At 39.3% G+C, this 126,843-nt stretch overlaps 9 protein-coding genes and 1 long non-coding RNA gene across 16 annotated transcripts; 4 read left to right on the top strand and 6 right to left on the bottom strand.

The window, feature by feature from the left end:
* Positions 1–20,980: 20,980 nt before the first annotated feature.
* LOC143859980 (putative ADP,ATP carrier protein At5g56450) lies at positions 20,981–30,806 on the top strand. The gene is made up of 2 exons (XM_077370474.1): positions 20,981–21,446; positions 29,764–30,806. The coding sequence occupies exons 1-2, from the start codon at positions 21,123–21,125 to the stop codon at positions 30,394–30,396; spliced, it is 957 nt and encodes a 318-aa protein (XP_077226589.1). The 5' UTR covers positions 20,981–21,122; the 3' UTR covers positions 30,397–30,806.
* Positions 30,807–31,720: 914 nt separating this feature from the next.
* On the bottom strand, positions 31,721–38,422 carry LOC143847567 (nucleosome assembly protein 1;3-like). Its single transcript, XM_077356472.1, has 12 exons — positions 38,171–38,422; positions 38,014–38,057; positions 37,792–37,887; positions 34,225–34,317; positions 33,844–33,937; positions 33,569–33,630; positions 33,289–33,473; positions 33,022–33,199; positions 32,896–32,939; positions 32,382–32,592; positions 32,272–32,289; positions 31,721–32,133 (listed from the first exon to the last, which is right to left on the bottom strand). Exons 1-12 carry the CDS (start codon positions 38,238–38,240, stop codon positions 32,068–32,070), a joined length of 1,161 nt encoding a protein of 386 aa, XP_077212587.1. The 5' UTR covers positions 38,241–38,422; the 3' UTR covers positions 31,721–32,067.
* An 83-nt stretch (positions 38,423–38,505) lies between these two features.
* Positions 38,506–39,822, bottom strand: LOC143859975 (uncharacterized). Its single transcript, XR_013239532.1, has 3 exons — positions 39,642–39,822; positions 39,379–39,494; positions 38,506–38,549 (listed from the first exon to the last, which is right to left on the bottom strand). It is a non-coding gene; the product is annotated as an uncharacterized LOC143859975 (long non-coding RNA).
* A 3,346-nt stretch (positions 39,823–43,168) lies between these two features.
* LOC143859960 (uncharacterized) lies at positions 43,169–54,359 on the bottom strand. 3 transcript variants are annotated; one of them, XR_013239530.1, is made up of 8 exons: positions 53,537–54,359; positions 45,029–45,081; positions 44,826–44,913; positions 44,632–44,730; positions 44,417–44,538; positions 44,282–44,324; positions 44,113–44,195; positions 43,169–43,185 (listed from the first exon to the last, which is right to left on the bottom strand). XR_013239530.1 is itself a non-coding variant. In XM_077370450.1 (7 exons), the coding sequence occupies exons 1-6, from the start codon at positions 54,185–54,187 to the stop codon at positions 44,288–44,290; spliced, it is 1,050 nt and encodes a 349-aa protein (XP_077226565.1). In that variant the 5' UTR covers positions 54,188–54,359; the 3' UTR covers positions 43,967–44,195; positions 44,282–44,287. The 3 variants fall into 3 exon arrangements, 2 of the variants coding, with proteins under 2 accessions (XP_077226565.1, XP_077226559.1); XM_077370450.1 differs by lacking the exon at positions 43,169–43,185 and having other exon boundaries at positions 43,967–44,195; XM_077370444.1 differs by lacking the exon at positions 43,169–43,185 and having other exon boundaries at positions 43,967–44,324; positions 53,537–54,358.
* Positions 54,360–59,934: 5,575 nt separating this feature from the next.
* Positions 59,935–70,078, bottom strand: LOC143859948 (uncharacterized). Of its 2 annotated transcripts, XM_077370431.1 has the most exons (7): positions 69,850–70,078; positions 69,533–69,654; positions 68,354–68,443; positions 64,800–64,852; positions 62,967–63,069; positions 62,335–62,457; positions 59,935–60,393 (listed from the first exon to the last, which is right to left on the bottom strand). In XM_077370431.1, exons 1-6 carry the CDS (start codon positions 70,037–70,039, stop codon positions 62,341–62,343), a joined length of 675 nt encoding a protein of 224 aa, XP_077226546.1. In that variant the 5' UTR covers positions 70,040–70,078; the 3' UTR covers positions 59,935–60,393; positions 62,335–62,340. The 2 variants fall into 2 exon arrangements, with proteins under 2 accessions (XP_077226546.1, XP_077226537.1); XM_077370422.1 differs by lacking the exon at positions 59,935–60,393 and having other exon boundaries at positions 61,964–62,457; positions 69,850–70,077.
* Positions 70,079–72,655: 2,577 nt separating this feature from the next.
* LOC143847551 (uncharacterized) lies at positions 72,656–78,839 on the bottom strand. 4 transcript variants are annotated; one of them, XM_077356439.1, is made up of 12 exons: positions 78,700–78,839; positions 78,559–78,606; positions 78,396–78,447; positions 78,183–78,256; positions 77,553–77,683; positions 77,368–77,461; positions 77,142–77,252; positions 76,333–76,763; positions 75,100–76,224; positions 74,217–74,342; positions 73,309–73,376; positions 72,656–72,996 (listed from the first exon to the last, which is right to left on the bottom strand). In XM_077356439.1, exons 1-12 carry the CDS (start codon positions 78,722–78,724, stop codon positions 72,993–72,995), a joined length of 2,289 nt encoding a protein of 762 aa, XP_077212554.1. In that variant the 5' UTR covers positions 78,725–78,839; the 3' UTR covers positions 72,656–72,992. The 4 variants fall into 4 exon arrangements, with proteins under 4 accessions (XP_077212554.1, XP_077212560.1, XP_077212568.1 ...); XM_077356445.1 differs by having other exon boundaries at positions 77,371–77,461; XM_077356453.1 differs by lacking the exon at positions 74,217–74,342.
* A 2,001-nt stretch (positions 78,840–80,840) lies between these two features.
* Positions 80,841–93,426, top strand: LOC143847543 (DEAD-box ATP-dependent RNA helicase 20-like). Its single transcript, XM_077356425.1, has 10 exons — positions 80,841–81,112; positions 81,196–81,455; positions 88,794–88,973; positions 89,084–89,245; positions 89,351–89,505; positions 92,075–92,167; positions 92,259–92,344; positions 92,431–92,657; positions 92,742–92,975; positions 93,105–93,426. Exons 1-10 carry the CDS (start codon positions 81,057–81,059, stop codon positions 93,164–93,166), a joined length of 1,515 nt encoding a protein of 504 aa, XP_077212540.1. The 5' UTR covers positions 80,841–81,056; the 3' UTR covers positions 93,167–93,426.
* A 2,116-nt stretch (positions 93,427–95,542) lies between these two features.
* Positions 95,543–96,818, top strand: LOC143859941 (zinc finger protein ZAT2-like). Its single transcript, XM_077370412.1, has one exon. It carries the CDS (start codon positions 95,591–95,593, stop codon positions 96,545–96,547), a length of 957 nt encoding a protein of 318 aa, XP_077226527.1. The 5' UTR covers positions 95,543–95,590; the 3' UTR covers positions 96,548–96,818.
* A 1,108-nt stretch (positions 96,819–97,926) lies between these two features.
* On the bottom strand, positions 97,927–111,664 carry LOC143847537 (glycine dehydrogenase (decarboxylating), mitochondrial). Its single transcript, XM_077356414.1, has 16 exons — positions 110,910–111,664; positions 109,727–110,289; positions 109,340–109,585; positions 109,175–109,252; positions 106,247–106,347; positions 105,885–106,080; positions 105,665–105,790; positions 105,319–105,504; positions 104,595–104,708; positions 102,496–102,648; positions 99,900–100,088; positions 99,448–99,525; positions 99,232–99,357; positions 99,053–99,151; positions 98,698–98,815; positions 97,927–98,218 (listed from the first exon to the last, which is right to left on the bottom strand). The coding sequence occupies exons 1-16, from the start codon at positions 111,553–111,555 to the stop codon at positions 98,124–98,126; spliced, it is 3,114 nt and encodes a 1,037-aa protein (XP_077212529.1). The 5' UTR covers positions 111,556–111,664; the 3' UTR covers positions 97,927–98,123.
* Positions 111,665–115,141: 3,477 nt separating this feature from the next.
* LOC143847529 (enhanced ethylene response protein 5-like) lies at positions 115,142–124,681 on the top strand. The gene is made up of 13 exons (XM_077356402.1): positions 115,142–115,490; positions 115,607–115,743; positions 115,837–115,930; positions 116,028–116,117; positions 118,465–118,530; positions 118,686–118,775; positions 118,920–118,976; positions 119,710–119,771; positions 120,099–120,186; positions 123,758–123,834; positions 123,908–123,982; positions 124,072–124,177; positions 124,262–124,681. Exons 1-13 carry the CDS (start codon positions 115,323–115,325, stop codon positions 124,391–124,393), a joined length of 1,242 nt encoding a protein of 413 aa, XP_077212517.1. The 5' UTR covers positions 115,142–115,322; the 3' UTR covers positions 124,394–124,681.
* The last annotated feature ends 2,162 nt before the right edge of the window (positions 124,682–126,843 follow it).

The following is a 126,843-nucleotide window of genomic DNA, read 5'->3' as shown; positions in this document are numbered from 1 at the left end:
GAACTTCTCTCGGCTAACAGGTTTTGTCAACATATCAGCTGAATTTGCACTAGTGTGAATTCTCTCCAATAGAATCTCTCCATGCTCAACCACATCATGTACAAAGTGATACTGAACATCAATGTGCCTTGTCCGAGAGTGAAAAGCTGGATTTCTAGCCAAGTGCAAAGCACTCTGACTATCACAATACACCCTCAACACATTATGCTACACCTTGAGTTCTCCAAGTAGTCTATTCAACCAAATAGCTTCCTTGCAAGCATGCGTAGCTGCCATATACTCAGCCTCCATCGTAGATAATGCCACAACTGACTGCAACCTGGATACCCAACTAACTGCACCACCTGCCATGGAGAAAACATAGCCGTCCCTGTCACCAGCGAAACCAACATCTACAAAACCAACACAATCAAAATCCATGCCTCCATAACATAAGAAAACATCAGAAGCGCCCCTTAGATATCTAAGAATCCACTTCACAACAGTCCAATGATCACGACCAGGATTTGCCATGTACTTACTGACTACTCCCACTGCTTGTGCAATGTCCGGTCTAGTACACACCATGGCAAACATAAGACTCCCTACTGCGGATGAATATGGTACTAGAGACATGTCTGTCTTCTTTGCTTCAGTGCTGGGTGATTGTGCCGAAGACAACTTAGTATGGGTAGGAAACGGAGTACTCACTGGTTTAGCATTCTGCATATTGAAGCGCCGCAGAACCTTTTCCACATAACTCTTCTGAGTCAACCAGATCTTCATGTCCTTTCTTTCTCTATGTACCTTCATTCTAAGAATTTGATTTACAGCACCCAAATCCTTCATATCAAACTCCTCAGCCAAACGAGCTTTAAATGTGGAAATATGCTTCTTGCTATTACCTGCAACCATCATATCATCAACATATAATAACAAGATACAAAAACAATCATCACATAAATAAGCACAATGGTCAGCTTCACATCTGCGAAAACCCAAGCTCACAATGAAGAAATCAAACCGCTTATACCAACACCTTGGCGCCTGTTTCAAGCCGTAAAGCGATTTGTTCAGCCGACAAACCAAATTACTTTTGTTCTTCTCAACAAAGCCTTCAGGTTGTGTCATATAAATTTCTTCCTTGAGTTCACCATGCAAGAATGTTGTCTTCACATCCAACTGCTCCAACTCTAAGTCCAGAACAGCTGCCATAGCTAGAACAACTCTAACAATAGTTAGACGAACAACTGGAGAGAAAATTTCATCAAAATCAATACCTGCCTTCTGAGCATACCCTTTTACCACCAAGCGAGCTTTGTACCTTTCTACATTGCCCTCTAAGTCCTTCTTCAACTTTTAAACCCATCTGTAACCAATTTCCTTACGCCCCATTGGCAACTCTACGAGCTCCCAAGTTTCATTTTTATACAAAGACACCATCTCCTCCTCCATAGCACGTCTCCAATAACTAGCATTAGCAGAGTCACAAGCCTCTTGATAAGAATTAGGCTCATACTCTAATGCTAGGCATGCATAAGCACAAGCACTATTACCTTGAGACCTGTTAGGCACAACGTAGTCATTGAATCTATTTAGAGGCCTGATAGTCCTCTTAGGCCTACTTGAACTGGCTTGGGCTTCAAGAACTGGAATCTCATCTTGGTGCAAATCATGAATTTCTTCATCTACATGCTCACTGTCAGATTCTTGGTCTTGATCTATCTCTTGCTGATCTTCATGAATATCAGGTTGGCCCTGATCCCTGTCAACAACATGCTCAATCTCAACTGTCTTTGGCTCTAGCTCTTTTACGTCACCTTGCAAAGACTCTTCATTGAAAACAACATCTCGGCTAATAATAACATTTCGCGTAGTAGGATCCCACAATCTGTACCCCTTTGTTCCCGTTTCATAGCCAAGAAAAATGCACTTTTTGGAATTCATGTCTAACTTGGTGCGCTTCTCCTTGGGAGCCCAAACATAAGTGTCACAACCAAACACACGAAGAAAAGAGTAATCTGCGGGTTTGCCTGTCTAAACCTCTTCAGGAGTTCTCATGTCAAGAGAAATTGTGGGTGATCTAGTAACCAAATACATTGCAGTAGTCATAGCTTCAGCACAAAAATATTTCTCTAGTTTTGCAGTGCTCAACATACTACGGGCACGCTCCATAAGTGTACGGTTCATCCTCTTAGCAACACCATTTTGTTGAGGTGTACCAGGAACCGTCAAGTGGCTATTAATACCATGTTCACTGCCAAATTTATTGAGCTCATTTGAACAAAACTCTCCTCCATTATTAGTTCTCAGACACTTAATTTTCAAACCCTTTTGGTTCTCCACCAGTGCTTTAAAAGATTTAAAATTTTCAAAGGCATCTGATTTTTCTCTTAAGCATAAAAACCCACACTTTGCGAGAAAAATCATCAATGAAAGTGACAAAATATGAGCAACCTCCTATTGATTCTGTAGGTGCTTCCCATGTGTCAGCATGAATCAATTCAAGGAAATTCTTACTCCTACTGGTGGATAAAGAAAAAGACAATCTACGTTGTTTTCCATACAAGCAATCTTCACAAAAATTTAAAGAAGCAGACTTTAAACTGGAAAGGAGATTTCGCTCATAAAGTACCTGTTGTTTCCATACAAGCAATCTTCACAAAAATTTAAAGAAGCAGACTTTAAACCGGAAAGGAGATTTCGTTCATAAAGTACCTGAAGTCCACGCTCACTCATGTGACCCAAACGTTTGTGCCACAGCATAGTACACTCCGACTTGGCACTTGCAACAACTGCTTCTCCCACCAAAGTCTCTCCAATAAGTTTGTATAAGTTGCCAACTAACTCTCCCTTTGCCACCACCAATACGCCTTGGACTACCTTCAACTGATTATTCGCAATTGTGAATTTCATACCATGCTCATCAAACTTTCCCAATGATAGAAGACTTTTCCGAAGACCTGGAACATGCCTAACATTATTTATAGTCCGAATACATCCATCAAACATCTTAATTCTTACATCTCCAACTCCCACTACTTTGCACTAGTTGTTATCTCCCATGTAGACAACACCACCACTACAAGTATTATATGTGTGAAACCACTCCCTATGGGGTGTCATATGGGATGACGCACCATAATCAAGAATCCAATTATGTAACATATCCGTCCTCTCTAATGCAGACAAGGCATTTCCAATATCAAAAACATCAAAGTTACTACCCTCTACCAAATTTCCATGGGAATTATTAGAACCGGGTTTATAATCCTCACCATCGTTCTTCGATCTGCAATCTTTCTTCACATGGCCTGACTTACCACAGCCCCAACACTTCACCTTCTTTTTCCCCCCTTTGGACTTTGACCTGGACTTTCCTCTGTCACTTTGTTCCCTCTCAATAGATCTACCCCTTGCGAACATTGCATCACCGGAAGAACATTGACTGGATTTTCTCCTCATATCTTCAGTCAGAAGCGATGCCACAACCGGCTCCATCTCAAGAGACTTAGACTAACTCAAGTTCATGACCAAAGCGTCCCATGATTCCGGCATTGAACAAAGAAAAATGCTGGCCTTTTCTTCATCTTCGATTTTTAACGTCAAGTGCCATTAACTTACTGATAAGGGTGTTGAATTCATTAAGGTGTTCCTGCAAAGATGCACCATCTTTCATCCTCAAATTGTACAACTGTCGCTGCCAAAAGATTTTGTTCGCAGACGATTTACCCTCGTACATGTTTTTTAACTTGTCCCACAACCCCTTCGCGATTGTCTCAGTTTCAACATTGAACAAAACCTTGTCATCTAAAGCAAGAAGAAGATCCGCCATAGCCATCTTGTTTTTCTCCTGAAACTCTTCATCTTTCATCCCTGCTGGCTTTTTGTCTTTCCCCATGAGTGCAACTGCATAACCATCCTTCACCAACATTGCATTCATCTTTAATTTCCACAGTTGTGGTACCCTGATCCCGCGAGAGGGGCGTGGGGCGAGCCGCCGCGCTCTCTTCTCTTGGTCTTTCGTATCCACGCGATTGGCGTGTGCATTTTTATTATTGATTTGAATTAATCTTTCCTGTGAACTTGGGATCACTAAGGCAATCCGAATTCCACACGAAAGAGACTGACAGAGTCGCCACCTAGATGTGGGATCTAGGACCCGTAATTAACCAGAAATCTAGACTCGCTACCTGGTTACGAGAATGGAAGGTATGGGGAGTTATCCACCACATGCACCATTCTTGCCCGATAATCGGTCTTCGATTCCAAAAGCTAACTCTTTTAAATTTATTTTAAATGGCTCATTCAACTCTATGTTAATGTGCGAACTAAGTGACATGCATCCTATGATCTAATTTCAATGTGAATCCTAAATGTGTATCTTGATTTATTAATTTGTCTGGATTCAATCTAAGTGAAAGTTCTCCTAAAATTCTAATTTCATGGAAAGTCCTAAGTGATTTGATTAAGCATTTACAAGAAAATTAATATACAAAACACCACAATTTGTTTGTGGTGCCGACTCGCGGGTGGTATGCCATCAGACATCCAAGCTGCCTACGTACCCAAGCCTCACTGGGATCAGAGTCGACGTAGTTCGGTGCATTTAAGCTAAGCTACATATGCCTAACTCAACTAGGACACCGATCTAGACGGGATTGACTGTTTCAACAGTTTTAAGAGAAGTTATTTAATTCAAGTTGAGGATTTTATTATCTTAGGATTTCATCGAAGATGCTATATGATCCTATCTAAATGCAAGTTGTCCCTTAGACTAATGCAGGTTAGCCTACATCCTAGTTTACTAGGCTTGTCCTAGGGAAAAACTGGATGACTAGTGTAACTTGACCTATGGCACGGTTGCTATACATAGCAAGCGTCCGTGATGAGGCTGGACTCCTAACTCTAGGACTCCCTAAAACTTAGGACACAACACGACACGACACCATTGTTCCTAAATTGGGCTCTAAGGGTTCTTACGACGGAAACCATAATCCAATGGTTCCGAGAGACACGAGATGATGAATAGTGTGAGGGAATGGGAAAGATAGAGAAAGGTGCGACTGAACTTGGGAGTGCCAAATTGCCTACGTACCCCGTGATGGGGATCAAGCCACACGTAGTTCCGCTGGGGAGGTTACTTGGATTTTGGAAAACAGAATTGGTATTTGGATCAGGAATCGGGTTTGTATTTGAGCATTGGACTTGAGATTCAGAAACATTGATTTAGCAATGGGATTTTGGAATTGGGAATTTGCATCAAAGAATTGAGCATATAGGAATCATCAAGGGTTTGAATTTTGGGAATTCAAAATGGGCGGGCTTATGAGATTCGGCCAAATGGATTCAGACATGCGACTCAGATTGTGTTGGGATATGGCTTGGTTAGGCAAAAGGGAGGAAGTTCTATTAGGTGTAAACGGGCATTAGTAGAATAGGGGAATGACTCGGTTGTGACATGGAAGGCCGCCACTTGGTCGAATGCGACTCGGTTGCATTGGGATGGGTTGATTAAGGAATTGGATTGAGTCAACTAAGGGGAGAGTCCAATCGGTTAAAGAGGTTGAGCATACTCGACTAGAGAGTTGGGTCAACTCGACTAGGGAGGTTGGCTAGAGTTGACTCAGTTGAGCTGGGTTGGGATCCCACTTGGTTGGATTGTATTGGGGCGATTTGACTTAAGCTGCAGGTGGCCTGGCTGGGTTAGATTTAATGTAACCAGATTTATGGATAAATGGTGTGCCTCAGTGAGTGGACAAAGGTATGGCTTGGGTTGATGTGACTCGGTTATAGGGTTTAAGGCTTATGGGTATGGGGTTTAGTGAGTTGGGTCTAAGTTAGGAGCAAACCCGAGACTAGCCATGGTCTAACCAGGAGGAAGCAGGGTACAAACCAGGGTGCGGACCAGGGTGCACCAGGGTGCGAACCAGCAGGGAACCAGGGTGCGAACCAGCAGGGGAACCAGGGTGCAACCAGCAGGGAACCTGGGTGCAACCAGCAGCGAACCTGGGTGCGAACCAGCAGGGAACCAGGGTGCGAACCAGCAGGGGAACCAGGGTGCAACCAGGAGGGAACCTGGGTGCAACCAGCAGCGAACCTGGGTGCAACCAGGGTCTAACCAGAGTGCGAACCAGCAGGGAACCAGGGTGCGAACCAATATCGAACCAGGGTGCGAACCAGTAGGGAACCAGGGTGCAACCAGCAGGGAACCAGGGTGCAACCAGTAGGGAACCAGGGTGCAACCAGCAGGGGAACCAGGGTGCGAATCAGTAGGGAACCAGGGTGCAACCAGCATCGAACCTGGGTGCAACCAGCAGCGAACCTGGGTGCAACCAGGGTCTAACCAGAGGCTAACCAGGGGGAAAACGGACCCTACATGCTTCCTAACATGGTTTTTCTTTTAAAGTAAAAGATATGCATGAAAACAGACCCTACATAGAATTGAAATAAATGCCTACCTCTTTGGAAACCCACTTTGTGTTTGATTTTTCTTTGATGTTAATTCCTTGAAGATGATTCCTTGCTTGATAATGACTGCTTTTGATATATATCACCCAACGTATAAAATCACCCGATCCGGCAAGGATGGCCGAACCCTTGAAGAGATGAGGGAGAGGGATGAATTTTCTAAGAGAGGGGTTCTTTTTTCTTCTCCTCTTGGATGGTGGGATGAGAGGGTATTTATAGGAGAATGGGATAGGAGGTTAGGTGAGGTTAGGTGGTTTTGGATGGTTAGGATGAGAGGATGAGGTTAGGTAAGGTTAGGTGGGGTTAGGTAAGGTTAGGTGAGGTTAGGTGAGGTTAGGTGAGGTTTGGATGGTTAGGATGAGAGGAGAGGTTAGGTGAGGTTAGGTGAGGTTTGGATGGTTAGGATGAGAGGAGAGGTTAGGTGGTTTTGGATGGTTAGACCCAGGTCAAGATCTGCCATTGATCTAACGATTTACGGAAATCGGGTCTCGGAATGGAATCAGGGTCCGGGCTATGAAGTGACCCTAGCTTATTTTGTCCTGATTGATGATTCGTAAAGTCAGATCAAGATATTAATGACCTAAAACATATAAATCAATGATAGAGGGGGTTCTCACATGGATTTAACACACTAATTTCTTTGTTGATTAAAACAAAACAAAATGGGGTGTCTACAGATGCCCCTCTTTGGTAGAGATGACATAGTCATTGAATACCAAAGCAAAAAATGACAAAACCATTTTGCGTAGCTTTAATCGACAAAGAACTCTCTAGACACAATGTACCTTAACATAATGCAACCTTCACATAATGCAATACCCTAGATGAAATCCTGGAATTTGGAATGCAAAAAAAAAAAAATCCCGCTGCGGTGCCGCTCACAAACGGGCAACGAGAGAAGATGAGACCATTCACAAATGGATTCAGAAAATGAGATACCGTTCAGAAACGGGCTCAAAGAGGATAGGAGGCCATTCACAAATGGATTCGGACAATGAGGTATCGTTCACAAACGGTCTCAAGGAGGATAAGAGACCATTCACAAATGGACTCGAGAAATGAGGCACCGTTCACAAACGGGCTCAAGGAGGACATGAGACCATTCCCAAATGGACTCAGAAAACGAGACACCGTTCACAAACGGGTTCAAGGAGAAGACGAAACCATTCACAAATGAACTCGAGAAATGAGGCGCCGTTCACAAACGGGCTCAAGGAGAACACGAGACCATTCACAAATGAACTCGAGAAATGAGGCGCCGTTCACAAACGGGCTCAAGGAGAACACGAGACCATTCACAAATGAACTCGAGAAATGAGGCGCCGTTCACAAACGGGCTCAAGGAGAACACGAGACCATTCACAAATGGACTCAGAAAATGGGACACCGTTTACAAACGGGTTCAAGGAGAAGACGAGACCATTCACAAATGAACTCGAGAAATGAGGCGCCGTTCACAAACGGGCTCAAGGAGAACACGAGACCATTCACAAATGGACTCGAGAAATGAGGCACCGTTCACAAACGGGCTCAAGGAGAACACGAGACCATTCACAAATGGACTCAGAAAATGGGACACCGTTTACAAACGGGTTCAAGGAGAAGACGAGACCATTCACAAATGAACTCGAGAAATGAGGCGCCGTTCACAAACGGGCTCAAGGAGAACATGAGACCATTCACAAATGGACTCGGAAAAAGGAGACACCGTTCACAAACGGGTTCAAGGAGAAGACGAGACCATTTACAAATGGACTCGAGAAAAGAGGCACCGTTCACAAACGGGCTCAAAGAAACAAGAGAATTTTTATGAACTTGAATTTGTCGTAGGATTGGATTTTTTTGAATTAAGGATTTGGATTTGATAAATTTTTTATTTTTGGGAAATGAGGTACCGTCCGTAAACGGGCTCAAGGAGAAGACGAGACCATTCACAAATGGCCTCGAGAAAAGAGGCACCGTTCACAAACGGACTCAAAGAGGACATGAGATTTTTCGTAGGATTGGATTTTTTTTTTAGTTAAGGATTTGGATTTGATAAATTTTTTATTTTTGGGAGATGAGGTACCGTCCGCAAACGGGCTCACGGAGAAGACGAGACCATTCACAAATGGCCTCGAGAAAAGAGGCGTCGTTCACAAACGGGCTCAAAGAGGACATGAGATTTTTCGTAGGATTTGAATTTGACGTAAGATTGGATTTGTTTTTTTTTTTTTTGAATTGGGATTTGATTTGATGAATTTTTATTTATTTTTTTTGTATTTTTGGGAAATGTGGCACCGTCCGCAAACGGGCTCATGGAGAAGATGAGACCATTCACAAATGGCCTCGAGAAAAGAGGCACCGTTCACAAATGGGCTCGAAGAATTTAGAGGTTTTCATGAATTTGAATTTGACGTAGAATTGGATTTGATGAATTTTAGATTTTTTTTTTTGAACTCAATGAAATCGGGGACATTATAGATCGTGCCCAGTAAAGATATTGGAAACCAAGACTTTGACGAATGATGAGACGACCAACCTTATGAACGAAGAACCATTAGTAACAAGAATGGATTAGGAACACTTTTATGAAACTTCAACAAGATTTTTCTCAATGAGACTGTTGGTCTTGTCTTCTGGGGATTTTGATAACTGAAACCTTGAACAAGACAGTTGAGATTGGTAATTTAGAACAATGGCTCTCTTGGATATAATCATGGAAAAGTGGGATTTGCCTCTTGACAGGTGTTTAGATAAACATTTCTTGACCAGGATAGTATTTAACAACTGGAAGGAGATTCCGAATTTTAATGGTTCATCTTTCTGAGAAATTGGCTCAACCACCATTGCATCTGGGGCTCTTCCAAGCTTAAGGTGCCTTCCTGGGGTATGATCTTTTTACGAAAGTTGGGCTTTCTGATGTTTCTACTTCTGAACTCTTCTGAGTTGATCTTCTTTGAAATGTAGCTGTTTGACTAGATTCTCGAACTCCTTCATACGATCGCAGGGAGCTGACGAGGCTGGGCCTTCTTCACCGAGACAGTTGCATCATTTGGACACCAGGACGACGATTGACTCTTTCTAAAGAGAAAACTTAGATAAAATGCACTACTCAAAAGATTGAGCAGCTCTGAAGGAGTGAACATAGAATGACAAAGATTGACTGACTACACTGACAGACACAGTAATACTTCTGACTTAGTTAATATTTTATTTGGTAAGTCTATCCTTTCAAGGAATGTTTTTTTTCAATTGGTGCACATGGGACTTCTTCCTTGAAACAGTAATGCCTCAAGGATTTAATTACGCCCCTTAAGATTGCTTAGCTTCAATGCCCCCAGTTTTGAGGATATCACTTGAATTTGCTTGAATTTCAGTTGATCTTCAGTCTTGATACCGGCTGTAGCCTTCTTATACTGATTCTCTTACCGTGACCAAGTTACCTCTTCAGGGTTTTTAACTTGGCGGACCGCGCTAGCCTTAACTTTTGCCTGAACCACCTTTCTAGGTTTTCGATCCAGCAGGCTATCCCCTTAGCTTTTGCCTAAGCCGCCCTTTCGGGTTTTCAACTTAGCAGGGAAATGATCTTAAATTTTGCCTAGACCGCCCTTTCAGGTTTTCAGTCTAGCAGATCTTCAAACTCCGTTCTTTTTTTTCTTTTTGTGTTTCGGGACCTAGATCATTAAATCTGAACACCGGAGGGACTTTATAGGTAGGATAGGGCTTTACAAAGAATGGCTTAAGGCTCAACAAAGATTTCGACCAAACCTGTGAACAGGTTGCCTCCATATCCCCATGTAGGAATTAGGACGTGTGTAGTTCAGGGCAAATGCCCCTAGTTTGAAAATAAATTGTTTGAAGGTTAATTGATTTTTCTTTTTTCTTTTCTTTCTGGAATAATTGGTTTCTCTTCTTTTGGAACTTGTCCTTCTTTTTTTTTCTTTTTTTTTTTTGAATCGACCGAACTCGGTTTAACCGAGCTGCCTACGTACCCCAGTGTAGGGATCAGGTCTTGCGTAGTTCGGGGCGAATGCCCCGAGTTTGATGGGTTTTCAAGAAAATTTGATTTAGGCTCGAAGGGTTTGCAAATCGGTATTCTTTTGACATTGGGTTTTGATTTTGGGATTTAATCGGCCAAAGGAGGCCTTTCGATGTTCAGATTGGGAATCGATCTAGGTTACTAGAGTCTGTCTGGTACTGATTATTTATTTCTTTTTTTTCTCTTTTTTTTTTCACGGAGTTTGACGGCATTTCCAGGTAAGATAATGGATTTTCTTCTTTCAAGATTCTAATGCGTGCTTTCGGCTTTCATAGAGCGAAACTTGTTCTTCGACATCCTCCATCTATGGATTTGTAACTCTTGATATCTGATGATCACTTTTCAATGCTTGCTCTTGAACTTCTTATCTTGAATTTGTTGGCTTCATGTTATGAATTTGAGAACCAAGGTCATTGATTGGAAATATGAAAGTTATTTCCACTCTATGCCCCTTGCATAACATATGATATTCACTTCATTCTTTCTTGAACCTTCTATCTGGGTCTTTCTCTTGACATTAATGGTAACGCTTACGGGACCATCTTTTTATCCTCAAAACGGGTTTACCAATTCTTCACACTCTTCAGAGGGTAATGTATTTTCAATCGGCATTTATTGGATCAAGGTTTCAGTGCCAGTGTTTACCACTTCAATTTCATCTTTGAAAGGTTGGGATTGGCGCTCCTCCTCTCGTTCAAGTAATTGCTGTGACTCAAGTGGAGTTTCGTCAATTTTGTCCTCATTTGAAGAGGGAGTCTTATTTTAAGATCAGAAGCACACTTAAGAACAGACACAAGTGAACTTTTTGGAACTGACTGAAATTTTATTTAAAGAAAAGCTATTACATCAGACGACCTATCCTGAACATACTCAGGATTCACAACTCTAAATAAGAAAGGGAAACAGAAGATAACTTGCCTGGACTAGGCATTGACCTTTAACTGTAAGACCGGACTCAACAATTATACTGACCATGATGACTGACTCAACATAAAATAGTAAGTGACTAAAACTTTAACTGCTGCAACTGTTTGGCGTTGAAGGCTCGGCGAAGGCTGGTTCGTTCTGAACATCATCATGGCTGATACTTTCAATTTTGGACAATGATGACTGATTCGCATAGGGAAATGCCCCTAGCTCAAGGATTCTGAGAGTGAACTCTGAAGGACTTAGCAAAATAATCTTGAAAAAGGTAGCCCCTAGAGGAGGAACAGACCAGGGGTACAAGCAAGATTGGATTATCTGGACCAGGCATGATCAGATCATGAGAACGCATAATCGAAAGATTGTGAGATTCTGCATCTGCCAGTTAGGGGATGGCATGAAGATACGATCGAATCGTATGACAGAAGAACGAAAGACGCACGATCAAAAGATTAGATGAGATAGCATAAGATTGCTTTCAACGGATAGATCATGAATGACTAATCCTATGAGATCTTTGGAAATGATGGGATTTATATCCTAACTCAAAGGGAATTTTTTTTTTCACATTTTATCAGTGTTACCTGAAGGCATCAACCTTAATCCTAATCTATCGGAGTGGAGAGAGAATCTCGACTCATGACTTTGTTCGTGTATATAAGGACCGATCGTGACCATTGGAAGATGGACCACGGCCTAATCTAGACACCAATGGGTAGGATATCCTAAACTAGGCTCACACACGTGATGCACATGTGTTCGTATACTACATGCATGTGTAGGTTAATCTAGGGGTAAGGCCAAGAGTTCCCTTAGCGCGAATCCCTGCTCGATATACTGTACCAGTGTCCGGCGTATCAGTACGTGAACAAGAGATCCGTTTACGTACCATAAAGGTACCAGGCTAAGGGTGGAATGCTTCTCTAGCACAGAGGCACCAGGTGATGAAATCCCAGTCAACCATGCTAGATAACACTCCGGGTTCCTAAAATATGACGTGTGTGTACGTGAAATGCAAGGGTTTAGATGCAAGTGATGTAAGTGTGTGCAATAAGTTTGCGCAATCTATGATGCCTTCAGGTTTTGTTAGATTAAGTTCAAGTAAAATGTGATGAGAAAATAAAACAAGGCAAACTAATCTAACAAGTATAGAGTTTTTATGAGCCAGTTAAATTAAATTCAAATGAATTATCTTTTGAAATTTTAATGAAGTTAGGTGGTCCCCAGCAGAGTCGCCAGACTGTGGTACCCTGATCCCGCGAGAGGGGCGTGGGGCGAGCCGCCGCGCTCTCTTCTCTTGGTCTTTCGTATCCACGCGATTGGCGTGTGCATTTTTATTATTGATTTGAATTAATCTTTCCTGTGAACTTGGGATCACTAAGGCAATCCGAATTCCACACGAAAGAGACTGACAGAGTCGCCACCTAGATGTGGGATCTAGGACCCGTAATTAACCAGAAATCTAGACTCGCTACCTGGTTACGAGAATGGAAGGTATGGGGAGTTATCCACCACATGCACCATTCTTGCCCGATAATCGGTCTTCGATTCCAAAAGCTAACTCTTTTAAATTTATTTTAAATGGCTCATTCAACTCTATGTTAATGTGCGAACTAAGTGACATGCATCCTATGATCTAATTTCAATGTGAATCCTAAATGTGTATCTTGATTTATTAATTTGTCTGGATTCAATCTAAGTGAAAGTTCTCCTAAAATTCTAATTTCATGGAAAGTCCTAAGTGATTTGATTAAGCATTTACAAGAAAATTAATATACAAAACACCACAATTTGTTTGTGGTGCCGACTCGCGGGTGGTATGCCATCAGACATCCAAGCTGCCTACGTACCCAAGCCTCACTGGGATCAGAGTCGACGTAGTTCGGTGCATTTAAGCTAAGCTACATATGCCTAACTCAACTAGGACACCGATCTAGACGGGATTGACTGTTTCAACAGTTTTAAGAGAAGTTATTTAATTCAAGTTGAGGATTTTATTATCTTAGGATTTCATCGAAGATGCTATATGATCCTATCTAAATGCAAGTTGTCCCTTAGACTAATGCAGGTTAGCCTACATCCTAGTTTACTAGGCTTGTCCTAGGGAAAAACTGGATGACTAGTGTAACTTGACCTATGGCACGGTTGCTATACATAGCAAGCGTCCGTGATGAGGCTGGACTCCTAACTCTAGGACTCCCTAAAACTTAGGACACAACACGACACGACACCATTGTTCCTAAATTGGGCTCTAAGGGTTCTTACGACGGAAACCATAATCCAATGGTTCCGAGAGACACGAGATGAATCGAGATGATGAATAGTGTGAGGGAATGGGAAAGATAGAGAAAGGTGCGACTGAACTTGGGAGTGCCAAATTGCCTACGTACCCCGTGATGGGGATCAAGCCACACGTAGTTCCGCTGGGGAGGTTACTTGGATTTTGGAAAACAGAATTGGTATTTGGATCAGGAATCGGGTTTGTATTTGAGCATTGGACTTGAGATTCAGAAACATTGATTTAGCAATGGGATTTTGGAATTGGGAATTTGCATCAAAGAATTGAGCATATAGGAATCATCAAGGGTTTGAATTTTGGGAATTCAAAATGGGCGGGCTTATGAGATTCGGCCAAATGGATTCAGACATGCGACTCAGATTGTGTTGGGATATGGCTTGGTTAGGCAAAAGGGAGGAAGTTCTATTAGGTGTAAACGGGCATTAGTAGAATAGGGGAATGACTCGGTTGTGACATGGAAGGCCGCCACTTGGTCGAATGCGACTCGGTTGCATTGGGATGGGTTGATTAAGGAATTGGATTGAGTCAACTAAGGGGAGAGTCCAATCGGTTAAAGAGGTTGAGCATACTCGACTAGAGAGTTGGGTCAACTCGACTAGGGAGGTTGGCTAGAGTTGACTCAGTTGAGCTGGGTTGGGATCCCACTTGGTTGGATTGTATTGGGGCGATTTGACTTAAGCTGCAGGTGGCCTGGCTGGGTTAGATTTAATGTAACCAGATTTATGGATAAATGGTGTGCCTCAGTGAGTGGACAAAGGTATGGCTTGGGTTGATGTGACTCGGTTATAGGGTTTAAGGCTTATGGGTATGGGGTTTAGTGAGTTGGGTCTAAGTTAGGAGCAAACCCGAGACTAGCCATGGTCTAACCAGGAGGAAGCAGGGTACAAACCAGGGTGCGGACCAGGGTGCACCAGGGTGCGAACCAGCAGGGAACCAGGGTGCGAACCAGCAGGGGAACCAGGGTGCAACCAGCAGGGAACCTGGGTGCAACCAGCAGCGAACCTGGGTGCGAACCAGCAGGGAACCAGGGTGCGAACCAGCAGGGGAACCAGGGTGCAACCAGGAGGGAACCTGGGTGCAACCAGCAGCGAACCTGGGTGCAACCAGGGTCTAACCAGAGTGCGAACCAGCAGGGAACCAGGGTGCGAACCAATATCGAACCAGGGTGCGAACCAGTAGGGAACCAGGGTGCAACCAGCAGGGAACCAGGGTGCAACCAGTAGGGAACCAGGGTGCAACCAGCAGGGGAACCAGGGTGCGAATCAGTAGGGAACCAGGGTGCAACCAGCATCGAACCTGGGTGCAACCAGCAGCGAACCTGGGTGCAACCAGGGTCTAACCAGAGGCTAACCAGGGGGAAAACGGACCCTACATGCTTCCTAACATGGTTTTTCTTTTAAAGTAAAAGATATGCATGAAAACAGACCCTACATAGAATTGAAATAAATGCCTACCTCTTTGGAAACCCACTTTGTGTTTGATTTTTCTTTGATGTTAATTCCTTGAAGATGATTCCTTGCTTGATAATGACTGCTTTTGATATATATCACCCAACGTATAAAATCACCCGATCCGGCAAGGATGGCCGAACCCTTGAAGAGATGAGGGAGAGGGATGAATTTTCTAAGAGAGGGGTTCTTTTTTCTTCTCCTCTTGGATGGTGGGATGAGAGGGTATTTATAGGAGAATGGGATAGGAGGTTAGGTGAGGTTAGGTGGTTTTGGATGGTTAGGATGAGAGGATGAGGTTAGGTAAGGTTAGGTGGGGTTAGGTAAGGTTAGGTGAGGTTAGGTGAGGTTAGGTGAGGTTTGGATGGTTAGGATGAGAGGAGAGGTTAGGTGAGGTTAGGTGAGGTTTGGATGGTTAGGATGAGAGGAGAGGTTAGGTGGTTTTGGATGGTTAGACCCAGGTCAAGATCTGCCATTGATCTAACGATTTACGGAAATCGGGTCTCGGAATGGAATCAGGGTCCGGGCTATGAAGTGACCCTAGCTTATTTTGTCCTGATTGATGATTCGTAAAGTCAGATCAAGATATTAATGACCTAAAACATATAAATCAATGATAGAGGGGGTTCTCACATGGATTTAACACACTAATTTCTTTGTTGATTAAAACAAAACAAAATGAGGTGTCTACAACAGTGTAAAATTAGTCCCATCAAAACAAGGGATTTCAAATTTAGTTGTGCCTTTTCCAGCCATCACAGACAATTTTTACACCAAACACAACCTTCTCTACACAGATCTCTCAAAAAACCCTTAGCTCTTATACCAGTTGTTAAGAAAATAGCGGCGTAGAGAGACTAACCGTGTAAAAACCATAAAGCAAATTGGCAAGCAAGCAGAAAAATAGAGAAGAAAGGAAGTAGGGAGCAAAGAGAAACAAGAACAAACACACCGGATTTACGTGGTTCGGCAAAGCCTACGTCCACAGGCGACAATCTCTTCTTCTTTCTTTGTTCAATAATGGCAGCCAAGTACAAGACAATACAAACCCTCAAAATCTCCACAAAGTTGTTTTTCTTTGTTTTGGGGGTTTTACATAGAAGCAACAACCCACAATTGTCAAAAACCCAAAAAAGAATAGATATCAACATTTTGGAGGAGTTTTCAATATTTGGCAAAACAAACAAAGTAACTTTCTTTTCATTATTAGCTTGCTTGACCTACAAGCAACCTAATAAAAGAAGTTGCCATTATTTGGCATGGCTTCACCCTTTCAACAGGAATACAGACTTGAGGGGAGTATTTATTCCTCATTAGTAATAAATAAAGCCAACAAGACCCTAAGCAATTTCCTTCATATTGAGATGACCAGAGTACACTGTCTCCCTTTTGATTTCATCCTCCAAAACCTCTCCATTAACACTAACATGCCAAGGATTGTGCACAACCCTGAAAATTTTGGGGCTTCTGGTTCTGTATTCCAAATTACCAAACTACAAGAATGGACACCTGACCAGAATGCAACAGTCTAACTGCCTAATGCAAATGACAAAACTTATCTTTACCCATTTTGCAATTCTTTCGAATGGCACAGGAAGCCAAAATGCAGAGAAATTAATGTAGTAGCAGAAGCAATGAAAATGCAACAATGACCCGTACACACAACTACTATAGAATAAAAGTCACAAGTAGCGATGAAGAATAGATGGAGGAGCACAAGTGACCACAGTAATGCACATCAAAAATGAATGGCAGTTGGAATCATGGTTTTAAATTTCAGCCGAAATACCGAAATTTCAGATTTCGGTCGGGGCTGAAATTTAAAAATTTTGGCCGAAATTATAATATTTTCATGGAAATTTCCATCGAAATTTCGTTTTTGGCTGAGGCTGAAACCGAAATGTCAATCCTTGGTTGAAATGCAAGTGGGTTGTGAACCCAAACTGCCCAGAAACCAGATTTTAATATCTGATCCATAGTTTCAAAACTCTCCTTTGTCATCATGGAATTCCCCAAGTCGACTCCCTAAAAACCTTAGCCACGTTCTTATCCAAGTCTATGTTTTGCCCTACAAAGTCAATCAAAACTCCTTTGAGTTCATGAGCTATGACCGTGTCAACCGAGTACTCAGCTGCATAAACTGAGTACTTGACCACGTCGTGCAGAGTCGACTAGGATTTGCTTTCGCCACGTTTTGATTCGCATCTGCGTTCTGAAACACTGATGTCATCTCATTCAAGTATTTTTATTTATTTTTGGCTAATTAAGTTGAGGTTTGACAGGAGTGGCAGGAACCCAACAGTTACATTATCAGCATAAAAAGAAGAGCAATGGTAAATGCAAGGGAGCCCTTGCATAAAGAGCCAGAAAAGGGCCCTTGATTGGTTCCACGTCAATAAGTGTGACCGTTTCAAATCAATTGAAAAAGTAAATTCGGTTACACTTAATGATGTGGAACCAATCAAGGGCCCTTTTCCAGCTCTTTATGCAAGGGCTCCCTTGCATCTATCATTCCTCTAGAAAGAATTACGACTGCATATAATTTTTTTTCATGCTCATCTTATTGTAATATTTTGTAGGACAATAAAGGATGTGCTACTGTTTTAATGATTTTTTATAGTTTTATTGCAAAACTTGTTATTGATACCCACTTAATTTGTTGTTTTGAAATGGTTCTGTGTTTAATCATTTGATCATTCTAACTGTTTCGTGTGAACTTTTATGAGTTTGACTGTTACAGCCGTTTGGATACACGGATTTTAGAATCTTGGATTTCCTCATAATCCTAGATGGGAGACAAGAGAAGAAGGAGACCGTCCGTTTCGCTTCTCTTTAGAATCTTGGATTTTAAGTAAGAAATCTAGGCTTTTAGAAATCTCTCCCACATCCTGAGATTTCTAAAACCTGGAAACATGGGATGATGTCCTACTCTCTTGCTGACGGAAAGAAGGGCGAAAAATCAAAAAACGACGGCTGGCCTCCTTCTCTCTCCTCCCATCTACGATTTTGAGGAAATCCAAGATTCTAAAATCCACGTATCCAAACGGCCCCTTAAAGTCTGTATTATAGAGGTCTTTTGTCTCTTGTTTGACATGACAAAGGATGTTTGTTTCCTGCATTTTAGATATTTCTTATTTTTCCATGAGCTAGTTGAAATTCATGTTCACGGGGTCCTTAGACGGTGCGTGCACACTGCCGAACATTCAATCGAGCAGTGGGTTGTTGTTTCTTGGAGGCAAATCACTGGCAAACCCGATGGCATATAGGTGATCAATCCCAAGAGGGTGATATTTGTCTTAAAAAGACAGTGTGTTCGTAGTGTGCCTCAACATTCATCTGTATCATATTTCCCTTGTTTCAGTATTCATCTGTATATGAATTTTAGTGATTATGATTTTAAATTTTGTTTAGTATTTTTATTCATGGATTAGGATCAATTATACCCAATTTTCGCAAACAATCCTGAGATAAATACCTCATGTTTTGATCCTATGATTACAAGCATCTTGAGTGAGATTGAATGTTAGCTCTTTTTCCACATGAAGATGACCATCTCAAGAGTGATGATAAGAAAGTGATTAGTTTTGCTCCGAGCAAAGATGCTCCAATGTTTGTCATCAGCGCTGTTCAAGGACTGATTGTTGTAGTTCACTTCATCACTAGAAAACAGAAAGATATGGATGGAGCTTCTAGCAAAGATCGAAGAGGCGGAAGAGCTGCTCTGTTCAACATCATTCCTAGCAGCACTTGAGCTGCCAAGGTTGTTGGGAAAGTGCCTTGAGATGAGCTACTGTTGTGTTTGCCCGGACCTCTTGAAGATGAGCTACTATTGCTGTGCCTGTTTCATATAGCCTCTGTTTCTTTCGACGTAAATTGGGCGTAAAACAAATTCTACAGCCATTTTTAAGTGAAAAAAATGTGTGTAAGATTTGTTTTACACCCATTTTATGTTACAGACATGGAGCTATAGAGAAAATTCATATTCACGTCAGGTTCAGAAATGAAATTGGCTATAACATGTTCATGTAAATTAAGAACCTGAGTTGGATATCATGTATCTGTCAGTCTTATGGGCTTCAACATTTCCTTCTTCTCAAATATTGATGGGTAACCTGGGGTTAGGTGGACCCCTACCAGTATATTAAATAAAGAAAGATGATACAATACTAGGAACAAGACCACCGCCCAATCCTTGGAACAATGTCTAAGGAAAAGGGCCGAACCACTAGGGTCATGATACTCTTGAATACAAACCCAAAACAAACAAGAGAAAAGAACATACAAGAGCTGGATTTGTGCACTTGGCGGGGCTTGGGAGACACGTGAACAGGACCCCATACTTAGGAGAAGACATGTTTACTGATCCAGGGGGTCCATCATCTTCTGGCTATACTTGTTCTCTAGATTTTCCCCAGCTCCTGAACCTCTGGGGGTTTTGTTTTTTCTTTGATGGTGCTCTTCTCTCTCAGTATATTTCCGTACTGTAAGGGCACATAATGACATTTTCATAGCCATGGGAATCAGCCCTTTGGTGAACATGCATACAGAACAAATGTGCAGAGAGCACCCTCTTTTGGGCCAATTCTAAGTCATCTTTCGTACATAATCACTTAGATGAGGCTTTCTTTGAATTGCTTACTAATGAATACAGAACATGTTTTGGAATATTTTCTTCGTGATCTCATGCCACCCACATTTTAGATTATAATCTATCAAATTATTCCTTGTGCTGTTTGGTTTGGACTCCGCCACGGGACTAACTAGTCCCCATTAACCAGGATCAAGATGGCCCCACCACATGTTTTTACGATCGGGGCCGTTGCTTTTCTTAGGCACCACCACCGGCGGCCCTCATCTCATGGCTAATGGAAATTTGTTCACTCAATCATGTCTTCTAGAACATGTTAGGATCATCTGTTCATCGATTAGCTAGACTGGAGGTGGCCCACCAAACACGTGTCACATCTAAGGTCTTAAATTTCAGTTTCAGTCGCCACAGAAACAGACATGAAATCACTCGCATGTCTCATAATTAACATATAATTTATATAAATATTTATACATACATAATACATACACCATATTTCACATACAACTCGCACTAATATAATTATGTATGGGATTTGCTAGGCAATTTTGCAGAAATCGATTTAGTGGTTCAATTTTGCATGAGAGAACAGCCACCTCAGATGAATTAAATGAATAAGACAGAATCTGCCAAAAATTGAGCATATGTGGCCTCCAAAAGTGAGCCGCGAAATGGCTTTCAGCGAAACTGCCTAGCAAATCCCAATGTGCATATAGTATAACACTGATGGGCTTACGATTTTTGTTTCGGGACGTGTTTTTGGTTAGGTATTATTTCGTCTGTGATGGAAACAAAAAAGTTTCATTATTTCGTGTTGGTTTCGGTGGAAATTTAAAACCATTATATGTCTACATTGTGTCCATTTTTGTCTAACCTATTCAGTTCTTAAATTTTTTTTTTACTGTGGACTAAAACAACACCTCCAAAAGAGATCATACAAAATCATCCCAATTCCTCTCCTCTAAGCATAGCCAAAACATGAGACCACTAAAAAAACTGGTCAGATTTCGATTGGTCTTGTTTGGCTGCTTGGATTAGCCATTACGATCAAACCATCTTTCAAATGAGTTGTTAAAACAAACAAAAAAACAAAAAACTGCACCTTTCTTATCTAGATCCGATGGCCAGGATGGCATGATCGATACAAATTTCATTCTCTAGTCGGGCCCACTAGATTTAGTTTGCCCTGATCATCGAACCCACCAACCACGATATATAAATAAATGTTCCTTCGTCAACTAGTTGAAAAACCCAAATACATGCCTTCATTTCCAGGGATGGGATTTTGATTGATACACCCCCCATTTATTCACAGAAAGAGATTTTAGAATGACGAGTAATTAATTGAGAGAGAAAGGAAGAAAGTGAGAGAGAGAGAGAGCGAAAGAAGGAATGTGTGAAAATGGTAGCGAGGAAGAGAAGAAACTGAAGAACAAAACATGGTTATTGAATTTTTACAAGGATTTAATGGCGGGGGCTTTGATGGGTGGGGTCGTGCACACAATCGTGGCCCCAATAGAACGAGCAAAGCTTTTGTTACAGACCCAAGAGAGCAACGTTGCTATAATCTCTGGTGGGGGCCACAGAAGGTTCAAAGGGATGTTTGATTGCCTTTTTAGGACGGTTAAGGAAGAGGGTTTGTTGTCTCTTTGGAGGGGAAATGGAAGCAGTGTTCTTAGGTACTACCCCTCTGTTGCCCTCAATTTCTCCCTCAAGGTAACTATTTAACTCCTCACTTCTTCTTTTTTCTAATACATGAGTATATTTCTAAACCCATTTGCTTTTTCTTATGATTTCTTGTCTCTGATTTTCATTCTGTTGTTCTAGGGTATATTTCTTTTCCAATAACTGACTATATATGTATCGAAACCAATTGATTGTACACCCAAATTGCAATTTGGGCCTGTCTAGATTGCAGATTAGGAAGGCCAAATTGCACCCAAATTGCAAATAAACTACAGCTTTAGAAGGTTTAAATTGCAATTTGGGTGTGGATGATAGAAAAGTGGGGTTCAAGTATTATTAATATTTTTTGTTCTTTGTATGATATTTTTGAAGTTGAATTTTTCAAGAGATGAATGCATTTATTGTGTTGCATATCAAACACCAAAACTTCTCATCTGTTTGGCTTTCTCTTTTTTATTTTTTCATGGGAATAAGAATGTATTTATCTTTGGATTTCGGTTTTTATCAGAGGGGCACCATTGGTGGTGTAACTCAAAACTTAAGGGCTTCAATTAGTGACAAAGAAAGATGATGTAAGGTTTGCGAATTCTAGTAGGTATTGGGTTATTTTCTTAATCGAGTGTAAGATTATGAAATGTAAATGAGGCTAATTGACCTAAGAAGTGGCAAAACTATGGTACTGGGCAAATTCTAGGAATACTGGGTAAGATTTTGTTGTTCAAGATCTTACCCAGTAAGATTATGAAATGTAAATGATGCTATTATATTAGGGCTAGGAAGTGGCAAAACCATGGTACTAGGGTAGAGATTCAATGAATCCTTAACGTAGGTTCCTACAATGTTTCCTAAGAAACGTTAATTATCACATCATATGTGATCCTAAAATGTTCAAACCCATAAGAAAAACATGAGTGTAGTAAAACAAAAGAACCCTAATAGTCATATAATATGCGATACTAAAATGTTCATGCCCATGAGAAAAACATGATAGTGTAATAAAAAATAATAATCTTATACCAAATTATATATCATTCAAACATCACATGGTCTAGCTGTGCAGCATTATGCCATGTAGAACTTGTAGAATCACTGTAAAAGGGCTTCTTTAGCATCACACCCAAAGAAAGAAGAGAACCCGAATCTAATAATATATATATAGTAGTCCCATTACACTATAATCTAAACTTGGTCGTAGCTCTAGATCTTAACTTTTAAGAGAATCAAAACCCTACACAAATAGAAGTCTCTAAAGTCCACTATTTTACTGTTCATGGTATCTTAATCTCCATGAATGAAAGAGAAGAGAGAAGAGAGAAGGGATGGAGAAGAAAGAGATGAGAGAGTTGAATGTCTCTCCCTCTCAAAACATGTATTATATATGTATGCGACTAGGGTTCATGTACAATGACTAAAATACCCCAACCCGGGTATGTAATTACACCGCTACGTCTAAACATTTACAAACCTATGAAATTTACAAAGGAAAAAGACAAATTTTGTGTGGTTTTTCCATTCTCAGTTTTCACACCAGTATAACCCTCAAATTGGACCAAAACAATCCTGCTTTAGTGCCTCAAGTGTATACATATGTGGGGCCTATCTCAAAAAAAAATGTACGTGAGCTAACAAACCCCCAACCAACCCCACCCACCAACCCCACCCCCCGCCCCCTTATTCACCTCTTACTCTTCAAGGAAGAGGGGGGATCAAAGAACTCTAGGCCTTCTCTGGCCAATTTACAGTGGAGAACAAATGATCCAATTACTCACTACTTTCAACGCAGAAGGCATAATGATCCACAATCAACATGTGGCGGCTGCAAAGATGATTGAGTGGGAGGATCTTAATAAGACAAAACGGTCGTCCAAATGCGCATACTCTGGTGGAAGCTGGAATGTCCCATACTATGGATATAGGCGATGGCCCAGGGCTAAGAGCAAGCTGAGTATAGTAGGACTTAGACGTTGAAGACACCGGAATAGCACCAAGTCCAAACCCTCTTAACTCGTCCAACATTTTGATGAAGTACTTCTTTAACATTCCCAACGTATGTGCGTACTCTTCTCAGTCCCCTATCAAAGGAGTTTCTTCTGAAATTTAACTTCCAATATATCTTTCCCTCCACCTATTCAAAGCAGTCCATAACAAACACATCCTATCACACACCACTGAAAACAAGTCTGGAAACATATCCTTGAGTGCTTCGCCCCGGCACCACCTGTCATACCAAAATCGGATTCTATTGCCCGAACAGAATCTAAATCTTATTCCTTCATTAACCCTGAATGTCTGCTTCAAAATGTCCCTCCATACTGCGACTCCATTGTGTCTGAATCTGTCGTTAGATATCCAGTTCCCGATGTACTTCCGTAATTGCACTCGATGACCTTTGTCCAGATATGGCTCCGCTTTCCCAAACCTTCATAACAATTTGCCAAGTAGAGCATTATTACCCCCCTTTAGCCTCTTATTTCCCAAACCCCCAGCCTTAATTGGTTTGCATACCTCCTCCCATCTTACCAAGTGGAATTTCCGTTTTTTTTATGGTATGAAATTTCCGTTTGTTGTCTGCTCCACCCCACAAGAATCTCCTTTGAATTTGTTCTACTTTATTAATTACACTCATTGGACATTTAAACACCGAGAGCTGGTAAATTGTGATATTTACCGGTACTCTTTTGATGAGTGTAATTCTTCCCTACAAGGGCACCGAGTTCTGCTTACATGTATCTAACCTTTTATCCACCCTTTCCACTATCGGTTCCCACTCCCTCTTCCTCGGTCTCTCTGGCCCCAAAGGACGACCTAGATATTTTGAGGGAAACTTATCCATCATACATCCAAGAAGGCTCACTGAATCTTCGACCGTCTCATCAGATATGTCGATTCCCATTAGCTCGGATTTACGAAAGTTGGATCTCTGAATGGATTTCAAGTTGAGTATCCCTTCCATGTTAGGGCTATTAAATACCAAAGTATCATTTGTAAACTGCAAATGAGAAATTTCTAGCTGATTGTTTCCCACTTTGAACCTTTCAACCAATCTAAGACTTTTTCCTTTATCTAGACGTCTAGTAAGTGTCTATACTACCATTACAAATAGAAAGGGGGAGGGGATCGCCCTGCCTTAATCCTCTGGATGGCTTAAAGAAGCCTCTAGGAGAGCCATTAATCAAAATTGAGAACCAACCTGAGATGCTTCTTTTTATCCATCTGCAATGGCTTAAAGAAGCCTTTAGAAGATGCATTAATCAAAATTGAGAACCAACATGAGGAGATGCTTCTCATAATCCATCAAAACCATCTATTCCCAAATCCCATTCTCCTTAATAGGTATTCCAAGCAATCCCACTCTACGCCGTCGTACTCCTTTTCCATGTCCAGATTACAAAGAACACCCTTCCCTCCATTCTTGAGATAGTAATCCGTCACCTCATTCACTGTTAAGACGATGTCTCGGATTTGTCTCTCTTGCACAAAAGCAGACTGGTTCCCAGAGACAATCTTAAGAAGCAACTTCTTCAATCTTTCCGCTAAAACTTTTGCCACTTCAATCTTTCAACTGAAACTTATGCCAGAACTTTATAGACACGGCCTACCAAGCTTATAGGTCTAAACTCTTCAATCCTCACATCCCCTTTTACCTTAGGAATAAGCGCAATGAAAGTGGCTCCAGTTCCTTAATCTAGGTACAATCCATCATAAAACTCCTTGAAAAACTGGCAGCCTCCCTACAGCTTTGGAAGCAACCCATGCAAATATCATCTGGCCCAGGGGCCTAAACCATGCTTGAGGCAAAGAGACCTATCCTAGTCTCTTCTTCCTCTAACGATTTCTCTAGTGCATCCCTTTCTCTTTCCTCCACTGAACTAAAAGTCACATCCTCTGGCAAAGGATAGACCACCTCCTCAAATGAATAAAGCTTGTATAAAAGTTCACTATTTCTTCCACCATTACTTCATTTTCCTCCTTAAGGGCTCCTTCCACTTCCAATGAGGATATACAATTACATCTCCTCCTCACACTTGCTATTCCATGAAAGTAGGCAGTATTCTTATCCCCTTCTTTTGACCATTGCACTCTCAATCTCTGTCTCCAATAGATTTAGATTTCCTCCCGAAGAACCATTTTTTTTTAATTCTTCTCATAACTTCCCATCTCCCTCACTTCCTCCTCAGGAGGCAACGCTTTCCTCATTAGCTCTAGAAATTTCCTGGATATGGGAAAGTAATCTCTCATTCCCTTCAGCTTCTCTTGGTTCCACTCCTTTAACTAACTCTTAATGTAGCAAAGCTTCTGACCAACCTTCATGTCAACTGGGCCCGTTACATTTATTCCATTGCACCATTCACCCAGATTCTCTTCCATCTTAGGTACCTCATCCAAGGTAACTCAAAGAGGAAGGAAGAATGACCCCACGACTCGAGATGAGGGTCAAGAAGAATGGGGCAATGGTCTGATATTGTGTTTTGTAATGCTTTTTGGCACACTTTGGGGTGGGAAGAAAGCCACTGAGGGCACATAAGGAATCTGTCGATTCTACTTTAACTATGCTTCCTAGCCCATGTATATTTCACACCAATCAAAGGTAGATCAACAAGTTAATTCTGGCCAATAAAATACGTGAAAGCCCTCATACAACTGGTCACCCTAGTCTGTCCTCAACCATTATGGTCACATTGAAATCACCTCCCAAGCACCGTGGTTTTGACCAAGGAAGCAGGATTCTTCCCTGGGAGTGGGGAACCGCGATTTCCCAGTTCTCGAATTCGAAACAGGAATCTTCTCGAATCCCCAAAAACTAGAAATCCCAGTTCGGATTCGCCAGAAACCCGATTTCCACTTTTGGGAATCGCGGTTTATGATTCCCTGGAAACGCTATTCCCACTGGGAACCGCGGTTTAATGTTATGTGAAATGCGATTTTCCGGTTATTCCCCTGCTATTCCCCGGAGATTCCTTGGTGATTCCCAACTGCCTGGCGATTCCCAGTGACTCCCCTGCAACTCCCCGGTGAATCTCTGGTGACTTCACGATTCCCGCTTCCGACCATTCCGGGAGCCTTCGATTCCCGCATTCAATTCCTGCTTTGGCAGCCTTGGTTTTGACCACCTATTCCTAACCTCATGCAATTCCTCCCATGGATTGGACCGTACACTCCTGTAAAGGTCCACAACGAATTCTCCGAGACATTCTTCAGAACTACCGATGTTGAAAACCTTCCAATGAAGCTATCAACCATTTTCAATATAATTGCATCCCATGTCACCAAAACCCCGCCCGCGATTCCCACAACATTAATTGTCTCAAAGTCCCAACTTGCTTTTCCCCCCTAGTGCCTTTATCATGTTTCAGTTCATACTATCCATCTTAGTTTCCTGAATGCACAGAATGTCGAGTTTAGTTTTTACCATCAACTGGTTCATCTGGGCTTTTTTGCTAGAGTACCCGGCCCTCTAACATTCAAAATTAATATCTTCATGATGACGTGATCTGCCGGATTTGACCCCCCTGAGTAGGCACATGGTTCACTGTGGTCCATTATTTTCCCCCGAGTTGAGTCCCTTTTACCTTGTTTGCGTTCCGTGTTTTGCTGCCGTGTTCCGTGTATTGCCCTACGGAATCAATAAAAACTCCTTTGACTGACTCCCGAATTATGGCCGCGTCAACCGAGTACTCGACCGGATCAGGCAGTGTCGACTAGGATTTTCTTCTGCCACATCTACATTTTTAGACACCAGTTCTACCAATACCTAGGGAGGTGCTTTGGCCCATTGTAGGTGGAGAGGATCAGCTGACTGTTTTTTATCACCTCGCACCTTAAGGGGTCCTTGCATTTTTTTTCATTTCTTTTGATGGCGGCCTTCAACCATCTCGAATTTTCATGGTTCAAGAAAAATATATCGTAAAAATATTACAAGAAAAAATTAAGATAAATCTCATGTTTTATTGAAAATCTTGTGATGTTATTTTATTTTAACATCGCAGGATTTTCGAAACCTCGATGACATTGGTCACTGCAGTTAGATCTGCAATGTACTTGAAATTTGGCTTCCCTTCAGCTGCTTCCTGCTATCTTCTACTTCTCTCGCATCATGAGATGAAAAGTATTGCTAGTTTGTCAATTCAGATTCCTTTCATAGCTGATTGTTATTCGCTAACAGTTCTATCACCGTGACATTGATAAGAAATCTACTGGGAGGCTTCTTGTGAGTGTATCGCTATTTGTGGTGCTTCTCAAATCTTTTGGAAGAGCTGATGAAATTATTGTCTGCAGTTCTCAAGAACAACAAACTATTACTAACATGAGGCTCTATGAGCCATAAAATGTCCTACCAATTAATTGGTCAACTCCTATTTCAGTTACTTCAAATTGAAGCATCCAATTCTTCAAACATACCTTTTACATATCCAAGCCTCATCTTGCCTGCTACCAAACTCTTCATTTATTGAGGCCATAGCAAGAAATTGTTGCCGTTAGTTTTACCTCTCAATGATAGTATGAGTCTCTATGAATGCATCGCTTCAAATTTGAGAGTGCAATTATCTGATCTACATCTAGATCCTTGAAGCTTCAGAACTTCAAGACAAAGTTAAAGATTGGGAGAGGGTGACAGTAAACATAGTTTAGGTTTTTCTTACCAGAAAACCTATGAAGCACTGTACTTTGTAATTCTAGTCCAAAACATTTAAGAAGCACTGTTTAAAAAATCCCAGAGGCAATTATTTACTTGCCCGAGCTGAGCTGACTCGGATTTGGCCCTACCAATATGTGGGTCAATAAAAAAACATGTCACGTCAATCATTTGCTTGCTTCAGTCAATGCAGTTTTATACCTTGAGTGAGTTCTTGTCCAACCTTTTAAAAATTGAAATACTACTTCCCCTTCCCCCAAAACACTTCGATGGAGATCTCTTCACAGATTATCCTCTAGCTTACAAATCGAAAGACTGTATTTTGGTTTGAAAGGTTGCAGACAAAATATTTACTTCAAGAAGCCTTGAATTCTTGAAAAATTCTTGAATGATCTTGATTAATCTAGATCTTCGGATCACGTTGGCACTCTTGCACAACTCTATTGTTGACCCGTCCATACATCTGCTGCCTGCAGTCGTACCATCATACAGGCTTGAATCCCAGCTACAATGATTCTAGTCCACCCTAGGTCTACCAATTCAAACTTCTAGCAGTGAGGCTCGTTGATCTTCTATCAGGTGCTCTGGTACCCTGTAGGATGAGAAAAGAGATAGGAATTTTCAAAAGAGCAAAAAGCACCTATTGCATCATCTACTCTCATACTAAGTACCGTAATTTTTTTTGAGGAAACGGTAACAAATTTTATTGAAAATCCAACATTCAAGTACAATTAGATGTAGGCATGTGAGACAAGTTCTCGCCAACATCCCTCTACCCCATACAACGATTCCAATTTTGGACAAGCACCTTAAGTGACTCTGTTTATGATTACCTCCATACCAGATTTTTCAACTCCCTCTTTTGCCAAGGAGTCAGCCTCTCCATTAGCCGAGCGGGGCGAGTGAAAGTGAGAGGGAGAAATCCTCCGGCAACAGTCCCTGATTTCCAAAATGGTGCCTGCCACAGGCTACGGGCCGACCCATTTGCCCAAGCGATGACATTCGACTAATCACCCTCCACTATAAGAGGAAGAGATAGGTGATTAACCGCCCACTTGAGCCCCCATAGCAAGGCTTTAGCCTCCACGTCATTTGAATCTGAAATGCCGATTGGGCTGGAAAAAGACATCCATGTCGAACCTTGTACCGTATTGAACTACAGGCCCAAACCCATACGATGGATCTGTTAAGGATGAATCATAAATGACTAAAGTGCCTTTAGTGATCACTACAGCCTACTACAATATTATTGTCAAGAGTCCAAAATTTTGCTTAGGGGTGAGCAGCCTATTTCTCAGAAAATTTGCCATTATTACTTTAAAAAAGGAAGAAAAAGGAGTGTGCATGATATGTAGGTAGCTTAGTCTTGGTCTTTCTCTGTTTGGCCAACCTATACCTCTAGATTGCAAGCCACTTGTATGCCTATATTCGATGTTCAGGCTTCATGGAGCCCAGAATATCTCAAGTAATTCTTCACATTTGGCCCTGCTTTTCCATTCGTACTTTATGCCATGCTTTTTATTTCATTTCCATTATTTCGCTCATTGCATTCATTGATCAACCAGTAAGTATTATTCTGAAATGATTGTTATTAAGTAATCACTGAACATTTGAAAGTTGATGCAATAGTGAAATAGCTAGTGTTCCTACGCAAAATAACTCAGTAGTTTGTTGTCCTGATCATGTTTGCTTATCCAATCAACTGTAACACAGGATATTTACAGAACAATGCTACAGAATGGAACATCTCAAGATGGTCATTTCATGTACGGGGCTCCTGCAAATTTCGTGGCAGGAGCCGCAGCTGGGTGTACAACTCTTGTCATTGTCTACCCACTTGATATAGCTCACACACGCCTCGCAGCAGACATTGGCAAAACAGACGCCCGCCAATTCAGGGGCATCATCCACTTCCTCAACACCATCTACAAGAAAGACGGAATCACAGGCATCTATAAAGGCCTTCCTGCCTCTCTACATGGGATGATCGTCCATCGTGGCCTCTACTTTGGCGGCTTCGACACTGCAAAAGAAATTATGTCAGATGAGTCTAAACCCGAGCCACTATTGTGGAAGCGTTGGGTGGTAGCCCAAGCAGTTACCACCTCAGCAGGTCTGTTATCTTACCCATTGGATACTGTGCGGAGGCGAATGATGATGCAGTCTGGTTTGGAGCAGCCAATGTACAAGAGCACTCTGGACTGTTGGAGGAAGATTTATAAGCTGGAAGGGGTGGCTTCTTTCTATCGCGGGACAGTGTCCAATATGTTTAGGAGCACTGGTGCTGCTGCAATTCTAGTGTTATACGATGAGATTAGAAGGTTCGTGAATTGGGGTGGATTATGACAGAAAAATGATTTTTGTTGATTCATTTGCGAAATATGTAAGGGGTAGATGAGAGGTATAGAGGAGTCGAATTGGCATTTTAGAAAGGCTAGCCTGGGTTGGTAGCAGATTGGGTTTCGTTGTCGACTGTGGATGAGAAATCTGAGATTGGATTGCCATGATTTTCCAAGGCTCCAAGGCAATGACTGCATTCTTGCTCGTTTTGGACAATAAAGGCAGCCATTTTGTTCATTTTGTTTCAAGTGAAAGTGCTTTCCTTTCATCATTTCTCTTTTCTTTCTGTTTTTGCTGGACACCAAAGAGGGGTGTTGAAAGGAAGTAAGCAGGTTACAAAAGTAGGGAAATGATGTATTCCTGATTTACTCTTGTTCATCAATCGCTCCAAAATCAGGTTGCTTTTTCTTGGGCTAGATTTTATGGATGGGTGGGTGAAGTGATGCTTAATGTTCTTGTTATTTTTCTTATACTTTTGATGGGTAAGCAGGGGTTGAACTCACGAGCTTAAGGTTGGGTCAAAAAGCACCTTTTGACTGAGGTTGGGCTCAACCCCAAAACTACACATTGCCACCATTACCACCATGGATACTCTGAATATCCTTACTCCATTCTCAGTTCGGGTGAATTCCGGATCTGCAACCGAATTTCATTGGATGCAATTCGTTGTGAGGATTCAACGTATCAAACAGCCTCTAGTCAGTTTTGTTTTTGGTGCAGTCATTGCTACTTACCAAGGATTTTGGCAGGCATTTCTAACATAATTTTCTCCGTTTGAAAATAGAGGGGCTCTATATACAAGCGAGGGGGTAGATTTTGGTTTGTCGACTACTTTAGCACCAACTAATTCTAATTGTAAATTTGCACCGGGTAGCCCCCCGCCCCCCGGTTTTGATATTGGCACACTATTTAGACGTTATGGGTTGTCACAATTTTTTTATAATAGTTATTTAACAGTCCATCACTACAAGTGTCTAATAAAGCAAGTCACTAACAAGGGGCGTGCGGATATCATTTTCCACATAATTATCAGATTGCAAATTTTGAATTTAGCCAGCCACTGGTCCTTATTATTAACACCATTTGACTTCTTGTTATAGGGAAATGATATCCACACTCCCTCTTGATAATGACACTCTTTCGTATAAAAGCGGGATATTGAAGGCTTCTACAATTTCCAGGACACTATTAACAGACAATCAGAAAGTGGCGCCATTATCAGAGAAGGGAGTGCAAATATCCTTTCCCTGAATCTATTCTACTATTACAAAAAAGGTGTGACAACTGAAGATTAGAAATGCAAACACCCACGAAAGAACTACAACAAAGATGCAATATGCAAAATAATTTAATAGCAAACAAAGCATAGAAACTATAATATTTAAACTTTGAAGGATGCTCACTTCCTTCAAGACCAACAAATTATAACATTTTACTGCCTAACAATACCCTCCCCGCTAACCAAAACCAGAATGAAATGGTAATGTTGGTGATAATAATAATAATAATAATAAAGGAGAAAAGAAACACCAAAACTCTAGTCCCCCCTTTCCTTTCAATTACTACTACCCTTCTCTTCCAAATGGGTTTTGACACCAGGAAAAAAGAGAGACAACCCAACAAACCCTTCAGTAGTAACCCTCGGATACATCATATATTGTATTGAAATGAACACCATTACTGCTGCTTACACTCAGGCGGCCGTTCACCTTGACCTTCTCCGAGATGGGCTCCTCCACTCTTCTGCAGATTCAGACAAACAGACACTCATCATATACAGAGAACCAGTAACTCAAGCAATTTTTTAAAACACCAAACAAGCAATTTTTGACACAAGTACTAAGGAGAAATTAAGTTGTTCAAAAAAAAAAAAAATCGTACCTTTGGTCCAGCTGCTCCCTGTTGAAATAGTTGACACAAGTGAGACAAATGATCAGTATCTAGAAGTAAATAATAAACCTCACTGCAGCCCAAACTTAACCATGCATTACCTTCTTTCTGCTCTTGCCTGCATCTTCTTCCTCTTCATCATCGTCCTCTTCGTCCTCTTCCTCATCCTCCTCTTCATCATCTTCATCTTCCTCCCCATCTTCATCATCTTCATCATCCTCTCCATCAATGTCCTCATAATCCTCTCCCTGCACGGCCTCACCTGTAAACCATGAGACAGCATGGGGGATAATTTTGTCCCGAATAGTCGACCTGCAAAAGGCACCACAACTTGTCATCTTCCACTGTACAGTGTACAAGCAAGTTTGGTGACAGTTTTTTAAAAGGCTATAATGCGGATCAAATTTTTTCAAACCCATCAAGTTTAAAGAGTTCACAAACATCATGCGGGCTTTGGTTCTTCCAAAACAATTAAGTATTAACTCAACATTTGGAAATGTTAAAAAGGGCATTCTTTTATCCACTAAACAAAAATCAGGGGGATTCTGTGATTCTACTCCATTGAGAGGATTTCGTCCATAAAAAAATTGAGTGATGAACGGCAAAGAAACACACCCGATGTCATAATCTTGCTCCATTTCATTCTGAAGCTGTTCAGCCTGTCAAGAGAAATGACAAACAAAAATTCAGCTATTCAGAATTTCATACAGTTCATTGTCAGGGAGGGGGGGATAAACTTACAGTTTCTTCATCAATGTCATCTTCATCCTCGGGGACTTCAGGCGGACTAAAGAAATTAAAGAAACTGTCACAATTTTCAGTTTTAGTGATGGGCTTAGCATTCTTTGATCCCTTCTTAGGCTTCTTTTTCAGAATCTTCTGCGTCAAGCTCTTTCCTGGAAGCCATTCAATTTCCGTCCTACAAACACCCAACCAAATCCTGTGAGTCATGCAAAATAAGATTCGAACAGTTGAAATTTGCAAGTTTTGCGGAAGAAGTTAAGTTACCCTATTGCTTTCTCTAGAATAGGTTCGTCGTCGTCAATCATGTGATAGGTTTTTGTAAGAACAGAGTTCTTGAAGTAAGGATTAGGATCAAAGAAAAACTCAAGCTTGAAGCCCTTAGGATTATCAATCCTGCACCACTTGATATCCTTGAGATACTTGAGGGACCCTTCGTCACGCTCTTCAATCTGAACACCAGAAGAATTGAAATCATAATTCCAGCAATAAAGCAATGCAAAAACAAACATGACTTGGCAAATTGCATTGATAAACAGTCAGTCACCTCCTCAGCCAGGACTTCATTAGTTTTCATTGCAGTGAGCCAGAAATCTGGCACCCCTTTCTCTAAACATGTGAAAAAAATACACATGATAAGCATCTAAAACAAGGATTAGTTTTTGTGAGTAAACATGATAAGCATCTAAAACAATGGTTAGTTTTCATTGCAGTGAGCCAGAAATCTGGCATCCCGTTCTCTAAATATGTGTAAAAAAAATACAAATGACAAGCAACTAAAACAAGGGTATTTACATTTGAGTCACGAGGTTTTTAAAGTACCTTCTGTGACATTATCCTCTCCAGGAGTTTCTGTTGCCTCATCTTCGTTTGTAACCCCTTCAGCTTCAACGACACCATTCACAATTTCATATCTCTGTAAAGTTGGCGAGATGTTACTAAGTACGAACCATAGGAAAACAAAAATGATGCACAATATGCCCATATAAGGAGCAAATAAATGCAGTCTGTAACAAGAACATTGGCATGTCATATCATTAGCCCAACAACTCCAATTCGTACCACAGTGAATTTGCTAAACACAAATTATTTGGATCATTGTCTAAACAACATCATGATAAGCTATGAAACAGAATAAGTATAAAAAACTGCAGATATGGTAAAATATCAGGAAATAGATTGAAGAGACAAGAAAAGGAATACCTTTGTATATAGTGGGGCATACAGCTTCTGGTACTTAGCTTCAAGTGCTGCTCTTTCTTCAAAGAATTTTGCCTCCAACTCATCATGACCACTCTGCAAATTGGGAAAACATCATAAGGTTCAAAGTTCAAACTTGAGACTTCAACATAAAGTCAACAAAATCATTTTGTTCTCTTCCCTAATGTTCCTCTATCTCAAAACACGTGAGCTTGAAAAAAAAAAGGAAAGAAAAAAGAAGATAAGAAAAAGAAAAGTGTGTAACATGGGAACTCCGAGTATAAATGTAATCTTAACTATTCAGAAAGCAATAATAATAATAATAATAAGAGGAAAATGTTTCTGCGCTCCAGCGCAGGGAGTTCCCTGCGCTGTAGTGGTTTATAACGCCTCCCATTGGTCGCTTTTTCTGGGCCCGCAAAGGTGGACCCGCTAAATGAACCAATGGGAGGTGGTATAAACCACTTAAGCGCAGATAGCGTCCCTGCGCTGCAGCGCAGGAACACTTTTAACAATAATAATAATAATAATAATAGCAGATTATGAAAACACGCTAAAACAAAAGTGAAAAGAGACAATTGAACCAGAAGAATTGCTTGCTAAAAAAAATAACATAGAAATTATCCGTTCGTGTAATTTCATGAAAAAGAGCAAACGGATAATGTTGCTTTTGTTGTTAGATTAGATTAAACTAAAGCATGTCAATCATAACTCGTAACTATGCAGATTCATGTCAAAACATACGAGACGGTAATATGCTCCATGCAATCATTATGAAACTACAGTTCGAAACAGACGTATGAAAGGCGCCAAAGAAAGAACAATTAGCAGTGAGGATAAATATACCAGGTGAAAATTAAAATCAATCAGCATCAAAGATGAAAGAAAACAAACTAACTATTGAAATGAGTAACTGAATACAAATATAAACGGGCAAATGAAGCACATGTTTCTATGATATCCAGTTGCTTAAGAGAACAACAAAAGAACAGTAGGTTGCCACAGAGAACATTCATTTTTATCACTTAGGAAATGTTTTTCTATTCATTGGGAAAGATACTAGGTAGTCACCGAGAACATTCATTTTTATCACTTTACGGAAATAATCTATGACACCATGCCAATGGTCCAAAGTGGATCTCCTCGTAAGGAAAGCCTTACCAAAGCATGACACCAAGGAATGGTTATGCATGTGAGGGAATCCACTTTGCCAGAAGATCATGTCGTTCGGTGCACAACAAGTGTGCAGAGAAAAGAACGGTGTCAGAAGTGTCGGGCTGAATCAGATTTCAAAAAAAAAAAAAAAAAACAACTAAAATATCCCTATCTCAGGGATAAATTTCCAGACGACCGTTAGCTCCCCCCACCCCGGGCAATAGTGTCAGGTGAGAGTTTGATTGGCAAAAAGTGATCCACAAGAGGCCGAAAAACTAACCTAAAATATAATATGTTGGCTAGGCGGGTAGACTCAAGTCAGCATATGTCTCGTCTGGCCGTCAATCAGGGTGTTGTGAGAATGGTATTAGGTCGAAAATTTAACCCTTTAGAAAGGAATTTTTTTCATTTCAATCTTTCATTTTGATTGCCAAAGGAAACCTCATTTTTTTTTTTTTTTTTGAACTGGGGTTCCAAACAAAACCTCGTTTTGAAAGTATTTTCCTTATGCCTGCCAAAATGGTTCAAAGCTCAAGTGGCATGATGCATGGGGAGTATTATAGAGGTCCACACCCAACTTATTCATTGTGTAAAGCCGGTTTTAGAAGAACGAGGGAAAATTTTATGGATGATTGCTCCTTTTATGTCTTGTGGGAGCATTGGAATTAGAGAAATAGAATAACTTTTTAAGATAAAGGAAATTGGGGATCAAATGGATTTTTACCCATTGACGTAATGATCCTATTGTTTTTGCTAGCTTAGGGCCATCTCGGACCTAGTTGCTGTTTTACACTTTCACTTCTTTATTTAATGTTTTGATATTCTAAAAAAATTCCACTAAGCTGCAATACATGTCTTCAGATGTAATTAAGATGCATGTGGCAGAGATTAGATAGATCTAGATAAAGGATCGAAAAATAAAAGAATGAGCAACAAAAGGAGAAAGGATTGAACAAAAGCAGGCAATAAGAAGACAACTAACGAAAGTGGTGCTAACAACTCCCAACAGGGACACCCAAGTTTACTTTTGTTTGTCATGATAAATTCAAAAGTGGGCCAAGACGGCACCGAGTTGTGGCCTCAAGTCAAATACGAGTTGTCTTGGCTGAGTTTGGACTTTGGAGTTCTCCAGAATCACAACTTTCTTGACATTTAGTATGAATGAACATGTTTCCAAGTGTTCCCTAGAAACACTAGCACAGTTTGGAGAGAAAGGTAAGTATCAAATTTCCAGCAAGTACCAAACAATCACTTAATACAAACTGGACTGCATTGCCCAAGACAGAGCGTATCTGACTATCCATCAGGCAATACACAATTGTTTGTATCATCCAACTGAAAAACTCAGCAATTTACGAATCGTCCAATTTCCTAAATTACATGGTTTGAGGCCATTTTTTCAACTTCAAAACATGCAACGTGAGCAAAAAATCGAAGATCTCTACAACAAACCATTACCCGTAATATCACCATGTACCTACACATCAACGCAAACCCTGCAAGCAACCTATTGATCACAAGACTAACGCTACCACATCATGGGATGAATCAAGTTTCTCCGTGTCAAAAGGCATTAAACATACATTGATTAGCAACAAGTGAATAGTACAAACAACTATGGGTTTCAATGTAGCTGTCTCGCAACTGCTACACAATAGGTCTTGACCCTGCCTCTCATGCACATAGCCATGTATGCACTGATTGCTAAAGTCCAAACTTTTCACCCCACTAGGAAATTGGCCAGTGGCAATAGGAAAAGGATCGCAACAATCAGACAACCCTAAACCATCTGACCAATGGATTTTCATCTGATGACAATGGGCTACTTCCCAATTTTATATTTTCAATACATCTCAAGCCGCCACCCAAATGGTTAAGCTCCTCTAGTTGGAACAAATGTTGGCCAACATCGATGACTTTACAAATGAACGGTGGCATAGAATATATAATGACCATGCATCCATCCTAATCACCTCCCACAAGGATCATGAATAGAAAACAACCGAAGATATTGCACCATACTAAACTATCCAATTCAAAGTGCAATCCATATCACCAAATTAACTACCTTACGCCTAAACAAACAATTCTCTTTACATAGCAATCAGTTCACAATCTAATCAAAGACAACAAGATTTTCCATTTCACATCACACAACTGAAGAGATTCCTGCCACGACAAAAGACACTTAATGCTGCAACTGCAAAAGCAATAGAACAAACAGTACACCCATACTGAAAATGGGATTGAAACCTGCATAAATCGTGCAATATAATCTAAACAGTAGCATAAGAAACCATGAAACCCATCACTTAAAACCCAAAAAAAAAAAGAGAAATAACAACATAAAACCCCACAAAAATACCCTGAAAAGGAATGAGTAAGAAAAATCTGCAAAACCCATAAAGAACAGACCTGAATCTCTCGGAGAACATCGACGCGCTTCCGGACTTTGGGAGAAAGATTCTCCAGGACATCAGAGTGCTGTCCTGCCAGACTCTGAAGCTTATTCTGCAGACCCCCCAAAAAAAAAAAAAAAAAATCAGCCCTCAAAACCCTAGAAAAGTAAAACCTTGGAAATTATCAACAACAACAAAAGCAACGAGAATCTAGACAAGAGGGCCGAAAAAACCGCACCTTGAGCGCATTGACGAGACCAGCTCTATCCTCCGCACTAAGAGCTACAAAAAAATGAGTAAAACCAGGCAGTTTTAGGGTTTCTAAAAATCAAGAGAGAGAGAGAGAAGAGAAAAAATAGAGGAAAATGAGATGTGGGTTTTTGTTAGATGTGTACCAGCAGTGGCGGCCGGAAGAGCAGAGCCAAGATCGGCCATGTTGAAGTCGATTTGCTTGTTGTTGCTCATATCAGGGTTTGTCCTTCTTCTCTGTTTCTTTTCTTTTCTTCTTTGTTGACGTTCAAATAGAGCCAATAAGAGGAGAGAAGATAAGACTCCCAGACCCAGATACCAAAACCCTAACGCCAAGGAAGAGAAAAAGAGAGGTGTGAGAGAGAACAATATATATGCTTCTTCTCTATTTGTGATTGGTTACAGTTTTACTTACAAAACCCTAACATATGCAAATTACATTTTGATTAGTAATAATCATGAAAGGGAATTAATATTTGCACCTCGTTTTCGCAGTATTACCGTACCCCATTTACTTGTCTTTTCCTGAAAAAAACAAAAGGTCATGATAAGGAGGTGAAAAGGTTGGAGAGGGCCAAAAGAGAGGCGTGCGGAGGGGGGGGGCGTAAAAATATCATTTTCCATCAAGAATTGTGATTTAGCCAAAAAAAAAAAAAAAATTTGGGAAATGATATTCCCACCCGGGATTTGCTAGCGTCCATCACCGAAGACATTTCGTGGATGGTCTGTTTCATTTGACAGCAGCCACAGAGGCACACTTTTCAGCAGATTTTGTCTTCATTCACGAGGTGGCTGCTGTCAGATGCAACAGACCATCCTCGAAATGCCTTATGCGATGGACGCTAGCAAATCCCTTGCCACTAATTCTTTATTAATGGCATTCTACTTGTTATACTTTTTACATTGGTTATATTCTAATTCATATCATTTTGGAAAAAATTAAATCTTTAGAAGCTAAGTTGAGAAAGGAAATTGATATTGGCAATACCGTGTTTCCGTAATTGCACTAAATCATCTTCTTTTTTATTATTTAAACAATTGTCAAAAGTTAATACAATTGGGATTGAGCCTCTAGCTCATTGGTCAAGACTTTGATTTTCAGCCTAGAGGTTGGAGGTTCAATCCCAACTCACCTACGGGAAAAAACAAGTCATTACAATTTCCAAAAATATCTCAGGAGCCAATTAAAAAAGGAAAAGACAAGATGAGGTTGTGCAATTGTTAAAACATAGTGGTGCCAGCATCAGGAGCCTTAGAAAAAATGCAAAGAAATGGTGTTGTTTCATTATTGAACCAAGAGGGTGGGAATATCATTTTCCAAAGTTTTAACTTTTTAAAAATTATTTTTACTTACACTAACAAACATTAGATATTAAACTATGGAAAACACTTCTTTGCCCCTAAAATTTGGATCAGAACTCTCGAAGGACGAGCAACGCAGAGATGGCTCTTAGGGCGAAGATTTGCACCCTGCAAGTAAGGAAGACACATCAGGAAGCCCGCTGGAGTTTGGTCTTTGGGGAGGCTTTTCAATGCCAAAGTAAAAAAGGCAACAGAAATGAATTGACCTCTCTACGGGCTCAATGAAAGCAAGATAATGAAATTGAGAATCCATACCTTTGAGCCTTACTCCCTTAAGCCAATTAGGAGAAGTTTGCCTCTCTGAGATTGGACTCTCTACTTATTGGATGGCTTTTCTGAAATTTTGGTTTTTAAGATTATCTGTGGCGGTTGAGTTTTAAGGCTGTAATTTTAAGGTTTCTAGGGCTTCCACAAGAGCTGTTGGATCCGTGCATGCTACGTTTCCATCTCTTATTTGGATTTTACCCCCAACACTTCCAAAATGGGATTTCGTTTGGAAAATAAAGACAAAAGTGGAATTGGCCGGCGGTTTGGTCATTTCCAAAATGATTTTTGCATTTCGTGGGGATTCGAAATCCCATTTTGCTAGCAGCTCTCTTAAACTTTTTGACAAAAGTATCTATAGCTATTAAACACATTATAGATGTAAATTTATCTTTAGCTACTAAGGATCTTATAAATATAAATTCCTTTATAGCTGTTAAATACCTTATATTACAAACAACTACACAAAAGGAATATATATATTTTAATATATTATATTGGAATGTGGTTAGGGATTTGCTAGGCAATTTTTGCAGAAAGATTTCACGGCTGGCTTTTGCATGTGAGAACAACCACCTTGGATGAATTGAATGAATAAGACAAAATCTGCCAAAAAGTCAACCCATGTGTGGTTGTTCTCACATGCAAAAGTTGTTAGAGGTATTTAGGTCAAGCAAAGAGTGCTTGAAGCATTACACCTAAGGTATCTAGTTTGGAATACCAAGTTTGTTGCCTCCAGCTCCTACATATAGAGATACACGAGGGTTAATGACTGGTTAATGGACTCTAGCCCAAGTATGCTCACTACACCAGTCAATTATCTTATTGAGCTTATATTAGAACATACAAGGTTATATCATATACCCAACAAAAGCTGGCTGTGAAATGGCTTGCCGCAACATTGCCTAGAAAATCCCAAAAGAAAAAAAAAAAAAAAAAAAAAACGTAGAGCACATATTTAAGGTTTCTTATTCTCCAATCTTCAGTGGCAGTGTTGGGTTGCACAAACATTCCTTGTTTGATTGCCAATATTGTATTGAACTTCCAAGAGACCTCAACATGTTTCTGACATATATTATTTGTCAAGCCATGTGGCATTTATCTCTTCTCCTCCTCACTATCAAACCAAATTCTATGAGGAGAATTTTGGTTGAAAATCTTGGAAATGGTTCTTTTCTCTCTTTCTTTCTCTTCCCTCTCTCTCTTTAATCTCTATATTAGTAATGACACCCCTACTCTCTGAGCCTATGTCGTGCAATCAAACACTAATGTAATCTATTACACTATTCTCCGAGAGGTAACTCTAGACAAATCCAATGCCCATTTCCTCTCTTTTGACTTCTTATTCCGCTTCTCTCTGAGCCTATGCCCCACATCCAATTAAAGCCAAATATTGCTGGAGATTACAAAATCGGAGAAAAGAGTGGAATTGTGGAATATGTCAGTTTACCGGTCCCCACTACATTTTTCATCTTTACCCCAGTAGAAAGAGCTTTTGCCAAGGAGACTTTAGCCCTTAACTATCCCAATGTTTAAAGCCATGAATCTTTGAAACAAACAAAAGTGTCTTTAGGCCATGAAAGTCACATGTATACAATCAACTTGATTGAAATAGTGGTCTCATCATGATCGGACGATACTAGAGCCCTGACCAAATGATACTTCTTTATGTCTCCCAAAAAATTAAAAAACCTAAACCGTTGATTTTTGTAGGTGTTGATCATATACAAGGCCGAGTGTGCATGTGGTGTAGGACCGGGTTCATGTAGGTTACTTCACGAGGATCTACCAAATCAATGGTCTTGATACATCATTTGTGGCCCAAGATCATTCAGATTATATATTAATGATGATCATTTGGGTGGTGAACTCGTAATGTTAAGAACTTAATCTTAAAAGCACATATCTTTTGTGCTAAAGATGTTGGAGCATAATGAGGTGTGCTAAACTCAAGAGCGCCCTTACAAAAAAGGGCTGAAAGGGTGCTCCCATTGGCTGCAAGTCACCAAAGTGCATTTAATACTCTTTAAGTTGCAGCCAATCGCAGCGCCCATTCTGCCCATTTTTGCAAGGGCTCCCCTGAGTTTAGCATTCCTCAAACACAATACATGATATTTTCTTGTGTATATATAAAATGGGATTTGCCATGGACCATCACAAAAGGCATTTCGTGGGTTGGCTGTTGCATGAGAGAGCAGCCACATAGGGTGCCTTTTCAATAAATTTTGTCTTATTCATTTAATTCCTCTGTGTGGCTGCTCTCTACTAGCATCATCACGATTGATTTCAGAATACATTTCATTACAATGAATATTATTTATTCAAGACACTTAGCTTTTATCCCATATTTTCAACCTTTACACATGCCAGATAACTAGTATATTTTTCGCCAAAACCACATTAGGATATCACACCGATAATTTAACAAATTTACAAGCTGAATGCTAGCATCACTCTCAAATTTGTGATGCGCGGTGCGAGCAATGGGATTTTCCCATTAATGGGTTATTAGACCCAATGCAGTATGGCTCACATAGTCCCATCACATGCACCAATCATAAGAAACCAACTGATGCTTTTTCATGCATGCAACTGATGGTAACAACACTCCATCTTGTAATAAGAACTTAAAAATTATAAGTTTAAAAACTTAGAAAACACATCCTTTATGAGATCTTAGGCTGTTCTCTTGCTTCAATGGATGGCAACACCTTCTCTTTCCTCTTCTCAATGCTCAAGTACATAAAGCTTCTCAACTGTTTTTGTTATCTCAGCAGAAAACCATTCTCTGCTTTCAAATTCAAACCCTTGAAAGGAGCAAGATTTATTGAACATGAACTTCACCACTTTTGATAATCCGCCCTACTTTACAGCTAATCAAAGCATCATCTTTTCCATTTTTCGAATATTAAATGACTCAAAAGGCTTAATCCCTCATAGAGATGAACAAAACACACATCAGCTTCCATATTGGCTCACATTTTAATTATTGTTTTAGTAGAAAAAAAGTATTTTAATATAATAATTAAAAGAAAATGTGGTTAGATAGCTTTGTGGGCTGCCAAATAATTGGATCAAACTCTGGCCCATCTCAGGCCCAACGGGCCTTCATATAAGGTGAGTAATATACAATTTCAACTGAGGGAATTGAATCAGTGATATATTAGCCCCCTTTTCTTACCTGGGCCAGCCCTCTCTACTGTATTTATCACTACCCCTTTACACTACAAGCAGGTGGCCCGGGTAAGATAAAAGGGCGAATAACATATCATTTCCCTTCGACTGGGCAAAATATACTTTAAGAAAAGTTTAATTGAATGATTATTATTTATAGATAGCTTAAAGAAGAGAGATTAACATCCTATCTTAACATTGTCATTGATCTCTTTTTATCGAATAATTTATATCAGAGTTCTCCCTTGATAAAAGAAAGGAACTGATACTCGCACTGCCATGTTTTGATGATGGCACTACTCACTTTGTTTTACACTTTTTCTGATTTGATATTGATAGCACCTTGAGTATTGAAACAACCCTGCAAAGCCCATTTAAAAAGTGCAAAAACAGAATTAGTGCCATTATCAAAACATGGCAGTGCGAGTATCAGTCCGCAAGAAAGAAAGGCATAAATTAATGTGATTTGCTAGTGTCCATCACGTAGCGTCCATCGCAGATGGTCTGTTGCATGTCAGACCAGCCACACAGGCTCACTTTACAGCAGCTTCCGTCTTCATTCATGAGCACAGGCTCACTTTACAGCAGCTTCCGTCTTCATTCATGAGGTGGCTCATCTGACATTAAACAGATCATCTGTGATAGACGCTAGCAAATCCCTAAATTAATATAGGGATGCATGCATGACCATTATTATTATGGTGGGACCCAACTTTGGTTGAACTGGAAGGCCCATCTGACAGCAGGCCTTATGTTGGATCCAAGTATTGAAACACATTGCAGTGAAAACTGAACTCATATCCTAATCAAACAAGGGAATTGCTAGGGTAAATCGCAAAAGGCATTTCTCGGCTGGTCTGTCGCATGTCAGACCAGCCACCTCATGAATGGAGACAAAAGCTGTTGTCTCCATTCACGAGGTGGCTGGTCTGGAATGCAACAGACCAGCCGTGAAATTCCTTTTGCAATGGACCTTAGCAAATCCCCATCAAACAAATATAAGCACTTAACCATCCTTGCATGCATTTCGTTATATCTTATTTGAAGAAAAAAGACCATATTTTTATTGATAAAAACATCCCTGAATAAATAGAAACACATGCATTTTCTCCAAATTTTCTCCAAACTCAACCAATCATTCATTGCCAAATATGAACTGTGTAATTATTATGCATGGTATACATGAAAATATTCACGCTGAGATGAGAAAGTAAAATTTATATATGTATACATAGCTTGGCGATGCCATCCTACGATCAATCTACAACATGAAAATAATGATGATTACCTATGGATTAGCTTCCAGACGAAAGAGAGAGAGAAAAAGTAAGCCAAAGGAGCAAACGCAACCACCTCCCCGAAAAAAAACTCCTGCCCACATGCAGAAAACCTCAGGCTGAAGCATGTACAATCTGCATTGAGGGAAAATTGCAGGATAAGTCAGCAGAGTGACATACTGTCCCTTAGGTCGTGCACGATCGCAGCTTGCCATTCCTATGCCTACATAGAGATACACAAAACATGTCACTTTACTTTGATGCATAGGAAAAAATAAAAAACTACAACCCAGTATTTAAGATTAGCCACCCTACCAAAATGAATCTTTTTTTTCTTGTGCTAGTAACTCCTCAAATGAGATGTCAGAAAATTCGGCATCTGGGTCTTCTACCAACTGGCCAGAATTGGCTTCCAATTCCATGCTGATTTCAAGCATCTTAGATAGGAAGTGGGAGAATGAGTCAGAATTCAGTAGAATACTAATTAAGATATTTCATTGTCGGAAATACCAAGTCAAAGAATATCTTACCTTATTAAAAGCCGGTGAGAGTTTTAGCTGCTCTTGCAGTCGATTGTAAACGAGTGCATCCTCTTCTAATCTTTTCTGTTCTACCTCTAGCTTGTGTATCTGCACATATTAATACGCCAAACCAATCTTTAAGAGGTGCTCAAGAAAGGTATAAAAGAAACCCCATTAGCTTCCCCATGCTAATTATCACGAACCTGTTGACAAAGGCGGTCAAATGATGACCGGTCTGCCTTGACTAGTAGCGCCTTTGTTATCGTAAACTTACGCTGGATGATCTCAGATCTGTAGGGAATTGGAAAGCACGATGAGGTCTATTACATTGGAACTTGTAGAAAAATTAGTATGGAAGAAGACCAAATGAGAGGAGGGGAGCTTTTGGAAAAGGCAGAGGACATACTTGTGTTGTAATTCATGTTTTGCCTCAATAAGGCAATTTGCAAATTGACCAACCTGCACCAAAGACAATTTCGGCCTTTTTATGTCGAAAAAATATAAAACGGATAAATGGCTAAAAGACAGGTCTGCAATCATGGAGGACCTCAAAGATGGCACGATTGAGCAACCAAATTTTAGAACTATAAAAGCTTGAGCAGCAGCAAAATCAAATAATAAATCTGACGACACCTAAAAACAAACTCAGATGGGAAAATAAACCACTGGAAAACTGCGTAGATAAGAGAAACATGGCCCTCAATCATGTGACAAAAACTACTTAAGGTCACAAGCCCTTGTGGGACTGGTCAGTAGCACATGATAGATATAATTCGATCAAATTAACTTAAATCAATGAAGTTGTGATCACTACAAACATAAAAACTGGATCCTTTGTTAGCAAGGATAGGAACTCCTAAACCGTTATTTCGGGTACTTCTTTGGGTTAACCATTCCCGCATCAGGTATGCTTGTAACATATCTCCCAGACTTAGTAAGGACTAAGGACTAATAAACAATCATTTCCATCATCTCATGTGAGCAACAGCAGCTAATTTTTTTTTTTTCTACAAAATAGAAATCTCAAAAGCCACTGGATTTATTGCATTCACTCTTTAACTAAATACTAAGCCATCTCATTCCAAAGATCAGTAATGCATTTAATGCAAAGCCTTCAGTCCAATCTGTGAGGCAGGATTTATTGCATTCACCCTTTAACTAAATACTAAGCCATCTCATTCCAAAGATCAGTAATGCATTTAATGCCTGGATTTATTGCATTCACCCTTTAACTAAATACTAAGCCATCCCATTCCAAAGATCAGTAATGCATTTAATGCAAGGCCTTCAGTCCTTATAGTTCTACTGAAATCTTTGCCAATAAAACAAGGGTGGGGATGCACTACCTAGCCCATCTCATTTTGTTATTCCAAAGAGGATTCATTTGGAGAAGATAAATTCAAGCTGGAGTGTAGCTGCTAATGGTGCTATTGCTCATTCATAGAAAAGAAGTTTAAAAGAAATCTTTTTTGAGGTAGGCTAGGAGAAGAGCATGGTCATTTAACATAAGGGTGATAAAAATAATGGAATTTAATAATGGAATTTGGTTTATCACTGATCCTTTATCCCGATCAATAGTGCTAAGGCTTTTCAGAGAATCAAGGGGGGCATTCAACAAGATAGTTTTCTTTCATCCTTTTTCCCCTATTCTGATCTAAAGGCCAAACCTATTACATAATTTCTAAAATGGTGTTCAATCTAGGACTATAACTGAGTCAGGCAATACACCCCTCCATCTCCCATTTCCAATCCATGGACGATGCAAACTTTTGTCTAGGTTCATTCCCCAAGCCGGAATCTCTTAATTCCCTATTCTAATTGAGCAAAAACAAAAAAAAAACAGCCAGAAAATCAACCATTTGCAGAGCACAGTATGAGAAGCTAAGAGATATATGATAGAGACTAAATATAGGCTTGATCAGCTTTGCAATATAGGTTTTTCATTTTACAATATCTAGGACAACCAGGGCACATAAATTTTTCACAATTGGTATCTGGTCATCAAAAGAATTGATGATGCACCATACTCTTTGGAAAGCTGTTCCCAAATTGGGTTACACTAATGAAGGGAACTGTGGAAAATTAATAAATGTAGTTGATGTTACCCCATAACACTTTGATCAATGAAGGGATGGATGAATGCCAGGCTCTTCTTTGTGGTATTCTATCTTTTGGAGCAGACTTGGGTAGATAATCTTATTATTGAGTGTGATTCTCTCAATATGGTCAGATGGGTGAGACACGATGATTGCTACCCTTGGAGGTTCATGGATGTTATTGAAGAGATTCTCGATGTGATTGAGGGACATGAAACAGAGATTCAACATTCAACATGTTTGGCGTTCGTCCAATATTGATGCAGATCGGCTTACTTCCTTAAGGGTCTTTATATAGATGAACTTATGACTTTCAATTACCTTCCCCCTTGAGGATTGTAGTATTTTTGTTTTTGGCTTTTATTCATTAAAATGTGTTTTGTGATTTTTTTTCGCTTTGTTGGGGGATGAGACCTTCTTGGTCTTGTAATTCCCTTCACCCTTTTAATATGATTTTATTACCATTCAAAAAGAAAAGATACAAAGAAAATTCTAATTGAATGGTTGAGAAAAAAATAAGGGAAGGGGTAACATTCCTAGCTGAAAAGAGATCTCTGACCCATTGTTACATGAAGCTCAGGACAAGGTTCGGAAGCTCGCTTCTATGGAATTGGCAAGGGTTGAAAACAGGAAACATTTTCTAATATTAGAAGTTTCACAGAGCCAATTCAAATTGTTGATACAGCGTTTTCTAATATTTTATATTTTATATTTTAATTTTAAAAAAAAACCCCACTAATCATAGTGCCCATTCCGAAACAGAATACCAACATGAACAAGACACTAGTATATTCCTTTCAAGTGAGCAAAATGAAGGCCCACAGAAACAGTTATCATAACTGAACAAAAACTTACTTATCCCAGCTCTGAACAGTAATTTTGGAACAAAGTTTAACATTGACTAAAAGGTCAACCATGATCTTTAACTTACTTTTAACCTAACCTACATTTACCCTCCAATCATAACTATTGTAATCCTATTTCTTCCTACACATATCTTGTGCACTTCCAATGAATGCTTCCAACACGCCTCATGTTCATTTGCCATGGCGATTTCCACTCGCTTTCCTCAATAGAATGTCTGCATCTGGCAGAAAATCGATTTTGCCATTACAATGTCGAGGCCATAGTTGCAGAAGTGGTTCTGCATCTTGAGAGAGAGAAAGAGGTGGGTTTGGTGGTACTTCATACGTGAATCAAAGAGGAGCGATCCTAGATGTTAAGATTTTCTGCCTAAATCCTCTCGATTTAAGGCGGAAAATTCAAGCCTGAGTTTTGGATGCCAGATAAGCTGACAAGAGGCCGACAAGGGCAGGCATTCTCTGTGTGGGTGCAGCCGGAGATCGCCTCAGCTGACCCAGTAATATGTGGTTTCATGTCTCCTCAGCTGAATCAAAAACATTGACGGCAATGAAATGGATTTCTTCGATTGGGGTTGCAAACCCAGTAACATGGGTTTTCATTCGAGATTTCTTCGCTCATTCCGTCGAAATCCCAAAATCCCATCCCAGAATCGTAGTTTAAAACAACCCCTTGAATAGATTTCATTGTAGAAGATTTCGAGATTTCTTTCCGATTTTGTCTCAACCCCGTATATAGATTGCTTTCTAATTTCATCTCACCCACTTTCCATGTCTTCCAAAAAGCTGCTGGAATAAAAAATGTTTCCGATTCCCAATATTTCCAATCTATGCCTTCCCCTGTCGGCCACGTAAAACTTTCCGATTCCCATTTGTCTCACGGCTTCCAAACGAACCCTTAGTGCTTCCAACTTCCCACGTTTTCTCTTTTTTTGAGCCCTTCTCCCTCCACTTCCTGCATTACTTCTTGTAATAGCGTCCGAGTCTAGAAAGTATGGTCTGCCCATCAAAATGACTGGCAAGGGTCGGGCTAGAAGTTCTCCTAGTAGATGGATTCTAAGTTCGGATGACAATGGGTGTTGAGCTTTCAAAAAATGGACTAATGATAGAATGATGCAAGTAAGATTTGTCATGGATGGAGTAGAGATGACGGATAAGAAATGAAATGTGATGCAAACAGCAGGAACCAAAATGTGTAAATAGGATACCATTCAGCAATTAAAGGCTTGTAACAAATAAGCATTGTACATCAACAAGGGGGGTAGGTAGAGCAGTGATGCCCACAGTGATGACAGTCTCGTTTCAGTAATTCTGCCAGACAGAGTCTGGACTTGACAGATGTAAACTACCAATTGAAACAAGTATATCTTACTTGAAAATATATAACATTACAACAACGTTTAGTTATTTTGTATGTGACGTGACAAATAGTTCCCTTTATGAATTCCCTCATCAATCCAAGCATATCTTCTACTGTTCTACATGTGATGCCCAAGCAAAAACAGTTCTTTTTTATGCGTGCAGTTGTAGTTAGAAGACGTAATTATAAATCAATGGTATTCAACATAAAGGCTGAACATGAATAAAGTAGTACCTCAACATGAAGGTTGGTTTGGGAAAGCCTCACAAAGCAAACTGGCTATCAGTTGGACTGGTTTAGAGGTGTCATGTGGCGCAATTACAAGTTGTTGGACCCATATATTTATAGAATTATATATCAAGCACCTATATCCAACATCATCCTTTTTTGAAATAGACAATGTTGGATTCATTTCATAGAAGAGTGGAAAAGTTTACGGCCGGCTGCCAACCTGACTCTAACCCTCCTCCTTTATCCTGGCTGGGGATAAAGATGTATAAAAGATGCTTTCTATGTATCTCGATTAATTTATAACTCTACGTCAGACATTATGATGCATATAAAACCTAAATTTTATGAGTTATGTGGATGTAAAATTTCCGAAGATGTGAGTACATGAACTTTATGTCATGTGGAAACTAGGCTATGTAAACTATGTCAAATCTGCGATCACTTGCATGTTCCACAATGTCTATGATCTATAGTAGTTGCTGAAGTCTCAGAAGTCAGAATTCACTTTATTGACTTTTTTGGTGCATATTAATGGCAAGGTATGAGGAATTGAGAAACATTGTTTGGAGCCAATGGCCCCACAACAGCTCAATGATAATGCGAGAAGAGAGATTTGGAACAGCGTGGACTGGGAAGTAGAAGTTTGGTGAGTGGGATCGCATGAATATTAATGAAATATTTATCCAATATAGGAAGTTCCAAACAAAGGAAAGCCCATTATAATGTACTCACAAGATTCAAGTGAAAATACAATTAAATGGAAGAAGAAAATCCAAGTCAATTTTCAAAAAAAAAGAAGGAAAATCCACATTCTATTAGTAAGAACAAATTAAGTTAAACCATTTCAAAAAAAAGAAAGAACAAATTAAGTTAAAAGGACAAAACTAAATAAAGTGAAATAGAAGTGAAAGAAATAAAGGAAAGAGCCCTTTTCAATCCCATATAATCCGCCCATTGTATCTTGATCTATTGTTCTTATGCTTCTTTCCAATCCAAATATTGATTTTTCCCTTCCATAATTATCAGAATCCGAGGCGTTGGAGCTCTGATATTACACCTAATTTACAGAGAGAATTGCACTAGATCTCCATTTGACTAATGCCAAAAATTCCATCTGCAGTCTCCACATGTATGCCCTAGACCAGCATGACCCACATTAGAACATGTGAATCACGATCATCAGAACATCACTCATTCTCCCAGTGTGCACTTACTGCCTATTAAGCAAACTAGTTTCTCTCACAACAGGATGATGGGTGTTTGAGTGCACAGGAGCTTTCTATAGGACTAGCCACTTCACTGTACACGAACAACAACCTAGAAATGGTTGTAGGTAACAGTCTCTAGAAAATGTGGTATGAGATATGTGATTATTGTCAGATAACCCACACCACATTGAAAGGTAATCTACAACAAACAAGCAATTGTAGCGGAATCAGCCTGGTATCACATGCAGACAACGGGAAAATTCTTAGCCATTCATTCTGTATGAAAAACACAAATACATTATGACAAGAAAAATAAATAAATATAACTAGCTTATAAATCCTAATATATGCCACGATCATATCAAGGTATAAATGGAAACATCAATGCCTGAAATACCACACCATACTCTAACCAGTCTTATAGAATCCTCTATAAACTAAGGAAGGAAAACTCTATTACTTACAACAATAGAGTCCATAGTTGGTGAAATGATTGTCCTTAAAATCACCTACTAAGACTCATTAAAGGCATTCAAAATTTAAATATCATAAATGTCCCACAGAAGGATTTAAATACTAGATATGCCCAAAGGTACATAAAAAAGAACCAAGATGCCAATGCAATTCCTTTCAGCCCACAAAAGAAGTCACTCCTCATGCTTAGGATAAAAAGTCCCTACCATGCATAAGTGATGGGCAACATGGCCCATGAGTCGAGTAATCACCTCCGAGCCTCAAAGCATCAAGACCTATCTCTCGCCCCTACACTCATTGCGCCATAATTGGAGTGAAGGAGCAATGCTTCTAAACTCTTTCGCCTTAAGGAAAGCCTTCTAATTGCTTTTCCGTATATATGATACTCACAGGTGAGGAAATCTGTCTCATTGATATGTCCTGGAAGTGTTCCATGGGTAGATTAACCCTAATCTTTGATTATATGATTTAAATCACCCTTGATTGGAGAAATTAAAGAAGAGAAAAAAGAAATCCCAAGAAACCCTAGGGCAACCCCCATGAAATGTGATTATTCAAAAAAAAAAAAAAAAACACATGAAATGTTTGAGGAAGGAGTTCAAATCCTAAAAACAGTTTACAAAGTCTTTAATAGGTCACAAAACAAAACAGATTACAGTCACATAAGGCAATCTTCCATCACATGAACCACTCTCGAAATCTTCTCTCATCAATATCCAAGAATATGAACCATAATCAGAAATTCAGATCAAAAGAAAACCAGACCAGCTCCACAAATTGATGCAAACAGAAATCAGCAAGTTGCCTGCAACTCTGCATTGTATTCCAATCCCACAAATTGACTGGGAAACAAATTAGGGTTTCTAATAAGTCACATGAATAGGTGCAAACATCATTTGATCAATTGCATGTACTCTAATCCAATCCAAGAATTAAGTGGAGAATAACTTAGGGTTTGCTCAACCAAACTCGTGCGGAGATGAAGGAACTACCCTATGAATCTACGCATTGGATGCTGTTGGTGATGCCTTGTTTTCTTTTATCATTTTTGTCCATAGAAATATAACTTTGGTACTCATATCCGCGTTCAATGCATAGCAGACATTTCAGGTTTGGACATCTAAACAGACAGGGTGTTGGTTGGAGTGGCCGGGATCAGAGACTCTTTGCCAACAGAGGTAAGTTTCCCTTGCCATGTTCAAACTTCAAACTGCTACACATTCTCCAAAAATGAATCCAAATGACTAGATGTCCCTATCCATGCACTACTCACTACATTTGTTCTACAATGTGGCCGCACATCCATCTAAGCATTCGCATCTCCGCTACACTCATCTTATGCACATGCTGTTTCTTGGTGGCCCAGCATTCTGAGCCGTACAGCATGGCTGGCCTCACAGCTGTCTTATAAAATTTTCCCTTCAACTTGGTAGGTATTTTACGGTCGCACCGAACTCCTGAAGCATGCTTCCACTTCAACCAACCTGATCTTATTCTGTGGTTAAGATCCTCTTCAATCTCTCCTTCCTTATGTAGGATTGAACCAAGATAGCAAAAGATATCCCTCTTAGGTACCTCCTGTCTAGTCATATTTACTACATCCTCGCCCCGCCTCCTTACATTACTAAAGTTGCACTCCATATACTCTGTCTTAGTCCTACTCAGTTTAAAACCTTTTGATTCCAAAGTAGTTCTCCATAACTCCTACTCAATTTAAAACCTTTCGATTAGTTCTCCATAACTCTAACTTAGCATTAACTCCTGCTTTGGTATCGTTAATTAATACTATGTCATGTGCGAATAACATACACCACGGCACCTCATCCTAGATACCCTCCGTAAGTTCATCCATAACTAGCTTAAAAGATAAGGGCTTCGAGCTGATCCTTGGTACAATCCTAATGTAATTGGAAACTAGCTAGAAATGTGACAAGAGTTCTATGAAATGTGACAAGAGTTCTCAAAAAAAGCCAAGTTATTTCATGGGCTGTCACCTTCGAGGAGTTTAAAGGAATCAGAGAAGACCCTCACTAGTATCGGAAGGTAGTTGTTGTTAGCATAGTGAAACAAGAAAAGTTAATTCTGAGGTAGAGCAGACAACTCGAACTAAACTTTGATGGGTGTCTGAAGCAATCCAGGTCCTACAAGCTTTAGGTGGGATCATTAGAGATCACACAGTACAAGCTAGTTCGTTGTAGGTGACGCCATGTGGGATTAAGTGTTCTAATGAAACAGAGGTGTTTGCTCTTCTTCAAAATGTCAATGTATTTTAGTCTTTTTTTCCCTCACAACTTGAGATTAAAAAACTCCCTTAATATTTTTTTTTTTGTTGAATTACTTTATCAAGGCAAAGAAGGGACGAACCCCCAACCGAGGTGGTCAGAACAAAGAAACATAAAGCACAATAATAGGAAAAAAGTATAGTAATACAAAGAAAAGCCCCTCAAAGGGGAAGGAAGACAAATATCGCCAAGCTCTCCCACTCTAGCAAGTCTATCCGCTTCACTATTTGCTGATCTTAGAACATGACAAAAGAAGACGTTTTAAATTTTTAATCCCACTCCCTGAAAGTTATTAAATGGGTTCTTCAAAGCAGTAAAGAATGCAGAATATCTCAATATCAAGTATAGAAAGAAGAAGAAGAGAGAGATAGGAAAGAAAACTTGTTGGTAAAGAAAAGAATACCTGAGCCACTGTCAAGGCCTTGGCATCATTAGACTTAATGATCTGATCATAATGCTGCTTGATCTTCCTCTGTGTTGCGCTAGACGAAGATGTAAAAGGATACAAGCAATCAAAACCCTGTTTCGCAGCCAATGCCGCCATTTCCGCCTGATTATCCCCACACCCTTCATCATCCCTCCCACCCAAATTCTGCCTCTTCTTCTTCCCCCTCTTTTTCTTCTTCTTCCCCCTCGAGTCCGCGCTCCTCTCGCAATCCTCTCCGGCTGCATCTCCGGCATCTGTATCCAATTCCGACCCATCTGGACGAGAACTATTATCTTTCTCCCCAACATCACTTATCAATGGCAAAGAAACATTGAAATTAGGGCTGATAGAATCCCATTTGGGAGAATGATTTGAGGTGAGAATCTCAACAAATAGAGGATGATTTTGTTGGGTTTTGTTTATTGAACAATTGAAGAGAGAAAGAGAGTTCTGGGTCGATTTATCTTGCTCTCTTTTCCTCTTCTTGTAAAGGGAGATGAAGAAGAAAGTGAAAAATGAGAGAGAACAAACAAAGAAGAACACAACTAAGATGGGTTTTTCCATTTCAGAGGAGACCCAAAAACAAGAGAAAAGATTGGTCGAAGAAGGTAAAGTATAAATGGCCATGAAAACGCGTTATTATAAGGGAAAGAACAAAATAGTATAGTTGAGAGAGGGTTTTGCTTTTTAGGGTTCAAATCAAAAGTTAGAGATAGACAAGTCTTCTCTTCCTGACTTTGTCACACTGGTATATTGCTTTTCCTACTCTTGGAATACGTGTGATGGAGGAGACAAAAAGAAAAAAAAACATTAGCTCTATCCTTTTTTTTATTCTTTTTAATTGGTTCATCTTAGATTTTTTCTTCCTTATCTTCTCTTTTGTTGTTTTATGACAAAGTTTGGTGTTGGTCTTTTCATGGATACGAGGAATAATATACTGATCCTATGATCATCTGCATGATGTCATGATCTGGACCCTTCATTTAGTGGGCTTTGTTATGAAAATTACACTTAAAATTAAGCATCGTAATTGTCCTTTTGTCGGCTTGCAAATGAATGGTTAAGAAAAGATAAGAGGATTTTTTTTTTTTTTTTTTTTTGGTGAGGTAGGGTGTCCCCACCCCCCTTTGGAAGTAGGACTATTCCCTACGGATGCACGCAATAGCCCATAAACCACGCGCATCGGCTAAGCCCAGGTGGGATTCGATCACACGTCTCCAGGGAGTATAAGCAGTGATTTTCATGTCGTTCTCTAATCTAATGGTTAGAAATGTTCGAATAGAGTAAATTTTAGGCCATTCTATGATCAAATCAATGGTTAGAAATGTTGGAATTGAGTGATTTTCATGTCATGTAATGGAGAAGATAGGTGAGTCTAGGTTAGTTAGGTTGGTCGTGGTCCCTTTTCTTTTCCCTTTTCGATTTAGAAAAATCTCTTTTTGTCATTCACAAAGAAAGTCAAGTATTTGAATCATTTAATATAAAGCATGCTTTGGTCAATTGAAATGACAAAATAATGCGGTAGATTAAACAACTTTTTTCTATGTTGAAATCTTTAAAAATCAATAACTTCTAGCTTATAGATTTTGATGGGAAATAAACACAAAGTCTTGGATATCCTCTCTCATTCACTAACTTAACATAATTTCTAAAACTTCAAATAATTTATTTTTCAGAAGGAAAGCAGAAGAGGGTGTTTTTTCAATAATGATACAGCTTGAAAGCTTCTGTCTTCAGATCTTTTCTATTAAATAAATAAACTGGTCAAACTTTGACATGCCTTGTTCTTTGATCAATTGCCTAACAAAAAATTGTCAACTGAAGTGAATTGCATGCATTGGATCATCTATTAAAATTTTCTATTCATGCATATAGTCACGCTAACGAATTACATATGGAACCCTACCCTAATTTGTTGTAGATTGAACCTAATAGAATATTAGGCTATGAGCGTGTTCGGCAAGGCTTCTAATTCTCGCCCAATTAAACGGGTGGAAATGGATTGATGAGAAACTTCAGAAGCGACTCTGACTCGCTCCAAAGAATCTCAATTTTTAGTCGGAAAAGGTGAAAATTGCAAATCGGACTTAGCAGGTCGAATAACCAAACGAGATTTTTTAAATCTCTTTGCTTTCCTCATTCTCCACAACTAAAAAGGGGGAAGAATCCTGTAAATTAATGGTTGTAGAGCACACCCTATGCTACCGAATATTGGATTCTTCACTATTGTCACTTTTTTTTTTGGTGGGCAAGTTGGGATTGAACCTGCGACCCCAACATTGAGAAAGGTTGAGAAACAAAGCCTCAATCATCGAGCTACATGGCCCATGAATTCTCTAAGCCAGGTAGAGTCAGTCCAAGCAGGCAATAGAGAATGCAGGCTTATTGTGTCTGTGGCATTCTGGGTCAAAATGATTTTGCCTAATTTTTACATAAAATCAAGGAGGAATAAACAAAATGAAGTAATACTTTGATACTTTTCTCAAAGAAAAGTATGTGTGTATAATAAAGTAGAGGCGAAGAATACTTGTTCAATGATCCACACCATTTACCCACTGTCGCACGATAGGTAGGAATGTCCCCCAAAATGAAAAATCTCCCCTTCCAAGACAATTCTAACCATCCCGGCCGATAAGTTGATGGTTAGGATGATCCAACCAAAAGGGGAGAAGTTAGAGACATGGCTCATTCAAAATGGAGACAAAGCCAAACAAATGAAGTGTTCCTTTTGACTGCCTTTAATTAACAACGTATGACTCATAATGGATGACTAAGTTCATTGCAGCATCCTGGAAGGGAGCATTTGGACCACTAAATTTGTCCTCATGTTATTTTACTTAGGTAATGTTTTGCAACCTTGAAATATATTTCATGGAATATTTGTGGGGCCATTTATGAGAGAGATGTTGGGCGAAGAGGGAGAATTTTAAGAGGGTGAGAATGAGGGGAGCATGAAAAACTCCTAAAAATCAGGAAAACAAAAAACCAATAATTTTTCACTATTTTTTAAGAATTTGTGTTGTTCTCTTCACCGCCCTTCTCGCACAATTGAGCTCATGAATATTCCATTGCAAGGTAAAAAGAAAACTTTCTCTTTGTTGTTAACACCACAATTTTTTTCCCTTTTTTTTATTAAACAAGGAATTTATCTAGGAAAGGGGGGCGGCACTTCAATTTTTATTGATAAAAATACAAGAAGCATAAGAGGACATACTCCCTTGCCTCTAAAACCCAACCAAAATACTAAAGAAATCCACAATAACCTCTTTCTTGTTAACCTCAATCACATCTCTTCCTTTTCAATCACATCCATTCTTTTATTATTACTTCTTGCAAAACCAAATTCAACTACTATGTAGGGATTTTGTTACGGTTTTGTAAATGTGAACCACTTTTTAGATATTGTTAGGATTTTGCAAAACCAATTTCAACCACTATTTAGGGTTCTGTTAGGGTTTTTCTGTGTTTGAGAACCCTAGTGGTTTAGAGTGTTCAAATAGAGATTGAAAGTTCCTAAATAGTGGTTCAATTTATAAAATAGTGGTAGGACAAGTGATCCTACTCGGTCGAGCAGATAAGCTTATCTACTTGGTAGGATTAAAAACAGTGCAGGCCCACATTGTTTGGGTGATCCAAACCATTCATTTGAAAGGCCCTTACCTAGATACGGTGTCTACAAAAAATCAGATCCATAGGATCATCTTAACCCATTCAAAATAGAGGGAAAATGAAAAAAATGGACAGACATTGTTTGTCACAAATCTGAGCATTGTTTCCCTCCACTTTTGGATGGGTTAGGATGATCCCATGGGGCTGATTTTTTGTTGACACCCTATCTACTTGGTAGGATTAAAAACAGTGCAGGCCCACATTGTTTGGGTGATCCAAACCATTCATTTGAAAGGCCCTTACCTAGATACGGTGTCTACAAAAAATCAGATCCATAGGATCATCTTAACCGATTCAAAATAGAGGGGAAATGAAAAAAATGGACAGACATTGTTTGTCACAAATCTGAGCATTGTTTCCCTCCACTTTTGGATGGGTTAGGATGATCCTATGGGGCTGATTTTTTGTTGACACCCTATCTACTTGGTAGGATTAAAAACAGTGCAGGCCCACATTGTTTGGGTGATCCAAACCATTCATTTGAAAGGCCCTTACCTAGATACGGTGTCTACAAAAAATCAGATCCATAGGATCATCTTAACCCATCCAAAATAGAGGGGAAATGAAAAAAATGGACAGACATTGTTTGTCACAAATCTGAGCATTGTTTCCCTCCACTTTTGGATGGGTTAGGATGATCCTATGGGGCTGATTTTTTGTTGACACCCTATCTAGGTAAGGACCTTTCAAATGAATGGTTTGGATCACCCAAAAAATGTGGGCCCCAACTGTTTTTAGCCAACCGAGTAGATAAGCTTATCTACTCGACCGAATATGCTCACTTTTCCCAATAGTGGTTTATAGTGATGAAATAGTAGTTTCCAGGGAGGAGTTAGTGGTTGAAAAAGGTATGAGGTAAAAGGTTGAACATGAAAGCTGAAAAAGGAAAGGGAAATTCTAATTATAGAATTCAACCACATTCCAAACAATAATTACAGAGTTCATGACCTATTTCGACCACTATAGACACACACTTTGAACCAATTTCAACCAATAATTCAAAATTTCAACCACTAACTCCTCAGTGGAAACCACTATTTCAACACTATAGACCACTATTGGGAAAAGTGAGCGTCCTCGGTCGAGTAGATAAGCTTATCTACTCGATCGGCTAAAAACAGTGGGGGCCCACATTTTTTGGGTGATCCAAACCATTCATTTGAAATGTCCTTACCTAGATAAGGTGTCCACAAAAAATCAGCCTCATAGGATCATCCTAACCCATCCAAAAGTGTCTGTCCATTTTTTTCATTTTTTTCCTCCATTTTTGGATGAGTTAAGATGATCATATGGATCTGATTTTTTGTGGACTTGGTTTGGATCACCCAAACAATGTGGGCCCACACTGTTTTTAACCCGACCAAGTAGATAAGCTTATCTACTCGACCGAGTAGGATCACTTTCACGACCACTATTTTATAAATTGAACCACTATTTAGGAAGTTTCAACCTCTATTTGAACACTCTAAACCACTAGGGTTCTCAAACACAGAAAAATCCTAACAGAACCCTAAATAGTAGTTGAAATTGGTTTTGCAAAACCATAATAAGATCCTAAAAAGTGGTTCACATTTGCAAAACCGTAACAAAATCCCTACATAGTAGTTAAAATTGGTTTTGCAAAACCCAAAAAAAAACACCCCTTAATAGCTATTGAAATTTGTTTTGCAAAAAGTAATAATAAAATAATGGATGTGATTGAGAAGGAAGAGAGAGGTAAGTTCAAAAAGTAATAATAAAATAATAGATGTGATTGAAAAAAAGTGAAAAGCATTTTTGTCCTCCAAAATCTATGAACAGTGAAAAGTACTTCATTTTGGTCATTTTCAACTTCCCACTGCCTTTTCAATAATAGTCCAAAAATGGCTTTTTTTTTTGTCATTTCTCATATAATATAGTATAATTATCTAACTCGAAGATTAGAAATACAAACTAAACACATCTAACAGTACCTCTAGTCTCTTGGGAGATCCTACCAATTTAAAAAAGTAGCACCTCTAGTGTCTTTTGGGAGATCCAACTGTTCTAAAAGTCTACTAGAACAAGCATGATTGAACAACACTCTCTAACCTTTTTTTTTTCCAGAAGTGGTGACACCACTCTCTAAATATGGAAACTTTCTACCTCTATCTAAACGACCATACGCATCTGTTCAAGATCTAGACAGTTCATTAAGATGAATCCCACTACAAATTGTAATGATTAACGGCCATCAATTGAATGATCAGATTATCTAATTGGCACATCCATAGCAGGACCCACCAAATGAATGGCTCATATCTAAACAGCCATAACTCAACAGCCCACCAAAAAAAGGAGTATTGAATCAATGACCTCAGTGGTCATCACCATCACGGGAAAAACTCAAATTCAACACCAAAAAGACTTTCCCATCATATTAGGGAGATGATATCAGCACTCCCTTGTATGATAATGATAATCTTTAACACTTCTCTGGGTAGATGTCTGGAAATAGGAACACCCTCTAACAGTAAAGAGTAACAGCCAAATTCAGAAGAGTAAAATAAATGACTGACACTACTAAAAGTAACGGAGTGTCAATATCATACCCAGACTATAATAGTATGGGGGCCAATTAACAGACGGATACAGATAGGACCAACCCAAACAATCAATAGTGGTCCCACATGGGGACTTGTGTAAAGGGAATTATATGTGGCAGACCGTGAAATCACAAGGGCAGAGAGAGAAAACCTGTCACCTTGATTTTAGATCCAAAGAAAAGTAAAAAAGATCGAAGGAGGGGGTGTTTTCTCTCTCCGACCTCCTTTACAAGTAAAGGTCGGCCACCATATAAAATCTCCTTGTGTATATAACCATGACAATTGATCTGGTGGATTACAAAAAAAAAAACAGTTTAGCTTTTTGTGGCATTAACCATAAAACAGACATAATAGATAAAGGGTTAGGATCGTCAGATCAAAGTGAGGTAAAAGCAATGGACCAGATTTGGTTTTGGCGATCGGATCAATGGACCCGGAAAGTCTGTTGGGGAAAAGCCTACCAGCCATCTTCTTCATTGCATTTTTCCATATAACATGATCAATGCTGACAAACAGCTTTTGGGTCTCACCCAGTGATGTGTAAGCGCAATCGAGATCAACACCGTTGATCTCACAGAACATCCAAGATGAGTAAGATTCCTGGACAACAACAATCGACAGTTTAGCTTTTCTGATGAAACCCAAGATGAGGCTTGATGAATCAAGGGCCTAGAAACAACCAAACAAGGTGATCTCAACGACATTTGGCTGGACATGTGGCCTCAAATCGAAACAACGGATCTGATCACAGACATGTGGCAGAAGAGGGGCTAAATAAGTGCCTTTTAGCATTTTCCTAATTATATACCATTGCTACTAGTAATGGTAAGGTGCTTTCTTTTTCTTCACTAATGAAAAAAACAACTAGTCTGTATTCTAAGTAAACTAGTTCCATGATGATAGACTTGTTAGTGTGTGAAGATGTCATGCATCCCCTTATTTGATCATAATCTTGTGTCTTTTGCACTTGTAAGCATTGTCAAATCCCATTGAATTTGCAATCCTCTTCACCTCTATAGATCTCAAGTTTTGATAGTCAAAGATCACAAGGATTCTTTTAAAATATGAACTTGACTTAGGATGACTAAAAAGACACCTAATCACAGATGAACAGACACCCACCACGGACTAATTAAGATGCAAAATGTTTTAATAAGAAATCAAAGAGTTGACCTATCGTGCTCGTTGCTACGTCGCACTCGTTTTGAACCATATATATTCAGCAAGATATTGATCGTTTTTAATTAGAAAGAGACGAGTATTAGGTAGGCTGTTAGGGATGCAACTCGATCAACTTCTGAGAATTCCGGTTGATTTTTTCCAAAATCAGATCTGTTTTAGGTTGAACTCAAATCATTTTTAGCCAACTCTCTCTGTTACATGACTACAGGGGTATGAGTGTCGGAATCAGATATGAGTGCGAGTGTGAAGTTCAGGTGAACTCAAAATAACAAAAGGATTCCTAGATTCGGCAATATACTTTAATCAATTCTAAAATGTAATACTTTTATCCAATAATATGATTATAACAGGTAATATATTGGGAGTTGTAATTACATAAATATAATGTGAGGAACGATAGATGCAAGGGCCCTTTTTATGCAACGGCTCTGCGGCCCTTGAATAGATCCACATCATTTTTAAAATCGGTTGAGAAACTGAATTTAGTTGCACTTAATGACATGGATCTATTCAAGGGCCCTTCTTTAGCACTTGCTAAAGACGGCCCTTGCATCTATCATTCCTCATATAATGTCTTATTTTCATAGAGAAAACTTACTATTAGGATAGATAAAACTAAAAGCATGCCGTAAATGTATATTTCTGCTAGTATTAGTAAGAAAAATAAATAAATAAATAAAAGATATCTAGAAGTGTTTTATTTCCAAAGAGAACTTAAAAACATGCGGTAACTGTATATTTGCCGTAACTGGGGGCTTTTATATAAATTTTATGAACTGTTTCGTTTAGAAAATTATGGGCCACGTCCTGTGAGTAATGATATTTGATCGAAACTGCAATTATGAGTGGAATTAACTTATTTTTAGATATGGGCTTTAACACTTATATGTGTGATTTCAAATGCTTTTAATCATCTCTCGTTTCAGGAAATATTTGGCAAAGTAAACCCTTTTTACACACAAATGAGAACATACATCTATGCATCTAATTATGAGAAACAGTTATAATCTTAGATATTCAGTACTTCCATTTTAGAAATCTCCTTCAATACTCACATCTGTTGCTTGCTTCCATTCAAGCTCAACTTCTCCTCAACGGGGGAGAGACAAATTTAATGGATGTTACAGTGTTTTGGGGATGAATCGATCAGTGGGTTTGTTGGCATTTGACAGATACAAAGAAGTTTAACTCAGTTATTTTACAAGAGATGGATAGATGCAAAAATGAGAATGAGTAAGGGTGCAGGTAGTTCTTAGCCATTGGGATTGAAATATTGCTGTGGCATTTACAATAAGATTGATAGAAAAGGGCATGCCAATATGGCTAGCTAGGAAGTTACAGCAAAGTTATATTAGATACCTCTTATCACGACTTATTGTGAGTCTCCTCCAAGATCCTTTCAGTGGAAGCACCCGTCGAGAATCCTAACTTAAGCATGAGCTCCTCCAAGCGTTTCATATCAGTCAGGTAAAGATATCCAACCTATAAAAAGAAAGATAATTAGATAACTCTACCAAGCACAGCAATAATTATTATATTGATCTGCTAACTTTCAACTGTAATTGAATGTGAAATTCCGGAGAACACAATTTTATGTTGAGGAACAGAGTTTTTCAAGTCCAGCAATGGGATGAGGCAAGAGATGTTTATGTAACTCCTTGAAATGAGATGTCAGATTTTGAAAACTTATAATTAAAGAATGGAATGGTGAAAGCTTATAAGTAACAAATCAGGTTGTGAAAAGGGAACTTGGTGGAACAGCAGGCTACCACAAAGAAAAGAGCAATAGCATTCTTCATTTATCTGTGAAAAGTTTAAGAAATATAAAAAACATTTGCCGCCCTTGTATCATCAATCCTATTAAGTATGAATTGATGAACACATCAAATTAGGTGGAGCCCCTTGGAAGAGAAAAACAAAATGCATGGTCATGAAAGCTCTTAAGCGATTTATTTCTTAAGGTTTCCAAAGGCTTGGATTAAGAAACATACTAGCGTTTCAAGTGATGATGCTCTATTGTAGACTGCTACACCAGCACGCTTTGTAGTGCGTGTTTTGTTCGATCCAATATTTTTTCCCCACCGAAGAATCTCCCTGCACCAAATATTGGAGGAAGTCGTGATTAAGTCATGAAATATATGCTAATAGAGCAAAAGGAAGCTGATATCTACGAGCACATTATGACCTTTAGCTTTTAAGGCAATATTCAGCAACTGAGCAAGTTTAACTCAAGACAGTGAGCCCATCTACGACTACATGCACGAGCCCCAACATGCACCAAGGAACAGAGCATTTCCAAACAAGCAAGAGTGCCCATCTAAATAAAAATGACAGATTTGGAACCCGAAATAATGCATACTAATAATGTGTTTCATTGTTATTAACGTTACTCTGCCTTTCAAATTCTCAAACAAAGCAAAAAAAGAGCATTGATTTCGCACCATAGAAGAATGAGAGGAGGCTTTTAACTAAAATAAAAGAAAAATGCCATTAGCAATGCGCTTAAACTCTAGCGAAAAGAGGCCATAAAGAAGTAAATTGCCAATATTACACGGTCACTTTTGACATAAGATGGTGGTTGTCGGGCATTGGCATTCATGAACTTAGAAGACTATCTACAAAAATAAATGAGAAAGATGGTTGTATACTTGTGGGGAGAAAGAAAAGGATGGGATGGGAATAAGAAAGTGTCAAAGAGAGACAAAGCCATGGAGAGTAAAATCCACTTTCCCTTCACATACTCAGCGGTGACTAAACCCTTGAAATACTACCTCAAGGATCTTTTGATCGTTGCAGCAGTAGAGTAGGTAACCTAACCTACTCAAAATAAGCCTATTTTCCTCTCACTCCTCTTCAGGCATCTGAAGAACTCTGGCATTAACTTGCCCAGCGTTGTCATCTTCTTCCCTCTTCCTCCACAACTCTCATTTCTCCCCTTCCTCTCATTCTTGAGAAAAGAGGCTAAGATACGCCTGAAAAGTCACCAAATGAGAAGTCGCATGTCCATCAAAACAGAGGGCATGAATACCAGCTCCCTCCTAATCAAAATAAAGCGAAATAAAATTTTAGCAATCAATTCTTGAAATCATGAGGATGTTAACCACACAATAAGAGCAGGTTGGTTGAAGTGGAAGCATGCTTTAGGAGTTTTGTACAACCATAAAAGACCTACCAAAGTTGAAGGGAAAGTTTTATAAGACAGCTGTGAGGCTAGCCATGCTGTACGGCTCAGAATGTTGGGCCACCAAGAAGCAACATGCTCATAAGATGAGTATAGCGGAGATGCGAATGCTTAGATGGATGTGCGGACACACAAGCTTAGATCGAATTAAAAATGAACACATCCGTAAAAAGGTGGGAGTGGCACCAATTGAGGAGAAGATGAGAGGGCACCGCTTAAGATGGTTTGGGCATATCCAATGTAGGCCTGTGAATGCTACAGTGAGAAAATAGGAAAGGTTGGGCTCTGTAAGCAAGACCAACATTGAACGAAATTCAAAAAACATGACTTGAAAATCATAATCCTAATAAAATCAGAGTTCCTTGTGATCGTTAGATGAAGCAGCATTTATGCATGTATTACTACCCTATAGAATATTACAATCATCATTTATGCATGTAAGATGCCAGAGTTACCATATGAATATTACAATCACTTGAAAGTTCTAAAATCAGAGTTCCTTGTGGTCATTAGATGAAGCATCATTTATGCATGTATTACAGCCTTGTAGAACTTTCACAAAGATCTCAAAGAGAACTTTTAAAATGCTTGAGGGACACTGGTAGAAAGATAATACATGGACGAGCCAAAATCTTGAACTAACCTTTCTTCCTTTGACAAGTAGTCTTCATCAAGAAGTTTCCTGAGCAATGCATCCTAAAACACAAAACACACGAGATAAGCTTTAAGAATCCTATGCATTTTTTACTATTTATGCAACTCTTTAACAAGTACTAGATACTTCAAATAAGACTAGACTCTTATCCAAACTTTTAAAACTGAAACCAAAAAATATCCATAGGAATTTTCTCAAGCAAGACAACAATGGGACGAGAAAAGATGAAATTAGATAGCCCGAAGTGACTATATATGTTGATTTATTCCATCAAAATGATATTATATGTATGTACGTATGTATGCTGCATGTATATATGTATATATATCCATGCGTGTAATGATAAATGTGTCCCCTATTTAACCATGAGCCAACCCCTTGTAGAGGTTTCATAACTGCTGAACCTTTTTGTCTTTAGTCATAAAACCACTCAAAGGGGATGTTACCATCTACATGCGCGCGAGCGCGTGGTGGTCATGGTCGTGGGTGGGTGGGGGTGCTAGTATTTCCACCCTTAAAATTAGGACTGCCACACATGACAAGAGAAGCTCACATGGGAGGAATTATCTAAGTTTCATGGGTGGAAAAACAGACATTTGCACACACATGCACGGCACATAACTCTATAATGATGCAAAAAAATGGAAGAGGAACGAGGACATGGCAAGACCCTGAATTTGGTTAGGTGACTCAGGCGCAACATTCAATCTTCCCTGAAAGATGTCAAGAACTGGCAATTCAGCAACAGAACTTACTCATCACCTCCACATTCCTAGACAAGTGATAGAATGGAATTAGTTGACTGTAAATGGCAGAGGGGAGTCGCCACCCAAGTTTCTCAACTCAACTAAGCATTTGTCCCAAACTAGTTGGGGTCGGCTTCGCCACCCAAGTTTCTATGGACATAAAATCCAAGAAAAGCACAAACAATTAGTTGATTTTAAATGATAGAGGGGGAGTCACCACCCTAGTTTTTACACACCAAAAGTCCAAGAAAAATAGAAACCTAACAACAAAAATATCTTTGGATCAAACCAAAGTCCAGGTAAGATCCTGGACACAGGGTTTTTCTTTTCATAAACGAACAAGAGGAAAGGCTTTCCCAATATAGAGTACAGATCCAATACCACGTATGCAAGAGTGTCGGCTACCACATTAGTAGCATAAAATAAGGCTAAAGGAAACCACCAGTCCAGTGAACAAATCTCAAATCTCATCGATGATGTATGTACAATGATCTGACCAAATAAAGATTAACAGAGTACCTTTGACCTTTCAAAGAGCGCTCAAACCTCAAGTTCACTTAAGTAGTGGACTCCAATGGGCCCAAAAGAAGCTCAATTGACTTCCAATTTAAAATCTTTAAATACCCATCCAACACTAGCCAACCGCATGTTCCCACTTGAAATCTCATCAAAGTCATGGGTATGCTTCCCATGACATGAGTTCAAATCCCCCCGGGCTTACCCTCCGCCCATGGTTTAAGGGTGATTGCGCGCATCCATAGGGAATAGTCCCGCCCTAAAAATTGGGGTGGGGATACCCTATGTCATCAAAGAAAAAAAATCGAAGTCAAGTTTGAGCAAACCAAGTTGGGTTCCTTTTCTTTCTGCAACTACTATTTTTGCTATCCCTCCTTTGGCTGCCAATTTCCAATAGTAACAAATCTTGAAAATTTAAGCCCCGATACCCCTTACTAATAAAATCCTAATGAATAAAAAAGATCCTGATTTTCTCTAATGACTTCAACATGGATGTAACTTCATCTCCAAAAATTCTTCCATTCCTCTCTCATCTAAATAACCCACATGACAGTGTACGAAAATTACTGAATAGACCACCCGACCAAACCAACAGATTAAGTACAATATCTAGGAAACAATAGCATACTAAAAGGATTTAGGGTGAAACTCCGCATTGTCTATCCATCGAATATTGAAATGAAAGGAGATCAAGCTCTCTTATGCCTCTCGGCTCTTCATGTGCATGCTTGCGAATCGGATCTCGCTCTTCATGTGCATGCTTGCGAATCGGATCTTCCCATTTTTTAGATGATCATGATTGTGAGTCATATCCACAAAAGCTATCCAAAAAAAGGTCTCCAACCTTGGAGATAAGGGAGCCCCACACGGCCACACCTTGGCACAAGCTAGCTTACCCTAAACCAAAGAAAGATCAAGGACTTTAAAGAGACTGTACCTTGAGATTCCCACAACCAAACCCTTCTATCTATACAACCTACCTATGGATATACGCCTCTACCAACTTACCACGTAGGTTTGATAGACAATTTACCTTCCCATACTAAGTTTCTTCCAAAAACTAGTTTCCAAAGTCCAACTACTTTTTTTTTCTGATAGGTAAGCTGGGATCGAACCTACGACTTCAAGGTTGAGAACCAAAGCCTCAACCATTGAGCTACAAGCTCAACCCTCTTCCAGAAACAAAGCCCAACTACTTTACTCCTCTCTCACTTATAACACCACCACCCCCCACCCCCAAGAAAAAAAAAAAAACTTACTACTAAACATCTAGGGCTTGGATGCCTACTGCCTTTCTCCATCTTTCCGTCCTTAATAATTAATACTCATGCCCTATAGGGATAATCGTATCAATAGAAGTAAGCATTGTCAGAGAGAAATTGACTTAGGCATCTTAACAACAATTGCGATGACTAGAGGTATACAAATCCTCCTTGGCTTGACAAGTGAGTAATGTTTACATAGTTACAACTTAAAAATCCTGAAGCTAAAGAGGAAGAAAAGCAAGGTGGCAAGATCATTTTTCAATTAACACCTACTGCCAAAGGTATAACTTTTCATATTCCAAGATGTGGAGATGAATATTATAGGCAGAAGACAGAGACAATATCATGATGACCACGAACAAGAAAATATGGCAAAAAGATATATATCTATATACTATATAGGAGAAGAGAAAAGAAGAGAATTTTTTGAATTTTTGGAAAATTCTATGAGAATTACAAATCACTTTTTTTGACTTTTTTTAACAAATGCACCCATTCAACTCACATATTTTCAATCCTACCCCCTCCTTTATGCTTTTTAACAAATGCACCCATTAAAGCCACATAATTTCAATCTTACCCCCTCCTTTATGGTTTTTTAATAAAAAATCTATAGAGGTGATCTTAACCGTCCGATTTAAGAGGAATTATGGAAACCTCTATAGATTGGATGGCTAGGATCAGCCTATGGAAATGATTTTTGGGGCACAACCTATTTATGTTGTGTTCCATCACATGGACGGTTTGGATCAACCTATGACGTGGTCCGTACAGTTCTTTGTCGGCCCGTGCATCGCACGGGGTTTTTTACTAGTGTGTATATATATATAAGGCAAGGGCCATAATTTAGGTGCATTGACAATGTATAATAAGTTTTTTGCAAGACTGCAACCAATTCAATAATAAGTTGAAATAATGCAATCATAATCAGCAAAAACCAGTGCAGAAAACCAAAAAGATTGTTTCTGTCACATTGATAACTCAAACATCATTTAGCATAAGGAAGTGTACATGCCTGTGCTTCGCAACGTACTATTGCCATTACACGGGCATTGTATTCATCAATACTTTGCGTAGGAAACAGAAAGTGCCTACGAGCATATAACTGCATATTTTGACAAGGCATGGAAGTTAAAATCAAGCTAAAGAAACTAATTGTTCAATTCAGCATCGTGAAAAGAATAATATAAAAATAAATGTATCATCCATGAAAGAGATGCTTGTTAAAATATTTCGGGGCCGTTTGGATACACGGATTTTAGAATCCTGGATTTCCTCAAAATTGTAGTTGGGAGACAAGAGAAGAAAGAGAGTAGCCGTTGTTTTCTGATTTCCAGCCCTTCTTTCAGACAGCAAGAGAGCTGGCGATCGTCCCATGTTTCCAGGTTTTAGAAATCGCAGGATGCAGGAGAGATTTTTAAAACCTGTTTTTCTTACTTAAAATCCAAGAAACGCTGCAAGGACAGCATACCAGCAGCTTGGTCAAGACCCTCTTTTACACTATTTTCAAACTAAAACCTGCATTCTAAAATCCGCGTATCCAGACGGCCCCTAGTATTACTGCACAGTATAAACAGGGGGGCAGATATCCGCATGATCATGCTTTGATAATGGGGTGAATATCCTTGTTGTACACTTCTCTAGCTGGCTTCTGCGAGCTTCGCCCCATTATCAAAACATGGCCGTGTAGATATCAGTTCCCTGTAAATATCATCAGCTATTCAGCTGTACAAGGTAGTCTTTTGTTTTTCCGTATCAGGTAGTTACCGCCTCTTTAATCCTGTAATTGAATTACAAGTATATATTTTTCTTTGGTAGTTGGTGAGAATCACATTTCTCATCATTCAACAACTTCACAATTATCCACCTCACAGGATTAAAAGAGCATTAAAAATCCTCAACTTAAACATGGTTCTGAATCAAATTAAAATTACTCAAATTGGCAAAAGCAATTTACAATGCAATTGCCTTATATATTCCATTGTGCTCCAATCCTCAAGAACGAGTTCCAGAAAAGAGTTAGTATACATTCTAAGCACCAGTTCAAGCACAAAAATAATGACCATCAAACAACATGCAATGTTGCCATCGATATAAAATATTTAGCCTAGCTAAAAGTACCTTGCATATAAATAATTTTATTGAAAAATAAAATGAGAAATACATTATGAATAATGCAATACACATGTTTTACCTCATAAATGCAATCTCCCATATAAGCTAAGGATGCTGCGTTGTATACCGATCGTGGGTTTTTCACTTTGGGAGCAACAGGCACCCATGTCTCATAACCCAGATATAGTTCCTCCATTTTTCCTATTTATAAGGAATATAAGATTATATAAGATTATAGAGACATTGAAGTACGAAAATCAGTAAAATGGCCAAAGAAAGAAAGGAAATACCAAGCTCAGGTGTTACTAAGAATGTAAAATTACCAAAAATAAAACGCAACCCAGTTGCAGAAAAGAAAATGGACAGAAGAATAAGAAGAAGAGAGGGATTGATTGCCTTGTTTAAGGGTTCTGTTCATGTTGAAGAGCTCTGAAACATCCAAATCCTTCTTGAGGGATTTGGTGGTGGAGGGACTAACTGATTTGGGGATCTTCTTAGGGGGGTTCGGATTGACAATGGGAATTGGATTGGGGTCGATGTTCCATGAAGCTCTCAACCTCATGGAAGCAAACGCGGCAACAGCCATTTTGGCTTAGAAAGATGACTCAGGATTAGATTCTCTGTTTATAAAGGACCCACGATAAATAAATAGGATATATCTATGTGATGATTTGGGCCGTTGATCCGGTGGGCCACACATCCACGAGAATGCATTGCTTGTGGGTCCCACCCACACTAAATAGACTATCCCAACCCCTGTCAATATGTTGCATTTTACGGGAGATTTTATTTTTATATGGTGCCCGGCCGTATATTTAATTCAACAGTAGACCACTTTTTAAGGTTCTGCTGTTGGATCAAATATCAAGGGTGGTACTTTTATCGTACCATCTACGCTTGACTTCATGGTTAGGCACCGTATGATTTTGATCTAGTGGTGGCCCACCATAAACAGATCTTCGGGTGCAGCACATTTTGGCATAAGTTGCAGAACTAGTTATTTTAGATCTTTGTCATCGAGGGAGGAGATTGAGGTTTTTAGGACCTAAGTGGGGTCCTGCCTGTGTTTGTGACTAGGTGGGAGCCAACCTAGTATGGGACAATTTTAAATGGCCTAGCCTAACAAGTTTCATCAGCTTTGGAGCTTCAGAATAGGTTAGTTACCTAACAGTTGGTATCACAGTGAAAGCCACCACAGAGTAAGCCAAGGACGCGGAGGCGCGGTAGAATGTTAGGATTCTAAATGGGGGCCTTCCTGGGTATGGGACCCAGCCTCATAGCAAACATGTCTAAAGGGCCTAGCCTAACGAGTTTCATAAGCTCTGGAACTTTTGGCGTATCAGTTAGGTACCTAGGAGACATCCCTCTATCGTAGATCCAAACCATTTATCTGGCCATGCTCGAAAGTTGCACTCATGGAATGAACCTAATCTTCCTATTGTTGGAGAGCAAAACGATGGCGTATGCAACAGTGTATGGTTATTAAATGAAAATCTTAAAAACAACAAGAAAGTGACATTTCTCTCCTGAAAAAAGAGGGAGTTCAAAATGGGTTTTGCAAAATCAGCTAGATACTCTGATAGACAAAATATATAAATAAAGGAATATTGAGGCAATTTCGCAAAAAGCCGCTCACTTTTTCAGGGTAGAACAGCCACCTCAGATGAATTAAATGAATAAGACAAATTCTGCTTCGAGGTGATTGTTCTCTCCTGAAAAACTAAGCCGCTAAATGGCTTTTTGGGTAATTGCCTAGACATTTCCATAAATAATTAATTCAGTTATGGAGGATGAGGTCCTCTGCTGGCGAGGGAGCTTGGCATTGGTATAAAAAATGAATTAATATTTTTTTCTGAATGGTAAAAATATTTGAATTATTATACACAAGAAATCTCTGTTTGAACAATTGGGTGATTGGAGGAAATGTCCCAAATTTCCATTAGACTTGAAAAAAGCCCAAACAGTGGTTGAAAGCTGATAAAAACTGATGAATAGTCCCACTTTAACCAAGGAGTTTTTCAGTTTCTCAATTTTAGTGGAAAATTTTGAAAGGCCACCAAACTAGTTTCCATCAATTATCATTCCTTAATCTACTACAAATAGATATCATTTGCTTAAGTAATCATTAAACTCTGTCTTCGCAAGCGTATGAAGAGGTCAGAATGAAAACTTACACTTAAAGAGCAATAGTCAAGATGACCAATAATATTAACTATATCAGCTTAAGGATTTAACATATTTAACAAGTAGTAAGCTTTCCTTTTGTGTTTCCCATTCCAATCATCAGATAGAATGTGTGTTCCCCATCATTGCAAAAAAAAAAACTATCCTTTATTGTTTACTGAAAATCAACAATACTGGCAGCATCTTAACTAGAAAGATGACCAGATGACTCTTGTAATGAAAGTCAGCTCAAGTCATCCAAACGCGTCTCGATTCAAATTTGTTACGAAGTCATATATTTTTCAATTTTGCAATCAATATTTTCTGCCAGTAGATCTTAACAAGCATATGGAAGGAAATGCCCAATAATATTGTAATTTTCTTTTTTTCGAAATGACTAGTGTTGTAATTTGCATCGAGTAGAGAATCACCCTCGATCCAAATCTTAGAAATCTATGTAGCAGTTACAAGTTGAACTGACATTATCACTCTAATGATTTAAATCTGGATTTTGCAGTCACAGATATTTAGTGTATATTCATTTTTAATGAACAGAAGAAAGAAAAGCTTAACTGAAGAAGTAAGCAAATTGTCAAACATTTGGGAAAGGAGGGGTAAGTTACTTGATCAAATTAAAATGAGAGAATTGAGTTCGATCTCTAAATCAATTTATGACTCTAGTTAGGGAAGAGAACATTGGATATTCTCAATTTGAATTAAAATGGAATTTCAATTAGGATCTTCTATGCAGCTATTCCGACACTATAATTAGTATTCCATATTAGTGAAACTACAAGAAGGCAAAGATATTGAACAGATACTTGGCAATAGGCAGAGGTAAGAATAAGGATCCTTTCAGATATTCTACAAAAATATCAGCGAATTTTAAACATTTTATTTCCTGATTAAACAATCTACCCCTTGACAAAGATCTATTATAATTGAAGACCAGCTGCACCGTGAAGTCCTCAAATGATTTCTAATTGTAAGCATGCACTTATAAGAGAATTAAATAATTATATTTATTTCGGTGCCATCATTTCATCTCAAACTTGGTATTTATTTACTTGTCAAAAGAATATTTACAGTTAAAAGTTCTTGAAACTCAGGATGGCATTTACAACAGTAGCCAGAGTAATCCAATCCTGCAAGGGTAGTTCACTTGCACGTTTTGGGCTAAGAAAATTTAGTTAATTCAGAAAAATAATATACAATGAAGGAAAAATCATTAACTTCTTTCTTCAGTGGGAAAGTGGTAAACTAACCCACAACCTTACATACGACATTTAGATCAATGATCACTAATGGCAGGAGGGTCAACCAGTATGGTTCGTGCTTCTGCCAATTATAGTTTCAACCTCCATCTCTCACATGCTTTACCTGCCAAATGAGGAAACATAAAAATGTAAAAAACATCAATATCTGTATCACAACTAAGGCACCATTCCTCTCGCCAAACAAATGAAAAATGGCCCTTCACGACAATGTCTTGAGGTCAAGTCTCTTAACTAACAATGGTGTACATGAGTTCTACGCCCCTATATGTACCTTGCCAATTGAAAGAGAGGTTTGCCATTTCACATTGTAATGGAGCATGTGGTTCTTGGATAAAGTAACCTCTGATGGAGCCGAGATTACTACCAAAAAATTAAATTATGAAATAAACAAGTCGTGAAGGAGCTATATAAGGACCTGTTATTTCGTGGTCTGTTGCTGAGAAATAGAGTTCCACATGCCACTATGACCACGACACGTATAACCTGTAACAAAAATTATTATAGACAAATTTGGCATTTTGTCCCTCAGTGACAAAAAAATTAAATAATACAAGTCTACCCTGTATGCATTTCACAATTGTACCTTATACACGTCATTACCAAAGAAGAGTAAAAACTAAACAGAAACCAGAAATACCATTGCTCATAAAAAAGAAAAAAGAGAGTGGACAAGAAGTGAAGCACGAGAAACAGATAGTAATATAATACCATCACAAATAACACAGGCTCGAGGATCTTAACAGCTAAAAGAACTACCTACTGAAATCAAGTAACTACTAATAAGTTATTTGATAATCAAGCAAAAGAAGAGTCTGGCATTATGACCTATACTCCAAGATAGTTGATGTGGTTCCAAGTACGTACTGAAGGGTATTGGTTTTCCAAACAATTGGCATTTAGTTTTCTGGCATTCTATGTTTCACTAGAAACAAGACATATTTAAGTGGATTGTCATTTGTGAGAGAAAAAGACTGAATAAAGTGTCATTTGTAAAATTCACTAAAGGGGAAGATCAATTGGCAAACAATCTTATCAATGTTTCTTAGGAAAGACAATTGGAACATTTCAAAAGCAACCCAGGAATAAAGGCTGTATTCTCCAACTTAATATATACGTTTGTATGTTTCAAATAGCCATTTCTTTCTAGCTAGGATTTATTTCATCATCCTTGTAGTGTCAAGTAATTATTTATCCAATTTTCATATTCCCTTCTAAAACCAATGCAGCATATCCTATTCAATCATCCAGTGAAGTTTCTATAGTGCTCTACCACGCCCAAAAAATGAAAAAACCAAAATGCAATAATACAGTAAGAGAAGCAACCTGTTCAATCAATCCTCCCGCCTTTCCAGGAACACCAATCGAACTTTCAACCTTCGAATTTCTCAAATTATAGGAAGATTCATCATCTTTATACACATCATCATGAATGTCATCACACATCTTACTCTGCATTTGTTTAGAATTACATAATCAAAGTTACAAATGCATGTACATTGTAAAGTAGACAATATAAGCATTCATACAAGCACGAATGGTGAAGGAATTTCAATCTCACAGACAATTTTGCTACTCAAAGAAAAAATATTAGATGATAATTAAAATTATATGAATTTTTGTACAGGGCATAAGCTCTGTGCATGATGAAGTCAATTATCGCTTAAATAAAACAAGAAACTCCTTTCCATGCACAAGGGAGAATCTAGAGAAAACCAATCATGCAAAGTAAATAATGAAATAATTAAGGGAAGGAAAAAATTGATAGATCATTTAGTAGATAATGTGAACACTCAAACACAATCTCCAACATTTGTCACAAGTAGAGAATGAGTTTCAAGTAAAAGATATAAATCATATGGATAGCAATTCAAGCAAATAAAGGGTAACTTTTTTTTCTTCTACAAATTATATGTGAAGACTGAAGAAAATAAAGAAACATAAGATACCACGAGAAACATACATCCCAATAGGTAAAAAATGGTATAGTCCACTAGGTACCTAAAAATAAAACTTCAACTAAAAACAATGAGTGTTCATGGTGATTCTCCAAATTGAATAACTAAATAATAAAGGCTATCAGCTCCAGAATGAAGCTGGGAAAATGATCTCAACTCTTCCAGGCATTCACGGAATGCTATATAACTCTACAAAGTTAATATAAATGCAATACAGTGCAGTGTGAAATTGGGCAAATAGAGCTACAAACCTCTTCTCCATGGGACAAGGCTCTCTCGCTTAGATGTGTGTCTGTAAAGATATTGCAGCCTTCTACAAGATTCCTCACTTGTTTGCTACTAGTTGTAATACACAAATGCCTTGCATCATCTTGGAATATCCATCTACCCAAGCGCTCAAAGGAACAGCGATCTACTTTACAATATTTCAGTGGTTCCAGTTTTTTGTTTGAAGATGCATGGATATTTAGCCTTTCCAAATCTTCTCTACAAGTTCTAAATTCTCTTCCATCTAAAACTTCATTAACAGAAGACTTACATTTGGTATCTACACTTTTATGGACTTCATTTTCTTGATCTTTACTTTTTTCAGTTGAGTTGCTTTCATCATCAGGGTAGTGCATTGGACCCACCTCTTCCAACTGCTCACTTTCCTGAGATGATAGTGCTCCTTCTGAAGTTCCATATGCAGTTTGTGAATCCAAACCAACTGGGCCAAATGTCAAACTAAAGGGCACATAGACACATTTGTGGATTTCATGGTCTTGATCTGTCCTGTTTTTGGTTGAGCTGCTTTCATCAACTGGGTTGTCTATTGCACCCAATCCCTCCAATTCTAATTGCTCGCTTTCCTGAGATGGCGGTTCCCCTTCTGAAGTTTGATACGCAGATTGTACATCCAAACCAACTGGGTCAATTGTCCCATACTCTTTCTTTTCATTGAATTTTCCTATTGATCCCTCAATTGGCTCTAGATCGTTATTTCTCTCTGGTAATTGCGACTCTGCGGCATCTAAAGACTCCGTTTTGATAGGCTTATGGTTTCCCAGATTCAACTTTTTTAAATTCTGGTTGTTCTCAAATCCTAATAGCTGTTTGTCCTTTCCCATAGATTTCCAACTGGTGTCTAAAGAAGAATGCTGCGTTTCTTGTGTTCTCTTAACGTAAAGCAATTGGAAATTTTCCAAGTTTCCTTGTGAGTTTTCCCTTGCGGGACTCCCAACAGAAAAAGAATTATCTCCGGTTCGTCCAGCCTGTTGTGTCGCTTTAGTTTTTTCTGTTTCATCTTGTTCTACATATTGCCCCTTCAAATAACCTTCCATGTCAATCTTGCCCAACTGGGACTTTGTTATTGGGATGATATGAGGTATCTTTCCCTGCTCGCATTCAAGTTTTGTGGATCTCAATCAAGAAAAACAAAGCATCTAAAGCATTCATTATAAACCAACAGAAAATGTATCACATGAAAACTGAGACAGCATTACCTGAGTTATACCACTTTCAAATGCACTTATCATTTTCCTAACATTGGTAGGACTTGTCCCTGGGAAAATCTTTGTTTCAGAACTACAAGCTCTATCTTGTCCTAATCTGCCATAAAAAGAATTTCTATTTTCAATATCTTCTCCCAATGTGGCAGAAAATGGATTGCTATTTTCAGTGTTTTCTACCAATGTAGCAGAAAAGGAAATGTTATTTTCATTAACAACTTCAGTGAGAATGGATTCCGAGCATCCTATCTGATGATCTAAAGCTTCCTGGGGAACGTCAGTAGGTGGTAATTGGGTCTTTAATTTTTCTTCAGAGCTGATGTAATTTTCTTCAGTCAGATGGACTTCATATTCAGATGATTGTTCAGGGTGTTCTTGAAGTTCTAGTGACAATGGAGCCATCGACAAGTTTCCACTTCCATCTGCAGTATTCAAAATCGATTCGAGGCCCATTAGTGATACAAAAATCATCCTCTTCAACCAAACCCAAATTTAATTTTATGCAGTTGAAGAAAAACAATTGGTGAAAAATTAGTTGAGCTTTATGCAGTTAAACGAGATACATTGGTAACCAAAATTAATTGATTTCCACCCAAGGAAACAAAGAACATTGATTCCTTCTACTATGAAGAGAAAAGACAAGTTCTATAAGCAGAAGACGTTAGCATAATTATTTGATAAAAGGCAATGTATTTATAGCAAAAAATCCAAGCATCCACAATCACATAGACCTTCACTCTAGTAAAATGACTTTCAAGTGAAACATTGAAAATTGAAGTACAAGGAAAATAAATCCTTAACTGGGGTTACTTGCTCTGATTGATCATGCATGGTTCCTTCTCTTTGAATAGGACTGGATGACAATTCCTTCCCTTGATGAACAGGAATTGAAATTGAACCTTCACTGCATTCTTCTGCGAAATTTAAAACTTTTATTAGGACAACTCTTTGCTACTAAGGATGCGAAATGCTGAAAATCAAAAGAAGCTCAAAGTCCAACAGCAAATCACAAGCACAACTCGACACTACCACCAGCGGCAGCATCTTTGGCATTTTCCAAACTTGTATGACTATGAGTCCTCTTGATCAATTCCCCTTGTTTCTTCTTTACCACAGAGTCTCTCTGCCAACAAAACCCAAACACCAGACAAAATTAAATAGAAGCCATCTATTTGCAGATATTTCACAATCAGACACTGTGAAAATAAGCATACCACTTCCATAATCCGCTTGCGTTCTTCTTCATTAAGGATGAACTGCAGTTTCATGCGAACTTGCACACCACCTTCTAGGGGAAACGAATCGTCCCAAGAGCCCTTCTCAACCACAGACATGGTCTGAACATCTGACAAGCAGGATCAACTCTAATTATCATCCACCCATCCATATAAAAATCCAAAAAGGACTAAAACCAACAATCAATTCAAAGTTTCTGTAACGCCCTGAACAACTGTGTAGATATTGTCCGGTTCTAGGCGGCAGCCCTCCCCGGTTTTAAAACGCATCTACACAGGGAATGGGGGTCTACAACATATAACCCAGGAACTTTCTCTCTCCGCTTCCGATGTGGGACTATTACAATCCACCCCCCTTAAAGGGCCCAACGTCCTCGTTGGCACATCGTACTAGAGGAGGTACGGCTCTGATACCATATTTGTAACGCCCCGACCAACCGTGTAGATATTGTCCGGTTCTAGGCCGCAGCCTTCCCCGGTTTTAAAACGCGTCTACACAGGGAATGGGGGTCTACAACATATAACCAGGAACTTTCTCTCTCCGCTTCCGATGCGGGACTATTACAGTTTCAAACCCAAAAAGAAAAGCACTCTCAATCGAAACTGTACCTGTTCGGGATATCTCATTCCCCTCAGCATCACAGAGCGTCACAATCAGATTATCGCGGAGAGTCGTTAATGGGCTGAAGCACACATATAAAAGATTCAAAAAAATCACTACCCAGAACCAGGAGGAAACTGAAAAAATGCCTCTTATTGAATATAAGCAGAATATTGAGAAGAAAAAGAAGACAACAGAAGTGTAAGGAATTTTCTGCTCACAATAAGAATTCACCCTGGTCCCAAGTTTGATATTCCCTCTTCCCCATTGCAACTGCCAAGAATCAGTACGACAATCAGAGTATTCCGAAGAGGAGGGAAAAAAAATGATAAAAAAAATGATAAAAAATATAATCAACACTAACGAAAGGGTAATATTACTTACCCTTCACAGAAACAAGAGAGGATGATGGAGATGGCATCAAGTCCAAAACTGGAATGAATTTAGTCACCACGATTAAGTAAAGATAGCAGAATTCTTCATTTTTAGTTGAAGTTGAATTAGGAAAATAAGAACGTTAAGTACCTGAAACTTGTATGGCACCTGGCATTGGGTTCAGTGATTATGTAAGCCACACTTCTTTGGGGAGAGAGAGAGAGAGAGGGAGGGAGGGAGAGAAGACGAGTGACGATTGGGCCGATTGGCTGTCATTCGTTGCTGTCATGTGTACAATTTAATCCAACTATATTGGATATGTGGACGTTAAATTGAGTGGCCATGAAGATTGTGATGGGACCCAAAAAAAATGACTTGCCTACCAAGGAAATGGTACCTTTGTCTCTTCCAAGTGGTAGCATATTTCACACAGATCAAAATGAAAATTTTATCTCTTTTGCTCCCCTAGAGGTGCAGCTCGGGCCTGGTCGGGTCGGGTCGGGTCGAGGTCAACACTAACCCAGCCCGAGGTAGCATTACCTCAACCCTAATCGGACCCAACTCGAAAGAGTGTCAACTAGACCTCGCAAACAGGTGGGTTGGGTTGGGTTACCCATGGGTTATGCATGTGCGGATCAAATGGGTTGTGTAAAAAATGCCCCCCCTACAGGTCAGCACTTAGGTGACCCACACCCACTGCACGTGGGTTGGGTCATCAACTCGCAGGAAACCTGCAATTTTTTTACAAAGAGTAAGGTTTTTTTTTTTTGGGAAATGATTTCAGCACACCTATATTTTGATTAGACCTGGCAACGGGCGGGCCGGGCCGGGTTTGACCCGGCCTGTACTAGTCCGGATCAAATGGGCCGGGTCAACCCGCAGGTCACCCGGATTTTTGACATAATTTTTTAAGATTTTTTTTAAAATTTATATAGGGATTTGCTAGCCACCTTCTCCAAAGCTACCTTCTCCAATTGCATGATCATTGCGCTCTTAGCCCATTAATGTTGACTTTTTTAGAGTTGCTTATGTGCAAAAAGCAGGAAGTACTATTTGTGCAAAGGTGGCTAGCAATAAATAAAAATTATGCGGTACTAAATTTTATAGAAAAATTACGGCAAAATGGCACCAAAGTAGAAAAAATACGAAAACTATAGCAAAATATGACAATTACGGAAATAACTACTAAGAAAATGAAAGAAATATGACAATTACCGGAAAAGGGTAAATAAAACTTTTTTCCACTTCTCCACGGGCACCCGCGGGTCTTTAAATACTAAAAGACAAGATACATGAGTGCATGTTATCAAAACATGTTTGTGCTTAAATCATTCCTTCCCCCTTTTTCTTTTTTTGTGAATAAGGAAATTATAGCAGCAAAACCCAAGAAGAGACTTAGAAAAAATGCTCGGAATACCCCCCATTGCAAACGAACCCTTGTCCCTCTTATACTAAGTTGCATTTCCTCTTAATTTAGACCGGTCCGTTTATCTTTTTCTTTGATCTCAAGCTTCATATGGATTGCTTCTCAATGAAGTAACACAAAAATGCCCTAGTACCCTCCAAAAGAGATAAATCTCATCTTTTATTTGAAAGCGGTCCTTTATTGCGAGTTAAGAAATGCAGCCAATATCTACTCAAACCAAAAAAAAGAAAGAAAAAAAAAAAGAAAAAACGAAATGCGGGTATCTGCGGATTCACCTAACCCAACCCATGTTTTGGCAGGTTGGGTGACCCGCGTGTCAATTTTGACGGGTCACTCAAATACCAACCCATACCCGCATATTTGCGGGTCACTCAAATCCCAACCCACCCGCATATTTGCAGGTGGGTTGAGTCGACCGCGGGCACATGTCGATTTTGCCAGATCTAGTGTCAACATAACCCAACCCCCCCTTCAATTCTCTCAATCCTAACTCAACCCATCTAACATCTGGTCAAATCCGTGCATCAATGAAATCATGATAAGATTAGGGTGACAATGTTGGGTCGGGTTGCCTGGCCGCAACCCTAACCCAACCTATAGTTAAATAGGTCGTGCTTAAAAAATCATTTTCATCTCGGATGATCCTAGCCCTCCAATCTACAGAGGAACTTATTATGAAAACCACTATAGGTAGGATGGTTGGGATCATCCAATGTAAATGATTTTTGATACACACCTATTTACGTGGTGGCCCATCAAATGGGCGGTTTGGATCATCCTATGATGTAAGCCGTACTATTGCGGGGCTTACACCCCATCGAGAATGCATTTCATATAGCTGAATTAAGTGCTAGGGAGAGGCGAGAGAGTACATTTCATTTTTCATTTCCTTAGTTGTGTAAAGAGAAATCGCAAAAGAACAGAGAGCCCTCTTTCTTCTCCCGGCGAGAAAGAGATCCTATGAGCTGCTCTTCCTTCTTCTCTCCCCCTTTTCTCTATCTTCTCTACTCCCTTCCACATCTCTAATCATCTCTCTCTCTCTCTCTCTCTCTCTGAGCAGAACAGAGGAAAACACGAAGATATGAGCAGGCACGACAGCAGGTCTGGCGACCCCGGTTCGTACCGGGACAGGAAAAGGTAATTTCTACCCATTTCAGAAAAACCCATGTCCTTGTTCGTTCTAATTTCTCACCCTTGTTATTTTTTTCTTCATTTTTCAGTGATGGAGGGTTTGGTGGAGGTGCGAGCTACAGAAAAGAAGGGAGCCGGAAGGAAGACTCGGAGGGCTTTGGAAGCTCTCTTCCGAAGCAGGATTTTGATGGGTTGACTCCATTTGAGAAGAATTTCTATGTGGAGTCATCTGCAGTGGCATCAATGACCGAGGACGAAGTCGAGGCGTATCGTCTCCGGCGTGAGATCACCGTCGAGGGCCGCGACGTCCCCAAACCCGTCACTGATTTCCAAGTTGTTGGGTTCCCAGGTAATTCAATTCACCTGCCAAAGAAAACCCATTATTATTTTTTTTAATTCCTTTTAGTTGACTATGTGATTGTAATTTTTTCTGAATAAAAGGGAATTTTTCATTCAGTTGGGAGAGCTCATTGTTTAAATAGATATGAGGAGACCCATTAATTTTTTTGTTCATTTTTTGTCAATTTTGAGGTTTGGGAGGCTAGTTTATGTCATTTTTTTTTTAATAAAAGGGAATTTTTCGCTCAGTTGGGAGAGCTCATTAAATGATACTTGGTGCAAGTCTGAAGCCATAGTTCAAATAGATGAAGAAAGTTGGGACAGTTGTGTGACCGGTTGTGGCCTGTTATATGCCTATTAAAAAATTAGAACCACTGGATTTTGTTGGTGTGGTCTGTGAGTGGAGTTGGAGTTCACTACTAACTATGCCTGCTTTAGTGCTAATGGTTTAGGCTCATTGCACAACAAGATGCATTCCATTCAGAGTGTGATATTGCTTATGTTTTGAGGTATAACCATATAACATGGGGGTAAGACCTTAGTTACATGAAGCAGGAATGGAGGACCTAGCGGGAAAGCTGTGTTTCTCAAAAATCATAGGGAGAAGGAACCCCTAGATGCATATGCATTGTTTGTATTAAAGATTTTTTTTTTATATATATTCGGTATGATATGTTAACTAACTTTTATAGAGATTGTTATTGAAACATAGAATATTTTGATTTAAGACATGAAAATATCTACAAATAGAATGACATTGATTGAGTTAGAGGTGGTCGTGATGGGGCCTGAGGCAGTCTTGATGGAACCAAAGAGAAGCCTCTGGCCTTACTGAAGAAGAGAGGAGATTCTGAAGAGGGAGCGAGATTCTTGCTACCAATAGTAGAACTTGAAATCATATTTTTGTATACCTGGATGTTACAAAAGGTGAAAAGGCATATGGATGGATGAGGGGATGAGGGCTACCTGTAGGTTAGAATGGACGGTCCAGTTCTTTGAACCGTGGGCCAATATGTTTCAGAATATGGTACCATTTGGTTTTGTTTAAATTTAATCTCAAATTGTTCAAGCATTGTATGATTCACTATGCCTAGTTGTACCTTTTGGTTTTATTTAAATTTAATCTCAAATTGTTCAAGCATTGTATGATTCACTATGCCTAGTTGTTGGAAGATTGTCCCCCCCCCATGCCCCCGCCCCCGCCCCCGGGAGTGCTGAAACATCACTGAAAAAAGAAAGGAAAAGGAGAGGCCCTACGATCAAGCAAGTGAAGGGATACATCGAGAAGAAAAAAAACAAAGATACACCCGCTCCTCATGGAGGAAGATGATCAAACAACTCTAATATGCCTCTAGCAACACCACAACGCATAAGAGCATCAATCTCTCTATTTGCGGAATGCAAGATATGCTAGAGCGCAGTCACATGTCACCATGCCCCTCCGTTGTGTCCAAAACATCCTCAATAAAATCCACAAACCTCCAAGGATGACTCCTACCGAGCTAAACCTTACAAATAACATTGAGGGTTCGTTCAGTTGCACCTCGGATTTGGAAACGGAAAGGAAAAGAGGTGTGTTTTCCGTGGAAATGACACAAAACGGTCGTTTTGTTGCTGGGATACGGAAGGCGCGCGGAAAGCTCAACAATGACGTGCAATCCGTCGAATCCCAGGTGTCACCCCCTTTCCGTGACCCAAAATCCGTCTAAAACGGTCGGATTTGAAGAATTTTCCACGATAACGAGAGTCTCAGAAAACAAACCCCGACTTAAAAAACAACTGAAGCGGTTCGTCTTCTCCGTTGCCGAGGGTGCGTATTCTCCATCCTTTTGAAAAGCAAGAAGAGAACCGTCTTCTCCATCCTCTTCAAAAGCAAGAAGAGGATTCGCCTTCTCCACTCCTTGCAAAACCAAGAAGAAGGTATTCCTTGTCCCTTGCTCTTCTTTCCCTCTTTTTTTTTTTTTTTTTCCAGATTTGTTCTTGTACGTTTTTAGGTTTGATTTTTTTCCAGTTTTGGGCTTGGATATCTATATTTTAGGGTTTGATCTCATTGTTTTGGGCTTCGATCTTAGAATTTTAGGGGTTTGATCTCTCTATTTTAGGGTCTGATCTCTGTTCGAGGCTTGGATGTATGTATATTTGGGGTTCAATCTCTCTATTTTGAGGGTTTTTTTCTTCTTCTTCTCTAGATTCCAGTTTTTTATTTCTTTTTATTACAGAAATGATGCCTAGATTTAAGGTTTCTTCTTATATTTTTTTGATTCTTGGGTTTTTTTCTTCTTCTTCTTCATAACCGAGGGTTAAGGTTCTTGATTTTGGCATTTTTATCTGTTTTGCTTGTGGGTTTGAATCAGGAGTCTATTTGGCTTATGGGTTGTGTGTTTTTTTTTTTTTTTTTTTTGGTCATTTTTGTATGGGATTTGATTGGGGTGGGCTCTGTTTGGATTGGGGAAATGAATGAAATGGGTTGGAGTTTGTTTGTGTTGGGTAAAAGATGAAATGGATGGTTGGGTGTTCGGTTCAAGTGGTGGGTGAGGGGGGAGAGAAATGGTGTGGTGGGTTTGGTGGAAGATGATGAAAGATTGTGTTGGGGTGTTTCAATTGGGTTATGTTTGATTTTTTGTGAGTTATTTGTCGTCATGTATCTTCCATTCATTTCTTTCTCATAAGTTACAAGGGCTTCTTTCTCATGTCCATTGGTTTTCTTTTCCTTTTCCTGGCAACTGAATGCATATTCCTGCTGTTTCTTTTTCGTTTCCTGGCAACTGAATGCGCACTCCTACTTCTTTCTTAACAATTTCTTTTCCTTTCCATTTCTTTCTGCCACGTCATTTCCTTTTCTTTTTCATTTCCTTCGCGCAACTGAACAGACCCTGAGAGAATTGATATCCACTAAAAGAAAGTCCAGATGGGAGGGGTCGATGAATCAGATACTATGCAAAAGGGCATTGACTTTCACCTCGTTAGAATCCGCCTCATCAATAGGACCCAAGAATACCCATCGAACAACGCTATGAAGGCCCCCAATGCTTGAAAGACTAGGGCTCCCAAAGCTCGAACCGTCGAAGTTAAGCTTTAAGAGAAGCACCTTTGAATTTCGGAAGCACTGCCGCCCAACAAACCACTGAAGAGAAAATATGCTGTTGAATGATGCACACGCCTCTATTGGACCCTTCAAATATCATGCGGTTCTTCTCCTTCCAGATTAACCGCAAAACAACCAAAGCAATCCCCCCTTCCATGCCAGAGAGCAAAGGCCCAGTCATCAACCAGATTCACTACGGGCCTGTTTGGTTTGTAAGAAAGGTCTTTCCACCCTGGAAAGGTATTCTAAGGAAAACCTTTTATTTTCCTTTCCTTTCCAAGAAAGTCCGTTGTCGTTTGGTACAACAAAGTACAAACATGGAAGAGAAAGCCTTTTTCTAGAAAGATATTCCTCTCGTTTGGATGCATGCTGTTGGAAATGAAATAAGAGCAAATAAGAACATAATTTCCTCGGTTATCATTTGCCAAAGTCTCAGCTTCAGGTATAGCCACTCGTGTTGCCGTTCGAGAGATGTTCCATTGTTTTCCCCAGCCACCCGGATAGCTTCCAAAGTTGCCTCATCCTTTGAGGCTTGCTGGACACTTCTTGCAGAAGGGCCATCACCAAGTCTAACAGCCAGGTCCCATATCCCAAGCTCTCCTATTGCCAACCTGATCACCATCATGATCTATTCTAGGTATTCTACCATCATTTTAAACACCATCCGGAGCCCTTCTAGAGCTTACATGGCCATTTATTGAAGCTCCGTATCCATAAGAATCCCATACTTCAGAAACATCTGACCTCCAAGGCGGATCTCTTCCCCTCCTGAAACAATGCCCTCAGGCGAGAGCTACCGTTCTGCAACTGGAATCCTCCCATCACTACCTCTGCCCAACTTGGAGCTAGAGTAGTCGGGGAGACCATTATACTTTCTCAAATGCCTACCTGAGGATTCTTAAAAAATTTATGGAGAAAGAAGGGATTCCGTAGCACAAAAGCAAGGGAAGAGAAGACTAAAGATGTGCATTGTCAATTATATCCCTTTGGTACAATTCTCATGTTTTTTTTTTTTTTTTGAACGGTGGCAGATATCATTAAAAAGAGGGCGATTGAGTAAGTACACCCCAAGGAAAAACATTAGAGACCAAAAATACAAGGCACAAGAAGAAAAAATTACACCCCACTTATGGAGGAAGGAAATCAAAGAGCTCTAGACTCTGTTTGTCCACTCCCTGCCTAGCTAATCTATCTGCAGTCACATTTGCCGATCTTCTTACATGCATGAATGGTAAGGAAACACCATTCAGCCTAGCACATATCTCATAAATTTTTTTAGCAAATCTCCTAGGGGGGACAGAAGAGCCTCTAAGCCATCTAATGCCATTGAGAGAGTCTCCCTCTATTATTACTTTATCCACAAGGTCCCTATGAAGATGAATAATCCCCTGGCGAGCAGCTCTAACTTCCGCTTCGCTGCATCTGTTACCCCAATAGATCCAGAAAAGGCCCAAATGACTTCGCCCCTGTAATCCCTTAGAACACCACCTATACCTGCTGGCCCTGGATTTATGATACTAGACCCATCAAAATTGAGCTTCAGCAAGCCTTGAGATGGGACCTGCCACTGTTGAACAATAGAGGGTCTATTCTCTGTACTGAAACAAATCTCCTTGCATCTTTAATGAAGAGAAAGTGCGACGATTTAGAGACTCCCTCAAAAACTCTATCTTTCATTTTATTCCATAGAACCCACATTGTAGCTAGAAGAAATAAAGACCAAAGAACTTTCCCTCTTTTCTTCCATGGGACCATTGACCAATTTTCGAAAAACCCTTGAATAGAGGATGGGAATACCCATGAGATACCAAATCTGGACAGGATGCCACTCCACACCTCTCTACCCTCACTGCAATGCATAAAAATATGATCCACGGATTCCCCAACCGCTATGTATAGTGCACAATGGTTAACTATCAACATCGTGCGACGTCTAAGAAAGTCCACCGTCTGGATCCGGTTTCGCATAGCACAAACGCTGAAAGTACAATTCTCATGTTTTGTCATCTATAGCCCCATCTAGAATTTGCTCCACTTTATAAACCTACTTACAAGTTACAACTAACAACAATCTTGTCAATTGCTTTATCTATAATCTACATTTTTTTTACGAAGATGACATATTTTATTAATGAAAAAGATTGCATATGCACATCCACAATCAAAAGCTGCACAACATACAACAGAGTTACCTATCAACTAAGTGTTCGCACTCCTTGAGATGTGCAAAAAAGCAATCTCCCTACCCTGACCCTCTCGTGAATATCATCAATATATCTTGCGAGACACCACGTTCCTATTATGTCCTCATTCACCCAGGATGCGACATTTGAAGAATTTTCCTCGAACTCCATTCTTCCATTCATATGGCTAGTAAAAATGTTGATTGGTAGCTCTGCATAGCCCTGTAGCCCTGATCTCTTCCTCAGACGAATCCGTATGACTAATTGGCCATGTGAAGGAATAAAGGATCCGGACTTTGCTATCATGAAAAACTTCACCAGTGCCAGATGATCTGGGGTTTCAAACCATCACGATTGTCTTCCAATTCTTAAGAATTTGATCAAGAGGACTCATAGTTATACACGTTTGGAAAATGCCAAAGATGCTGTCACTGGTGGTAATGTCGAGTTGTACCTGTGATTTCCTTTTGGACTTCAAGCTTCTTTTTATTTTTAGCATTGCTCAGGATTAGTAGTGTTAAAGTATAAAAGAATAAATAACGCCTTCTCCATCAGCTTAAGCGTTTGGAGTTACTGGTTGTTTCTCATGGTATCAGAGCCAAAGGTCCTGAGTTCAAACCTCCTTGATAGCAAAAATCCACATGCAATGGCCAAACCCAAAAGACGGGTCACATGTGCCACGTGCAGACCAACCCAAAGAAAGAGGGGCCACACATGAGGGGGAGAGTTAGTGTAAAAGAATAAATAACGCCTTCTCCAATAGCTTAAGCTTTTGGAGTTATTGGCTGTTTAACAAGTAGCAAAGATTTGTCTGAATAAAGTTTTAAATTTCTCAGAAGAATACATCGAAAGTTCAATTTCCAATCCTGTTCATCAAGGGAAGGAATTGCCATCTAGGCCTGTAACTAGAGAAGGAACCATATATGATCAATCAGAGCAAGTAACCCCAGTTAAGGATACCTCGAAAGTTCATTTCTCAGAAGTTTAACAAGTAGCAAATATTTGTCTAAATAAAGTTTTAAAGTTCTCAAAAGAATACATCGAAAGTTCAATTTCCAATCCTGTCCATCGAGGGAAGGAATTGCCATCTAGTCCTGTGACTAGAGAAGGAACCATATATGATCAATCAGAGCAAGTAACCCCAGTTAAGGATTTATTTTCCTTGCCACTTCAATTTTCAGTGTTTCACTTGAAAGTCATCTTACTAGAGTGCAGGGCTATGTGATTGTGGATGCTTGGATATTTGTTATAAATACATTACCTTTTATCAAATAATTATGCTAAAGTTTTCTGTTTATAGAACTTGTCTTTCCTCCTCAAAGTAGAAGGAATCAGTGTTTATCCATTTAACATCTATCGTGCACATATTTCGGGAATGCAACACTTGAGCTGTTCTGTTGGCAAAATTTTCAGAATCTTGTGCGCAATTAAAGGTGTGAGACCCTCTGATTAATAATAATAAGGGGTCATTTGGATACACTGATTTTAGAATCCAGGTTTTAGTTTGAAAACATTGTAAAGAGGGTTCATGATCAAGCTGTTGTATGCTGCCCTGCCCTGTAAAAAATTCAGGTTTAAAAATTCTCTCCCCAATCGTGAGATTTCTAAAACCTGGAAACATGGGACGATTTCCTGCTCTCTTGCTGTAGGAAAGAAGGGCGAGAAATCAGAAAACGACGGCCGGTCTCTTTCTTCTCTCGTCTCCCATCTACAATGTTGAGGAAATCCTAGATTCTAAAATCCGCGTATCCAAACGGCCCCTAAATGTTCATAAAAAAGCAAAGTAGGACTTGTGGGAATTTAGGCTATAAAAAGAAAAGACAACTAGCTTTGGATTTTCACGACATTAAAATAAAAATAAGCAAGAAATATTTTCTCAAAATCTTGGAAAATGAATAATTTCCTGGTAAAAAAAATTAAATTTAACCTTTTCTTTTTAAATTGCTTGTTTGAAAATAAAAAAGAAAGATGATTTAATTTGTCTTAAAAAAATGAGGCGTACTTCTGTAATGCGGTCTTTTCCTTTGAACTTTTTTACTTTCTTGGAAGAGTGATGTTTTTACATTTTTCTTGACAACAGATTATGTCATGCAAGAAGTTCTGAGAGCTGGTTTTGTTGAACCTACTCCTATCCAAGCTCAAGGCTGGCCAATGGCTTTAAAGGGTCGCGATCTCATTGGCATTGCAGAAACAGGATCGGGAAAGACACTTGCCTATTTATTGCCTGCCATTGTCCATGTCAACGCTCAGCCATTTTTAGGTGCAAATGTTGATTCTTTTACATCCCTGAATGCAATTGTTGAATAATCTATGTTTTTTACATCAGTTGGGTGGACTTTATGTTGTGTTTAACTTTGACCTATGTTTCAGCTCCTGGTGATGGCCCGATCGTTTTAGTTTTAGCTCCGACTCGTGAACTTGCTGTTCAGATACAACAAGAAACCACTAAATTTGGGGCATCATCAAAGCTAAAGAATACATGTGTATATGGTGGAGTTCCAAAGGGACCACAAGTTCGTGATCTCCAAAAAGGTAGATGGTGCTAAAGTGAAAAATAATTATATTGTTATAGAACATATTCAAGAATTGAATGACTTGGGATGGAAAATGCTTTATGTTTCATGCTGTCTGAATCAGGCGTTGAAATTGTTATTGCTACACCTGGACGGCTGATTGATATGTTAGAATCACATCATACAAACTTGCGGAGAGTAACATACCTAGTTTTGGATGAGGCAGACAGAATGCTAGACATGGGTTTTGAACCTCAAATTCGGAAAATTATTTCTCAGGTACTTTTTATGGTATTATTTCTCAGATACTCATATGGTTCTTTTTCCTTTATCCATGCAAAATATCATTTTGGTTTTACTCGGGTCTTTTTTGGAATTTTAGGGTGCATTTTAGGAAAAAAACACTGTACGGTGCTCTCTTTGTTGGATGTTTTGTTTATTTTCTTTGTTGCAGTTATAAGATATCCCTACTGTCATGTCAATTAGAATTTTCAAATGGGATTATACAGCTTTACCAGTTCACTTTATCTGGTTTCATGTAAACTTGAGAAAATTTTGGTTGCATAGTCTAAGACTCTGAGTCAGATAACAAGAATCTTCAGAAGATTAAAAATGCATGACTGCTTGGACTTGGAAAGTGTTTCTTCTGTTGTACAGAGCCTTAAAACCAGCTTCAAATACCCCCATCTCAGGATGAAAACATAATTAATTTAGAATCTGTATTGTATTTCCTGAAATGATACGGTTAGAATTTCTACTTAGAGGGTCAATTTTGTTTCTGTTTTCTTTTAATGATAAATAAAAGGTGGCTACAAACGCTCATAGACCGAGCTGGTGACAAGCGAAAATGCAAGAAAAAACAACACAGGCAAACTATGGCTTTGACAGAATTGGGAAGTAAATGGGGGAGATAAGGGCAGGTCCAGAGACTCCTCCTTAGCTAAGTAATATGCTTCCTCGTTGGTGGACCAACGGGAATGCTGAAAAGAAATTCTGTGCCCCTCCAACTGGTCCATGATCTCATTGAATTAGTCTGCAAATTGCTAAGGAAAGCGTTTGTTGACCTGAATCTACTTGGCAACTTTTTTGGAATCACCCTCTACAGTGGAGAGCTCCTAATGATTCGAGTCCCAAAAATTGATACCCCACTTAAGCGCCAAAACCTCTGCCTCATTAGAATCTTTAGAACCAATATTGAACCATAGAGTTCCTACAGAAAAAAATGGTACGAAATTATATCCCCTCCCTAAGTGTACAGGAATTCCGCACGCTCACATCTCTATTCACTACAACCCTGGAGAGGCGAGGATGTAGCACCTTGTGAGGCTGGTCGTTACACCAATGGTCATGCCATAATCCGATCCTGTCTCTCACTCTGACCCTGAATGCCTTTTCTAAAGACATCCTCTGCATGGAAAAATCTCTCCAAACTCTGAACCGGGAGAGCCTAAATATGCCACCCGCCAACCACCCTCCAGTCCTTGCTGCACTTCCTATTGACAATGTTGACAACAAAACTTGTGTTTTCTTAACTTGTACAACTATTGTAAATTAAACCTACCTTTATCATGCTCAAGCATGATTGGTGTAAAAATTTAATATTTATTAGAGAGCAATCTTAAGCATGGTTGGTTTGAAAATTTAGTATTTATTTGGAAACAATGCCATGTGTTAACTAACCAACTTCTCCAAAAGCTTAAGCTGTTAGAGAAAGGCATTATTTATCTTTTATACTCTAACACTCCCCCGCACGTGTGGCCCACTTGGCAAACATGTGGTCCCACGTTTGGATGACCATCGCATGTGGATTTTTTTGCTATCCGGGAGGTTTGAACTTGAGACCTTTGGCTCTGATACCGTGTTAACTAACCAACTTCTCCAAAAGCTTAAGCTGTTAGAGAAAGGCGTTATTTATCTTTTATACTCTAACACCATGAACTGTTCCTTTCCTGATGTGTTGAATTCTATATGATCACCAAATTTCTATTTATAGTATTCATGATATTGAAGCCATCTTAACCTTATTGCGTTGCAGACGACCCATAGAAAGTTTGAGTTCTCCATTTCTTTAAGTTGGAGTATTCATGGAGATGTATGGTTGTGGGGTTGATGCCGGACCTAGATATGAGTTCTTAGACTCTTAGGCAAATTTTCATTTCAGTCATCTAATATTTGTTTATTAAAGGATAGGAATATTTTGGAGGGGGATGGTATAGGGTATAGAGATCCTTAAAGTTAGGCAAGACACATGTGCCAGTCTGTTGTATAAATATAATAAGGGAAATGATATCAGCACAACCATGTTACCATGTTTTAATAGTTGCACTGTCCAGGTTGTCTTTTCTTTTCTAATAAGCTTGTGAGAGCTTTTTGGGAACTGTAATGACCTTTTGACAGCTCTTGAAATACTAAAAGACCAGATGCTTTAGTGGAAATATCAAAACTGGGTAGTGCTGATATCATTTATTTCATCTCTTAATTCTCTGGAATCGTCGTAGCAGCTTTCTTTCGCTTCTAAAATTTATTTCTTCTCTTCTTGCAAAATATTTATTGCTTACATTGTGTTAAGTTATTTTTTTGCCCATATGCTGAATGTGTATTGAAAACTAGATTTCGTTGATCCAATTGTGCATTTTGTGCAATGTTTACCCAAAGTCAGGGAAGTAAAACCAGAATGAATGGAGGCTGGCTTGCATCTCGATATAAAACTGAACATGCTAACTTAATCTGTTTATAAGAGTAGCATCAAGTTTGCAAACACTGGCCACAAATTTTTGTATATACAGCCAGATCATATACACCCAGATTGTTCTTAAAAGCTTGTTCTTACAAGCTATCTTTTTTGTAGATTCGCCCAGATCGTCAAACTCTATATTGGAGCGCAACTTGGCCCAAGGAGGTTGAACAACTTGCAAGGCAATTCCTCTACAACCCATACAAGGTAAAGGATGATCAACCTTCAAATTTCATCAATTCCAACCATGATTCAGTCTATAGCACAATTGACGGGATCATCCCCTGACTCGGCACAGGTGGTTATCGGTTCCATAGATTTGAAAGCTAATCATGCAATTCGGCAGCATGTAGAGATTGTTTCAGAGAATCAGAAATATAACAAGTAAGAGTTCATATCCTTTAGCCATAGCCATTATCTTTGCCGGGCAATTAATAGATGCAAAAGCCTACTGACTATATCAATGTCAGATTGGTAAAGCTTCTTGAGGATATCATGGACGGGAGCCGGATTTTGATCTTCATGGACACCAAGAAAGGATGTGACCAAATCACAAGGCAGTTGCGAATGGATGGCTGGCCCGCCCTCTCAATCCATGGAGATAAAAGTCAAGCAGAAAGAGATTGGGTCCTCTCAGAATTCAAAGCTGGCAAAAGTCCAATAATGACGGCTACCGATGTCGCCGCTCGTGGTTTGGGTATGCATATGAACAAATCTGTCTTTTTATAGCCATTCTCACGCGAGTGAACATTTCCTCATTCATTTAATTTGATGTTGGCAGACGTGAAGGATGTGATGTATGTCATCAACTATGATTTTCCTGGATCGTTAGAGGATTATGTCCACCGTATAGGTCGAACGGGTCGTGCTGGGGCGAAGGGAACAGCATATACTTTCTTTACGGCCGCAAATGCTAGATTTGCGAAGGAGCTTATTGGAATCCTCGAGGAAGCTGGGCAGACTGTGAGTTCTCAACTGGCTGCAATGGGGCGTGGTGCTCCTCCAGTCCCATCGGGTTAGTCCTCTGATCTGCCTCTTTTGAAATCAGTTTAAGTATCATTTGTAAGTTTTGATTTCAGTTTATGTATTAGTATCATTTGTAATGAGCGGAATTTTGTTTTCGTGCACTGTTTGTTTTGATCAGGTCATGGTGGTTTCCGTGATCGTGGAAGGGGCTTAGGCGGCGGGCGTCCATGGAGCAAATAGATAGAATGAGGGGAGGGGTAAAAATCTCCATTAACAAAAGGAGCTCATCACTGCAATCAAAGGGGCATGTAATTTTCACTTTTATGCATTTTTGGTCAGTGACTTTGATATCTTGGGAAAACTTGTTTGGCAAGAGGGTTATGTATTTCGTTGGTTGCATTGGAGGCTGTAGAATGGTATATGCACTTTGTAAGATAGACGAGGTCCACCTCACCTCTTACAGTTTCAATGAAGAGAGGGAACTGACCTCATTTTTTCAATCCCGTCAGCATATGAGTGAATTGAACTGAGTATCACTGAGTCCTTGTGAGCACCCAAAAATTGTTTTCTACCATTGATTGTGTACGAAGAGTTGAGGAGATCGTGTTCGGTGGTAGAACAAACTTCCTCTTCATCCTAGTAAGAAATATCAATATCATGCAGGCCCTGCTGCCAATAATAATTTCTCCAATAATTTATTCTTTTTTTGATCTGTTCTTGATTTTTTTGCCTTTGCTACTGTCCTAAGTCAGGACAGCCTAGGTATGAGACTAGGTTGACCCAGTCTAGTATCCGGCAGGTTTAAATGGCCTAGCCTAATGCGTACCATCATGTTTGGGGCTTTTAGTGTATTGGTTAGACGCTAGCATTTGGTATCAGAGTAGTTACCAAGTCATGCGTTCGAGTCACGAAAGAGGCGACGGCCGACCTGTGAAAAGGGGGACCTGCGGCTGTGAAAAGGGCTACCTAAAAAGTAAAAGGCGCCACAGCTATTTTAAAACTAAACTTCAATGTATCTAGTATGGGAAAACCATGTCCTGCTGACATTGGAGGACTATTGCGAGATGAGGAAGGGAGAGTAATATGGGCATTTAGGGGTCCGATTGGGCTGGCAGACACTATTGAAGCAGGAGGTGCGTGTCATTCTTGAAGGACTTAAAAGCTTCAGGGTGTGGATTTGAATAAGCTAGTGATGAAGGGAGATTCTCTTAACGTCGTCAGATGGTTAAGTGGTGCACATAATCCCCCTTGAGATTTGCAGCTCTATTTGATGAAATCCAAGATAGATTGGGGTCGGCATCGGTGGCTTTCACCCATGTCAGACGATCAGCAAATGGGGAGGCTGACAAATTGGCGAGAGAGGGAGCATATTGAGAGGGTTTAGAATTATTTGATTTTCTTCCTCCTTAGTTGTATTGATCTGACAATTCAGATCTTCAGAAAGATTCTCATTGTATCCTTGAGTTCTTCTCCATCTTTCCTCTTTTAATGAAATCTTTTTACCATTAAAAAAAGGCGCTACAGAGTGGGCCGCAAGGACAGCGGATGTGGAAGCGTGATCGAATGTTACAGTCCGGAGTGGGGTCTACCTGCGTATGGGACTACATGAGACCAATCCTAGTATGAGACAATGTTTAAAGGGCCCAGCCTAACACATTCCTTCAACTCTTTGGCTTTTAGCCTATTGGTTAAGGTACCTAACAATGTTTTAGGAAGATTTGGTTTTGTTGCTTTTGATTTATTTCTTCATTTTTTGTTTCTTTAAAAGCAATTAGTTCTCTCCTCCATCAAATCTCATTAGGGTCTCTCTGTTTCCATGACATACATATTCTATGTTAGGGAAAAAAACCTGAATGATTTGAATAAAGGAGTTGTGGGTGACATCTAGTTCTACATCAGAAGCATTTCTGCAACTCCAGGATTTTGGAGCTCCCCAATTTACCATAGGAAAAATTGCCAATGGGGGACACCAAAATACAAGAATTGTGAACGGGGGACACACTTTTGAAAAATTGTTAGAGAGGGACGAAATGGGGTTATCAAGTCTCTAAAATGGGATTATCAACCCTCTAAATGGGGTTATCAAACTCTCAAAAGGGGGTTATCAACCCCCTTTAACAATTTTTCAAAATTGTGTCCCCTGTTCACAATTCTTGTATTTTGGTGTCCCCCATTGGCAATTTTTCCTTTCCCATGTACTTTACAATCCAATGGTTGTGATCATCCATGTCGTGGGCCCCAGCGAGGCAGCAACCCTGAAGCATGGTATAGCAGCACGTTGATTTGACAAACATCTTAATAAGTTTCAGCCGTTGGATATGATCCATCCATTGTACTATTGTAGGTCTCACCACAATGAACGTTTTTTGGTAGCCATTTTTAGGGATATGATATATTTCCTCCCTTTTCTTCCCTGGTACAGCCCCTAGTAGGGTAAAAGATTAGTCATAAATACACCAGAGTGGGGCTGTTCCAGGGAAGAAAAGGCATCAAATATGTCATTTCCGTTTTTCTTATTGCATTTTATCTTGTGGCGCCATTCATAACTGAAAATAACCGTATGAATTCAAAACCACCCACGAGAAGAAAATAACCGCCCAAACTACATGGTGGAAACGAGTCTTCACATTGTTAAGCTCTCTAAACTCATCCTGATCCGTACACATGAACACCCCAAATTCCCCAAGTTCTTCATCTAGGCCGCAAAGCTTTGAAAGCCTCATAATCGCCGGAGATAACACCGGTGACCGGATTGATGGCCGGAGAAAGAGGCGGTCAAAGCTCGGCCGACATGGTGATCCCGGCCCAAGTGATTCCGCTGGTTGGAAGCCGAGAAGTTCCAAGAAACCCAATGCCGCCTTGACGGGTGCGAAGATCACACGCCCGTGTAGCGAATGTGGGAAAAGATTTTGGTCTTTGAAGGCTTTGTTTGGACATATGAGGTGTCACCCGGAACGCCAATGGCGTGGGATTAACCCCCCACCTAATTTCCGCCGGCCGGTCTCGGTTGAGAATCAGCCCCCTTCTCCGATTCCCAAATTAACTGATGAGGATCACGAGGCTGCAACATGTCTTGTAATGCTCGCGAATGGGGTCACGACAAGCGATATGTCGCGTTTTTGGGTGGATAGATGCTTGCCGGAATCCGGCGACTCTTTTTGGGAGCCGTCGGAGACAGCCGATGCTGCCGATGTGGGCCGATTAGAGACTTTGAATTGTCGGTTCGAGTGTTCGAGTTGTAAGAGGGTGTTTGGGTCCCACCAGGCACTAGGAGGGCACAGGGCTAGTCATAAGAATGTCAAGGGTTGTTACGCCATTGCGAGGAAAGAAGGAGAAGATGAAGATGGTGGTGGTGAAAGAGGGGAAGGGAAGGTTAAGGTGAGTGAAGAGAACATGGTGATGGGTTTGGAGCACAAATGTAGCATTTGTTTGAGGGTTTTCTCTAGTGGTCAAGCCCTTGGTGGGCACAAGAGGTTTCATTGGGAGAAAGGAGATGAATATGGGCTGAGTTGTTCTTCCACAACAAAGGGTTGTGGTTTGGACTTGAACTTGCCTGCCCCAGTAGAGAATGAAGAGTCTTCTTCTTCTGACCTTGTTTTGGATCTAAGGTTAGGGATTTGAGGGCTCTTGAACTTCTTCTAGCTTGAATTTTCATGGTTTTCATTTTGCTTCTCTCTATGGAGGATGTATGGGTATTTGGGTCTGCTTATGACATTGCTTTAGCTTTGATTCTAACTGTCTCTATGATATATTGATTTGGCCAAGATGGTTTTCCTACACTGTGTCCACAAATGGTAGACAAAAAATCATAGGTCTTTGTAATTTGAAAAAGGGAATTGAAGTGGGTTGTGACTTGCGACTATACTTTCTTCATAATTGATAAATAATTGGATTACTTGACAGTAGTGAACCTCTTGCCTTTTCTTTTATTTTCTTTATGGTAAGATTATTTCACCACATGCCTCTTCTTTTATTTTCTTTGGCGTTTAAGATTATTGTTAAGTTCTTCCTGTAGAATTATGCCTTTGTTGGATTTATTGTTCAGTTTGAAGATATGTGAGCAGATTTTGCTTGCCTGCAAGATTGCGTAGAATTGTAGCAGACACTAGTGTAAACTTATTTGCTTTCTTTTGGGGAATAATGCAACAAGATGCACCAAAGTGGGATATTCTAATTGGGCCCACCACCATGACATTTTTTTTTGTGGGTTCTAGTCGTCTTGTTCAATCAGTGGCTGGCAAATTCTCAGAATGTACTCCAGCTGTGCGGTTAGGATTGTCCTCTTGAGTGCGATTTCTACTCTATGACATCTCCATGATGGGGCCACTGAATGAATGGTCTGTATCATGTTTGAAGTCAAGGGGTGGGCCTCTTGCATGGTCCATTCGTCAATCTAGAGCTCAATAATTGCTTAGAAACTAATATTAATAGAACATGAAAGGAGAAAGGAGAAATATGGGCACCAACCGTGCCCTAAATCCCCTCATATATCCGTCAAAGCAGCATCGAAACCCATTCTCTTTGTATTTACCTCAATCATATTTAAGAGGGGGAGATGATGATAAATTTGCACCCCCTGTAGGATGAGTGGCACCCTTGTATAGTGATTTGACGTCAAAAAGCATAAAAAAGCTTCAGACTTTTAACGCTTTTTGACGTCAATTCACACAAGGGTGTGAATCATCCCACAGGGGGTGCGAATTTATCATAACCCCTGTTACATGGCAAGCATAAATGTATTTTCCCTCATAAGTACATTAGCAGGCTAAAGTACAAGGGGAGCCCACCCACTGAATGATCAAAGCATATTCATCTAAGGCCCATCTATGGATGATCTCTGTCCAGATCATCAATTTGATTCCAGTTTCATCAGAACATTTTGATGACAGACATTGGTCCAAATTGTCCGAATCTTTTTCTAGTTTTTCTTTAATTTTTTCTGATTTATGGTGAACAAATGCTTGGCTGGGATATGAAGTTGTAAGTAGTAAATCACCAGCTACAAACAAATAGATACTTTGGATACAATATCCTGTGAAGAAACTACAATGGAGAGATGGGGTATTTTGATTTAAGTACAGCATCAACTTTAAATATATAAATAAGATGGGTGAGTATGTCCCCAGAAGCTTATATACAGTTCAGAGAGAAGAGAAGGTTTAGAACCTCTTAAGATGCAGCAGCAAAGCTAACAAAATTAGGCAGTAGCTGCAGCTTGTTCTTCAGCCATCTGTGATACTGAGAGAAGGGTGCATATGAGGTTGCGATCGCCATAAACATTGTCGACACGCCCTGTTTAACAAACCCATTACTTAGCATCCATCATAGAGTCATAATCTATAGATATTCTGCTATAATGGGAATGACAGTGGGAGTCGGCCACGCCAAATTTCAATGGGTTTGGCCTTAACAGCATTTAAAATGGTAGGCGAAAACAAGGACAAGATAAAACTGACTCAACTTGTGAGTCAATGATTGAAGTGGTCAAATTTTCACTAACTTGGGCAAGTTGGGAGTTTGTGATTGACTTGGCAGGGTAATTCGAACTCAGACAAGAACTTGACTAAGGAAAAATTGAGCTTGGGAAATCGATGATTGACTTGTGAAGTTTCTAAAAGTGGTCCTCATATCAAACGACTGTTTGATTTAAAAGATATTCTCATATTGTCTCCTACATCTTTCTGTATGGTTATTCTCAATCAATAAAGTCACCTTTTATTCAAAAAGATTTTCTCATATGGAAGGAATAATGATGAGAAGATAAGCTATACCTGTTGTGGGCCAGAACTTGGATGCTCGGAGCCAAGAAGCAGGGAAGGCGGCATATTCCCTTGAGTATGGTTTTGTCCATGCATCCGCCATGAGCAGTGATGGTGGATGAGGAGCCCCCTGCACACATGACTCTTGTCAGTCACCCTTTTCTGGAAATTCATAATACGCAGACCCAAAACTAAACTCTGACGAAAAGATTGGATGTTTTGAACAATGAAAATTTTAAATTTTAAAATTATTAAAATGAGGATTAGTTAGTAAAAGGATCTAGGAGGAAAAAAAAGTAGACGAACTCCATATGCAAATTACATCAGATTATGACATTTGAGATAAAAAATAAGTGCCCATAAGCACCTTAAGGACATTGTTGTTAGCATCAGCTTTCCCACTTTCAATCTGAGCAATTTCTTCTCTAATTGATATAAGAGCATCACAAAACCTGTCTAATTCTGCCTGCATTGGAAATCAGAGATCCGTAAACTGACAAAAAATGTGAAACATGGAAAGAGCAGTCATTTATTTCAAGAGAGCACCTTGCTTTCACTTTCAGTGGGCTCAATCATAAGTGTGCCCGGAACTGGCCATGACATAGTTGGTCCATGAAATCCATAATCCATGAGACGTTTAGCAACATCTTCCGGCTCTATACCAGCAGTGGTCTGCAACAACAATGAAGTTTTAATTAGCAGAAGGGATACAAAAAATTACAAAAAGGAAAGAATACTGAACAATGATTAGCTTTCAAACACCTTAAAGCCTCTTAAGTCAACTATGAATTCGTGGGCAACCGTGCCATTAACACCACGGAAAAGTATGGGAAAATGTTTCTGCAAGAACCAAAAAAAAAATTACAGGAAAAAATTGTAACAGATATTTAAGGCTTAACATTCACCACTAGTAAAAAAATGTAGCACTATCCTTAAAAAGAGTTGCCAAACCAGGGTTGTGCCTGTGGTTTAACCAGAGAAAAGCATGTCTTCTGGCCCACTTTTGAAAGGTGGGTTGTTTTCTTTAGTGTGGTAAAACAACCAGAATGCCCCTGTTTCCAGAAACTAGTATATGGGTGTTTGGCACTAGTGGGTTTTGGAAGAAAGGAATTTAAACTGCATTTTAAAATCCTAGAACTTCATCCCCCAGGTTCACAAACCCCACAAGGATCAAATATTCAAATGAACAGGAGAACTATGGAAGATTCATGAACCTCCAAACGCTTTGCCATGTAGTTCGCGTTCAATATAGCAATCTTTGAAGCATCGGTGAGTCCTTTGGACCCCATCATGGCTATGTACGTGTATGAAATGGGCAAAATTAGTGCTGAGCCCCACGGTGCAGCAGAAATGGTCCCAAGCGGCTGGGATTTCTCAGGAGGTGGTATCCCACCAGTGGCCACCTAAAAATTAAAAAAAAAAAAAGAAAAGAAAAGAAAAAGATAGCAGTTAGATCCCAGAAGCTGCAAAAGCTGAAAATATGGATCCAAAGATCAACTACCACTGCCACTGAAGTCATAGTAACACATAAAACAAGTTAAGCATAGTTTATAGAAGTTTGGCATGTGTTCAATGCAACAAATTTGGCCGGGGTGGCCAAAATCCATCACCACTCATCCATATAAAAGACTAACTAAAAATCCGTCTATCAACCATCCAAATACATCTAAAATGTGAGGAATATAATAGTCTTCCAATTATGATTTATTTTCCATGTTTTAGTTTAAGGGATTTTACTTTCCATAGAATTTTATTTCAGTTGCCTATAAATAGACATCTTGTATTAGGGATTTTAACTTTTGATGATTATTGAATTGAATTGAAATTTCTCCCCTCTACAGATTTCTTCTTCTCATCTCTTCCCCGGTTCTTCTCTTGTTCTACTCATCATCTATGAAGAACCATAAAGAAACGAACCTCTCCTGACAAGTAATGTGGCAGGGAATATAGCAACATACTCCTCTTGGACTGACATGAGAGCTACAGAAAGTAGCAATCCATGACCATCCTCTAAAAGATCAACACCCGTTGGTATCTCATCATGCTCAATGGAATCATCAATAAAATCATCTGCTAGGGGCGTATCGGGCTCAATGCTGTCCACCAGTGTGCTAAAATCCTCTGTCAGAATATCCACGGGAGAGTCAACACTGCCACGATGCTCCTCTGTGTCAACACAAAGCTCGACAATCTGCTCAATCGGCACAAAGTTAGGGCAATCAATATTTCTCCCCTCTACAGATTTCTTCTTCTCATCTCTTACCTGTTCTTCTCATCTTCCCCTATTCTCCTTATATTCTTCTCTACTTCTTCTCTTATTCTTTTACTTCTCTTCTAATTCTTCTCTTTCTCCTATTTCTCTGTCCGGGTCCTACATCACTTTTCTTCAAAAAAAAAAAAAAACTATAGTTGCACGATGTGTATGCATTGGATGAATGAATTAAGCGACTCATCCGGTCAATTTGAGATTTTTATCTTCCTCTAATCTCAACTGCGGAATTTCCATGCACATTTGATATGACAATGGAACACTTTTTTTTTTTGATAAGGAAGACAATGGAACACTATGCTTACTTTCAATCTTCACCAAGAAAATATGTTGGACAGTGATAGCTACAATTTCATGTTGAAAAGTGTGAATATTACAAAAGAAGAAAAGGTATGGTCAGCAGAACAAATGACGAGTTACCTATGAGAACAACTCACAACTAAGGTGATCACTTATGAATTGTGACGGATCTGAACCAAAAAATGGGATCCCATTTTTAAGAAAACATTGGAATTCATCACTTGTTTTTTCAGAGGGTTGCCAAAATGAAAATCATTTGACTCCTATGATTTAGCCGACACTTTGAATTTATCGCTAACACACGTGTCCTGCCGTGTCCGACACGACATGCATGTCCAGTCTTTGGACACTTTTAAATATATTACTAAGAGTATTAGAGTTAATGTGGACGTGTGGACACATATTTGTGTAATAATCAATAATTTCGTGTATGTACGTGTCACCATTTCAAGATTTTTAGATGTTGCCATGTGAGACAATTCATATTCGTGTTGAAACTGAACACATGTATCCATATCGACAAATTATGATTATATATACTTTCTATTTTAGCCATGTCCCCGTTTCTAAATTATGGGGGTTTGCCGTGCCCGACACTCCGTGTCCGTGTCCACAAATCATAGTTTGACTCCCTTATGAAGAATGAACCTTAAGGAGGATCACTGAGGTAGCCAAGCAGGCATCCTAATTAGCTCTAGAGGAATTCAGCTAAAATTGGTAAAGAAGGCTTCCAGCTTAAATGAATCAGTGCACCATTTTTACTCATGTCCTTCAAAATGGAAACACATGACCGGACAACTGGAATACAGAATCATGTTCTTGACAGCAAACATTTCTACCAAGGCCTCTTCAATGAAAACTTAAAACTATACTACCACCGTGCGGAAACAAGCTTCTTCAAAGTTCCCCGCCTCCATAAACTTGGTACCCAACTATCATTTGAGAGATCGAGCATGACAATAAAATTTCCTTTAATGTGTTGCTCTCTGAAAAAGGTGTGCGCTGTAAGCCATTCGTTGTATACAGTTTCTATCCATTTATTAACTTAAATCTGCTACCAGGATAAAAAATGCAACCATAATTTTTTTGTCTGGGGAATTTGACAAATACGAAAGAGTCTCAATGAACATTTTCTCATGCCTATCAGCCTCCTTCACGCACATACAGTACTACACGTAGATGGAAATATTATAATATTCATGTTTTAGTGAACTGGATGTTGTTTTAACAGAATATCTTACCACAGGATGTGATGGCAGAAATGGTGCCAAGTGTTTTTTCACACCAATGGGCCCCATGCCAGGACCACCTCCTCCATGAGGTATACAAAATGTTTTGTGGAGATTAAGATGGCAAACATCTGCCCCAATCCAACCTGGGCTTGTTAGACCCACCTGCACACCAAGAGAAAGGTTCGCATCAATATAAGAAGTACACATGCAAAAGAACTATTGGGAGAAAAAAGAAGGCAAGTCCTATGAATCAGCTAATTTTCCATTAAAAAATTGCATACTTCATACTGACCACCAGACCCTTACAAGTAACAAGTATAAAAGACTCACATTAACCAAGTAACAAGTATAAAAGACTCACATTAACTAAGTAGTTTTCACTTTAAGCAAGTCTTGGTGTTACACCCGGAGGATGCAACCTCAACAACAGAATGAAGGTGACCAAGATTATTTAGATTAATGAGCATCATGCATGGGAAGATAGAAACACAAGCATAAATATAGAGGTTCACAATGGAAATAATATGAAGGCTCAACAGTAAGAGATGTTATATGGTGTAAGTAAGGGTGTCAATTTTGGCTCGGGCTCGGAAGCTCGCTCGAGCTCGGCTCGAAAAAAGCTCGGCTCGAATCCTTAACGAGCCGAGCCGAGCCGGCTCGTTAAGCTTAACGAGCCGAGCCCGAGTTAGGCTAGGCTCGGCTCGGCTCGGCTCGTTAAGGCTCGTCATGTAAACATTATCTTCAAAAACGTACTGACGGTGCGTATGTCATGTCAACATCGTATATATCAAACGGTTGAGAAAAATCCGAAATTAATTTTTTCCCGTAATTGTCATAACTTCGAACTTTTTTTGGTATTTTTTTCTTAATTGTCATAACTTATCACCTTTTCTTGGTAATTTCTCATTTCAAACTTTATAAATTCGCTATTTTACTTTTTTGTTTGTAATCATTACGTTTTTTTTTTTCATTTGCTTTTGCTACGGACCTTTGCGCTGTTTGTAATCATTACTTTTTTTTTTCATTTGCTTTTGCTACCGACCTTTGCGACATGGGCGAAACTTTATAACCAAGCTCGATAAAGCTCGCGAGCCTGGCCGAGCCTGACCGAGCCGAGCCGAGCCTTTAAGCTTAACGAGCCGAGCCGAGCCTGGCCAAGCTCGGCTCGGCTCGGCTCGTTTACACCCCTAGGTGTAAGCCAGTAGAATCAAGTATTTATCAAAAAGTACTGTACGGCCCACACCACAGGATGATCCAAAAAGTCCATTTGATGGGCCACAATGTAAATAGGTTGTGCCCCAAAAAATCATTTCCATAGAATGATCCTAGCCCCTCGATCTATAGAGGTTTCCATAATATGCAGTTCCTTTATAGATTGGAGGGCTAGGATCCTCCTATGGAAATGATTTTTGGGCACAACTTATTTACGTTGTGGCCCATCAAATGGACAGTTTGGATCACCCTATGGTGTGGGCCGTACAATACTTTTTGCATAATAATGGACTATACAGACTTCCACGATATAAAAACTCCAAAAGTAAACTACCAAGAAGTACACAATGTGTCCTGCCAGCTAGATCTAAAAGCAAACTGGCCAGTGTTAAAAGCAAACTACAAGTGTGGCCCCAATATGATCTAGCATCAAGAAGAAGAAAGAACCCCACCCACATTGTCGGGCTACATAACACCATACTGACAACTGACCATAAAAGAGAGGATGAAGAAAACCATAAAAGAGAAGTGCACCCTAATCTGTAATCATGAACGGCAGACTAATATTATCATAGGATTGACAATTGCTGATGCAGGCACAGCCCAAAAGTAAGAACCATATCTTCCAAGGGTGAAAATAGGTTAAAAGAAAAAAAGACATATTTCCTAGGAATGATGTTCGCATGTAGCGCTTACCGTTTTCTTGTGTGTTTGTGTATGAGAGAGATGTGATACTCAAAACAAAGAAAATGGAGAATTTCATCCTGTTCGATTCAAGCTTGTGAATCTTTTTCCTAAGCTTCAGCAGTTAAAAGTAAATAATTCATATGTAACAACATGATGATGTGACTACAGTATGAAACAAACTATATAGGAACACAGATGAAGAAACAAACCTGTGCATTCATGTTAGCACCATCCATGTAAACTTGCCCGCCATTGTCATGAATTATCTTGCATATCTCATCAATGCCCTCTTCATAGACCCCATGAGTTGAAGGATATGTTACCTAAAAAATTTAGTACAGAATTTAGAAGAAATTTTTAGCGCACGTTTATTACATTCTAAGCAGATCCATTTAAACTTAACATGCATCTTAGGCATTCATTATTGTCCATGGCTCCATGCTACATTACTAAGATGATGTTATATAGATATGGGTGTCGGATGCCCAGTACTACTGATATATGGTTTGCAAGAAATTCATTGGTTATAGCACCGGTATTCACACTGGGCAAAAACTTACATAAAATTCAGTGACCTGTTTTTTTTTTTTTTTGAATGGTGAAATTCAGTGAACTGTTGTAAGATATAAAGGTCTGAAAATGAAATTGGGAGGGATGTGTATATCTCCAGCCATAGAAAATATAAACACATGGCAATCCCTTGAAATGTCGTGCATGAGCTCCATGAAGTGCTCGCGTCCATTAGAGGAAGGTTGATCCAACTGGACTACCAACTCATACAACATAGCATCCATCGGTGCAAAGCATAGATTGATATGAGCAAAATGGTTTTGATGGGAAAAAAGGAAGGGATTAACAACCTCAAAGAAGGGATTAACAATCCCAAATTAAGTGTAAAACACGCTACTAAATTCATAAATGCAGGATTCATACCATCAGAGCAGATAGATTGTCCTTATTAGCTTCAGCAGCTTTCCGTAACTCTTCAACGTTAATGTTTCCTTTTGCATCAGTTCCAACAGCGACAATTTTCATTCCACACATAGCCGCACTAGCAGGGTTGGTCCCATGTGCTGAGACAGGTATAATGCAGACATTCCGATGACTGTCTCCTCTGGCCTACAGTTTTTTAGCAAAACCAGACAATAAATTTCATGAGGTTTTGATTCTGTGCAACTCCATGACTCCTTTTGCCAAGACAACTTCATTAATGAAAATTTGCTACCATTCAAAAAACAAAAAAAAACAATTTGCTGGCCTGCAAGTTTGGATTACCTACCAAATGGTATGCTCGAATGACCATCAGTCCAGCGTACTCGCCAGCAGCACCAGCATTTGGTTGCAATGAGAAAGAGTCAAAACCAGTGATGGTACACAGGAGATCACCCAAATCATTGAACATTTCCTTTTAAAAACATCCAAAACCAATACTGTCAAGACCAGTCCCATTCGTGAACAAGAAAAACCATGAGAAGTCCCACAAAGAATACTGAAGCTACCTGATAACCCATGGCTTGTTCAGTGGGGGCAAATGGGTGCATGTCCGCAAAGTTAGGCCAAGTCACAGGCATCATCTCCGCCGTCGCATTTAATTTCATTGTGCAAGAACCTAAAGGAATCATGCTGTGGCATAAGGAGAGATCTTTTGCTTGTAACCTATGAATGTATCTAAGTAGCTCATGCTCGGTGTGGTACCTGAAGAAGGAAGCAGCTTACTGTTAGAACTTGCAAAATGCAACTGCCACAGTAGCAAGGTTGCTGAAAGGACATAACTCAACTCAACTCAACTAAGCCTTTGTCCCAAACTAGTTGGGGTCGGCTAATGAATCCTTTAGAAACTTTTCATGAAGAAAGGACATACGTATTAAAAATCGGATGAGTCAAATAGGGGCTCTCTCTTACGAGCCCACCCGGGATCGTGGACTGAACCTCGGGTGCAAGGGATGCAGCAGTGAAAGGCACCTGAGAATCATAATCAGATCATATAACTGACATAAACTGTAGACGAAGTAACTGCATGAGATTGACACCATAAATAACATTTCATCCGGTACAATACCTGCCACATGGCGCTTAAGCGCACCAACAGTTTCCTCATATATATATATATATATATATATATATATATGAGAATAGAGTTCCTAAGGTGTCACCTCATATAGCTTATATGAGGTGGCGCTCACAAAACATAAAGGGCCCACATTTTTGGGGCGATCCAAACCACTCATTTGAAAGGCCCTTAGATGGATATGGTGCCTACAAAAAATCAGGTCCATAGGATCATCCTAACCCTTCCATTTATGGAGGTTAAAAATGGGCAGATTTATGGACGTTTATACCCATCCATTTCAACCTCCACAAATGGAAGGGTTAGGATGATCCTATGAAGTTGATTTTTTGGGCACACCCTATCTATGTGAGGGCCTATCAAATGAATGCTTTGGATCAACCAAACAAAGTGGGCCCCTTATGTTTTTAAGCGCCACCTCATATAAGCTATATGAGGTGACACCTTAGGAACTCTATTCTCATATATATATATATATATATATATATGAGGAAACTGTGGGTGCGCTTAAGCGCCCAATCACATGGGGGCCCACTTTGTTAGGATGATCCAAAGCATTCATTTGAAAGGCCTTATCATAGATAGGGTGTGTACCAAAAATCAGCTCCATAGGATCATCCTAACCCCTCCATTTGTGGAGGACAAAATGGACAGACAGTGTTTGTCCACAAATCTGCCCATTTTTGTCCTCCACAAATGGAGGGGTTAGGATGATCCTATGGAGCTGATTTTTGATACACACCCTATCTATGATAAGGCCTTACAAATGAATGGTTTGGATCACCACAGAAAATGTGGGACCCATGTGATTGGGGAGCTTAAGCGCACCATAAGTTTAGTGAGCTTAAGCGCACCATTTTTTTGGTGCGCTTAAGTTGTTATAACGCCTCCCATTGGTGCGCTTAAGCGAGACCCAAACATTTAAACGAATAGGAGGCATTATAACAACTTAAGCGCACCAAAAAAAGGGTGAGCTTAAGCGCACCAACAGTTTTCTCATATATATATATATATATATATATATATATATATATATATATATGAGGAAAATATATATATGAGGAAAATATATATATACATATATATATACATGGTTTTAAATTTCAACCGAAATCCGACCGACACCGAAACTACACAAAACTGAAATGGTCATTTATTTCGGCCGAAATTTCGGTTTTTCAGAAATTTGAGTCATTTGACACAAAAAATCTGTTTTTTTTAATATTAATTTAATATTTCACCAAAATTTCGACCGAAATTTAATAATGAATAAAATATTGTTTTTTTTTTTGTACCAGATTTCGACTGAACTTTCGAAATTTCAAGGTCCGAAACCGGTACCGAAACCGAAATTTTAAACCTTGTATATATATATAATGGTTTTTTGGGGGATATCTGATAGGAAATAACATATGTCAAACTATGTTTGTTAATCATACAATATCATCAAGTCAAAAAATATATTCTATATCAACTAATAAGTACACATATGAGACAAGTCGAATGGGACTTCTCCGATATATGGTTCTAAATTCCATAGAAGCTGACACAAAACGGCCAAAATGTTACTGTTTTCATCCTCATTGAAACACATAACGAAATCAAAACCCATACCAAAACTGAAACCGTAAGTGTATATATTATATTAGTTCGGTCGAAGCTTGGAAACATCTCGCTTATGGCTAGAAATTTTAGAGTAAATCCTATAAAATGATGAAAATGTATGGAAATATATGCAAATGATGAAAATTTAAGATGAAATATCAGGAACTAGTTGAAAATTAAAAATAGAAAAAATAATTATTTTCTTACATTAAAAATATTTAAAAATCATAAAAAATAGAATAGACAAGATAATTATATAAAAACACAATTCATACTTTTGTAGTATCATACACTATATTTTGTAATATTATAACTATTTTTATTTTTCCATTTCAATAAAAATAACTATTTTTTTATTAAAAAATAAAATATATTAAAACTTTCGAAACGCTAACAAGCTAAAAGCATGTGCAAATTTAGTCATGCCAAAATTCACGTTATTTTTTCTCTCACTATTTTTACTTTTTGATATAGATATTTAATAAATTATTTAATGTAGATATATTAACCAAATTGTGTCACATAAATATATTTATTAGTTTATATGAATTGCACATGAAAGGTGGTGTGTATTATACTGTTATGTTTAAATGTTTATATGAATTACATGAGAAATGTGGTATGTGTTGAATTATCACACGTGCGCAACAGGCCAACAGCGCATGCGTTTGTCATTAGAAGTTTGATGCTGTCAAACCATTATGGGTAATTTTCTTGCTTATGTTATAGTTTTTTAACATGTGTATTTGTGCTTATTCTTGTATGTCCCAAAGTTTCACCTTAAGGCCCTGTTTGTTTTGGACTTTGCCAGCCGATTGTGAGTACAAACTGATTATTGGGCTCAAATTTACATTTAATTTTGAGTCAAATAATCAGTTTTCTACACAATTAGTTCTCCTAATCCAAAACAAACAGGGACTAAATATACATCTACCAATTAACTTACGTTTAATTTTGAGTCAAGGTTTTGCTTTCTGAATTAATATACAATAATTTCTCGTAGTCAAATTTACGTTTAATTTTGAGTTGGTGTCTTGCTTTCTCGATTAGACATATGACAAGAGATATCAAGTATTCTTGGATATAGATAGTATATCAATAGAAGGAGATACTCACAGGTTTACCACAAGCAAATACTTTGAAAAGCTTGTCCACATCCTCTAAAGTTGTTGTCTCATCAAAGGACACCGTTACCTGAAAGTCTACCAAACCTGCATCAGAGCTCATAATTCTACCTCAAATACCATATACCAATTAACATAGCTGATTTGAATTACTTACAGTGTTTGAATCTACAATCCGCAGATTGATCTCACTTTTATAAGCAGCATCAGCGATTACTTTAGAATCAGCACACTTGACCTTCACTGTATCAAAGAATGGAAGCCCTTGGACAGTAACTGTTCCAAGTTTCTTCAGCCCATACGCGAAAGTTCCAGCGAGACCATGAACACGCTCGCCAATAGTTTTGAGGCCTCCAGGACCATGATAGACTGCATACATTGCAGCCATGTTTGCAAGCAACGCCTACAGAAAAAACTACTTCAAATTAAAATTCAAAAAACACCCATCTTTTTTCTTGCATATACTGATAAAAATTCGACTAAAATTAAAACACCCATCTTTTTTCTTCCATATACCGATAAAAATTTGACTAAAATTCAAAACCTGAGCAGTGCAGATGTTGCTGGTGGCTTTATCCCTCCTGATGTGCTGCTCTCTAGTCTGCATTGCCATCCGAAGTGCCGGTTTCCCCGATGAATCAACACTAACGCCTATAATTCTCCCCGGCATCATCCTCTTATACTCCTGCGACGTAGCCAAGAATGCCGCGTGAGGACCACCATATCCCATTGGAACACCAAACCTCTGCGCTGATCCAACCACAATATCCACCCCAAATTCACCAGGCGGCTTCAGCATCGTCAGAGCGAGAAGATCTGTTGCCATCACAACCTTCACCCCTTTCGCGTGAGCATTCTTTGTGAACTCCCCGTAATCCAAAACCTCCCCCTCGGTACCAGGATACTGTACTAGAACACCGCAAACATCATTAGAACTGTAATCAAAATCCTTCAAATCAGAAACAACCACCTTTAGATCAAATCCATCCGCTCTCGTCTTGCAGACATCGATCGTCTGAGGATGGCAGTTACTTGCAATCAAGAACGTCTTTTTCTTGCTCTTCTGTATGTTGTTGCACATGGACATGGCCTCCGCAGCAGAAGTACCTGACAAATTTAGGATTTTCACTAATTTAGGATGATATCAATCAAACCCTAACTAGTGCTTATAGAGAGCACTTCAAATCAAGGATTTAAATGTCGGTTTCAGCCACCACCGAAACCTAAATATTTTGGTTTAAGTGGAAATTTCAGCAGAAATCACCTAAAATCCTGATAAAAATTTCGTTTTGTTTTTTAAAATTTCCACCGAAATGTATTAAATTTCGGTAATTTTAGTGAAAATTTCCTGTATTTTTCCGGTTCATACTTTCAGCTTCGGTCCAAACTGACACCAAAAAATTTCGGCCAAAATTTAAAACTATGTAAAATTTTAGGTTTTTTTTTTAAATCTCGACCAAAATGTATAAAATTTCAGAGGAAATTTCAACAATTTCAGTAGAAATCTTTAAATTTTGTTCATAATTTTTAAAATTTTGTTGGAAATCTTTAACGTTTTAGTGGAAATTTTCTAAATAAGGGTGAAAAAACAAAATTTCGGAATTTCGGGAAAATTTCAGGGAAATCTTTAATTTTTCTGATTCAATGTACTTTCGGTTTCAGTCCAAACCGAGACTGAAATATTTCGGCCGAAATTTAAAACTATATTTCAGATCTTCTAACAGTACCTTCATCAAGCAAAGATGCATTCGACATTGGCAAACCAGTAAGATCAGAGATCATAGTCTGGTAATTGAGAAGCGATTCGAGCCTCCCTTGCGCGATCTCAGCCTGGTAAGGAGTGTACTGCGTATACCACCCTGGATTCTCCATGATATTCCTCAAAATCACAGCAGGAACTGAAGTGTTATAGTAACCCATACCTATGAAGGATTTAAAAACCTTGTTCTTCGAAGCTAGGGTTTTCATGTGCGAAATCATCTGGGTCTCCGTCAATCCTTCATCAAATTTTCGCATCTTCATATCCGAAATCCGAATCGATTTCGGAACAGTCGCATCGATTAGCGCATCGAGGGTAGGAAATCCGCACAATTCCGCCATTTGTGTCTGATCATCTGGTGTAGCTGAGTTGTGCCGGCGAGGGAACGTGTCGCTCGGTTTCAACGATTCAACCGATACGGATCGGGTTTGTGTCGGAACAAAGTTCGGAGATCCGACATTTTTCCTTGTCGGATCGGAGAAAAGTGAAGGAGCGAGAGAAGAGATGTAGCGCGGAGAAGGGGGCGAGGGATGGGAAAAATGGGGGTTATATTTGGACTCGGAGAGGATTCGGCGGAGAATCGCCCGATTCGCGAGACGACGAGCTCGTTCCATGGAAGTGCGCAGGATAATAAAGTACGCACCCTGAGAAAAGGGGGGTGAGGATTTTGGAGGGAGGAGGAGTTAGAGAAGAAGAGGGTTATAAAAGAGAGGGGAGGTCCGGAATTGGTGGGTGACGTGGCAAGATTGTTGTCTTCCATGAGGATGGGAATTTGGGCTTCAAATACCAAATCCGAGAATGGGAGGTGGAAAATCAGGAAGAGGATGGGGTTTCAAATTTCAATGGATGATAAATTGATAATATTTTAAAAAAAAAACGTTTTTTTTGGTTGGAAAGTTTGAATTTTTTGGATTTTTTCTCAAGTAGTTGGCGGAAGATTTCTCCTTCACAACCTACTTATCGTTTTCTCCCACCTCAAAAAATGAATAAATTGGGGAGATTCTATGGATAAAATTGCAATTTTTTTTTCCACGGAAAAAATTTGGGGAAAATTTGGGTTAGGGTTTGCTTGCAATTCACCCCCTCCTATGATGAATTCCCCCCTATTTTTCAAAATAGACGATGATCGAAACCGTCCATTTGATGGGGCACACCGTAAATAGGTTGTGCCCTAAAAATCATTACCATATGACGATTCCAACCGTCTGATCTAAAGAGGGACTTATATTATGGAAACTTATATAGATCGGACGGTTGGAATCATCCTATGGAAATAATTTTTTGGGCACAACCTATTTACATTCTGGCGCATCAAATTGACGGCTTGAATCATCCTATGGTGTGGCTGTACCGTCCATTTTGAAAAATAGGGGGTGAATTCATCATAGAAGGGGGTGAACTTGCCACCACCGAATCAAAAATAAAAATCTAGGAATTCAAAAACGGGAGTTGGTGAATTCTATGCTACCATCACTTTCTTGGACTATAAATTCAGGCACTATGCGGCAATTTCCACCATAGATCTGTTGAGAGTAACATGTCATCTACATGGAGCCCACCGTAGGTGTAATAAAGACCAAAGATCTTGACTGGACTAATCTGGCCGTTCATCTATTGGATAGGGAAATTCAATTAGGATCATCCGTGCAGTATATTCTACATAGTGGGCTCCACTTGCTATCGATCAAAACCGTCTATTGGTTGCTTTGAATTGAATGCTAAGATTGTCTAATTGGCGTGACTTTGGGAGAGTATGTAATAGCGGATCAAAAATATGGGGACCTCATTTCTGGAAAATGATTAAATGATATGACTACAATATTCTAAGTGGTTCTCCATATTTCCACCCATAAGAGGAGAATGCTGCTTTACCAAACCCAACCTTCATAAGACATAAATTAAGGGAACCCCTTCAGCCCTTCTCGACGGAAGTGTCTTATTTTTTTAACCCGGAATTTATCTAGGAATCAGGGTGGCACCCATTACAATACCGGAAGATAATCAAAGAAAACAGAAAAAAAAACCTCCTTTTACCCAAAAAAAAACAAAAAACACTACATTCTTTGCTACGAATGTATGGAATACCAAGCTGACCACATCTAATAGGTTCTCTACAATCCTTAGGGAGACTGGTCCTGTTCCAAAAGACTGCATTAATGTTTGTATTGCAAGCATGATGGGAGTGGCATTTTTACCCCTTTAATAACATTTGGGAAGTGATATTTACGCCCCTTTTCATCACCAGGGACACCAGTGTATCAATGATTAAAGGGGGGGCTAATGTACTTGACGTCAGAAGGATCCAGTGGCCTTGATTGCCATGTACACTGGCGCTGGGTGTCCCTCGTGATGAAAATGGGCATAAATATCACTTCCCTAACATTTTCACTCCCCACTTTAATCCTATGTTGTTTGCCATTGTAAGACAGAGACCAACAAAAGGGTGGAAATATCATTTCCCTCTTTACATTATGATATTAGAAAGGGTTGAGGATGCTGCCCTTATTTAATAATGGTTTTTAGGGGGCATTACTATTTACTAGTGAATGAAAATATAATAGATTAATAGTGAGTTGGGGCTGAGATTTTGCTTTATAATAGTCATATGTGCACATGATAATGAATATACAACAAAGTAGAACAAAAGTCACCATAAGTCCTACCAAAGTCAGTAGAGGGGCTGAGAGCTGCACTTTACCTTATACTATATATATATATATATGGAGTTCTTTTCATAAGAGGAGTGGGACCATCTTGCACACTTCAAGGAATATTCAATAAAAGTGTCCTTTGGAGTAATTGGAATATCTTTTCATTTAGATTGACTATTAGTTTTCACTCCCCTTTGAACACAAAGTTTTGTTTATAGGGCTTTTAAGTGCCACCCCATGTGTGAGGACACACCCTTTCTCCGAAAGTTATCGGGCCTTTTAGCTGAGTGCCTTGGAGGTAGTTGTCTTGTACTCTTTGGCACTCTTTACCTATCCACAAATGTCGGTTTTTGCTACATGTACCCTTTTGGTGAAGGCAATCAGACCTTTTTTCTCAATTATGGCATAGGTAACTTCAACATTGGCATTGGCAGATATTGACTATCGCGGGGGTATGGTATGTGCACTCTTCAACGTTAAATAAATTCTCAGATTTGAGGTTAGGAAAGTCACTTGGAGGGGAATGTGTCTGACTTAACTCAAATCATTAAGGGCCCGTTTGGATACCTCATATTTTGTATTTAGATTTGGAATTGAGTTTTGAATACGAAATGAATAGATCCGCCAACTCATGTTGAGTGATACAGAGAGGGAAGGGGGTACTTCCTATTGGAGGGGAGAGGTTGAGGAGCAAAGAGGGTGAAGGAAACTGCCACATCAGTGGATTTCAATTACTTATTTCCACAGTATATTTGGAAATCTGATTTTTTTCACTGTCAGTCGCTGATTTGGAAATCCAAGGATTTAATCTGGATCCAAATCACAACCCAAAAAGGGCTGCAAAATGTGAGAAATCCAAATCAAAATCTTCTTGGCATCCAAACGGGCCCTAAGCCGAGCATTACAAGGAAGTGGGTTTGAAAGGGAGTGACTCTAGTGTCTTGGACAAGTCAAATGTGACGGCTAACTTTTAGTATGCAAGTCCACACAAAGCTTCACACAACAGGTGATTGGGTTGCACAACCAAGTGGACCCTATAATAAAAAAAATGATTTGAGATTGAGGTGTGATCGAGGAGCATGTGATTTGGGCAAGCCAAGCATGTCAGCACAAGTGCACAACCCAATCTTAGGTAATGCATGTTGAAGTATAAATGTTTAAATAATACTAACTCTAATAGCTTAAGCTTTTGGAGTAATTAGTTGTTTCACATAGTATCACCGCTATTGTCTAGCAGTAGGCCTGGGTTCTAGACCCAACGCTCCTTTGATACTTAAAATCCATGTGTACGGCCAACCCAAAAGACTGATCACGTGTTCGACCAACTTAAGAGAGGAGCCACACGTGAGAGGAGCTTTAAAGTATAAAAATGAATAAATCTCTAACAGCTTAAGCTTTTTGGAGCAATTGGTTCGTTGTTTCACATTGCAAAGGATTATTTGATTACTCGAATGCAAGTAAATCACGAAACTCTAACTACAGATGCACCTCAAACATGTAGAAATGAATTTCGAAGATCATCGCCTAAAATATGTTGGAAGTGGGGCCTACAGTAACCACATTTTAGATTTTTGGTGGGTCCCACTTCGTATGTCTGAATCCAGAGTTGATTCCGCACCCTTAGCTCGTCAAACTGTGTCAGATTTCACTTCTCGTTATAGAGAGAGGGTTGAAGGGAGAGAAAGAAAGAGATGAGGTGAAGCTATTGTTATTGCATTACACGCGCGGCGATGGCGTACATGAGCATGGGGGAAGCTCATAGAAGAATCACAGAATTCTTGAATCGCTTCTCAGAAGCAGTTTTCTCTCAAGACGGACCCTCTCTAAAGCCTCTTCTCGCCGTCTCATCAAACTCCGCTAATCTCCTCTCCCTCGCCGATGCTCTCCGCGTCTTTCAAGTACTCCTCCTCTATTTTCTCCTTTCTCTTCAAACGATTAGGGTTAGGGTTTCTAGTTCAAGTTCTAAAATCCAAATTCTCTTCCAATTCTTTTTTATTTTTTATTTTTCCATCAGGATGCAAGCAGACTGATCAAACAGTCAGATAAATACTCTCAGCTCGGAGAAATCATCGTTCCCCTTCTTCGATCTTTTCAAAGTTCTCGGATCGGGCACGTGGTAGATGCATACAATGCTTTCGAAAAATCTGCTAAGTAAATTCTCATCCTCTTTTTTTCTTTTAATTTTTTTTTTGAGTTGTTTGTGATCTTTTTGATCGATTTTGTTTTTGAATGGTGGAATTACAGTGCGTTCCTTCAGGAATTTCGGAATTGGGAATCTGCTTGGGCTATGGAACCGGTGTATACGATTGCTTATGAAATTAGGGTTCTTGCGGAGAGGGTAAGGATCTCAATCTTTGTGGTTTGATTCTCTTTTTTTTGGTATTAGTTTGTTTCTTTGTTAGAGATTTCTGTGAATATTTTGTTCGCGATTGTAGGCTGATAGGGAGCTGGCTTCAATGGGAAAGAACCCTGAGAAACTGAAGGGAGCTGGTTCTTTCCTGATGAAAGTCTTTGGAGCTCTTGCTGTATGCTTTCTGATCCTTTGCTTAGTTTTATTTTATTTTTATTTTTATTTTTTAGTTTTAATTTTTTATGTTGCTCTCTGTTTCCATTTGAATTGGAACATTCATTGTGAATCACTTTCGCCATTAAAACTAGCTAGGGATTTGGAAATGCTGTGACCTATTGCTTGTGAATGCTGTGCATGTGTGTGGCTTTTTACTGTGTGAATACTTTGGAAGCTTTGCTTTGTGGTAATATCAATGCATCTTATGCTTTTACTTTTATGCTGTTGTCAAGCTTGAGAAAAAAATGCTTATCGTGGCTTCATGTAGCCTCAGCATATGGCAATTGCTGCTTGAATTTGTGGAGAAAACATCTGATTCTGAGATGAATCAACAATATCATTCTACAGCTTCATGCACTTTGGATCATGCTGTATTCTTTTGGATTATGTTCTATCAATTTTTTTTTTGAATGGTTGGATTATGTTGTATCATTCAAAACTGTTGTAAATAAAAGCGTGTCTTTCTTAGTCTCATATATTATGGGATTCCGTGTTAGACATTTGGTTTTTTTTATACCAATGGTACTTGTTCATTCCAAAGTTACTGAGTGAATTCTTTATCAGCATTGGTGCTGTTTAACTCTCTTCAGTGAATTATTAGAAATCCTAGACAGCCCTACGTAACAAACTTAAAAATTCTTAACACACTGTATTTAAAGAAAACCAAACAAAATCCAAGTTAGAAGTCAATTAAATATGTTGTGTCCCATTGTAATCCATTCAACCCTTCTTGTCACTTGACGGTTGCTCTTGAATCAACCTCCCTATTGAAATTTGGACATTATTAAAAAAATGGCATATCGCCATTCATTTATCATGCCAAACTATACCCTTCAACTATTTCCATGATTAAGCCTTTGGTGTGTGCAGTTGCGACATCAAACTTCTCTAAAATTTCTGTGATCCTCCACGCCCCCTCAAGCTCGAGGCCTAAAAGCTTTATTGTGTCGTGTACCTTGCCTTGATAACTTCTTCCAAAACATTCCAAAGACCTCTCGGCTTATTTTTTTTTCTCTGATAGCCTCCATTGCTATCTTCCCCTTTGCTTGCCATCATTGTTATGTGGAAGATGTCCTTTTTTCTAGTGTGGTGATTGATGATTATGAAATCCAATAGATGAGGCTACCCAACATTGTACTTTATACACCTTATGTTCCTTTGGTTTCTAATGTCGAAAAAAAGGAGAAGACAAAAGAAATCGTGCCTCTTTTTTGCAAGACTCATGCCTTTGCTTAGATTTCTAATTCATAGAAATAGCACTTTTCCTTAAATAACAAAAAAGGAAAATATTAAACAATCACATATTGTTCATAAACTCTTATTTACAAAGGAGAGCACAATAAGAATATTCTCCTTTGAAATGATAGAGGGAAATAGAAATATTGCCTTCTTGTGTGGACCTTGGTTTGCAAGTCTTAAAAGGTGAGAAGGGGAAGAGGGGTATTGGGAGGCTGGCAGAGATGAGCGAAGCTCTACTTGGTAAGCAGATTTGGAGGTTCAGTGATGCCAAGATAGTATGAGGTGGATTAGGGTAGTTGGCTGATTGGCTCACTGAATCGAACTCTAGCCTCACTTGCTCTATTGCTTGGAAAGACATCTATTGTATTGAGAAAGCCTTCTCGGAAGGCATTAGTCTTAGAGTCAGAACTCAGAACATGTGATAGGATCGGTTTCTAGCACAATCCTTGGTGCAAGGATCAACCCCTTAAGAATATCCTTGGGCACATTTTTAGGATGGCTACAGACAATGATGCTATCATGTTGGAATCTTTTTCCATCATGGAAGGTGAATTGTCATGGTCTATATTCTTCAAGATGGATTTTTTGAGCAGGAGGTTGGGATGGCTTGGGAGATCATGAACAAAATAGAGGCTACCTCATATCTAGCATGCTCGATGAGAAGATGCATTTGGAAATTGACTTCTTTTGGATCCTTCACTGTCCAATCTTTCTACTAGCAGTTCATGTTGGTCAGGGGTAGAATGGCCCCTTTGTATAGACTCTGTCAATTTCCACCCTCTTTGTGTTTCAGCCTTCTCTTGGATTGCTTGTCTTCGCTATTTTCTATTGGATTGCTGGAGAGAAATTGTTATGGGATCTCTGCCATTTCAATACCCTTTGGACATACTGGAAGGAGACAAATATGCCAGCTGCTTCTCCGTTCTGATCATAGGCTTGATCATGCTTATCATCTCCAAACTTATATAACTTCCTAAAGATTTCTTTCTTTTTTCATTGGTATGTAGTGTATCAAAATTCTCACCTTGGCTTCATTAACCCTTTTTTATTTGGCTTGCATTTTGTAGGGGAAAGGTCCCAAACGTGTTGGAGCTTTATATGTGACTTGTCAGCTATTCAAAGTTTATTTTAAGGTAATGTTCTTAGTTACCATTTAGTTGTCTATGGAATTATTTGCGGATTAATTATCCTGATTCTAGATTCCTCGAAAGGTTGTATTTCCTGTGTTTTTTGGTAAAGCATGGTCTTTTTAAGGTATATGCTAAAATCTAGTTTCAATGTTTTGCAGCTTGGCACAGTTCACCTATGCCGAAGTGTGATAAGAAGCATTGAAACTGCTAAGATTTTTGACTTTGAGGAGTTCCCAATGAGAGACAAGGTCTAGTTGCTCACTGAAAAGATTCCAATTTCCAGTCACTATTTTTGTATTCTTCATATTCATTGTGCTTGGTTAGGAACTGTTTCACTGTTTCATCCTGACTTCTCACCGAGACCACTTTCAACTTCTTATTTTTTATGACAGGTGACTTACATGTATTATACTGGCCGTTTGGAAGTGTTTAATGAAAATTTCCTTGCTGTAAGTAATGCAAATCCCTAGAAACTCCATGGTAGTTTCTCTTATGAATTATCCACTTAAATACATGATGTTGGACCAATGTTAGGTCCCTGCCCATCCCTTTTCTTGTAGTTGTACTCTTCTTTTCTCTTTCTTTGCTTTTGTTCTTTTCCAGGCCACCTTGGTCATGGGCTTGTTTCTCCATTTGATTTATATGCATTTACCTTTCAAAAAAAAAATTCAGTATGTAATTTTCTGCACCTGTCTATTATTTGTGGTATGACCTTGGATAGGATAGAATGGAAGAAAATGATCCACGTAGAGGAACCCAACTAGAACCAGGATTAGAGCCAGGCAGATTCCTTTTACCTTCTTCATGAATTTTTTCTAAAGGATTCATTTAGCCGACCCCAACTAGTTTGGGACAAAGGCTTTGTTGAGTTGAGTCTATTATTTGTGGTAAAAAATGACTTTTGAATGTTTCACAATTTGAAGTGTAGTGAGCTCTGAACTAGCACAGTAACACTCAGCCTTGCCTATTAGGATGGTATTTAGAACTTTCATGGTTAAAAGTGTGATGGATTGATCACTGAGCCCTTGTTATTAAGTATTGACTTCATTTCCTGATATTCTTTTTATCTGATGCAATACTAGGGGGAAAGAGATATTGTGGGTCTGATTTTTCTTTAAAAATTATATATATAGTTTTTACGGGGCCTTCTTGCATATGAAATCTGATTATTTTACATGACAGGCTGATCAAAAACTCACATATGCCTTGATGCATTGCAACCCACGGAGTGAAGGAAACATAAGGTTTGGTTCAGCTGTGCTGTGCTCCATAGGTCTTTGTAATTTTTACCATTTATCTAAGGAGAAAACGAAAGTTTATAGGAAAGATATTGACTTAATTGAATATTTTCTTTTGGATGAGCACGGCTGAGATAATGCTTTTGGTTCCACCTTGCCACTAGAAAATATTTTTCTGTTGTTTCTATTGCTTGTTCGACCCCGATTGTCTTGGTTCTACTTGGAATAGTTTTCCTTCAAACTCTAAAAATGTCGAACAGAAGCTATATCATTTGCTATATTTGTTGCCACTATGTGTCTAATATGGTGTCTGGTTTTGATTTTGGGGAATAGGATGATTCTGAAGTACCTCATTCCTGTGAAGCTTTCGATAGGCATTTTACCTAAAATGTGGCTTCTGGAGAAGTATAATCTCGTTGAGGTACGACCTTTTTTTTACTGTCTATCTTAATATTAGAATTATGCATCTTTGTGGAATTTGTTTATATATTTTTCTTGGTAAGTCGATTTTGTTTGCTCCAATTGGTACTGCACATTATAAATACTCTTATATGATCCATGTAGTATTTGTTACACTTGCATGTCATGTTTGTAAATGACACCTTATAATGATGTTCGTAGTTATCTCCTTTGGATCTGATTAATATGGTCTGTCCTCAGTAGAGTTGTGCAGATATTTGTTGAGGCACAGTCAAGAATTGGAAATAAGTCAGATCAAGTTTTAAAGGGCCTTATGAACAACGAGCTCCTCAGGAGTTCCAATGCCTGCTTTCCATGGTCAACCAAGAAATGTCAGGAGAAACTCCTATCTCGATCATGTCTGCGGTCCCTCTGGTGAAAGAAATTCAACATGATAACCACTTTCCCATTTGAGTCTCGAGGAGGGCGAGACTTAATATGACTTACCAATATGTTCCACTTCCTTCCATCTTACAAAAGTGATATCAGAGCAACACTTTTCGGTTGAGTATTTGAGTTGTCTTCAACTCTGCGTCTCTTATTCGACTTAGGGAGAGGGTTGGGGAAAGCATGGTGTGAGGCTGTAGCTTATTAGTCATTTAATTATGATTCCGGTAATCAACTCAACTCAACAAAGCCTTTGTCTCAAACTAGTTGGGGTCGGCTAAATGAATCCTTTAGAAAAATTTCATGAAGAAGGTGAAAGGAATCTACCCGGCTCTAATCCTAGCTCTAGTTGGGTTCTTCTACATGGATCATTTTCTTCCATTCTATCCTATCCAAGGTCATGTTCTCTGTTATGTTCCTAACTGTCAAGTCTTTCCTCATTATTTCTACCCAAGTTGTTTTCGGTCTGCCCCTACCTCTTTTTACTCCATCAACCTGGCACGAGTCGCCTCTTCTTAGTAGAGCATCCAAAGGCCTACGTTGGATATGTCAAAATCATCTTAAGCGGTGCTCTCTCATCTTCTCCTCAATTGGTGTCACCCCCACCTTTTTACGAATGTCTTCATTTTTAATTCTATTTAACCTTGTGTGGCCGCACATCCATCTAAGCATTCGCATCTCTGCTACACTCATCTTATGTACATGCTGCTTCTTAGTGGCCCAACATTCTGAGCTGTACAACATGGCTGGCCTCACAGTTGTCTTATAAACTTTCCCTTCAACTTGGTAGGGATATTACGGTCGCATAGAACTCCCGAGGCAAGTTTCCACTACAACCAACCTGCTCTTATTCTCTGGTTAACATCATCTTCAATCTCTCATTCCTTATGTAGAATTGAACCAAGATAGCGAAATATATCCCTCTTAGGTACCTCCTATCTAGTCATATTTACTACATCCTCATTCCGCCTCCTTACATTACTAAAGTTGCACTCCATATACTCTGTCTTAGTCCTACTCAGTCTAAAACCTTTGGATTCCAAAGTAGTTCTCCATAACTCTAACTTCGCATTTACTCCTGCTTTGATTTCGTCGATTAATACTATGTCATCTGCAAATAACATACACTATGGCACCTTATCCTGGATACCCTCCGTAAGCTCATCCATAACTAGCGTAAAAAGATAAGGGCTTAGAGCTGATCCTTTGTGTAGTCCTATTGTAATTGGAAACTCACTAGACGTGCCATCCGTGGTTCTCACACTAGCGTGAAAAGATAAGGGCTTAGAGCTGATCCTTTGTGTAGTCCTATTGTAATTGGAAACTCACTAGACGTGCGATCCGTGGTTCTCACACTAGTTACTGCTCCATCGTACATATCCCTAATCACATCAACATATTTAGTAGGCACTTTTTTCCTTTCAAGGATCCACCACATAACACTCCTGGGAACCCTATCATACGTTTTCTCCAAATCAATGAAAACCATATGAAGGTCCTTTTTATTTTCTAGAAATCTCTCCATTAACCGCCTAATAAAGAAGATAGCTTCCATAGTCGATCGTTTGGGCATGAAGCCAAACTGATTCTCTGATACCTTGGTCTCTTTTCTTAGCCTATGCTCAATTACCCTCTCCCAAAATTTCATGTTGTGACTCATTAGCTTAATTCCTCGGTAATTGGTGCAACTCTGAATATCCCCTTTATTCTTATAAATAGGTACTAATGTACTCTTCCTCCACTCATCAGGCATCTTCTTAGTCTTCAAAATATTGTTAAATAATCTAGTTAACCAAACCAAACCCACATCACCCATTATGATTCCGGTAATACCTTTAAAAATTCAAATTTAGACTAAAGTTTGTATGGCGTTTAAATAACTTAAGAACAAGGTTAGATGATACAAACCAGAGGAAGCATCCTTTCAATTAATGAGAAATTTACTCACCATTACCAGGAAGCACACTTCTCATAGTAGTAGCAGAAGCTCTAAACCCATCAAATTACCCATCAAATTCCTCATCATTAGACCTAACTGTTTCACTCCCCTCTCATGTCTTTGCCCAAGCGACAACAGTGTTGCAAGATTTGTACAGAACTGCTGCAGATACTTAAAGAGACTTAGATCATTCAAAAAAAAAAAAAAAACTTAAAAAGAGACTTATGGTTCCTGAGTTGAAGCTTTTATATGTACAATTTTACCTCCACACGGCATTGCTCCTTCAAGCTTTCGACCATCGCACAAAATTCCCACTGCTGTCTTCTGTGGGAGTCTGGGCCGTGACTCAGTCCGAGTGTGGCTGTCCTCTCGGACCAGCTACTAAGATCATGTGCTTTTGACATAAGTAATTGTGGCTTGGTGTTTGGTGGATAATTTTCTTGAGATACCCATTTCAGTAAAGCAATGGTAAAATCAGTTCAGAGAAGTTGAAAAATTGCATGGGTGCTAATGAAGTGTGTAGCTAGTTTGGGGAGGGTGGGGTTTGATATTCAGTGTTGCCTATAAAACATTGAAAAGGCTGTGAATCTTTAATGATAATGCTGATCCATTTCCCCCTATAGCAAATAAGAATTGCCGTGTGATTGCTCTTTTTATTTTAGGCTTGAACTGGTTTAGTGATTAGTTTCATGGTTTTTATGGGTGGCTGGGATTGTAACTGTGCCCTTTTCCTCATTCTTGGTGTGGGCTTGTCTATGGAAATTTCCTAAAAATGTTGCCCTGAACAATTAAATAGAGATAATACTGGTAATTTTGAAATTTAATACTGTTAGAACTCAATCCTTGGTGTGCATAACTGTACATGATATCCTTCAACACCGTCTCTCCTTATTTATGAAGAGAACCCCGTTCCCCTGAACAGATTAACTATCATTTCCACTGTATGACCTAACTACCGTGGCGGTTGCCGCATATTGCCCTAGAGATGACACTATAATTAGCTGCCATCCACCCACAAGGTCCCTTCCCCTTCATCATGGAACAATAGAAGGGCACAATCTATGGTATTTTAAGAACTTATTATATAAAAAGCAACTGTACTCAATCATGGTACTGTGTCCTCTACAGAAGATAAAGACATTTCTTGCTCAGCCATGACCAATAAAATATCAGGTAGAGATGTTTACCATTTTTTTAACTCCTGCAGTATTCTGATGTCGTGAAAGCATTAAAAAGAGGTGACCTCCGGCTCCTTCGACATGCCCTACAAGAGCACGAAGACCAGTATGTTTGCTCATCAATATTGCAAGTGAATTTGGTTTCAATATTCCATCTCTAAACTCTTTTGTGTCATCAGATTCCTAAGATCAGGCGTATATCTTGTCCTAGAAAAGCTAGAGCTCCAAGTTTATCAAAGATTGGTGAAGAAGATGTAAGTTTCTGTTCATATAGAACTGCCCATCCCAATAAAAATAGCAAAGAATACCATTTCCTAAACTGCAGACTCTTATTCTCTTGCAGTTATATTATCCAAAAACAGAGAGATCCAAGCAAAGCCCACCAAGTGAAGTTGGAAGTTATTGTTAAAGCGTTGAAATGGCTTGAGATGGACAAGGACGTTGATGAGGTACTTCTTGTTTTTCACTTGGCCGTATGTTCGGAATCATTTTTTGGAATAATTAGTCACTGGTTTTGCACACTATTATTACAGGTTGAGTGTATAATGGCCATCCTCATATACAAGAACCTTATGAAAGGGTACTTTGCGCACAAGAGCAAGGTGGTGGTCCTCAGCAAGCAAGATCCTTTCCCCAAATTGAACGGGAATCCGGTCAATTCGTAGGTATAATCAATTCCATTGAATTTTTCTTCCATCCCTCACCAAATTATATGGATGTATAGTCAAATGATTGTAGATTTGATAATGTAATCTGCTTTATAATTAGTCAGCACAAATGTAAGGAAAAAACAGCAGAAGAGCAGTAATCAGTGACACCAATTTAGATTGGAGATCAGAGTGTGCATATAAGCTTATACACGCTTGGATTCTACATTTCAATCAGGAATATTTGATCCCATGTTTTGTATTTGGAAGGTTGAGTTAAATTAGTGTGTTGAAATTTTCTCCTTAGTTTGTGTTGTTATGCTAAAGAAGGTTGCTTTTATGCTCCTTCCTAAAAAGGCATTTACTGAGCCCCACTTCTTCGTTTACATGATCTGATCCGTCGCTTGAGCCAAATGGCAACCATAAGTTCAGCTAAATGCCGTTTTAAGCCCTTGATCGGATGATCCTAGACCCTTGATCTAGCAAGCCTTTATTTAGGGTTTTTGCAAGGAAAGATAAATGGTTGATTTTTATAGTCCATCTGATAGACTACTGGATCTTCAATGGCCCAAAAATCATTCCCATCTGATGTGTGGACCATTGAAGATCCAGAAGTCAATCAACCAGATGGATGGTCCAAATCAATAAAAAGGTGGAGCCCGCTGTGGAATAGTGAGTGTGCCTCACCATTAGGGGTGGACATGGTTCCGGTTCGAACCGAGGAACCGAACCGAACCGGCATATATGGTTCGGTTCGGTTCCATATTTATATGGTTCGGTTCCGGTTCTGATATCCTGGAACCGATGGAAATTCGGTTCGGTTCTGGGTTTGGGATCCCGGAACCGAAAACCGAACCGAGAACCGACCCTCACCTTAAAACCCAATGCCTCATCGCTTGATAAAATCACCCCACCCCCTTTTAATTCACCCCTCTTTAACGTGTTGCTTTGCCTTTAAAATTTAAATTCACCCCTCAAATTTGTGCTTGATTATTCCAATTTGTGCATGTTTGTAGGTCATATATAATTTTTGCATTGCCCAAATTTGTGCCTGATTATTTTAAATTCGTGCATGTTAGTCTTTGTAATTCATATATAAACAGGACCAAACCGATTATAAATACGATTAGGCAAAATATCTACATTTGGTGAAGGTTGGGTAAACCCAGAACCGAACCGAACCGATTATATATGGTTCTGGTTCGGTTCGGTTCCAAACATATATGGTTCGGTTCTGGTTCCAATTTCAGAGAACCGATTATATATGGTTCGGTTCTGGGTATACCCCAAAACCAAACCGAACCGAACCATGTCCACCCCTACTCACCATGTTACTGCTGTCAACGGACTTTGTTGGTCCGAAGTGGGGGTGCAACTCGGGTCAGGTTGAGGCCAACCCGATTTCCAACCCTGCTGGGTTCAACCCGACGCAACCCGATTTGCAATTTCCTCAACCGACCCAACCCAATTTCCAATTCAGGTTGAGTTGGGTCGGGACCCGATTTGATGTGGTACCAACAGTTGACCACCTCAACTCAAGCCAGGTTGTTTTGGATTTTGAGAACCAATAGTGAGTCAGAATAATCAGTTTTTTATTGGTGACTCACTATTGGTTCTCAAAATCCAAAACAAACAGGGACTAACAATTAACAAAGGGAGATGTTATCCGCACTACTATATTTTGATGATCACACTCCTCACTTTATTAAAGTAAAGTATGGCCCGCACCGTAGGATTATCCAAACCGTCCATTGTGGACTATGGAGACTATTTCAATGTTGAAAAAGGAAAACACATACATAACTTCTTCAGATGGAATACAGTAATATTAATATAACGTAGGATCATATGTATATGTTGGAATTAACATCACTACTAAATGGGAATTTGAAATTTCCAATTTGGGTCGGGTCGGGTCAGGTCAGGTTGCCCGACACCCCAACCCGACCCAACCCGATTTTCAATTCGGGTTGATTTTTCCCAAACCTAACCCAACCGGATTTGCAAAAAGCTTAACCCGACCCAACCCAAATTCGGGTTGAACCCGACCCGACTTGCACCCTTAGTCCGAAGGATCCAAAGGAAATTGAAGGACGCGCTTGTGGTTGGGTTTTAGATATGAAGCGAAATGAATTTTTTGTAGTAGTAAAGAGTAACGTAAGAGGAGATTTTGACTATTCTTTAAGCTCACTGAAATGTGAGTTATTTTTTATGTTATATAAAAAGTGAGGGGGGTTTGCTGGTCGCAGAAGGCATTTCCCAGATGGTCTGTGCACGATGGATCAAATATCAAGGATGGGATGTTGTACATGTTTGTACGCCCTCCTTTCATCATATAATTTATCAACGCAAGCACAGAGAGTAAGATCCGAAGGACCACCTTGATTAGGATACAAACGGATCGTGACCCATGTTCAGGTGGATCCGATCCAGATTTGGATCCCTTGAGGGCCCTAATGACAATGACC

This window comes from Tasmannia lanceolata, unplaced genomic scaffold (assembly GCF_043159265.1).
Source record: "Tasmannia lanceolata isolate RefF3 unplaced genomic scaffold, GAP_Taslan_0.1 ptg000003l, whole genome shotgun sequence".
Classification (NCBI taxonomy): domain Eukaryota; kingdom Viridiplantae; phylum Streptophyta; class Magnoliopsida; order Canellales; family Winteraceae; genus Tasmannia; species Tasmannia lanceolata.
The sequence above is the reverse complement of the archived record's forward strand: the minus strand, read 5'-3'. Positions and strand labels throughout refer to the sequence as shown.

What these genes read in the sequence shown, in the direction of transcription:
- LOC143847551 (XM_077356439.1), bottom strand. Translation starts at nt 78,724, where the DNA reads ATGCCAGGTGCCATACAAGTTTCAG. An exon ending in CAAAGATGCTGCCGCTGGTG is followed by an intron (nt 77,253 to 77,367) that starts GTAGTGTCGAGT and finishes TAAATTTCGCAG; the next exon opens with AAGAATGCAGTGAAGGTTCA. An exon ending in TTGAAAGTGGTATAACTCAG is followed by an intron (nt 76,225 to 76,332) that starts GTAATGCTGTCT and finishes GAATGCGAGCAG; the next exon opens with GGAAAGATACCTCATATCAT.
- LOC143859941 (XM_077370412.1), top strand. Translation starts at nt 95,591, where the DNA reads ATGAACACCCCAAATTCCCCAAGTTCTTCATCTAGGCCGCAAAGCTTT.
- LOC143859948 (XM_077370431.1), bottom strand. Translation starts at nt 70,039, where the DNA reads ATGGCTGTTGCCGCGTTTGCTTCCATGAGGTTGAGAGCTTCATGGAAC. An exon ending in TGGGAGATTGCATTTATGAG is followed by an intron (nt 68,444 to 69,532) that starts GTAAAACATGTG and finishes CAAAATATGCAG; the next exon opens with TTATATGCTCGTAGGCACTT. An exon ending in TACTTGTCAAAGGAAGAAAG is followed by an intron (nt 63,070 to 64,799) that starts GTTAGTTCAAGA and finishes TATTTGGTGCAG; the next exon opens with GGAGATTCTTCGGTGGGGAA.
- LOC143847567 (XM_077356472.1), bottom strand. Translation starts at nt 38,240, where the DNA reads ATGAGCAACAACAAGCAAATCGACTTCAACATGGCCGATCTTGGCTCT. An exon ending in GTCTCGTCAATGCGCTCAAG is followed by an intron (nt 37,888 to 38,013) that starts GTGCGGTTTTTT and finishes GGGGGTCTGCAG; the next exon opens with AATAAGCTTCAGAGTCTGGC. An exon ending in ATTCTAGAGAAAGCAATAGG is followed by an intron (nt 33,200 to 33,288) that starts GTAACTTAACTT and finishes GGGTGTTTGTAG; the next exon opens with GACGGAAATTGAATGGCTTC.
- LOC143847537 (XM_077356414.1), bottom strand. Translation starts at nt 111,555, where the DNA reads ATGGAACGAGCTCGTCGTCTCGCGAATCGGGCGATTCTCCGCCGAATC. An exon ending in TATTTGCTTGTGGTAAACCT is followed by an intron (nt 106,348 to 109,174) that starts GTGAGTATCTCC and finishes TATGATTCTCAG; the next exon opens with GTGCCTTTCACTGCTGCATC. An exon ending in AACAAGCCATGGGTTATCAG is followed by an intron (nt 105,791 to 105,884) that starts GTAGCTTCAGTA and finishes TGTTTTTAAAAG; the next exon opens with GAAATGTTCAATGATTTGGG.
- LOC143847543 (XM_077356425.1), top strand. Translation starts at nt 81,057, where the DNA reads ATGAGCAGGCACGACAGCAGGTCTGGCGACCCCGGTTCGTACCGGGAC. An exon ending in CAACGCTCAGCCATTTTTAG is followed by an intron (nt 88,974 to 89,083) that starts GTGCAAATGTTG and finishes CCTATGTTTCAG; the next exon opens with CTCCTGGTGATGGCCCGATC. An exon ending in TTCGGAAAATTATTTCTCAG is followed by an intron (nt 89,506 to 92,074) that starts GTACTTTTTATG and finishes TCTTTTTTGTAG; the next exon opens with ATTCGCCCAGATCGTCAAAC.
- LOC143859960 (XM_077370450.1), bottom strand. Translation starts at nt 54,187, where the DNA reads ATGGCCATTTATACTTTACCTTCTTCGACCAATCTTTTCTCTTGTTTT. An exon ending in TCTCACCGGCTTTTAATAAG is followed by an intron (nt 44,539 to 44,631) that starts GTAAGATATTCT and finishes TTCCTATCTAAG; the next exon opens with ATGCTTGAAATCAGCATGGA. An exon ending in GAAAAAAAAGATTCATTTTG is followed by an intron (nt 44,325 to 44,416) that starts GTAGGGTGGCTA and finishes ATCTCTATGTAG; the next exon opens with GCATAGGAATGGCAAGCTGC.
- LOC143859980 (XM_077370474.1), top strand. Translation starts at nt 21,123, where the DNA reads ATGTGTGAAAATGGTAGCGAGGAAGAGAAGAAACTGAAGAACAAAACA. An exon ending in CCCTCAATTTCTCCCTCAAG is followed by an intron (nt 21,447 to 29,763) that starts GTAACTATTTAA and finishes ACTGTAACACAG; the next exon opens with GATATTTACAGAACAATGCT.
- LOC143847529 (XM_077356402.1), top strand. Translation starts at nt 115,323, where the DNA reads ATGGCGTACATGAGCATGGGGGAAGCTCATAGAAGAATCACAGAATTC. An exon ending in AAGTCTTTGGAGCTCTTGCT is followed by an intron (nt 116,118 to 118,464) that starts GTATGCTTTCTG and finishes TGCATTTTGTAG; the next exon opens with GGGAAAGGTCCCAAACGTGT. An exon ending in CGGAGTGAAGGAAACATAAG is followed by an intron (nt 119,772 to 120,098) that starts GTTTGGTTCAGC and finishes TTTGGGGAATAG; the next exon opens with GATGATTCTGAAGTACCTCA.